General features: G+C 41.1%; 5 protein-coding genes across 22 annotated transcripts; 4 read left to right on the top strand and 1 right to left on the bottom strand.

Annotated features, from left to right (window-relative positions):
• The first annotated feature begins 20,997 nt into the window (after positions 1–20,997).
• Positions 20,998–28,440, top strand: GCM1 (glial cells missing transcription factor 1). The gene is made up of 5 exons (XM_041477388.1): positions 20,998–21,194; positions 22,736–22,988; positions 23,921–24,033; positions 25,018–25,146; positions 27,619–28,440. The coding sequence occupies exons 1-5, from the start codon at positions 21,093–21,095 to the stop codon at positions 28,213–28,215; spliced, it is 1,194 nt and encodes a 397-aa protein (XP_041333322.1). The 5' UTR covers positions 20,998–21,092; the 3' UTR covers positions 28,216–28,440.
• A 13,238-nt stretch (positions 28,441–41,678) lies between these two features.
• Positions 41,679–60,986, bottom strand: FBXO9 (F-box protein 9). 3 transcript variants are annotated; one of them, XM_041477384.1, is made up of 13 exons: positions 60,662–60,986; positions 56,844–56,921; positions 55,706–55,864; positions 55,214–55,271; positions 52,700–52,799; positions 49,482–49,612; positions 48,137–48,251; positions 47,205–47,323; positions 46,839–46,929; positions 45,733–45,828; positions 44,944–45,037; positions 44,090–44,244; positions 41,679–43,065 (listed from the first exon to the last, which is right to left on the bottom strand). In XM_041477384.1, exons 1-13 carry the CDS (start codon positions 60,662–60,664, stop codon positions 42,957–42,959), a joined length of 1,308 nt encoding a protein of 435 aa, XP_041333318.1. In that variant the 5' UTR covers positions 60,665–60,986; the 3' UTR covers positions 41,679–42,956. The 3 variants fall into 3 exon arrangements, with proteins under 3 accessions (XP_041333318.1, XP_041333319.1, XP_041333320.1); XM_041477385.1 differs by lacking the exon at positions 45,733–45,828; XM_041477386.1 differs by lacking the exon at positions 55,706–55,864 and having other exon boundaries at positions 60,662–60,900.
• A 25-nt stretch (positions 60,987–61,011) lies between these two features.
• Positions 61,012–87,200, top strand: CILK1 (ciliogenesis associated kinase 1). 14 transcript variants are annotated; one of them, XM_041477372.1, is made up of 15 exons: positions 61,034–61,201; positions 61,400–61,493; positions 66,353–66,614; positions 68,441–68,495; positions 69,968–70,089; positions 71,371–71,450; positions 73,795–73,927; positions 74,355–74,526; positions 75,090–75,257; positions 77,527–77,823; positions 78,906–79,096; positions 79,637–79,791; positions 81,165–81,296; positions 83,031–83,144; positions 83,611–87,200. In XM_041477372.1, the coding sequence occupies exons 3-15, from the start codon at positions 66,514–66,516 to the stop codon at positions 83,763–83,765; spliced, it is 1,875 nt and encodes a 624-aa protein (XP_041333306.1). In that variant the 5' UTR covers positions 61,034–61,201; positions 61,400–61,493; positions 66,353–66,513; the 3' UTR covers positions 83,766–87,200. The 14 variants fall into 14 exon arrangements, with proteins under 14 accessions (XP_041333317.1, XP_041333306.1, XP_041333307.1 ...); XM_041477373.1 differs by having other exon boundaries at positions 61,034–61,274; XM_041477371.1 differs by having other exon boundaries at positions 61,034–61,274; positions 61,386–61,493.
• Positions 87,201–88,493: 1,293 nt separating this feature from the next.
• Positions 88,494–97,400, top strand: LOC121358857 (glutathione S-transferase 3). 2 transcript variants are annotated; one of them, XM_041477365.1, is made up of 7 exons: positions 88,494–88,578; positions 90,870–90,976; positions 92,799–92,850; positions 93,581–93,713; positions 94,852–94,993; positions 95,984–96,115; positions 96,651–97,400. In XM_041477365.1, exons 2-7 carry the CDS (start codon positions 90,890–90,892, stop codon positions 96,792–96,794), a joined length of 690 nt encoding a protein of 229 aa, XP_041333299.1. In that variant the 5' UTR covers positions 88,494–88,578; positions 90,870–90,889; the 3' UTR covers positions 96,795–97,400. The 2 variants fall into 2 exon arrangements, with proteins under 2 accessions (XP_041333299.1, XP_041333301.1); XM_041477367.1 differs by lacking the exon at positions 88,494–88,578 and adding an exon at positions 88,637–88,654.
• An 8,722-nt stretch (positions 97,401–106,122) lies between these two features.
• On the top strand, positions 106,123–117,329 carry LOC121358874 (glutathione S-transferase-like). Of its 2 annotated transcripts, none has more exons than XM_041477427.1 (7): positions 106,123–106,168; positions 111,185–111,301; positions 111,995–112,046; positions 115,148–115,280; positions 115,602–115,743; positions 116,732–116,863; positions 117,007–117,329. In XM_041477427.1, exons 2-7 carry the CDS (start codon positions 111,215–111,217, stop codon positions 117,127–117,129), a joined length of 669 nt encoding a protein of 222 aa, XP_041333361.1. In that variant the 5' UTR covers positions 106,123–106,168; positions 111,185–111,214; the 3' UTR covers positions 117,130–117,329. The 2 variants fall into 2 exon arrangements, with proteins under 2 accessions (XP_041333361.1, XP_041333359.1); XM_041477425.1 differs by lacking the exon at positions 106,123–106,168 and adding an exon at positions 106,724–106,804.
• The last annotated feature ends 2,222 nt before the right edge of the window (positions 117,330–119,551 follow it).

Raw genomic sequence — 119,551 nt, 5'->3', positions numbered from 1 at the left:
GTCTATAAAATGGGGATAATATCTCTCTCCAGAATGGGAGCATTTTTGCAATTTCTTTTTAGCACCCCTTGCCCCAAGGTGATAGTTTTAGAACTCTCTCTGATTTGAGTGTTGAACATTGCAACAATCCCAGATAGGCTAGTGATGGACTTGGTAAAAGAGAGCTATTTACATGGCTGTCTTTTCCCTTGCAGACTCTTCAAACAAAAAACACAGACCCAGGGAAATGGGTTTACACTTCGTGTGAAAGGCTTAGAGATTTCATGCTGTGTTGGCCTCCTCTGGGAGGGTTCTCTGAGCGCCTGAGGTAGTTGCTAAGACAGTTTCCTCTCCTTCACATGCCAATTCAACTATGGAATTGTGTGTGTTTCTAAGCAAGGCTCAGTAAGATGCAGTTCTTTGGCTGTTAGGCCAGATCTCCGGGAGGTGCCTGTAAAGCAGAAGCCACAGCACCAACCTGGCCTCCCCGTGTGAGCCAGCAGAGATGGGGCTGCTGCACTGCAAACCTCTCCTTCAAGGTTAATGGCATGTGGCGACAAAACCCAGTGACTTTGTCCGAAACTGGCAGGAGATGCAACCTTGGGAACATCAGCAGTGTCTACACCTGTGTGGCAAAAACTGTGGCTCCTGGATACTCTTCTACAGTCTCAGCAGCAACGGAAAAGTATCTGAGAGCTGGATGGGTTAGATCAGACATCATCTTACCATAGCTGATGGACCCAAGCACGAGTCTTGGGTCTGCTCACCTGGCTCAGCTGCCAGTGCATCATCTGACCTGGGGCAAGTAACAGCCTTTGGGTTGCCTCAATTCCCTGATCAGTAGTTTTCCTAATAGCTGGGATTGGTGCCTGGGACTGTGAGAGAGTCCTCAGAAAGAGCTTCTTGTGTTGTGAAGGCAGGAGAGTCGAAAAGAGATGAACTGCTGCCAACAGGATGGAGAGGTTTCATGTAAAGGTGGCTGGGGAGAATGACACAGTTCTGTGCAGAGAGAATGACCAAGCTACAAACCAGTAGGTTAAGATCTTGTGCAGTTCATGAGCTGACCAAATCCCTCCCTGCACTCAGGCTCTACAGCCTTGGTGATGAAAAGAAATGTTAAGCTTTTGTTCAGCTGTGAATGGGATAGGTAAGCTCAAATGCCAGAAAGCAGTTTTTTAGGGTGATCCTGCTGTTGACGTTGAGTGCTGCATCATGGATGTGCAAACCACCTGTGGGACTGGGATCACTCAGGAACTGGGATTCTTAGGTTGGCAGGAAGAGGAAAAGCAGAGAACAATTTTGGAAATCTTTGTGGTTGACCGTGTATTTTACTTGATGCAAGAGAGATACTAAGTGTTGGAGCTTGTGATAGGACTTAGAGCCCCAAAACTGGGACAACAAAAGCCCCCAGACCTCAAAAAGAGCTATTCTGCGGGTTGCCTCTGCCTTTGATGTTTGGTAGTTGTCTTGAGTTTAAGTTGATAAAGTGTGTTTCTTTTAGGAGACTGGAAAGTATGTTGTTAAAACAGTGTTTTAACAACAAGTGTATGCATTATTCAAAAAAAGAGATGTAAAAGATGGATGCCAAAGAGAAGTATAAATGAAATCAGAGTCCAAATTACTTGAGCTGTGTGGGTTCTTCAGGGAATCCCTTTACACAATGCAGGGAATGATGAAATACAGGTAGAGATCTGTTAGAGAAATGCTGCTCCAAGTTGTATTGGTACAGAGGATTCATTTACGTTGTCACTGTCATCCTCTTGCCAAGAATTACTGCACCAGCAAAAGTGATTAGTTGTGATCATCAACATGTTTCACAAACTGATTTATAAAGCAAACTTTGATTCCATTTTTGATTTTTAAATAATTTACTTTAAATAGCTGGATATACAAAACAACATCCATACGTTTCTCAATTTCATTAGAACACATTTGTATGAGCAGGGGAACCTGGAGTCCCCAGTGCCTCCCATGACATGAGAGTAGCAGAGGCATTCGTTTTTAAGTCAAAGGTATTTAAATAATCTCCAGCAGAAAGGAGGGGAAAGAGCAACAAAGGTCCAGTAAAAAAAGAAAAAAAAAAGGTATGTTTAAATGAGTCAAACCAGGATGTGGAGAAGGAGGAAAGAGACTTACATGTCTTGTGTTTCAGTGATATATAATGTAGACACCATATTTTTTATAGAAGGAATGTAAAAGGTCTCTGGTAAATGGTAGACTTAATAATCTGATTTCAGTATGATGAGAGGTTTCAGAATAAATGTGAAAAATAAATAGATGTGAGCAAAGGGAAGTAAAAAGAAAATGGGAGAACATGTAACAGTGCTTTTCTGGAAGTAATCACATCTGATTGACCTATATTGGTTTTTAATAAAAAAAAAATACTGTGTAGACAAAGGAAATGTATCTTCCATGCCTCTGGAATAGATAGTATTTTTAATCTTGGAAATTATTATGTAAACTAGAGGGTGTGGTGATCAGCAACAGGATCCATGGATAAGCAAGGTCAAACTGATGAGCAGATGCTTTGTCTCAATGCTTTCAGCCAGAACGGAGCCCATTAATAATGTTTTATGAGAAACCCTGGTATAAAAACCAGGACTATTTGCAACAATGTTTGGAGATGACAACATCAGAAAGTACTGTCAGTGCCATGAAAGATTACATCTACAGCAACTACCTTGATGGCTGGAGTAAGAAATGGAATTACTGTAAATCCCCCTTAAGCACCAGTAACAGAATTTCAGGAGTTCCAGTTGGACATGACTGTAGAGAAGGAAGATATATTTCAAATCATCTCTTCAACAATTTAAAGCTGCAACTGTGAAGAAAAAAAAAGGGGGTGGAAATCTCTTATTTGCTAACTTGGTCAATTTTTAGTAGGAGGAATGTGCTAGCATGGGAGGATGAGGCTCTAGCAGGACTTCCTTTTGATGAATACATCAGCTCTCAAGAAAACTGATTTTAAAAGATCTGCTGTACTGAAGAGTTACTGGGATGGACAAAGAAATGCAGGGGTTCTGCAAAACAGATGTTTAACGAGAACAGCATTGAGAAGGCATGTAACCTCAGCCAACACAGGCATCACATCAGCAGATTCAAATTTTCATGAAGGAAAATGAGCTATTTTAAGTGTATGACACAAATCAAATGGGTATAAGCTACCCAAGAGTCTTCCTAGGCTAGAAATAGGGAGAGTGCTTTTTTTTAATGGAATATGGCTCTGGAGCATTTTTCCCATAAGAGTAGTGTGGAGGTCTGGGGGATTGCTTGAAGATGGGTCACTGACCACTTCTGCAGCTGGTAAAACCAGGGGTGGGATGCCCTGGTGTGCTGCTCTGCATTCAGGCAAAAAGCAGCTGTTGGTGCCTCTGTGAAAGTATATCTAAGAAAGGGCAAGACAGAGAGAGGAGTGATGACAAAAGTGTGAGAAACAGCCCTGCAGACACCAAGGAGGGAGAGGAAGGCGGGGAGGAGGTGTTGCTGGAGAAGATTCCCCTGCAGCCTGTGGAGAAGCCTGTGGCCAAGCAGATACCTGCACTGCAGCCCTTGGGGGACCATGTGGTGGGGCAGGTGGACATGCCCTGAAGGAGCTGCAGCCTGTGGAGAGCCCGTACTGCAAGATTTTCCTCAGGGACTTCAGCACATGGGAAAGGCCCACACTGGAACATGAGCAGGAAGGAGGAGAGAGGAGCTGCTGTGGACTGATCAGAGCCACCCCCACAGCACTTGGAGAGTGGAAGTGGTAGAGGGGGTGGGAATGAAGGAGTGAAACAGCCTTGGAAGAAGGGAGTAAGGAGTAAGTGTTTTAGTTTTTGTCTTTGTGTGTCACATTCAGTTTCTGTTTTAATTGGAAATAAATTAATTTTTTTTTTCCCAGAATCCATTTGGGCCATGACAATTATTGCTGAGTAACCTTCCTGTCTTTATCTCAAACCTCAATCTTTTCATCTTATTTCCGCCCCCAATCCTGCTGAGGGAGAGAGAGCAGCTGGCTGGGTGTCTGGCAGGTGGCCAAGGTCACCCCACGCCACATGGACATTTTGTTCTCTTACAAATCAGCAGGTCAGGCAGAAGGCAGTTTCCTTGATCAGAAGGAAGATCTGCTAAAGGTCACGAGGTACCAGGCACCAGAAAACCTGAAGGCCATCGTGGTACACCTGGTAGTCTTGTAGTCTGGGAAAATATGCTCCCTCGAGTGAACCAGCTGCTTTGGTTTTGGGTTTGGGGTGTTTTGGTTGTTTGTTTGGTTTGGTTTTTGTTTTGTGGGGTTTTTTTTGTTTGTTTTGTTTTTTAAAATTTTTGTTTGTTTTTTCCAGATCTAACACATGTTAAAGCAACACATTTTCCAGGAATCTGTCCTATAATTCTTAGAAAGTTTTTAAAGGCAGTGTAGGAACCTCCTGTTTGCTAATGGAAGGTACTGCAGTGGCACAAGGTGTGAAGGAAGCCTGTGTTCAGAAGAAAGGTCCTGAATTTCCTCATGAGAGGAGCTGCCTCACACCCTTCAGAGGCAGCTGGAGCTCCAGCTCAAACAGGGATGGTCCAGCCACGTGACAAAAAGAAATGCAAAACCGTACTCATTGTCACATTTCATTTGGGAGCAGGTGAGACTTCGAGTGAACTGAATGCGTTGACAAAACAATGCAATCCCACAGAGTTGTTTACACCTGTGCATTTGCTGCTCCTGTGCTGGTGTAATGGGGAATGCACAACTCCTGGGGCACAATTGCACTTTTACCGCCTGAGACTTGCCTAAGTGGATATTCACAGCATTTCCACCAGGATTAGCCAGCACCAGAGGTAATTTTATGTTGTGATAAACTACTTGGTAAAAATACTTACAGTGAAATGAAGTGAATTTTTTTCCCACACATACTGAAGCAAGGTATTGTGGTATTTGTGTAATTGATTAGACATATGGTGTCTCATCCCATTTAGCAAGCAGGAAGCATGTCTTTATCAACTGTTCTGTCTGCTACTAGAGGCCAAAAGTTTACTAAATGCTACTAATTCAATTTCACCAGCTGTTGTAGGAAATAAGAATCTCAGCTCACCTACCAGAAGAGCTTTATTAAAATAAAATTTAAAAAAGAAATCTGTAGCCTTGTAGTTAAGTGACTTTCTTCCTTTAAAATCAATGGCATCTCAATGCTTCAGTGCCTTTCTAAGTCTAACACCTTTCTGTATATTTAGAAAGGATCGCCTCTCTAAAAGATCTTCTGTTAATTTATCAAGTTGCTTTTTCCCACAGCACTTGGGGTTGGAAGGGAGTGTGAGACCAGCTCTTGGTGTGCTGGCCTATTAGGGACTTGAGACATGTTTGATGCAAATGCACTTTTGCTCAGTAGAATAGTGATGAGTTTGTGAGAAAGACCAGGAAATACATCCCGTGCATATAGATGGCATAACTATTATAATCCAACTATTATCAGCTGTGCTTCCTTTTAAAATTGTTTACACAGATTTTTTCAAATCATCATGAAAAAGACTCTTCTGTTCTCAGAAGTTTTAATAATAAGGTAAGAAGTAGTCTTTACATCTGACTCTGGTTTCCATGCTAAGTAGATGTGAAGAATTGCTGCCCAGTCCTACTGTTACGAAGCTGTACAAGTAGATTTTCAAATGAGTGGGAACTCCTGAAACCAGAGCAGGCAATTTGGTGGTGGATGCTCTGCTTAGTTGCTTGGTATTTTTGCAACATGCAGTATTTGCCCAAAGTTTCCTTGCAACATAAGAAAATAGGAATAATTAGCAACTAACTCTCTCTTGCTCAGAAAGGAGCAACAAAGTTTCAGAAACCTCCAAAACTGTGAGGCCAACTACCTGGCTCCATCCATCCAGAGCACTTTGAAAAAAAAATATAGTCAATGTGAGATTTTACTTTTTGAAGTAAAAGTAAAAAAGTCCCCAAAACAACTAGACAAATACCCACCCCCAGCTGCTCACAACCAAACCCCATTCATCTCACCTTGCCAGAATAATACTAAAACTAAACAAACAAACAAAAAACCCAAACACAACTATGTTCAGTTTTGCCTTCTGGCCTCAAAATTGGAGAGAGTAGATCTAAACAATATCTGCAGAGGTGTTTTCTCTCTTAGGCAGATGATTTTAAAGAGATTGAAGAATGGTGTAAGCAAGCGCCGGGGTTTTAAAGCTAATTCTCCAATAGTCAGGTCTGGTTAAACCCTGGCTGGCTGAGAGGGGGCAGCGGAGGAGGTGGCAGCGGGGCCCGGTAAGTGCGGGAGCATCCAGGGCCAGAAGGGGCGCGGGGGATGCCCGGGGGCTGCGCGCCCCGGGGGCTGCGCTGTGAGCGATGCCCTCTCCTGGCGGCACCTGTCCTGAGAGGGACAGCTGGGGACGCGCTGCTGCTCCTGCACCCGGAACCAGGAGCATTTCATAGCAAGATGCAGCTGACAGCAGTGACAACTATGCCAGCATTTAGTACAGGCAAGGACGGCAGATCAGTATCTATACCGAGAGATAGATATTTCACAGCCAGAGATTTTTTCCTTGTGGTTGCACTGTAGTGTGTTCTTCGAAGATCATGTTTAGCCCCTTCTTAAAAGAGGAGGACTGGGCAGAGAGGTAAGTGTTAGGTAAACAGAGCTCCTGACCTGTATTGGAAACATCTGCACAGTAGTTCCTGGTAGTAGTACAGATGATCAGAGTATACTGGTTTTGAATACCACATCCAAGATAAACCACTGTGTTGTCTTCATTTCACTGCTGCAAAGACTTTGTAATCAAGAGCATTTCCTCATGTGGAAGTAGGGGTCATAAAGGGAGAGGAGATTAACAGCAAGCATATCCTATATAATGGCTTTTATAATGCACCTGACCTTGATTGCACAAATGCCTTTGGGAACTTTGGCTTTCATGGAAAAGCAGGAACTGTTTTGTTTTGAATTATCAGAATACTAATCTGTGCATCCTGATACCCAGGAATATTTCAGAGCATTTTATAGGTAGAGGTGAATTTATGCATTAAAGCAGGGAAGAAAAAAATAACAAATTCATTAAACTCAGGCCAAATCTCAAATCAAATGTACTTTCTCATTAAAGCTTACCCAGTAATGGTTATTAACATAATACATCACCAGCTGTCCTGCACATACAAGTGACTGGTAATTATTTAATAGCACTCAGTATTTATAATGCTTTATAGTAGATAAATTTAGGTGAACAAACCCCAAAATATCTGGCCTTGTAAGAAGACCATGAAGGGTGGTGCTAGGACAGCAGCTCCTCTGCATTACAGAAGACAGGATCCTCCCTGCTCTGACACCTCAGTAACAGAAGGCTAGTTTGGAAAAAATGAGGAAACACTTCAAAGGAAAACATATACATGAAGCAGAAAACACAAAATGCCAGGAAAAAGAGCTAATGAGGAGAGAGGCTCTAGTAGGCAAGAAAGAAGAATGCCCTCATGGCAGTTTTGAGAAGAGGGACAGGAAGAGAAAGTGGAGAATACGAGCTGAACTGCTCTCATTTTCAGCAAGGCAAGGGAGATTGTGCAGAGATGAGAAGGTTACACCAGATCAGTTTTCTGACTGGCTGCAGTTACTGTCTCTCTCAGCAGTAGGTGTTTGAGGAACACCCAAAATCATCCCTGCTCTCTGCAGAACAGCCAGAGCTCAGCTCGACACAAAGGCAGGTTTCCCTTAAGCAGCCTTAAGAAATATGTTCCCTGTCCTTACTCCTTTCTTCCTTTGGCCTTACCTCAGAAGACTACAGTCCCCATCTAGGCATGGATTTGCTTCTCGTCCTCAGTCTGGGTCTAACCATTGCCAGATCTGCTGCCACCCTGCTGAGCCTCCTCCCCTCCTCTGCAAAGAAACCTGGGGCTGCACTTCCATCACACATGGGGATGTTGCTTTTGCTGCAAGCATCTTCTGGACCAGGCTACCTGGTCATGTTTTGTTGAGTGAGAGCTCCTCTGCCTTTCATTACCCTTGTCTCCAGTCTCGATGGCTCTTGCTGAGCAGAATCATTTAAAGTATCTCTAGAGGGAGAAATAGGTTGACATTGGAGAGGCACAAATAGCATCCAACACGGGTGTTGAAACAAGTGCCATAGATCTTTGTGGCCATGTTAACCCTTGATGCCTTTAACAGTGCAGCTTTGTGGGTTGTGTGGGAACACCTCTCTGCTGACACCTGGCCTCTGTCCTGGGCTATGGGAGCTCAGCAAAAGCTGAGACCAGTCCTGCAGGAAAATCAAAATACAGTGCAGTATGGGGAGCAGTGGAAGAGGTAGGGAAATGGTTACTCGGCTTCCCCCTCCCCTCATTCCCTCTGATCTTCCTGAGCCCATCCTCAGACTATGCTGCGCTGGATTATCCCCTGAGGAAGTGAAGGTGGCCAGTGTCTGGGAGTGAGTTTTCAGTCTGTCTCCTCGCTGAAGCTCCTGCAGTAACATACTGTCCCCTCAGATTACAGTCCCTACTGCATTGGTCTGACAACTTCCCTGGCAATCATCCCCCAGGGAATATACATCCATTGCCTGAACACCAGGTGTCACTGAGGCCCTAAGGTAACATTTCCTTGCTTTTTATTTCAGATGATATTTTTCTGTTATTTTGTTGAAAATATCATGGGTTTTTTTCCCTATGGAAAAAATACATGTCTCAATTTCTGTCAAAGTGATTTATAGAAAAACACAACACAAAAATGCTCTCTCACAAGCAGTACTGAAACATAACTTGAAAGAGAACACACAGCCTTCAGTGTCCACAAGTCTGCTTGATATTTGTCATAATAAAGCAGCCATCTATAAAAGCAAGCCTTGTCCCAGCAGCTGCTGAAAGAGCAATTCACTTCTGTGGAGCAAGTTTTTCTCAGAATAATGATCAGAAACATATTTATGATTGGACCAGAAGTGCACTTTTGTTGCAGAATTGTAATAACTTTTCTGTCTATTGAGATGCAGGATCCTCTCAAGGGAAAGCTTATACATTAATCATTTAAGGTATAACATGAAGAAATGAGGTCATAAGGACACTGAACAAGTTCTAAAAATAATCTGGTGGAGAAATGAAGAAGTCTGCAAGATACAAAATTAGAGGACACTGACTTGACTCTTTTGTCCTTTGAAACTTGAAGATCCCAGATCAAATCCTGACTGGGTCTTTAGGAGTATAAGAACTGAATATGTAAAGGTAGCATCCCAGGTTTAACTTTTAATTGAGTGAGACTGTTTACTCTGCCCACCAACGCTCAGTAAGGATGACCTTTTGTACTAACTCCATTGGGCTTTTAGGCAAAATGAGATATTTGGAAGTGCCTTGTCTATACCTAAGATGTCTGAAGTCTTTCAATTGTCCTCGCTTTTTGAGGCTGCCTATTGGCAAAGCACCTGTCTGCCAGAGAGCACTGAGATTCGGGGAGCTGCAGAGTAAAGAGGGGGAACACCTCACAGCTGCCTCAGGGTGTTAAGGAGGAGGATGGACAGAGTTTTCGTGGCAGAGCACAGAAGAAGACTAAGAGATGCAATGGAAGGATAAATGCATAAGTTGCAGCAAAGGAAATTATGATTAAATGTATGGAAAAAAAAAAATCACAATGAGAGCAGTCAAAGACTGGCACAGGGAGGCTGATCTCTATCCTTGGAGATTTCAACGGGTCAGGCCCTGAGCATCCTACTGTAACTTTGAAATTAGCTTTGCTGTGAGGTGGGTGCTCTCCAGAGGGACCCTTTACCCCAAATTATTCTGTGATTGTGTCAGTGCAGAGAGACAGACAGACATCTGAGATGTAGTTTACGGGGGGAAGCAGCTGTGATAAAATCACTACTCTGAAAAAGTGGAAACACAGTGCCTTGGACTCAGCCCAAGCCAAGCATGCCTGAACAGGAGTGGAAGGCTGGTGACAGCTTTTTAGCATATGAACTTTGCATAGATGAACTCTGAGAGTGACTGAGAGAGAGCCTGGTTTGCAACCAGCACTACTGAACTACCCATTAGTAACCCAGTGGTGCGTATTTCTTCCCCTCTCCTACAAGGATTCAGTCAAACAGAAGAACAAGCCTTAAAGAAAGGCAAGTTATGAAGATAGAGCAAAGCTGGAAGAGAAGTGTATTGCAAACTTGGGGATAAGGAGAGAAAATATCGCCAAGGGCTTGCAGGTGATGTTTTTTGGAATTTGTTTCACCAAGGGAACAGCCTGCTATCTCCTGCTGACAGAAATAAAGACATTTATCAAAGATATGTTGGTCCTCTTCATCAGTGCTCTCTTGGATTGCATCTGGGAGACGGTGCTGCTCCCTGTGACAGAGCGGTGGCTGATGGCACCCACAACTGCCTCTGTTACTGATTACACGGTGTGCTAAAGCATGCATGTCAGCTGCCCTTACACTGGCATGCCTCTCAGTGTCCTGACTGTCAATACTCGCTGTCTCCAGACTTTCAGCGGTGCGGAAGACAGCTCTGTTCCTGCCCTGGGACACTTTGTTCTCCTGCTCTGCCAGAGCCCCACAGGAACATTGCCGACTCCTTCCTGTCATTGCCTACGCGTGGCAAAGTCAAAGACTCCCAAGATTAGGGAGCCCAAATCATGTTTGGTGGGGTTTTGCTTTTAAAGACACAGATCTCTATCAGTCCGATACTGTCAGGAAAGTAAAGGCGAATGAAGGAGGACAAGGAGAAGAGAAAGGCCGGGCAGGGCCCGGGTGGGTGCGGTGCGCGCTCAGCCATGAGCGCAGGGCGGGCGCTGACTCACTGATACGGCCGCGCCGAGCACGGCCAGCCCCGCCAACATTTCCTGCTAGCGAGACCATTTATTGTAGTGAAATGATTCAGTGACCTTAAGAAGCAGCCAGAGGCTTTCTCTGGAGACTGCTGGAGAGGCAAAGTAATCTAATAGATGGGAAACTGCGCTGAATACATTTTTTTTTTCTTGGTCTTGTTAATGATCTCAGCATGCACTGCTCATTTCACCACTCTGAAAATAGTTGGCAAGTTGCTCCTGAGATTTTTCCAGTCATTTTAGGGCTGGTATTCAGTTACCACTGAAGATTATAAGAGATATTTTGGCTGTGTAGTGTTAGCTTCCCAAAGTGATGTTTGAGACCTTTTGTAACATAGGTGTCCATCTCTTACTTATTAACATCACTACAGATCACTTTCCTCTAACAAAATAAAAATCCACCCTAAGGCAGAACTAAGGCACAATTTGGGTGCAAACTGCACACAGCTTGAAGCAGAAAGAAACAATTCAGACAAGCAGTGGGTTTAGGTGACTTTTGAAGTTTGTTACTCCCAACTTTACAATTCTGGAACAACTTTTCAATTTCATGCAACTGTGCTAAATATGAAGGCACAGCACATGAAATAGGAGCTAGTAACAACCAGGACAAGCAGACAGTGTCCGTCCAGAGAACAATTTTAGCACCTTATACATGCTCCTTTCAAATCTGTGCTTAGGAATGGTTGCCTCAAGTTCCCACATGATTCAAATGGGAACTTGCCCTTTGAGCAGCTCAGGTGACATAGAGATTCCTGGAGTTGTGCTCGAGCAACCACAGCATAGTGGTGATGGTTCTCTGTTCCATCTCTGTAGAAACTGCTGATTTCTCAATACCCTGAAAGTCAGGCCAAGTCTGCTGTCTGTAGACTACAGCAAAGCTCTGGTTCCTTACCAATGAAGAGGCAGTAGCAGGAAACAAATGCAGGAAAACTGACATGGGCAGCTAACTGCCCCACAATATTTCACCTGGGGATACTTTGGGGCTGTTCAGCCAAGGAAGGGTTTGAAGGTGGCTGGAAGTCTCTTCACCTTGTGAATTATTTCCATGGTTTGTCAAAGACAGGGACAGAAAATGGATGAGAACAATGTGTAAGAGCAATTGTGCATCCTGCACCTGCACAAAGCTATTTCCCATCTTGTTCTCTGTTTTCCCTCTGTGTTTCATTACATGGTGGGTATGATACTAACAATAGATGTTTATCCCAAATCCAGCCAATTTTTTTATTATTTTCCCTAAGAAGTTGTTTGTTCTGAATAAGATGACTGATTCAACCTTTTTTTTCTTTTTTTTTTTTTCCTTTTTTCCCCCAGTTTGTTGAATAGGAGTGAAAGAGGCAGCTTAAACTTTGCATTCCAAGTAGTTTCATGTTTCTACTTTTTTTTTTTCTGCTGTTATGTGACTAATAGATGTTGTAATGATTGCTATAGTCATCTGAAAATCCCTTTACACAAATTCTTTGTATATAGATAAGTGAATTATGGCTTAAAAAAAAAAAAAAAAGCCTTGGTGAGTTCAGCTATTGCTGTCAGCAGCAGTCTCCACTTCTGGGATGGTCCCTCATTAAAGTGATACTCAATCCTCACTTTTTGACATGTGCCTCAGAGAAGCTGCATGACCAAGTCTTAATGCCAGTAGCCAGTATTGCCCCTTTTGTTGATGCTGCTTTTCTCTATTTTCCTGTACAAAATCTTCTAGGGATTCATTTCTGTGTTTTGACTGCCTTAAGGGATCAATAGGTACTAGTAATTTTGTGTGCCCAAATATGCACAATATGAAGCAAAGGTAGAAGATACCATTTTTATGTCCAAGGTAATTTATAAGAGCATCTCTTGCTTGTACTTACTTAAAACTTACATATTCAAATATTTGAACTTACAGTTCAAATATTTTACATTTTAAATGAAGAGGAGGAACCGCAAAATTAAACAGCAGCTATGAATGGAAATCATCATTTGCAAAGCCAGAGTACTAAACCATAGTCAATACATGTGGAAAGGAGAGAAGGCTCACCAGGTGAAGAGGGAATAGTAGGAATTTGTTTCTGAGCAGGATGCAGGCAATCAGCTTTTGAAGAAGGCATGAAAACTGCTGCCAGTAAGAGCAATACAACACTACTTTAGCAGCCCTCTTCAAGTTGTAGTTCTTCATATGAACCTTTCCAGATCAATTTGCTGCCTTTGTCAAGGTGGAGTCATGCACATACTGTGGAAGGAATGGACAAGAATATTCTGACTTTCTTTGTCTTTCTCACTTTGCAAGAACTTCTACTTAGCAGCTTTGAAAGTAATTAGAAAGGGTGTAAAAAGCAATTTTCACTTGTTTGTCAATAACAATTAAAAACACACATTTTTGCCACAAAATTAGATGATCCCCAGAGAAGCAAGGAGCTAAAAGGCAGCTAGAAAAAAAGGTAATTCAGAAAACAGCAGTAAAATCATTCTGGGCTCAGTGCTTTGAAGTGAGTTGTACAGCACCACAGGTCCATTGTTTCCATAAGGTAAAGATGTATAAATAACACCATAAAATAAATAGGAGCTTCTGCCATATGTTGTAGGTGTCCCTGCAGGATTCTGCCCAAACACACAAGTTCCCTGTCTGCTGCCGCCTCTCATTTGTTGCCTTCCTGTTTCTGGTGGCCCCACAAAAACAAGGTCTAGGTTTTCAGGACAGTCAATGACAACTTGCTTCTGGTTAATGGACACCGTGCTGTAACTTCTGTCCTTGGTCTCTGCTTTTCCATGCTGACGCCAGTAGCAAGGTCCCTGGTCTGTGGCACCAGGACCACATTGCACAGTGCCTTCCCTTGCTGCTGTGACAGATACAAGTCCAGAGACTTCAGTGCAGTGCAAAAAAGCTGCTGGACTCCTTCTTCATGAAGGACAAATGGACAAGCAAAATGAAGAGAAAAAAAGCTTGTCCTTCTGTGCTGAGAGGCACACGAGGTGTAAGGAAACTCAGTGGTGCTTACCAGACTCCTGCTGCAGTTTGTGCCACAGCACAAGAGCAGATACGTAGGCAATCACTGGAGCGTGTCATCAGATTACCTGAACATTGCTGCTCCGTGTTATTAGATATGCTGAAAACTGTACTCTATCTAGTTTCAAATGCACAGTCCATCTCCTGAGAGGGCAGTGGTTTCTTTGGAGCAGTCTCAGAACAAGCTGCAATACCGTGCCACTCATGGTTGGACTTTTTCAGCAGGGCTGTAAAAACTAGAGCCAGCAGAGCTAAGTAACCTCGGCAGAGCAGCCTGGTCATGCAGCTGCACAGCTTCCAGTACCTGACCAGCTACCTTGCTTTATGCAGGCATACCCACTTTTGGTGAAGTGGGGGATCAGGCTGCAGGAGTACCTGACAAGTCTGTCAGTCATTCTGCAAACATGAGTCAATCAAGGCAAGAGCAGAGGTCAGCCTCAGAGCTAAAGAACAAACCAGGCATCTTGGGCTACTAGTTTTGCTGCCTACTATTCTATACTAAAAAAAAGCCCAAAACCTACTTGGAAAATTTGTGGGTATTGTAGATGGTAGATCATTGTAGTGCACTGTACTGTGCACTCTCCAGATAGCTGGGGAATAGGTGAGTGGGAAAAGAGAAAGAAAGTGAGGCAAGGAACATGACATGGGGAACAATTGCTGCAGTCATCACTTCTAGGAAATTAATCTGTTTAGCACGTGAGGACCTTAGCTACAGTAGAGAGTCCATTGTATTTTCAGAGGACAAGGTGTTATCTTGTGCCATTCGATTGCATTACTGGAGTTACAGGTATCCTAATATGAATCCATGCCGCCAGTGAAACAAGGTCTGCAACGTGGCTACCACAGATAGAACCAGGAGAAAATACAGGAGGGGTGCACAGGCAAATGTGGGGGTGAAGTCCCACCCACAGGGGTATTGTAGGTGGCAGACCAGCTCACAAGCCTGAGAAACGCAGTTGTGTTCCTTCTCCTGGAGGAGATACAATAGCAGAGACAGGGAAAACTTACAAGAAGAGAGATTTTTCTCAAGCCAGTCTCGAGAAAGAAATAGCTTAGATGTGCACTAGTGTAATAGATAAGCACCAAACGAAAAAGGGCATGCTGGGCATAATATTGACAAAGAAAGATGCAATAATTATCACCTGATCAGTACAAGCAGGGACTGCCCATGTGGGTGGACATATCTGTCTGGATTTGGCATGTTACCAGTTTCCATATGGCAGAAGTGTAGCTGGCCTTTATAAGTTTTGTGAAGGATCTAGAAATAGTTGCTGGGGACTGCTATGAAGGCCAAGGAGAAAGATTTTGAATAGAGGGTATTGGAGCAGCTTTTGTTGGGTTGCAGCAGATGAGACCAATGGCATGGAGGGAGCTGAGAAATTCCAGGGTGTGACAATGTCAGGAAGCTACACCAGACTGGCAAACCTAGGCTTATAGCTGGGATTCTTCTCTCCTAAAATCAACAGAGATAGGACCTGGAATCAAATAGATAATCAAGTGTAATCTGGCACTCCTCAAATTGTAAAAGATCTGATCTTACATCTCTGTTAACATTTCCAGCAGCCTGCTGCATACTGAGCCCAGCCCGATAGGAAGAGTAGCTGTGATTTCTCAGGAGTAAAGAAAGCTGTGCTCTGTTGCAAAGCAAGTGACCAGAACAAAGCTCAGTTTCCTCACACAGTGCTCCTTCCAGTGCTCAGGCTGTGGAAAAGTTCCTCTCATTCTTGAAGGTATGGCAGACCAAATTAGTTAAACTTTTACAGTTATGCCTGAACACTTGAATCTGTGAGATAACATGGTCAGTAGAAAGAGGAACAGACACAGGATCTCCACAGCAGCTGAGTACATCAGAATCTGGCTGTTTGAAGCTAGGGCATGGTGAACTAATAGGAGTTTATTTTGGAATTACCTGCAGCTGAGGATGGATTTGGTAGATATGATACTCCACCTGACCATGGAGAAAAGTAGAGCGTGCTGTCAGAGATATCAGAAATTAGGCAGCTCCAACAACTCAAAAATTAGAATGCATATTGCAGCAACAGAGTGGGAACCAGGAAAACAGCAATCATAGTGACATACCAAATTCCTGTTCTGAAGCAGAGGGACATGAAAGACAACTCATTTACAATTACACATTCTTTAAATCACAAAAGGGAAAATCACAGGATTGTGAGGAAAAGAAAAGCACAGCATTCAATAAGTGAGTGTCAATCCATGAAATGAGATTTTGCATGCACGTGATGTTCATGCCAGGCAGAACTACAAAATTAAGTGTATTTATACCAGCTGCAAAGGCAAGATGAAAAATGGAGTATCAGATCAAGAGACAAAAGGACTGAATGCCTTAGTCTTTAAAACTAGCAAAATAAGAAAGCAGAATGTCCATAAACTAAAGTAAATTTTAAATTGCATCATAATACTGTCACTAAGAGATTGTAATTTTTAAACATGACCTGCAAAAAGCATTCCAACTAAAATTTTAGATAATTCCTAGAAACCAACTATTCCAGCTAAAGCATGTGAATTTATGATCTTAGTGAAAAAAAACCCCAAACACAAAACCAACCAAACAAACAAACAAATTAACAAACCCCACAAAAGCAGATAGTTTATGCTTTCAGAAATATGAACAAATTAATCCAAAATTTTACCCAGACCTACATTGTTTACAGCATCAAAGCATTAATGCTGGTATATTGCCTGGTGGTTTTGCATCTGTGGAATAGTTATCATGAATTTTACCCCAGTAAGTTAATATGATGTCTAGAGCATCACATGTTTTGCAGAGTGTCTGATATGTTAAGACAAAAAAATGAAGAGGTCAATAAAGTAAATAAAAACCTAGACTTCCCTGCCAAAGAATTATAGCTCATAGCTTTAATAAAGAGATACTAAGAAATAAAGTGAAATATATATTTTTATATACTCAAGCATTACAAACAATTACAAACATTACAAGCAATTACAAGCATTACAAACAAAATGAGCTCAGGCCTCAAACCTTTCGCTTGGATCTATGTTTTTCACATGGCAGAAAAAGACACATTCCTAGAATTTGGTACTAAAACACTGTCCTGGAGAAAAAGAAAGAAAAAATTAACAGAGTATTGATACTATTCTGTTCAACAGTAAGTCATTTAACTACCAGGCTCTCAGCTGAGAACACAGCTTGGAAGCTAATTCAGATGTGGATAAATATCAGTTTCCTCAAGAAGAGGGACTGAGAGGCCTGGCAAAAATATTTACCCTGCGCAATCTAAGTGTGTGGACATGAACCTCATGTGGTAGAGCCTCTGAAAAATCATGTCCCCGGCTGCATGTCTGCTGGAAATAGCCAGCAAAGTAAAACAGAAAATGAAAAATGAGAATATTGCAGCCAAATGACTGTTCAATTGACACAGAGGAAAAACGAAGATGAGTGCAGGGAGTTGAGTAAGAGCTGTTCAAGAAATTATCATCCCAAGAGCAGGATTTGAATATCCCCATAGCAGATGGTCCATGTGTCCATCCTTGGTGTGTGCAGGAACACACAGCACCTCCCAAGCACTCTGGCAGAGACACCCTGAGTGTCTGTACTGAGCAGTGGCCTGAGCCCGAGGGCAGGAGTGGTGTAAGAAAAAAGAGGCAAAGACGTTGATCAGAGTTTGAGCTTTGAGATGAACTCTGTGCTTATCTTGTTGGTTTACAATCTGTGGTGTAGATATGTCTCTGTTACGTGATGCGGCAACCAGAGAAACCTGCAGACTATGTCACCTGAGACAGTGCTCTAGAAAGAGGATGTTTGGAAAAGGTAAGAAACCAAAACTTCTTTTAAAAAGCATTTTTAAAAAATTGTTCACTGGATGTGACTGAAGCAGCAAAGCCAGGATAACTGCACCACCTACAACTGACTTCTTATTCAGAGCAGTCCAGAATTCAGAAACATGGTAACTGAAAAAAAATATGAGCTTATTAGCTGTTACAGATCTCAAGGGCCACTAAAATAACAGTTTTGAGAAAAGAATTAAAGAGAAACAAAGTATAAACAAAACCAACCAAGGATTTAAAAGTATTTCCATCTCAAAATATGTAAACTTCCAAGACCCAGATCACAGGGGAGAAGCTTCCACTTTTGGATACTGAACGGTGAAGATAGCGTAAGCATTTCAAATGATGTTGAATATAGAGGCAGCCAGCTTGAGGATATATCAGGACAATCTGAAAACAAAAGTTTGTCTCATTGCTTATTGAAAATACACAGCATCCCCAGTGCATTTTTCCACAGGCAGAAACTGTCTTCTCATTATAAATGACACGTCTATTTGCAGTGAGATTATGCTCTGCGTCTGGGGATAATCATATTGCTTTATCCTGCTGCCACAGTTATCAAACAGAAAGGCTGAACTGGAAGATAAACTTGTTGTTATTTTTAAGTTTACAGAATGTATTTGAAAAAAAGAAAAAAAGTCAGGCCAGTCTGGAGCAATATTCCTCAAGGAGTATCAGTAGCATCTTGGTATAAACGTGCATGTTCCTTGGTTCCTGTGGAGCAGCACCATGAAACTCTGCAGCAATAGAAGTGGGACAAGAAGCATGCAAAGGCAAAGAGTGGCAGTGGAGGAGAGGCAGGAGGGCTCCCACAGCAGGGTGAAACTTTGAGTGTCAGAGAAAATCATGAACTTGAGGCAAGGCACAAAGGCAGCCATGGAAGATAGTGCAACACAGGCTGTTGGTGGGACAGGTAACTCAGCCCAGGTAAAGCTCCACTGACTGCACCTGATGTCACTTAAAGGTTGTCATCACTGAAAGATGACACCAAAGAGCAAAAGGGAGACTGATGGAAGCACTGACTAAAGAACCCTCTTTGAACCCTCTTTGTGTGCCGGTGAAATGATGCAAGTAAGGAGCCTGACCTGGAGACTGCTCTGTGGCAGGTGACATCCAGGTGTTCCTGCTGCCAGCCCCCGCCCTGCGGCAGAGCCTGGCAGCGGGACAGCAGCGGGCAGCCCCTGCAGGGACAGCTGCTTCCCTAGGGCGCTGCTCTGCGGGCTTTGCACAGCCCTCTCCAGAGCAGGAGCCTCAGTGCGAGAAGCCTTTTACAGCTCCAGGCCTTTTTTAGTCCTCAGTTTTTTGTTGTACATGGTTGCTGAAGAACTGCTGAAATCTATCTGTGCTTGTGGTCTGCCAGACTGTCCTTCCAAGTACAATTTTGCAGATGATATTGAATTAATTTAACCTATAGGCTCATGTAAATTGGTAATATACATAATTTATTTTAAAAATTCATAATCCTTTTCCTAAGTGGTCAACATCAAGTACTTGTGAGGAAAACAGAGGAAATTTTCCAAATACTTGCTAGTTAAGTCATAAAATATATGGTTTAAATCTCTTTCTAAATATATTGTAACCTATCTCAGATGTTATATAGAAATACAAATTAAATAGCAGATCTTCAAATATTATTTCTTTCCTATGTTTTTGACTTTGTCTTGCCATGAAATATCACAGCAACACTAGTAGTAATGGTGTAGCACAAGAGTCTAGAGAAATAAGTAGTGGAAGGCTTTGCCTACAAGTAGTTAAACATGTATGATTTTCTTGAACTTCATTTTTTCTGTGCATTATGATGAAATTACCTATTAATATAGCATAAAGAAGAAATGTTCCATTTTCTCTAATGAAGAAAATTAAAAATCAATTTCCAAGCCATCACATTTAGAAAAGTAATTTTGAAAGCAAAAAATAATTTTGAATGGTGTAACAAATCAATTAATGTTTTAGAGCACACAGTAGTCAAAGGTGATTTGTTTAGCAAATGCAACTCAGTTTTTTAATGCAGCTTGTATTTTATTTGTCCTGACCTTACTATCTCCATTTTTATTGTAGCACAGTAGGAAAATACATGGAGACTTAATGTTTCTTTACTGAGGTTTTTATTACTGATTTACTGTGTTCCCTTCTCCTCTATACTAACATCTCATTTAAATCTGTTGGGTTGCCCTCCCAGTACAGTGCCCTCAGTTCAGATTCCTGGATTTGGTGCTGGCTACCAGGCCCCCTCTGGGGGAGTCTGCTTCTGTGGAGGGTGCTTTCCTTCTTTGTCCCGCACAATCTGAGCCACAACATGGGGCAATGGTGCTCTGACTATGATGCCAGAGAACCACACAGGCAAATGTCTCAAGTGCTCTACAAAAATCCACAAAGTCTTCCTTTAGAGGTGATAATATAACATGAGCAAGTAAGATCACAGGTGTTTTATAAACAAGTCAACTAAGGACATGGAGGCTAAATCACTTTCTGAGGGCATACGTATATGCAGAGCCAGAAATAACAGTGAAATACATTATGCTTTTGAAAGTCTATGTACTAGACTATCAGGTAGATTTTATTTCTCTCACTACTCAGTAGTCTTTAATAAATCCTTAACTGGCATAACTATAATGACCTTCCTGAAAACACAGAAACTTCCCAGTTTCCAGAAAGCAAAAACTGATTCACCTTTTCTCTCCTTAACAAAGGAAACAAAGTTTTTCATGCATGGGATCCCTGAGGATCAAACTCAAAAATATCTCTGTATTATCAGCCCTGTGTTCAGAACAAATCCAAAACTGCCCTATATCAGCTACTGTGAAGAAAATTAACTCTACCCCAGACAAAACCAACAAAATATTTTATTAAGCTTGGCTGGTACTGAAATTCAGAGTAGGGCAGCCACGTACTTAAAAAAAAAATCAGGGAAAACCTGTTGGTTTTAACAAAAATACCTTGGTGGCATTTTTTTTCCAGTCTGCCATTGAAATAGGAAAATACAGATAGCCCAACCTCCTTTTCTATACTTCCCTGGTGCAGCTGGTAAGCTCTCAGGGATACCAGCAATATTTGAAATGGTGGAGCAGAGCCCTCTTTTGCCACCTTTGTTATTATATATTTCTCACTCTCACCATGCAGAGTGAGAAATATCTAATAGGTAAGGAGCAACTCAAAGACCCCTCAACAGCTGCTGAGCTGTTCAGTCAGTTTGGCTCTGGGAATCCAGAGCCAGAGTTGGATCAGATGTACAAAGAGCCTGTGAGCAGAGTTACATGGCTATAAAAGTGGTATGAAAGGAGATTGAGCAAACAAATCAGATGCCACACGCACGATTTGCTTGCTGCTGATGATGTCTCTGTAACATCACAGGCTATCTCTAAGCTATATTTTCCACTGCCTTGCTGGCTTGCAAAACTTTTAATGGAACAAGTTTTTCTGGCAGAAGAACACTGATTTTTATCTTTAATGAGCAGCCTCTCTATCATTTAGCTTCAGGAAACAGCTTCCTGGTTGTAAACTGCTTGAGACTGCTGACAGCCAGGCAACTTCAAAAGCAACCAGGAGCGACTTTCTTGCTAACTTTGGGAAGGAATTCAAAAATGCTGAAAGGTGCAGATGATTCTGTTATGGAGCAGGAGGACTCTGCTTCCCAACATGGAGAAATGACGAGTTGGGATATCAATGACATCAAACTTCCTCAGGTATGTGCCTGTGTCGTAGAAATTTATTTAGTTCTGACCAGTCATCTCCACCACTGATCTTAAATGCTTTCTCAGTCATCTGTGACTCATTGCCTTTATTCTCGTTGTCACCTCGAGGTGTGGGGGAATTTTGCCAAAACATATTGAGAAAATATTGACATTTCCACGTATTTCTCCTTAAATGTATTATTGAAAGGGTTGTTGATGCATGAAAAATAGCAATGCTGCAAAGGCATTGTTTTCACTGGTGGATTAGGTGCAGAGAAAGCAGAGGAAAAAAAGGTGCCTCCCGCTATGGGTACTTAATTAGAGCTGTCCAGGTCTTGCTTTTTGCCCTGGGTGGTGTTTTTTGAAAGGGAGCACAGCACCCACCACTGCGTTGCTACTGTGGGTGTTCAGTCTCATTGCAGTTTGGGCTCCAGCTCCAGAGCTGTCTTCTCACATGGAAGCAAGTATTTTCAGGAGCACCTAGGGAAACCTTGCCTTATGTTTGCAGAGGTTTGCTGAGAGGCACAATAGTCATCTTGCCCTCCCTCTGTCCTTTTCTAGTTCTCTTACTGAAAGTTTCAACCCTGCTCTCCAGTGAAAGCCCACACACCCTGCACACCAATGTCACCTCCCTGTCCCTCAGCTCTGCATATTTCTGCCAGATTCCTCCTGCTGCAGTCCTTCAGCATCCAGCTCTGCCTTTCAACTCCCAGCCCTGCCTTCTTACTGGATCCCAGCCTCCTCCCTACTATAACAGTGCTGTTTGCCCAAAGCCTCTGCATTCCAGAATGTCCCCTGCCCTTCAGCCCAAGGTCACCTTCACCTGCATTTCAGTCTGGAGACATCATGGACACCCTTCCCTACACTAGCCAGTGGCTACCAGGCGAGCATGGGAATTTTTCTCTTCTTGGTTGTTGTTCTTACTGCTGTCAGGGCTCTCAGTCCTGGGATTAGCAATTTAAAGAAAATTTCTACTAAGCTTTTTTATCCCTTATTTTAAGAACTTTTCCCTCAAAATCATCATCAGGTATGGTAGATGTTTTACAGCTTACTGCATTTTACTGTATTGACTGTACCAACTGGTGTACACTGATGTGATGTGTACTTGGGTCTTTGGGGTTTTTTTCCAGTTTTATTTTTATTGCTCCTTACTCTGTTGTCCTTGAGGCTTGTTGTTTGTTTATGGGGTTTTTTTGTTGGTTTTTCTTTGTTTTTGTTTTGTTTTATTTTTGTTTGTTTGTTTGTTTGGGGGTTTTGGGTTTTTTTGGGGGGGTTTTTAGTATTTTTTATTATTTTTGATTGGTTGGTTGGGTGAATGAGAACAAGCTCCTGGCCAGGCCTTCCTGATGCTCTGGGGCCTGCAGGGAGCCACAGAGATCTGTGTTTTTCCTGCCTTATCTCCACTGCTCCCTCCTGACAACCAGCATCACCTGCCGGGGTGCTAGAGTCACCAAGGCTAGAGGAAACCCAGCAGAGGTCCAGCTCTGCTCAGCTCCTGGACAAGCTTTTCTCTTTCCCAGCATAAAATATGGCTTGCTTTGCTTTTTCCACAGCATGTGAGGCAGACAGACTGGTTTCAAGAATGGCCAGATTCCTACGTAAAACATATCTATAGCTCAGAGGATAAAAATGCTCAGAGGCACCACAGCAGCTGGGCAATGAGAAACACCAACAACCACAACTCTCGCATCTTAAAAAAGTCCTGCCTTGGGGTGGTGGTTTGTGGTAACAACTGCTCTACCTTGGATGGGAGGAAGATCTACCTAAGACCAGCCATATGTGATAAAGCCAGGCAAAAACAACAGCGTGAGTACAAACATGGCAGTTCATAAGTGAACAGAGCAGAGCAGAAATCCAAGTATAGGATACCCTTTGTATTACCCAGCCTTCATTCTGCCATTCCTTATATTCCAATGCAATTCTTGATTTGCAACATTGCATTTTACACTTCTTATTGTTGGGGCATAGTCAGCTGCTTGTTTATTTTCTTTTTTTTTTTTCCCTAAACTTTTTAAAATCTCTATTTCTGCTGGTTAGGGATTGGTTCCCAGCCTTCTCAGGCCCATTAGTGAGGGTGCTGAGAAAGCTGTGCAGTGCATGCAGTTCCTGCACTGCCCTGCTGTTCCCGCCCACCTGCGTGTCGACTTCATTATTGCACTGGCCCAAGAATAACTCAGGAGGCAAGTCTTGCAGCAAAGAAGTTGCTCATAAACCGTGATGACTGGAAAATAGGCCCCACTGTCACGTCACTGGAGCCAGACAATGCAAACAGAGAACATGAGCTGCACACATATTTTTAACAAGACCATTCCAAACAATTGTGATTGCTCAGCAGAGCTAGCACATACTGATTTCTAGATCTGATGTACATTTTAGCTAAAGAAAGATATAACTCAGGTACTCACTGAAGCCAGAACAGTGTTCTCTAGAAACATTTATGACATTCCAAACTTTGACAAGAGAAAAACTAAAACTGACCATGATAATAAATGACAAAATTGTGATAAAATTGTAATAACATTTTAATAGAAATAATTTTTGAAGGTTATATTTAATAACAGACAGAATAAAGTCAATAATCAGTTTGTTTATATTGATTTTTGCTTATGTTTGGAAGTTTTTCACATAGTTTCTCTCAGTGTAATTTCTGAGCCAAACCAAACCAGAAGTGGCAATCTGCCACCAATGAACCATGGTATCATAAGTATAGAAAATGTTTCCCCCTATTTTTGCTCCAGGGAAATGCTGTCCAAACTGCAGTGGACCACTGCGGCTCCTGTCCTGCCGAGGCCACGGTGGTTACCCAGTTACCAACTTCTGGAGGCATGAAGGCCAATTCATATTTTTCCAGGTTGGTATAAAATTACTTAACATTATGTAAGTTAATTTTAAAGACTGGTATTTAAAGTTTTATTTGGCTTTTTTTCTTTTTTTCTCCCATCAAATAGAGGTTATTGAATATGACAAGGTCAAATGAGTAAGGAGAAAAAAATTTCATAAGGTCCTAAGCAACCTGATCTAACTCTGAAGTTAGTCCTGCCTGAGCAGGAGGTTGAGCTAGAGGGCCCTTCCAGCCTAAATTAGGCTATGCTACAATGATTTTACAGCACAGTGTATTTTTTATTTAGGCTTCTGTGAAAACTTGTTGATTTTGAAGTGTTTTGCCTCAGGTACATAGGAACCAACAAATCCTCAGAAGTCAGAAATACCATATTATCTCTTCTCTTTCTCCAAGGCACTACACATAATCGTGAGGGAATCTTGGAACAGGAAATGGTTGTACCCTAGGGACTGTCTATGGAAAATGCCATCTATGCATTATATGTAACTTATATCTGGAACACAGTGTATGAAAGTGTTTAAATAATGGGCACTATTTCTGGAAGCTGTAGTCCTCGTTTAGTAACATAACCATTTTCCTGTTTTCCACTCTTTCACTTATGTGCAGGCTAAATAAAATTAATTATCTGTGGAAGCTAATGGAAATTAATATTCAGATAAATATGTCTAAACTGTAAGAAGAATTAAAGTGACTGCAGGGACACTGTAGCCAAACTGCAGAAGACCTTTTGGCTTCAGTTGGGGCTCTTTGGGGGGACTGTTTTCTACAAATAAATGTGGTGCACTGATTTTATGATTTCAGAGGGTTTCTACTCCATCCCACTTCATCTGGGATATGTTTATTATTTCACCTCACAGTAACTAAATCCTATTAAATACAAAACATTAAATTAGGCCATAATATGTGATTTTGGCCTGTGGTATAAATTCTGTTCCCTTAAGATTATTAACAAGGTTGCTTCTACCTTTAATATACCATAATTACTTTCTAAAGTCCAAAGGAGCTCACGACCACCCACGTCCAGAAACAAAACTAGAAGCAGAAGCAAGAAGATCAATCCAAAAAGCAAAGACAGCTTTTTCTTCATCTTCTCTAAGACTAAAAAGAGTCCAGGAGATTGAGGTAAGTCTTGCTGTTGGTCAACAAAATTTTGGTCAAGCAATCTGTGGTTCAAGGCATAGTGGAGGCTGTCTGGACTTTGGGTCGGGGTGGGAGCAGGGTGTACATCTCCACATTCTGCATGCCCATGATCAGGCCAAGAAGGACCAGGGATGTCCTGAGCATCCTGCTCTCCTTAGCGCTGTCATCCACTGCCAGCACCTCCTCTCCAGAGCAAATTTGCACCTGGTGGTAGCAGGAGATTGCATCTACACTGGTAAACAAAGCAGGGCTGCAGGGCAGGATAAGTTTCATCACCATTCACGTGGAACTTTCTGTGCATAACTTTCTGCCCATTGCCTCTTGTCCTATTTCTTGGCACTACCAAGAAAGGTGAAGGCACGCTCCACCTCTGGTTGTTCCCCTTGAGTTTCGGCAAGAAAGGGTGAAGGTGCATAACCTGTACCTCATTTGCCTGGTTTGAAGGCAGAAGAGTGCTTTGAAGAACTTTCTGAAGCATTGATGGTAAAACACCAGCTGTGATGGGTGTGGAAACACTTGTGAAAGCATCTCCAGAGATCCTTGGGACTGCTGCATAACTGATGGAGGGAATCCCAGTGACTTTCATTGCAAAGGCTGTGTTAAACTCAATTGTCATCACCAGTACTCACATGCAGTGTCTCTTGATATATTAGGGGTGGTGCATTCCCCCAACCTGGTGTTAGAGGTAGTAATCCATGCTTTCAGCCACAGACAGAAGGGATAATTGCTCTGGGTGGGGACGGATTTCTTAAGTGGATGACATGGAGAAGCAAGGGGATCTGGGAACCCAAGAAGCAGATAAAATGTGCACACAGGAAGTTAAACCCATTTGAATAGAACGTGAATTTAGAAGCTGCAGCTATTTCTACTGGAAATACTCAGGAGGACACTAAAAACCAGAACCTCTTGACACAAATGCCTGGGAACAAAAGTATGAGAAAAACCAGCTGATCTAATTGTCCAACAAATACAGCAACAATGCTTTTCCTATCACTGGTTTACTTCTGTTTCCATGAACACTGAAATAGTTTCCACCTAGGAAATATGACTGAGCCGCACGACTTTCTTTCTTTTATAACTGAGCCTACTGGTCAGCCTACTTGCTTAGGTCAAGCTTCCTGTAGACATGTCTTCATCTTTCCCTTCCTAAAGCATCTTCCTGAGACTTTCACTTTCAATTGTGTGGGATTAGAAACAGACTAAAGATGTCACAAATGTCTAATAGTAGAGCCTGCTCTTTGGCTGTTCTGATTCTGTACAGTCAGACTAAGGCCATTTATCCTCATTGGTTTTCCAGTTCACAGCTCTCCAGCAGGTTTTCCTTGGGCATAACCCATCATATTCCTGTTTTGCCAAACTAGCTGTAATACAGCTAACTCAGGAGTCTGATTTGTCACACAGAACCTGTGTCTATCAATCTGCAAAAATATATTCCAAAAAGATTTTGTTTTAATGTGTTCAACCTGGAAAATGTATTCTGAAAAGAGTCAGTTTTAATGTGTTCACAAGAAATCGGGGAGGAGAACTTCAGAAAAAGGTGAGACCAAAATTGAGCAAGTGATTTATAGGATGGTCTCTCTATGGCATCGGTGGCAGGTCTGTAGCTGAGGGTGGGCTGGGTCCTACACCAAATTGTTGGAATTTTTTCTCATGAGTGGAGAACAACTGAAAGGTGCTTTGTTGCTCCAGCAGTCTGCAAAACCACTATAATTAAATGAATGAAAAAGCAGAATTATAAAGAAGAAAGACCTGCAAGCACTCATTTGAAATGAGTGTTCTGAAAGGAGTTAAAGTTTCTATAATTATAATCCAATAATTGGAGCAATTAAAGAAGTTGTGAAATATCCAGAAGATCCAGAAGAATAATTCTTGTGTGCTGATCCCTACCTGAATGAAATTTCTCTTTGTGGGGTAAAAAAATGTAAAGATAGGAAAATTTATTAGTTAGAAATAGACTCTAAAAAAGCTGAAGGAGAATATTTTTGTAGTGAAAACAGTCAGTATTAAAAAAATCATACTCAGCTTTTCCAATCTCCATAGAAAAAAAAAATCTGTGGTGTGAAATGTATTAGCATAATTTCATTTTTAAGTCCTTCTTCAGTATATGCTGGCAGTGGACCCAAAGGGCTGTGAATGCAAGGTCTAAACAACTCTTCCAGCGCAAAACAGGCTTTGGGCAAAAACTGGTGAAACAAACGCAGAGCCAAGAGCTGGGAGCCTTGTTCAGTTTGCCCCTACAGCCCATGGGCACCCCCGCTATAGTGGCGGAGGCTCTGCTCTGCCATCTGCTTTGTTACCTGTATTCACGGAACCACAGAATGGTCAAGGTTGGAAGAGACATCTAAGATCATCAAACCCAGCCATTGTGTTAGTTGAGTGCCTTTGTAAGCAGCTCACAGAGGAGAGGTTCTATGCCACACCTTGTTTCACTAACCCATGCCTTGCTTTCCCAAGTCTCTGGCAGGTGCAATGCCAACACAGGAGCCTTTGCCTTTGCTTCTTTCCAACCCGGATGCTCACATGCCACCTGCTAATTTCAGGGGACATTTAAGCAAAAGCTCCCAGGAGCCAACGCTGAGCAGCTGCTCTGGGCATCTTCCATACCCAAGGACAGCTGGGGAGGATGAGGCCTCCAGGGAGCCACCAACCTGGAGCCGAAGGCTGTCCCTCAGGGGGACCCCCAGAGCTGAGAGGCTGCGCAGTGTCCCTGCTGTGCCCAGCACAGCCCCCTCTCCCCAGCAGTGCGCCCACCTCAGCACCCAGCACGTGGCAGATGGTGGCCATGACCCCTTCAGGTCTGATGTGGGCTCTTTGGGAGATGGATCCTGTGGGGTGAAATCCCCTCTGGCCTACAGCAGCGTCTGCCTCTGTCTGCCGCCCCACCCCGTGCCTCAGGGAGAGCCCTGCCCCATGGCGAGTGCGGCACAGCCTCACCCACAGCTCTCGCTGCCTCCAAGGGGAAGCGGAGGAGACAGGGGTGGGGGAGGCCACCAAGTCTGTCTCAACTACTGCAACAACGACATGTTTTTTAACCTGTACCCATTACGGTGACTGGGTTCAAATGTCCCTGCTCGCCCCTCCTGTGGCAATGGGTCCAGTTCTCCACCCCTGTGGCAACACAGACCTTAAGAGTGCTACCACAACAGGTCTCACTTTAGCTCCTCTTGCAGGCCCCAGAAGGGGCTTTCGTACCTGAAGGCTTGTCTTTGTTCCTTTTTATTTAACAGTTTTATTTCCCACCACTGTTTCATGGATCTAATAAAAGCTATCAGCTCCTCTTACAGACTGCCTCGCCGCCATTCTGGTTTGGTAGCATTTCAGCCCTCCTAGATACACAGCGTGTTCAAGCCTGTGGGACTGTGGAAGGTGCGGGTGGATGATCTCAAGGACCACAACTATCATGTGCAACCTTCCGCACTCTTCGGTCAGTCCCTCTTCAGACCTAAGTCCCTGCACTGCACCAGCCTTGCGTTTGTGTTGTATAGAGCTGGATGCAGGCCTTCACATGGGATCTCGTGAGAATGGAGTAGATGGGGAGAATCCTCCTCCTCCACCTGTGGCCACATTCCTTTTGATGCAGCCCAGGATACATTTGGGCTTCTGAGCTGCATGTGCACACTGCCAGGTCATGTCCAATACACCAACTGCCCTAAGTCCTTGTCTGCAGGGCTGGACCCAGTTTTGTGTATGTATATATTCAAGGTGCCTTGCTGCTTTTTCCAGGAACTTTTAATTTCTTTCATTGCAGACTGTAAAGAACCCTTCAGTATCTGTTCCATACATCATCCCCTTTGCTGACCACTACCATAAGCTGTATTTCAGCAGGACCCATCAGTTCTCTACATTTGTTTAAAACACTAGGGTGCCAAATAGGAATTTTCTTGCCTGAACTTAGTGGCTCAGACACTTTTGGCAAAGATTCCTTTATGTTTTCCCATAACTGACATCTGCTTGGCTTTGCTGCATGACCGGCCTCTGCTGCTCTCTGGGTTTCAGGGATCACCTCCCCTGCAGAGGCAAGCACTGACACATTGCTGCCTGCTGCCACCTCTGCAAGAAAGAGCTGAGGGATGTCTTCTACAACATATGGAGCCACATTGTCTGGGAGGACAGTATTACAAAACAAGTGTCAAAAAAACTTCATAGTACCTCAGAATGGGATGTATCACGTGTTCATGAAATAGGTTCAGTCTTAGTGCTTTTTGTCCCCCCTAGTTTTTATATTAGTTGCTAGGGACACCACTCTCCTGGTGACGGGTGTAGTTCAGAGACATTTACAAGACAAGAATGAATTGTATTTATAGCGTGTTTCAAAATGTTTATTGGAATTTGTGAAACAGGATGCACAGTGATTTAAGTGGAAAAAAATCTAAATGTAGATCACAAAATAACAGTGTACAATTGTACATGAAGGTCAACTCACCAAACTTTTTTTAGTCATTGAGTTACTCCCACACTAATTCCAAACTGGGCATGTTTTATGATTTTTCAGATCATTAACTCAAAGAAAGAAACTTTGATCAACATTTGTAACAACCTCCAAGACACAAAAGGAGAAATTAATAGGAGCCATGAACACTTCTGCTTCAGGAGGTGACCTGCAGGATTAGGGACAGGCAAGGCTGCCGGGGCTGGTATCCCATAGCTGGGATTCCTCAATCCAGTCACACAGGGACCGCACAGGGCATGGGCCCTGACACGGCCATCTGGCTCTGTCTCATCTTGTCTCTCCTCTGAATTCCTTGCCTCTCCACTGCAATGCTGCCAGCATCACCTCTCAGCAGTAGTGCCATTCAGATGTGTGGCTGGGAGGCTCCTTGGTAATTGTTTCCACACCAAAGTTCTATCAGTTCCCCTTACACTCACCAATCACTTCCTCTGTTTTTAGAAACTTCCAGCAAAGGGGATTTGATACCAATCCTGTTCCATGTTTCTTTGTTCCAATCCCAACTGTTAGCATTTTTTCACTTACCTGATTTTCTTTCCTGCAAATCAACCATTTCTTCAAGTCTTTTAAGATGGGTAGCATCCAGTTACTAAGTTTCACAGGCTTCCTAAAGGTCTACTACAACCAAACCTCCCTAAAAGATAATTACTACCAACCTTTCTCCCTGCCCGAGAAGGAAGAGCCTTTTTGTTGGTTTGCCTTTGAGTCTGAATCAAAAGGTTTCCAATATGAAACCTGTTCCAGTGATCTCAGCTCCCTGAGTAGCTCCCTGCCATAGAAGAGCCATGCCTTCTTGCAGCTTCCATGCTTGTAATCCTGCACAAGCAGGACTGTCCTGCAGTTTGGGGGGACCCAAAATTCATGCAGCATTCATGCAGTGTTCATCGTGCCGAGCCTCTTTCCAACAGAAACACATTTCAGGCTCAAGGAGGAGAGGTTATTAATTTTTAAAAAGGAGGAACTAAACATTTATGATTTTTCTAAGGTTAGACACAGAAAATCTTTTAGATTTATAACCTGCCAGGGTCATTACCAAGCTCTTGAAGCAACTTCTGTGCTGGCAGCAACTCCCTCCACTTCAGGTATGTTCAGCATGGTGGGTCAATATAGCACCAAATTTATTTCTGTTTACAAAGATACCAATCCCATCTCTGACCTTCACAAAAATTAATTTTTCAATGTGTTTGGGATATGTGAAAAGAAATATATATGTATCATTTCTTTAAGCCTCTTTTACCAGTTCTAAGATACTGTGCCCAGCTGGGCAGTGGTAATAGTAGAATCATAGGATGGTTTGTGTTGGAAGAGACCTTAAAGATCATTTAGCTCCAAACCCCACTGCCATGGGCCAGGACACCTTCCACTAGAGCAGATTACTTAGTGCCCCATCCAGGCCCTGTCTAGGTACTGGAAGGTGGTTTAATGTCATCCCAGAGCTTCCTCTCCTCCAGGCTGAACAGCCCCAACTCTCTGAGCCTGTCTTCATAGAAAAGGGGTTCCAGCCCTGTGATCAACTTAGTGGCCTCATATGGACTCATTCCAAGATGGTCAGGTCCATCTTTCTTGTGCTGGGAGCCCCAGACCTGGATGCAGCACTCCAGTCTAGGTGGAGTCTCACGAGAGCATAGTAGAGAGGGAGAATCAGAGGTGAAAGAGCACTGCATGCATGATCCCCGATCCTATATTTAAGAAAATATAATGAATGCTTAGGTTATTCAGATTAACTTCATGAAGAAACACCAATTGATCTGTGAAGGTCCACCCATACATAACCCTGTGACCTTGTTCTCTCCTGCAGAAAATGGTTTTCTGCTAGGTCCAGGTGCAGCAAAGCATTAAGAAGCCAGCAGAGATGCAAGGAGGTCAGGACGTGGATGATTACCCAGGCAGAATGGTTTGTTCTGGCTTATTGCTGTTTCTGATGGCTGTAGCTGCTGCCAAAGCTAACACAAATCCCCATGCATGGCATGGATGATCTACACTACATTCCTGAGGTCTTAGCTCTGAAAGCACTGGCCTAAGTATCTAAGGGCTAATACTTTGGGACCAATCTCTGTGCATTTTTATATATAAGGGCTCTTTTGAGGCCATCAGAGCACTACAATGTTCCTCAGAATCCTACATTAGCCAGGCTGTATCTTACAGAAGCCTTACTTTTACGTTTGGAGGATTTTGACTCATGCAGCATTTAAAGATGAAATATACATATGATAGGGAACTACCTAAATAGTACAAGGCAGCAACTGCACACCTGAATTTATTAGTGTATTTATCCTGAGAACATCAGATTGAGAAAGGATAATGTTTTTATATCGTCACAGCAAAGGGGAAATGAGAAAACAGAACAGGGATTTGACCCACATCTCTCCAACCCTGGGAACATACAGTGTGTTTCTTCTGGCCTTCCTCTTCCCAGGACCTCTGCTTTTGCATGTGAAATGAATTACAGGTCAGACTGAGCAAAGACATATTTTCCTTTCCAACCTCTTGTACAAAGCTCCTGCCCCTGGGAAGATTGGCAAGGCTATGGACTGTTTTCTACAATATGATCCTAAATGCATTTTTAAATTAAACAAGGTTGTCAAATTTCTTGTGGTAGAAAAGACTTCAGCTGAGGAAGCTTTAGGGGACACATCTCCATTCATTGTACAGAGCTTTTCTTTCCTTGTGGTCTTTGGGATATTTAGTAATCTGTGTGTCTGGTATTCCTGGCAATTTTGCTCTGCTTTCCTCAGGGTAGTAATTTGGGGCTTTTTAATAACTATGGTCAGTGTTTTACTTCACTGCAAGCAATATGTAGAAGTGATCCCTGTGGTAGATCTCAGCAGGGATATGGCCAGGAAAAGGCATTGTACTGAATCAGGATCTGTCAGCACTGATTGCACAAGTCAGGTTCAACTTCTTTGGGTGTTTAGATGTACAATTCCAGTTGCTATTCATGCTCTGTTTTGATTACTGATTGCATCTATTTTACTCTGACACCAGCTGACTTCCTTAATTTTTCTTTTTAAATGAACTGTGTAATTTTCCCATCCTCCTCTGCCTCTCCTGGGTCCCCATGCCATGTAAATCTTCCTCCTTCCTGAGCTGCTGCAGTCCCCAGGCACTAAGGGGTTTTAGTCATTCACAAAGTGAACTTCTCCAGCATTGTTCATCTCCTGAACAAGGAGGACTCACCATCAATGCAGAGGAAACAGGTTAGAGAACACACAAACAAAGCCAACATATGTAAGTCCATGGGCCCTGCTGGGATGCACCCATGAGCATAGAGGAATCTGGCAGGTGTTATTGCGAGGTCACTCTCAATAATCATTGAAAAGTCAGGGTGATTGGGAGGGTCTGAAGACTCCAAGCAATGTAACTTTTGTCTTCAAGGAGAACAAGAAGGAGGATCTGGGAAACTACACATGCCTAGCTACACCTTGAAATGCACAAAGGTAATGAAAAAAATCCTCTTCATAACTTTGCAAACACATGTAAGACTAAAAAGTGATTAAGAGCAGTCAGCATGGATTTATGAAAGGGAAATTGTGCTTAACCAATCTCAGAGCAGTCTACAGTGAGAGGACTGGCTTGGTGGATGAGGAGAAAGCAGTGGGTATTTTTTATCTTGTTGTTAGCCTGCCTTTCAGCACAGTCTTCTAAAACATCCTCAGAGATAAGCTGTTGAAGTGTAGAATTGTTAAGCGGACAGTGAGGTGGACTGAAACCTCTGCTATTTTGTGATTCTGGTAACACTTAGGATCAGCCATAGCTCTTCTCATACCAGAGAGCTGCAGTCTCCAGATGTTTCTGTTTGAATTAGCCATGTGCAGTGTGGCATATCCAGAAAATTATCTGAAATGTGGCATATGAAAGACACCCTGGGGCAGCAGGACACAAATGTGGCATATGAAAGACCCTAGGGCAGCCTTTGTGGCCCTGAAGACAGCAGCATCAGCAATGTGATTGCCACAACCATGCTCTGCTCTCCTTGTTGGATTATTTGATTTCTGTGAGCAATGTGAGATGATCTCCTGTACAGCACAGATGATCTCTTAGGGGACAGGACAAGCAAGGAAGGTCTTTGGCCAGCTTTTCACTCTGAGCTCATTTCTGCTGTTTCCAGTTAGTAAGTGAGGAAGCAGAACTGTCTTGGGGGGCACATCTCAGATGAGTGTTTTTCATTTCAGTTGTGTCAAGATTTAAATTTCACATCTTTTGGAAATCGTGTCATCAGTGATGTGGCTTAAGCATTCTGTTTCCAAGGGTTGCCCAATCTATTTGTTCTTCTGAAGACAGTCATAGAGAATACAAACCACAGCACAGGAGTTTCCTCTTTGCTCAGTGCCTTCTGTGCCTGGTGGAAACTGTTAAGCAAAGGTCAAAGCCACATGGCAACTGGGCATCCAGCTCATTTTAGCTTCTAGAGGAGATAGCAATTCCCTATGGCAGGATCAGGTCCTTCACCCCCAGCAGAATGTCCCTGCCAGGACATGGCATGGACCAGCTGGTGGGGCCTTCTGCCCCAAACACCAAGTGAGCAGTGGAGGCACAAGGACATGCTGCTGACCTCATGTCCACAGCCTCTCCCCTGGCCCCTGCAGGTGCTGGCAGCTTTACATTGGACCCTGGTACCTACAGCAATGGGTAATGACTGCCACAAGAACAGCTGTGACCAACTTAATGTCTGTGGATGCTAAAAACATTGGGTGTCATGAAAAGCTGTTTGCCAAGTATCCAGATTTTCTCTGCTCAAGTCACAGCAAGGACGGGAGGTAACAACCATGATCTTCAGTGCAGACCAGCAGTGGCTGTGGGCAGAGCAGGATCCCTGGGGGCAGGGCCCTCCAAGCTGACAGCAAAAGCAGCAGTACATTTCAGGGTGAAGGGCTGGTTCATGTTCACTGCCTATAGACTTCCCTGATTCTCCACAGAGAGGAGTGGGATTCCCTGCCTGAGAGGCTGGAAATTGTAGAACAAGGGGGTACACATGGCATGACTAGAGACTCATTGACTCCTGCACTCAGAGGAAAATCTAGGGGTAGGAGGACAGCAGGAGAAAAAAGAATGACTTGGTCTTGGGATGGGTGAATAGTGAATGAACAAACAGACCTTGGCCCAAATGAGTTAAAATAAAAAGTAAATGGATGGTGTCTTGCCAGTTTACTCCACTGGAGTTGATACATATTGGTCCCTGTATGCACAGGAGAAAACTTTAGGTCAGACTGTAATCCTGCTCTGATCCTCCTGCACTTTAATGCATTTAATCACCTCACCAAGGACAGAACTTTCCAGAAGCACCAAAAACCTGCCAAGAGCTACCCCTGGAGAAATGAAAACCGAAACCTGTTCCTCTTCGCACAGATGGGTTAGTGCTTGGGGCTCCAAGGCAGGGAGCCAGTGGAAAACCTCAGCCAGCAGAGCAGGTATGGCAGCTCCCTGCTGATGGAGGATTCGTGCAGAGTGCTGGATTAGCAGCACAGACCACCATCACACCACCTATGGAGAGTGACAGATCAAAGCAGTGAAACACACAAAGCTCACCTGAGGAGCATCACCCAGCAGGTTACTCTGCTCTCCTCTCTTCCTCTTGCACAACACACAATGCCCCACTGGGAATGGGCAGAGGGAAATTTTTTCCTCCAGTTCAAGCATGGTATGTTCTGGGGTTTTATTGTTTTATAACTCAATAGTTAATAATAGTTGTGTAGCTAATTTAACAGGGCTTCTGGTGTTACTTGACTTGCTCTAACTTAACTGAAGCACTTAGACTGAGTACTTCATTGAAATAATACTAAAACTCTTGTCATGCACCAGGCTCCTCCCGTGAACTTCCAGAAAATGCTCCTTCAAAGATAGTGAGTTATTTACAGCTTAGCCCTGCCTCCTCCCAGTTCCTTGTGGAGCCCTTCCTTGGGGACCAGAGGAGTTTGCCTCACTTGTTAAATTCGCTGTTAACATTCACTGTTAACGCCTTTATGCACAGCAGTACTGACAAAGGTAAGAAAGAAAGGTTGCTGTACAGCCAGAGGGAACTAATCTCCATAACCATGATTTTCACGAGAAGACCACTCACAAGCATGTCTGTGTCCTTCCTGCAGCATGGCAGTGAGTCCCAGAGCCACAGCACCAGCTCCCAGCCCTGGCAGCAGGAGGAGAATGCTGCTCCATGGGACCCAGCAGCTGGGCTGGGGTGGCCTTGGCAGCTTGGTGAGGGCACAGAGTCTCCACACAGCAGATCTTTCCTGACCCCACAAAAAAAGTCTGGCTTGCTCTTTCCTGTAAAATTTTTCTCAGAAGGTCCTTTCTAGGTGCCTACCCAGGGAGTGCTTCAGTGTTTTTAAAAAGTTGGTCTCCTGAGAGCCCTATTCTTATAAGAGAAAAAAAATCTCATTATTCAGAAAGAAGCTTAAAGTTTTTTATCTTCTTAGTGGGTTTTTCTTGGCCACCCACACCCCCTCAAACAACATATAGCTACTCTTCTCCAAGCTGGATCACTCCTTCATACTGGAAACCTGGTGTCCTGAACTCCAGACAGCCTTCTCCCTCTTTCCTGTCATTGCACAGAGTGGATTTATGGTTTTCCACACTTATTCTCGAAGTTTAATTTTGCTTTGAAAAGCTCATGCAAAATTTTACCTACTTGATTAAAATCTTGGTCTACATGGCCTTCACAGAAATTGTGAAGCTGGGCTTGGCTTCCTCTGCCAAGCTCTTCCTTGTGAATTCTTCAGGTTCTAGTAATGGAACTGCATTAAAGTATTATAAAGATAATTTGTGATGATAAAAATAAAACCTGAAAAGAGATGTTGGACAACAGGCTTTCTTCCCATGCAGAGACCAGAAATGTGTGTCTTTCCCCCATTGCCTATTTTCATCATTGAAATGTGGTGCACCTGAATTTTTGGTCCATCTGTCAAATGTATTTCAAAATTGGTCAGCAAGTTCAAAAGATTTTGGTGGAATCTGTCAGGCATGACAGATGACTGGTTAACATTAGTTTTGTTAGAGATCTGTATAAAAAGCTCTACAGAGGCATCTGGACAGGCTGAATTGATGGCCCAAGGCCAACTGTCTGAGGCTCAACAAGGCCAAGTGCTGGGTCCTGCACTGGGGTCACAACCACCCCATGCAGAGCTACAGGCTGGGGGCAGAGTGCCTTGTTCTATTGGGTCTTTTGGAAGACTTTAACTTAGGCTTGCTGTAAACCTGGGGTAACCTCTTCTCCGTTCAGGTGCCGTCAGTTTAAACTTGGTTTAGGTTACAATTTTTCTATAGCAAACCATCTTCAAGCTTGATGAGAAGCTGAACTGCAATTTTAGGACGAGATGATCAGGAATGCTGCTGTGCTGAAGCTTGATGATCACCAGTTGATAACAGTGCACCTCATTGTTTTTTAAAATTCCTGTGGACATTAGTAATGACATGCTGACAATACACTATATGATTATGGTTTCATAAAAGACTCTGAGTCCTTAAAGAAGAAAGAAGAAAAACTTGATTCACGGTGTTGCACACACCCAGACAAATATTCATCTTATCTTATTAGACTACTTTTTGTGGTAGTTTTTCAGGTTCTACAGACTTTGGTGGGCTTTTATGTGAAATGTTTAAAAAGGCACACTTTTTAAACATTTTTAAAGAGGAAGTCGGTTTCAAACAAAATTGCTGGCAACTGTGTTAGTCCCCCACAGTCTTCCCCCTCTATTACCACTGGGAAATGTGGCTGACTTTAGTATCTGTAAGTTTATTTGTCTCAGACTTTACTTGCCAGATCACCATCTGTCTAGACACTGTCAATTACTAATATGTGTACTCAAGGCAAGTGTAAGGGTACTCAGTATTTTCTCTCTCAATATTTTTATGATTAAATTTACAGGGAGAAAAGATCTAACCCACAATATTAATGTTTGTCATTTAAGGCAGATGCCAGATTGTCCAAAAGAAATTGAAGACCTTTGCATTGATTCAAAGTAAAGAAGTTGCAATAATTACTCTGAATCTCAAAGGTCTTCTTGAAGTTTGTATAATAGGAACAATATTTTCCTTGGGAATCCCCTCCACTCCCCAAAAAAATCAGTGAGGTGTGGGAAGGCCAAACCCATTTGGATAAATCAGCTAGTAAAAAACCCCTAAAGCCCCTGATATATATACTCTTAATGATAACTGGTGGTAACTGATTATTACTTTCATATACATTTGTCAGTTTTTCTTTATATGAAGACATTTGTGTACTTTACACTAAGCCACTGAATCCTATTCCCCAACCCTGAGATGCCTGCTCCTCAAGTTGTCTTGAAAGCAAAAGTCAGCTCTTTGTGTGAACACTGTTTGAGTCAGGAGGCAATAGAAAATAGGCTCTAGGGAAAAAGGAGAAAAAAAATACTTTGTACCTTTTTTTCCCTTGAAATATGCAACTGAGAGCTAATAAAACTTAATGCCCCTATAAAATATCTTAACTGGCCATCCCAGGTTAATAAACTCTGAAGTGTGCAGTACTAGAAGCTGCCTGAATGCTCGCTGCAGTAAGAAACCCCTACAGTATCCTCTTAATATGAGAAAGGATTGCTCCTTTTTGCTCCCCAAAGACAGCAGGTGATGCAACATCAAACTGGTGGAGATACACATCTTCAGCTCGTGGGTTCACTTCCCTGCTTTCACTGAGGCACCCCATTCACATCCATGTTTAGCAGTTTTACAGGGGTTCTGGGGAGATATTTGTTATTCCTTATTAAAGCTGTTCTATCACAAATAGGTCACTTGCACATACTGCAGGGCAGGATGTCCAAAACCCCCAAAAGCACGTCTGCTTGGCCCTGGCTGGGGCCACCAACCTTGCCCCAGCAAACTTGGACTGGACAGAAATGTTCAGAGCAGGGCAGGGACTGAATTGATGACCCCTGCTTTGGGAATGTACACTCCCCAAGTGGCACTTCCTTTCAGTGCATCATCTTCCATCATATAACTTTTCATACTGGCTGCCTCAGATCCCATTTGGAAGCCATGATTCTGTAATTCAGATAATTAAAATCCCTTCTAAGAGCTGGCTTTTCTGTTTATTCCCATTCAGTTGTGTTATATAAATGTCTTCCTAGTGCAGAAACATCAGGAGATGAATGCTTGCCTGGCTAAATGTAATGTGTACCGATTGCTTGGTCCATTTCCTCTATTTTTCCTGGAGTGTTCTCAAACTTTAAGTTCTAGGAGAAAATAAATATACTTAGTTTATGAAGTACAAAGGAAAACTTCACACTGTGGCAAGCTACCTCACGGCACAACAGCAACAGTGTGCACCGCCCCGGGAAACACAGGAAGCCGCATCCCAAAGCTGTTGTTTACGACAAAGCTGCAACAGTCTGCAGGGGCAGCACTACCTCGGGAATAAAATAAAATTTAAAAAGAGGAAAAAATCAAGTGGGCAAATTCTTTTGCCAAAAAAAAAAAAAAGTTTGCAAACTAAAACTGGCGGATTTGTTTTAGCAACTTCAGCAATCTCTTGGATTGGAAGTAGAATTAATTAAAAGAAGTTTACTTACTGTGTTAATTTAGTATGGAAACATAGGGGTCACAGGGCTCATATGTAAGGGGAAATTCATTCCAGAAATAAAATGTGTGGAAAAAATGTCTACTCATATTGGCTTTCACATTAAAGAAGTATTTAATTTGGCAGGATTTAATAGTCTTGGTTTCCTTACCGCTGCATCATATCCAGCTGTTCCTCATTCTGAGACTGGATTAATAAATGTCCTACATATATCTTCAAAAGATGTAAAAAAACTTGCAGTTGCCAAGGAAGGATGCCAATTCCCAAAGATGCAGGAATGTTGTCTTCAGAAGCAGTCATGCCCCATTATTTTTTTTTCTATTCATACTCTGAACATGTGTTCCATGGAGTTGCTCTGCACTGTAAAGTTAACATGTGCCCTGAATGATAGGTACACACCTGCATGGTGCACCTTTCAAATGGGCTACACTACCAGAGCTGAAAGCAGCTCTAGCTAAGAGAGAATGCCACTTGCACATATCCTCAGAAGGTCCATTCCATAACAGTTTTGTTTTTCTTCCCAATCCTTTGTTTCAGTCAGTTTTAGACAGGACTTCTGGCTCTAACAGGTATTTTAAGGTCTCAGGAACTAGACTCTGAACAGGCCAGAGGCAAGGCAAAGGTGTCAACGGTTCCTTTTAAGCAAACAATTATGCAAATCATTTTAATAAGCAAGCTGCTAGCCTTAGCATAAAGGACAAAGCTTGAATCTAGACTGAGCAACAATCAAATGGAAATCTTTGATTTCTCTACAGGTGTTAGTAATACTAAGGAGCATAGATAATAGTAATTTCTGAAATCCAAATTTCACAAATGTAGAGCAGCTTTTATGTTTTTCTCATATTGGAACGTAGAAAAAATGGGGACGCACCTCAGTATTTCAGCCATTTTAAAGCCAACAAAAGTTTCCAAATACCCTGGCACACATCCCAAGGGAATTCTTTTGAATTCAAAAAAAAAAACAAAAAACAAAACCAAAACAACCAAACAAAACAGACTCTATTGTTCTCTTCCATTAAAGAAAGTCATGTAAACACCACATGTTTTTTATATCCTGACCAGCTTGGCTCAGGGCTATCGAGTGACTCAGGAGCTGAACTAGCAGCTGGACAATGTCTACTGGCTGGTCCCCTGCTCAGGGTGCTGGATTACAGTCTCTTTACACAGAAGGTTTAACTGATGCTAATCTCCAATCAGACTGAGACAAATCAGTTTAACATTTGATCACCTGAGCATCTTCTCTACACAAAACTGTGCACTCTGCTGTCTTTAATTCAATGCATACAAGAAATCTACAGCTCCAAGAATTATGTTTCTGTCACCTTTTGTAGTCGCCCTTTGATTTTTATAAGTTAGCTTGTCTCAACGCCTTCAGTAAACTCTTGGGAAAATGGACTGTATAGGTGCACACCTTATTCTTTAGTTAAGTTACTAATACAATTAGTAAAGGACAATCTCACAGCAGTAAACTACTTATACCAACTAATGTCATAATATGGTAATTACAAGGACAATAAAACTAAATTATAAAAACATAGTCTCTAGTAATTAGAGCCCTGGACTACTGAATAACACTATAGAGAATGAAGGAAAAGCAACTAGTCACCAATTCTTTGCTGAAGCAGGTGCTATTTTAATAGCTACACATGAACAAACAATATCTGCTTATTATCCATTTCAAAATACAAAACTAGCTTGGTTCTTAAATTGCTTAATGCAAGCATATTCATCACATCTCAGTCTCATAGAGAGAAGGCTCACATAATTTTTTGGGTGAAGGAATATTTCATATAATCTCAAAATAATCACTGCTTGAGACTTCTGTTAAATCAACATCTCTATTTGTAACTAGCTATCTTTTCCTTATGCCCAGACTAATATATGGCCAAAGCAAGGGGAAAAAAAAGGTCAGAAGAAGCAACTACAGTCTTGGTATGGAAAGAGCTCTGTGTTGAAAGGCTCCTCTATTACATCCAACTTGCTTACTGGACAAGACTGTACCTAAACTAATAATCACTATCATCATCTGACTCTTGTGGCAAAACTTTGACACTTCTCAGCAGGCAGAATCAGACCTTTACCTTTCACCCTCAACATAAAGTGTAGGTAATTAACAGATTTTCCTGTTTACAAACTTTGCAATATTTCAGAACATCAAGCAGATATTCTAAGCAGTTGCTTTTCCTTTGAGCAATGAGAACACAACAGACTCCTTATTAAACATTCTGTTTATGAAATGGTAAGTGAAACTGCAGTCTAAGGACACAGACCAAAATCCTGTAGGCAGAGCCTTATTACAGTAACTAGAAACATCATCAACTTTTACATATACATACCCTTATTGAGAACTCATGTACCTGAAAACTTCTCTACTTTTCTTAGGTAATCTGTAAGTAGTGTAATAAAATGTCATTAAGAGGTTAATTCTACCTGTAAATCTTGCCTGGCATGTAGTTTATGCATGGTAGCTCATAACTAATCACCATGAACTGTATGACAATAAGAATTTATTGGGCAAATAAGAAATTGCAAGGGATTGCATGTTCAAAATCATAATTTATTGATGTATTTTTTAATCATGTAGCTCCTTGCAAAGATACAGTTTATAAATTATAGAACAAGTATAGTTCTTTCCACAGCTTTCATATTTTAGTCCTCAAGTCCAGGTCAGTATTTTGATACAAGACAGTCAAAGGTAAATTATGCAAAATGGCTTTAAAAAAACCTACAGTAAAAAGCTTCAGTTCTTCCAGGATCCAAGATACACACATAATAAGCAGCATTACAATGTCTGCACTACACCCCCAAGCGATATATGCAGGAGAAGCAGCGTACAGTACCTGTACCAGACCTCAAGGAACACTTCATGATTAGCAGTACACAGCACCTGAACATCTACAGCAGCCTCAAAATTTATTTAGTAAAACAAATGCTCAAAGGGTTTACAGCATGTGTGGCAAGGTTAGATGATGGGTAGTAACACATTACAATCATGTCCAAGTGAGCCCTGCTTAGCTGTGCATTCACACCAGGCCAGTGCACAAGCAGTACACACCACCATTTCACCCCTGCACTGTGACACTCCCCAGGCAGGACCACATACCTGCAAACTCACCCTACAGTACAAGGGAACAACTCATTGCCTGTATCCCTCTCCCCTCCACGCACATCCCGTGGAGAAGGCAGGCTCCACTGAACTTCTACCAAGTTCAAATTACACTGATAACCAACTGACTGCATTGGTGGGGATGGACCTCTGCAGTTAAATTTTATATTTTGTGCTTGCTTGCCATTGACGGTTTTTCCTTAAGGTTGATGTCAACAAAATGCCAGATCTTAAAGGTAAACAAAATAAGTTTAATTTAAAGAAAACATTTATTTGAAGTTCTTTTAAGTCACAGACTTTAACAGATGACAACTTTCTCCCTTTTCACATTTCAAGTCCTCAGCAGAGGCCATACACACTGTCCCATGGATAGTGAGATTTTCCTATTGATTCCTTTTGAATGAATCTGAGTCTAGGCAGATGAACATTCACATTTTAAGCAAACTGATTTAAAAAATTTTTAAAAAACCCAACACAACAAAACAAAACTTTAGCAAATTCTTTTCACAAATAAAATGTGTTTAACACTCATAAACTTCTCAAAACAAAAATCAAAACAAAATCCCAGCAATTCACAACCAAATAGAACATACTGCCTTCAAGAAATTTCCCAGAATTTTAAAATGCTCCAAATATATACACATTTATAACTTAAGTGCTTATTAGCTACAACCTTTTACTCATGCAAAAGTTGTGAGAGGAGAAGGTGTTTCTTAGAGTGGCTTTTCTGAATATGCAGTAAAACTCTTCACTCGTGCAAAGAACAGAGGGGTGTACATTTTGTCAATGTCGAAAGTAGTAACAGCTGTCTCACCAGTTGATCTGCAAAGAGCATTGTAAAAGTTAAATTAGACACAAGCTGCTGTTTGAGTCCCTCAGGCAATCGTGTTCCATAGTACAGTGTGTGCATCAAACTACAGTAGGAATAAAGTGTCTTTTTTAATGCCTCGTTTTGAAAGCACTTGACTTTTAGCTGAGTAATGCTATACAGAACATCCATAGCTAAGAAACCACTTTCCCTTCCCACTCTTATTATGAGATCCAAGACCTAAGCAGTACAGAAACTTCACGCTGAAAAGAATGTCTGCAATATAAATTAGGTATGACAACATTAGCTTTTACAAAAGCAATTTTTCTGTTTATGGAAGTACCTACACTCCCAAACCCCAAGTAGTTTATTTCCTGCATTTTATATTCTCACAGCTCAAGAGCTGAGCTATGTTCCTATAAAAACACTGAATATTAAGAACACTGGAAGACAAGAACTAAATCCACCCTAACTGGCAACATAAATCTGGAAAGCCAACTTGCCAGTTATTTGAAGTGTCAGATGCAAGAACAGTGGTTATGGCTCCTGCCTGGTAAGTGATCAGAACAGCTGATCACAGGCCCATACACTGCACTGCTGGATTATATAGTTAGTAACATTAGAGTTCTCACATGAAAAGTACAGACATCTTTAGTCTGCACGTCCACAGTGGAACAGATATGTATCTTGATGAATACACACTTTCTACACCCCCTCACTAACACCACATTAAGTCATTCAACCCCGATTCAGTTCTGAAATCAAACACTCTGCATAAACCCTTTAAAAAGCTATAGCTATACTACTTAGGAAACTTCCTGTTATCATTAAAACCGGTTACTAAAATCTTGGGATTTCTTTACGTAAAGTTCATTATGTATTTAAAATCAGGACCAGTTACTGTTTTCATTACATTTTGTTAAAGCCACCTAAGTCTCGCACTCTTTACATTTTCTGTACTTAGTACTGGACAAATCAACGTCACCTTTAATTCTACAGTTTGGTATCTTTCTTTGCTCTTATTCTCCCTTTACTCACCTGCAAGTGATGTGACAAGAATGATGTATCCACACAAGTTTGTTGAACCTCTGGCGCCCACTGGAGCACAACTGTAGTCCTACATGGAAACTGTGATCTGTTTCTTGAGCAGGAACTCTGCGGAAATACCTGTATTTGTGGTAATCAACTGGTTTCTGTACAGAGAAATAAGAAGTTTCATGACCTACAAAGAACACATTGTGCAACTATTTATCCTAAGTAACTGTGAGACCAGATTGGTAAAACTCTCATACTTAAAAACAAGTACTACTGGTCCTTCAAAATACATAAATGTGTACGTTAATGATGGAAGAAGTTTTCACAGAAAGCAAAAGAAGCATACAGGACACCACCCAAATGTGCATAGTCACTGTGACACTTCTTACTCTTCACAAGTTTCTCTTGACTAGCACTTTGGTCATCAGAAGAACTTTTAAGTTGATCAAATCATTCAGAGTTCAATTAACAAATACTGCTTATCTAGTTTTACTAAATGTTGTGGACCATAACTGCACACAGTCAAATCTGTTCTGAGAAAATGAGAATCATCCCTCTTTCCCATTAACAATGTTGACTCCTAACAGCACTGTAAATGGAAACTAAGCCTAAGGGGGAGAACAACTGTTTAAATTTGAACCAGGTATTTATTTGCCTTAATAAATTATTACAGATTTAGGGACAAATGTAAGTGACATCACCATGCTTATTTATTTATGTTTTATTTTTAAACTGTTAAAAAATTAAATTAATTTTTAAATCTTTTGGTGTAAGGCAAATCTTTGGGTCCCTTAAAACACTCAGTCTGAGTAAAATCTTGTTAATCTAGTTCTCCTCTATTCTGTTTTTCTACGTACCTCATCCTTTTTCTTCATTATTACAGCAAATACTTTGGTTTGATTGTCTGTTTCCTGGGAAAGGCGATAATGGCCAAGCAAGATTGCATCCGTTCTGGAAGGTAAAAAAGGAGGATAATGTCAAGAACATAAAAATATTCTGCGTCTCAAAAGTGTGATGTTCTTACAATAGAAGTATCAGCAATGAAACAAAGACTGACTACATAGCATAATGATACAAACTATTTCTTATTTCCATTCAGTAAAGCCTAATCAATGATATTAAATGGTGAAAACATTTTGGAAAATTGCTTTTAATTTTCCCAAACAGAACTGTAAACAAAAGTTAGTTGGTTCTACCTAGCCTACTGCTAAATATTTACAGATTTCTAGTGAACAGCTCAAACCTGTTTTGAAGTTGCAAATGGTTTTCTATGTTTTTATGTCCAAACATCAAAAAGTGCTAATTGCAACATATCCCACTGAAATCTTCACTTTCCTTCCGTTAAGAAAGTGTGAGAAGGCAGACAGTAACAAAATAATATCTTTAAAAGGATTGTTCCATCTACTTGCCTTAAAAATTTCAAATCACATAACCCACAAAGGAAATCTACAATATCAGGACCCTAAAATGAAAGATATCTTTATATAAAGATGAAAATTTTTTGTAGTTCTTATAAACATCTATAACACAATATAAATAACATTGTTTTGCTATGACAGAATATAGAATCTGAGACAAAAGTAAATAGAAATTGCTAGGTAAAAGCAAAATGAAAACTGTAGACCTAAATACTTTATTTCAATAACCTTGTGTTTTTAGTCCGTAAGCGAGGAACTATAGATTGAGGATCTTCAGGAGTTGTTAGCATCATAACTTGACCATCTGGAAAGAATCTCAAATACCTGCAAAAACATAATTACACAATGCAAACCTAGAAAATACATCCTTTTCCTGTTTTTTTTTTTTCCTGTTTGTTTGCTTTTAAAATCACAGGATGTTACCCATAAGGATTTAGAACTTATTGGTAATAGCATTTGAAAACACATTTCTTCACACATAACAGAAAAAAAAAAAAAAGAGATCAGAAATCAAAAGAGAGTTATGAATATTGAAAGAGGAAGTTATGAAGAGTTATGAAGTTTTGTCACCTCTACCAAAGCAAGGTGGCTACTCTGGGATCAAAACTGACCTCAAGTTTCTCCATTCCTATCCACTGAGACCAATGCAACAAAATCTCAATTACAGCATCAGTACAAAATTAGTAATGTCATACAGACTTTTTCAGGTTCTGGCACCTGATTGATTTTTACAGTACTCAAGTACTGTGCTAATGGTTGAGACTACAGCAATAGCCATCAGGTTCAGTGATGACATTTCATCAGGTTTCTGTGAACAGTTTCCAGCCTCAGAAGAGGCAGCAGAATGAAACAATAAATGCTGGGAGCATAAGATCAACAACAGCAAAAAAATCAGGCTGAGGAAACAAATGGCAAGGCATTTACAGCAAGATGAGAAAGCTCAGCCTCTTGATTTTTACAACTGATTACACATATGCTAAATGACTGATCTTCTATAATCACATGTATTCTCTTTGCTGAATTATGTCATGTGTTGTATCAGACATGGAAAGCAATCTGTAGGTAACTATTAATTGTTATAAGCCTTTAAGCTTTTGCCACGTGACATGGTTTAAGTGAGGATGAAACATGTTTCTAAGCTCATTTCTGATTATCACAGAACTCTATTATTAGATTCTACTTCTAAAACCTATTCTCAAAAAATACACATTGCTTTACACACTGTAGCAGTCCCATTCAGTTTTACAGAATGATTATTGTCTGTGATAGCCAGGGGTGGATTTAAAGAACTTAAGAGAGAAACATTTCACTCACTCATTGTACTACAGCTCTACCTGTAATATTCCACTTGGTGCCATGCTCTATAGAAACCATCAAGAGACTGCTCTCCTTGACGTATGTATTTTGTCTTGCTGACATACACACCTACAGAAAAGGAAGATATATGAACAAAAACTAAGAACATAAAATATTTATGATGAAAAAGCCAATAATCTAAAACTTTTGAGTATGGTTTTGTTACTTAAATACATGGAAGTTTTTATTTTAATCTCTTGTACCTTTCCCTTCTCTTTGCATATATTCTACAAATTGAAATACACAAACAAATTCAGATTAGGTCTAACAACATCACAAACATCAAACCCACCTGACTGTTTCTGTCACACATAGTTACAACTATTTCCAAAAGGACAGCTTACCATCAAATCGAACGCGAGGCCTTTCCAAAAACATGTGCCTCCAAGACGTATATGGAACAAGTTTATTGCAGCTCCTGCCCCATATTTTCAAACAGACTTGATGCCAGATTTCAGGATCTCTAGTGAAAACAAGAAAAAAGCAAATCCCATAACTTCTCTACAAACCCTGTTTATCCTTTATACATCAAAGTAACACTCTCCTACTTAGTTTGGATGCAACTAAAAGAAACTTTCTTGAACAAAAATAGCTCATAATTTAAAACCCTTGACTAATTTACTTAATCCTGGAGTGTTTGAAAGCCTTTCCTCTTCCCAGTGAAACTGAAGAAAAGAGTGTCATTTTCATCCAAGAACAGAACCACAACACTGCAGCAGCCTTGTTGCCATCTTATTGCAAAGGTTTCATACCTTCTTGGTTATTTCTCATGGGCAGCTCCTCACAGCACTGACTCCTTCTTCTTCTCAGCATAGCCAAAAATCTCCATCTAACTTCTCAACCAGCCAACCTACTCTTTTACAATACCCATTCTAATTAGATCTAGCTGTGGCCTATTAAAGGCAGGCCTATTCCTAATGCTTGATAATTAGTGCAGCTGTAACTTCTTAGGGGTGAGATTACCTCCATCACTATCTCTATTCTCCTACATTCCATCCACCCACACACCCTGGCACTTCTCTGTGTGGCAATACGAGCATGACAACAGACCATATTTTGGAGACCTGAAACACTGATTTGCAAACAAGGTAGAGCAAGTAATACTTTCTGCTAGATTTTTATTACAGTAAAGTCATCTATCTCACATACCATTTAGTAGTGTATTAAAAAACTGATTAGCTCTGTGAGGAGCTTAACATGAAAATGTCCATGGGAAGGAAAAGGACATACTAGAGCAAAAAAAGAAGTTTCAGTCTAGGTAAGTTATCTACAATACCTGGCACAAATGTAAAATCCTCGACAAACAAGAGATAGTTGCTCCAACGATCTTAGATCCAAGTCACTTGAAACCACCCATCGGAAAATGTACATTAGTACTTCCATAGGCAACGCTAAAAAGAGAAAAGAAATCCTTGTTAGATGCAACCTGTAAGTCAACAGGTTATTTATAATTCCAGGTTTGGCTTTTGACTTTCCATTAAAAAATCCTACTTTTCACATTGTAGCCCAATGCCAGAAAACAAAAAAAAAACCAAACAAAAAAACCCCAAACAAAACAAAAACAAAACAAAAACAAAAACAAATTAACTTAAAAGGTCACTATGGATTAGATGTGACATCCATAAAAGATTCTTTTGATTCTTTTTAGCCTACTAACTTCTGAAGCCAATGTGATTTTTTAAAAAGTTTTCTTTCTGCTATAAAAAAGTCAGTAAAAAAGACACAAGACTGGCTGGAAAGACCAACATTGCTGCTCAAAGGACACATCTCCTGAGATAATTTTAGAGTAAGGTCTGCAACATGTTGTCTTTACTGGTAAAAAAAGAAAATACATTTTCCCAAGTGTAAAATGCACCAGCTATTAAAAAAAAAAATAATGTTTCCAAGCCTGTTTTCTTTATGTTTTGATTTGCTTCACTTACTTTTCTTTCCTTGACCAGAAAAAAGGAGATCAGGCCAAGATTTCAAAGTGCAACTGATAATTTAGGATGCAGAACCAAGCCATCTGTTTTTAAGAGAGATCGTAGCTCATATACACTCTACAATTTAGATCTCATAAGGAAGTCTCAGGGTAACTGTCCTAGAACTGAAGCACTGAAAGTCATTAACCTTCAAAAGACTTTCTAGCTTTGCTATATAGTCTTTCTGACCCTAAAACCATACTTGTTGCAAAAATCTCATGGAGTACCACATTAAACCAAGAAATGTAAAGATGCATAGTCTACAAAACAATTGTTTCTTACTCACACTTAAAAATTGTAGTAATAACTGTATTTGCAAACCAAACCAAAAGAACTGGAAGGAAAACTGGAATACACTTAGTTCAGCAAGTCCATTCCTAGAAGTTGCTACTTTTAAGTATGCCTCTGATCCTGAAAATTCTACTCAGAAATACTACTTGTGTGAAAATCTTGTGTGATAAAGACGTGGTATGAGAACAAGATTTGTTTACCTAGCTGACAATTTTTTCTTCTTTGTATCTAACTACAGAAGTAAATAAAGAGATAATATAGGCACTTCTTCAAAGGTGGCTTTTGAATGAAGGAGACAAATGTTTTAATAAAGTGAAACGTCAATATAAATTCTGCCTCTCAACTCTTACAGCATATCTCAACTCTTACCTGAGATGTGGGTCTGGCTGACATAAACTTCGGGCTGACAAAGTTTGACTGAAGATTCCTGAAGAGTTAACTGCTGCTGGAAATCCGTCAGGAGATCTGCCATTTTGTCATCCTCTTTGCTATCCTCAACACTAGAAAAGGGGCAATGCCAACACTGTAATATTGGACAAAACATACCAACAGACGTTCTCATCTTGGCATCAATCCACTACCATACTCCCATTCAACAGAGTTGTTTCCTGTACATTTTTAAAGCAATCACATTTCATCATACAATAAAACAACTACTGAAATATGATCAAGGTCATTAAGACATTGCTGGAATGCCTCTGAGAGTAACAACTGGGGCTTTTTCATTAAATTCCCATCCCAGTTTTTTATTTTGTATTTCAGTTTTTTCTGGAAGTTACTGAAGAATTTCTTGACCTCATGTGAAGAAAAATCTCATCTTTTACTTTGTCTAAGATATAGCATATGCAGGAAATAAAGTGTTGTTAATGAGAAGTTGTATTTTGTAATCCTTCTCATGATGTAAGATATTGGAAACAATTAAGGATTATTTTTCACTCTTGTGTTATTCACTAAAGAGTGATCTTTGGTGGGGGTATTCAACAGTAATGAAGGAAAACTACTTTTGTACCTATTCTGTAAATAGGCAGAAATAATAAACTTCAGGAGCCAGAACAAAATAGCAGAACAGAAAACAAGTTTGCTACTCATCAGTAAATTTGAAGGATTACTAAGTGATAAAAGAACATTACCACATTAATAAAAGAAATCTAAATTTAAGTTGTATATCATAATATGATCTTCTAATAGCTGCCTGTTTGCTTGCCCCAAATAACCAGAAACAACAAAACAAAACTCCTTGAGCACATCACGAACCAGCTTTTTTTCCCTGACTTGGTATACAGGCTAATTAAGAAATCTGACAGTACTTTTTAATACTGTTCAATTCTACTCTAGTTCTACTCTAAACAAGCTAATAAAATGAGTTGAGAATATAAGCAAGTGACTAGTAGACCTATCAATGGGTTTTGAAGTACCATAGAGAAGACAATTATGCTTGGGTCTGTCCTAAGTAAGACTACAGTAAGATGTTGCACTGAACATACCTTCATTTTGATGATTATGTTGGTCAGTCCCAGTACCTACAGGCCACACTGTAAACTGGTTTTTCAAACCTAATTGTGTAATTTGTTTTTTCTCATCAAGACTGTATGAAACACCTACAACAGTAATTCAGAAAGCACAAACTAAAATCTCTCCCAAGAAATACATCTCTACAAATACTGCTTTTGAACAGTAGAGTAACAGTTGAGTCTACTGGTTATTTTCCCTCACTGCCACAAGGTGCTCAGAACAGTATAGCAACATTTAAAAAACCAAATAAAAATCCACACAAATTAGGTTGGAAAAGACCTCTGAGATCATCAAGCCCAACCATTCACCCAGCACTAAACCATGTCCCTAACTGCCACATGTACACATCTTTTAAATACCTCCCTGCATGGTGACTCAACCTCTTCTCTGGGCAACCTACTCAAGTGCTTGACAACACTCTTTCCTAATATTAACAGCAAAGCACACCCTGAGGCCATTTCTTCTTGTCCTGTCACTTGTTATTTGGGAGAAGAGACCAATACCTACCTCTGCACAAACTCCTTCCAGGTGGCTGTAGAGGACAGTTAAGATCTCCCCTGAGCCTGCTTTTCTCCAGGCTAAACACCCCCAGCTCCCTCAGCTGCTCCTCACAGGACTTGTGCTCCAGACCCTTCACCAGCTCCATTTCCCTTCCCTGGGCTCACTCCAGCCCCTCAATGTCCTTCTCACAGTGAGGGGCCCAGACCTGGACCCAGCACTGGAGGTGTGGCCTCAGCAGTGCTGAGTACAGGGGGACAATCCCTGCCCTGCTCCTGCTGGCCACTCTATTGCTGACACAGGCCAGGATGCCACTGGCCTTCCTGCCCACCTGGGCTCACACTGGTCATGTTCAGCCAACTATCAACCAGGACCCCATGGTCCTTTTCCAACACTCAGCTTTCCAGCCACTCTGTCCCCAGCTTGTAGCTCTGCATGGGGTTGTTGTGGCCCAAGCACAGAACCCAGTACTTGGTCCTGTTGAAACTCACACAACTGGCCTTGGCTCATTCATTCAGCATGTCCAGATCTCTCTGCTGAGCCTTCCTACCCTCCAGAAGGATCACTCCTGCCCAACTTCAGGTCAGAGAGTCTTTAATGGAGTAGAGAAAATTATGCTAAAGAAAGAAAATAATCCTATAAAAACCAAGGTTTTTACATGACTATAGAGCATGATCCAGTAGTTTTCCTACTGCACAAATGCACAGCAAAGATTTCATGCCAGCAACACATTCAGATATGAAACTAATGGATGGAAATAAAGCACTTAGCTCATCTTGCATTCTTTTATATTAAGTCAACAGCTGCATTGGAACTGTACTGTCCTTGGGGCAACAAGACTGAGCTAGTAATACCAGTGACATGGTTGTGCTTTCCTTTTTAATTCTCCATGTTAAAACTCTTGATTTTTTGATGCAGCTATCAGGAGCTCCAATAGCTGCTATGAGTAAGCAAGAATTTGGGAATCTGTTCCATAAGCTTGTCTGTGTTAGGCTGCAGGGGCTGGAACAGAAGTTTTGGCCCTCCTTAAATATGAGTCTTGGGCTCAAGTCAAGGCAGCCCTAAGCCACTGCACGTTCACTGCACTGAGGTGAGGGGTACTCTGATGTGTGTAATGATGAAAGACTAGATCACTCAGATTGTAGTCTCTGAGCTTCTAAATGTATGGCTCTACTGAAAATGCTCTTGTTTGGCTGTGTTGGCACAAGAACAGATTATTAGTTTGCTTAATTAAGATGCTTATTTTATTAGTATGAAGCTTTAACTAATTAATCATTTTGCCATCTACAACTTTGTATATGATCCTAAATCTGAAAATCAAAAATTAAAATAGTGATGCTTTTTTTAAATTAAGCAACAGCATAACTATTTGTAATCCTTCCCCTGACATTAGCTAGCTCCAAACAAGCCTGTTACTGTCTTCAAAAAATACAGCCTACTCAAGTGAGAGTAGGTAAGTTTTCCAGATACTAAGAGACTTACAACTGCATATTACAGCAGAATATTGATATCCTTCAGAAACAAAATGTCATGTTTCAGTACTCCTATGCACTTAATTAGTAAAATTTCGTACTTACCACCTCTTTCCAACTCCATCACCATCTGGGGACCGTGTATAGGTGATCTTAAATTCTATATCAGGTACAAGCTGCATGGCTAGACGATAAAACTTGATGGCTGAAAAGAAAGGTTTGATGTTCAAACATATCCGATGTCCATACTAGCTTACCAAAGCAAAGACTGCTTTCAGAGAGATGATTTCAGCTAAAAGCACTAAAAAGGTAGAAAATGCCTTTGCCTAGGAAACTTGTTTAGTCTAAACTGTTAGGTTTAAATTCAATATAGAAGAGGGGAACATTAAAGACCTGTTTTCAAAACTAAAAACCTCATGTACTTTTTCAGAATAAAGAGTTAGCTCAGATGTGTTTCAGCTTTTACAGATTTACCTTAATTACAACAATCAATTATGGAGTAGAAAATTTTCCACTAAAACATTACAAACTCCTGATGTTGTTTGATGCCTGGCACTTGCGAAGATTTCCCAGAGAAAGAGGTTCAGGAACATCACTGTGGCAACAAACTGTTATTTAAGCTACAGAATGCCTTCCTCCTGAGTCAGCTCTGTGAATCCTTCTTAATTTAAATTAATTCGATGTATGCACATTCAATCTATTTTAATACCAGTAGTAAAATCATGTGTGCATGTATATGTTTCTTTGTTTTCCAACCAAAACTCAAATAAAACATCAGTGAGGAGCTCAGAATTTGTCTGATGAGCCCGAGAAATCTCGAGTTTGGGACTAGTAAATGTTCCCATTTCCTTGAGTTCGTGTCAGGGCCAGTGACTGACAAATAGTATCCTCTGGCTGTTGAGGACTGGAAATACCAGGAGCCAGCTAAATAGAGATCAGTCTCAACTTTAGCATTTAATCTTGCAGACAAGGCCTCTACTGTACTTAAGCAAGAACAAGCTGCAGCACATAACTGTCTCACAAACATCAGGTATCAGCAGATTTCAGAAGCAGGCTTGGATTCTGATGACCTGGGCCAGGTCAGCAAATAAAAGCCTGGTCTGAAAACAGATGTCCCAACATGTGCTCGGTAATATATCTGTCTGTGTCTGGCGTAGAACCGTGCCTCTAAGGTCTCATACAGATCTATGTGTAGAAATAGCTCAGTTTAGTTTCTCTAAGTCTCAAATCAAATTCAGTTGAGAAAGATGAATTCACACTCATGCAATCCAGATGTCTGAAACACTTTTGTGAATGGAACTGTTAGATATTAGTATTTCTTTCCTGCTATGTTTAACAAAACAGGAGTGCACTGAAGCAGATGAAGCCACAGCTTTCATTTTACATACACAATGTTTAAATAGACCGCTTTCCTCACCTTTTTTCCCTAATTTATTCAGAAAGAACTTTCACAATTGACTACATGATTTCCTAAATATGTACCAGATTTTTAGTGCTGACATATTTGTTTTTACTGTGCACTTAATCCTTCACCAAACACTCACTGTATCTTAGCCTAAAGTAATTGTGCCCTGTAAAAACACGTAACAAATTAGAAACTAAGACAACTGATTTTATTAACTGCAGGGGACTCATATTTTTCTCAGTTAATATGAGATATAAAACAAAACCAGAAATCCCTCGAAAATGAAGGAAAATTCCCATGGTGAAGTGAAAATTTTGTATTCAGCAGGTGGCTGAGTTCAGGAGCTTTCAGAATTCTCTCAGATTTCAGTATCTTAACTTATTTTGCACCTGCACTTTAAACACAGTGGCCAAACCCTCTGGTGGATGAGAAGGTGGCACATACATTCTGCTTTGCTTTCTTTCTCACATGAAAGAATCAGAAAATTGGTATCTCCACTACTGAACTATAGGACTTGGAAGTTAGGACAGACCTCTTGCTCTCTAGACTCTGAAAACTAAATATAAGAAAAAACCTTTGAATTTCCATTTTTACTAGTGCTGATAGCAAAAGTGCAGGTAAGCAAGCTAAGCACCTTAAGTATTTTATGACAAATCTCAAAGACTACCAGTTTTGAATGTTCACTGCAGGAATTCTTGAAAAAACTATTTTAGCATGCTGTGTTAATAAAAAACCAACCAACCAAACAAACACCCCCAAACCCAAAGAGCCCTCTCCAAAAAAAAAAAAACCAAAAATCAAAACAACCCAGCACCAAAAAACTCCCACAACCAAACAACAAAGCATTAAAGCAGTAGTTTTGTTCATAGTGGAATGATGAGAACTGTGAGCACAGGAAAGAGTTTATTGCCTTGAGTAATTATTATGCTAATTTCAAGTTGCAGAAGTCACATAAAGAGGCGTTCTAAGATACTGTTATATTGCCTGAAAGCTAGAAATTCCTTTCTTGATGTCATTTTTGCTTTACCTCAACCTTAGAACTGTGATATGATGGTTCCTTCTAGAGCACATTTGTTTGCTTATCTGAATGACAGAGCTCTCAAACCACTGTTAGCCCATAATTTACATTCACTGGCACCATGCAGATTTGCCCATAAATCACAGGTGTTAGATTTCTCCACAATAAGGGTGTTCATTGCAGACTTTTATATTACCTTCATAAAGGGCCCCATTTCGCTCTTCTTCCACTGCCTTCAGGAAAAGTTCTTTTGCCTGCACAATAAATTACACAGAGCACTTCTTCAATTCCTTATAAGTAAAAGTGCAACATCACTTGCCTTAGAATTATTTTTGACCTTACCTACTGTACTTAAGACAGAGATAACAAAAAAATTATATAAATAGAGAAGACATACTCATGTGCTACAAGGCATAAGATGACTGAAATTCCCAGTTAACAAACTATCTATATTCCTGCTGCTTGCCCCTTACATAGAGTCTTTCAGAAAGCAGACTGTGAAGGTGACACCAAGGCAATAAAGACTAGAAAAATCAGTGTAGGATTATGCAGACATTGGTATGGAGATAACAAGATAATAACCTCTGTTATTTCTCCAGATTTAATTCAGCATTAGCTTTTAGAAAAGTTACAGTGGAACAGTAATACAGACAAATAAAATCTCAAAATGATGCATCTTTTTCTGTACCTTTTCCTCTTTTGCTATCTCCTGTTTTCCCCTGGCATCAACAGACTTTAGTCCAGGTTCTCTTGATGATGCTCTGCATGGCAGAGGTTCCAACCCACTAGAACTCACACCTGGGGCAAGCTCAAACATCCACTGAGCTCTGAACATCTGGAGCTCTGCCTAAAAAACATGATTAATTCTACATAGTATCAAATATTCAGACTGTATATCTTCTGAGGAGAAATTATAAACACAAAAAAAGAATTTCAAAACTATGCTTTACATTTCCAAGCCTTAGATGGCTTCAGTGAATTCAGGCACAGAGAGTTAGCAATTGTTTTATGGTAAATTAAAACAAAAAAGTGCACAAGCGCTTGTTCAGGATCCTTCAATAACAAAAGTTCTTTTTTCTGGACTGTTCACCTCAGAAGAAAAACTGATGTGCTTGTTAGTGCTATGGTTATGACCTAAGATTCCACAGAAAAGTGATCTTTCCAGACAAGATCATGTTTGTTCTCGTTCATGTAGAATTACCAAAAGCAATAAATCAATTAGCTCTTAATATTAAAATTTAGAAAATCCACGTTTTTGTACACAGGCATTCTAAGTTATCTAACATTCAAGATGGCAATTTATATAATACACAAATAAGACCTTACTCCTTTCTCTTTTAAAAGTATGGACAATGCTCTGTGAAATAACACAAGTTGCAATTCCTGTCATGCCTTTTTTTTTTAGCATCTTTGAAGTCACACTTTACATGTCTCTTGCAATCATCACAACTTCTGGGGAGCAACTACACAGAAATCTAGTCTTGTAGGAGAACACACTTTTCTATTACACTGCTTTTATCACCTTTCTGGTCCAGTAAAGAGTGACAACTTGAACTGGAATTTGATCACAGAAACTGCAGTCCAAGTTCTACAGTTCTTCAAAGAAATTCCAGATCTGTCATAAGCTTTCTTTTCATCTACACAGGTAGCTGAAGACTGAATTTGACACTTAGAGCACAACGTAAAATTTATCTCACTTTTGGAAGGGCAGGCATATTAAGCATTTGTCAGATCAACAGATGTGTGGTAAATAAATGAGGATAAGTGATGCAGTTTAAATCAGAGCATACTATGTTTGTAAAAATCCACTAGCATGAGAGACATACCTGAAGATTTGCTTCACCAGATCTTTCACTGTCATCGGTTCTTACCAAATCAGGGTGACAATCTTCTTCAGCTTCTGCCTAGTAAAGAGCAGTGAAATGTGATTATAGAGTCTGCCTAAGTTCCTACAGTACATTCACAAAGAACTGTCATGGACACACATTAAAAAAAAATTAAGCATACTTCCCCTTTTGATGATAAAAATTAATTTTAAAACGAATGAGATCAGTTGTACTTCCATATTAATGAAGTTCATATTCAGTGAAGATGGGTTTTGCATTTTAATCCAACACAGATTAGTTGTGTGTCACTTGAAGGCTGGCATACCTGACTAAATACACTGTGTCTATGTCAAAGCACAGAGCAAAAGCTTCAGTATTAAACAATAATGTCCTTTGTTCAACAAATTAAAATTTAATCACTATTTTCTCATTGTAAAGATAACCAGTAGTTTTGATTTGTTTAATATTTGCAAGAGCACAAAAGTGCTTTGAATAACATTAGATACTTTATATATACATGTGAAACTAAACAAGAAATGTACTGGAAAATAAAATAAAAAGCTAGCATGAGAGCTTGACAGTTGGTTTTATTTACAGTACAGCTGTGAGACAGGTTAAACAAATAAAACCTGAAATAAGACCTTTGACTAAACCTGACATGGCTCTACATAGCAAGTTAAGCCAGCTAGTTTAAGACAAAAACTTAAAAAGATGCCAATTAATTATCATAGTGAAATATACTGAGATTTATGGAGTCTACACTAAAACAAAGGAAAAATAATTCTGAGCATTAGTGACAAACCACTACAATGATGACAACAACAGCAAGATGCCAGAAAGGGGGAAAAAACACCCCAAAATCTCAACTAAGGATTTGTTTAAGGTTTTTCCTGCAGCTGAAGCAAACCAGTTTTTCTACCATTCTGCACTGAAATTCACATCTATAGTTCTGCAGGTAGATAATGCAAAGTGAGATTACAAGCAGGCAAACCTGACGTTATCACAACTACTTAAAAAATTTTATTTCCCACTCCTTCCTTTTGTACTCAGTACTCAGAGACTTGAAGTGATATTCTGCCTAAGTGAGATTCTACCAAGCTCTCAAAAAGAAATCTCTACCTCCTGCACAGTCGAAGTGCAGAAATCAAAGCATTCTTGTACTCAGAAAATGTATACCATTTTTAGAGCACCTGAAGTTCTCATCAAACTACAGAATACTAGCAAACGTGACGGGAAGGCAACCTTTAATCTCTCTGGGTGACAAGCACCTCCCTGGAGTTAGCACACGTCTTTGGATTCCCCAACGACCATAATCTTACTAGTTAGTCATCTGTAAAAGTGTTTTCACTGATGTTTCATATAATTTATCATTTACAATTGATAGACATGGTTGGTTGGCTGAAGATAAACAGATATTGCATCTACTTCTACATTCTCATTTTTAATTTCTGTACATTTTTAATTTCCCAGTGGAGGAAACAGGTGAGTAAAACAGTAGTGGCATTAAATCTCAGCAAGGAGTAAATAACTTGGAAATTTCATGGGCTTTGATTCCAGAATTTAATTGCAGGCAGTTAATGCCCTATGAGTTGTGACAATCCTACCACATTATCAGCATGCAGGAATATTCTGTTGGCCAAGCAGAGCCAGCCTAGGAATGAGTTAGCACTGAAATGGGTGTCTGTAAGTGCATTATTATGGCACTGGGCTGGCAGAAATAAGACCTAATTCTGTGCAGAGTGCAAGTCTTCTGGTTTGCAGCTGAATTATGTCCAGTCAGCTCTCCGGTCTGGGCAGAGTAAGCCTGGTTTTATCTGCAAAATGCAGAAATTAGCAATTTTTGATCTTAATCAATACACTATCTTCTCATGCATAAAGCCACGCCCATTAAAACCTTTAACTCCCGAGTCTGTAAACAAACTGATTTAAGTGTTGAAACTACTTAGAAGGTTAGGGAGCTGGATGAAGTTCACCTCATTCAAAAACTTGGTATTTCACTAATCTGTTCAACTCTTGATTTTTAACCCCTCCTCTCTGTTCAGCTGCCCTACTTCTTCATTTCTGAGTCACAGTCAGACATGGTAGTGGACTAACTGCATCCAAAATGTCATTTGATGCTCTTTGAAACCTAAATATGCTCGCAACTCAAACCAAAAATACTTATGAAGACCTGGCCTACAGTCTAAAAGCTGTCAAAAGCCATCATGAAATTGATTACAACCGAAGTGCTGTCATTACCTTCTCCGTACTGTATACATGTGCAATCTGTATACAGTCTCTCATGTCAAAGGTCTGTCTTGTGGCAATAGTGGCAGCCACCCTGAACTTACTGGTAAAGCAATTAATTCATTGCTACCGCATAGGAACGAACTGGAAAACTGATGTCTATTAACAACCTTTCCACTATTTATCTGGCCTGCTGAAATCCTATGATTTTGCTGGGACAAGTGAGTAAACACAGGTACTGTGAAGCAAGGACCTTCACCTTCATGTGAAGACAGCTCACGAGATCACACCTAAAGCACTTCACAACATGCACAAATTTGCTCCTTGCCCACACTCTGAGAATACTTGTGTTGTACTTACAGTTTCTAAAATTCATAGAACACTGTGCCCCAACTGCTACTTAGGGGATAAATCATCGTTGTGCTGCTGGCCTTTCTCCTGATACAAGTCAGCTGTCACATGGAACAGTGACTTCATCCTGACTGAAAGGAAGACATCGTACTGTGTACTGGCTGATTGGCTTCATTAATTTTCCATGAGGAAAGTAGTAGTCTATCAAGCCACCAAAAGGTAACGTGTCAAAAGTAAACATCTGATTTAGGCTGCAACTCAGAAAAATGAAGTCAGCGGAGTAGATTCAATTCTGATTTGTGTGCAAAGCTTTAGAAGCCATTTGCCAAATGCAGAACTAGTTTATTTGCACTGTTCAGTTTTGTTTTGCAATCAATAATTGCATGCTGATTTCCTCAGAGTATATTAACCACTCACTAAACTGTCTGTAACATCACGTCCTTTAATAGTTCTGATCTGTTTCAGCAAAATAAAACCAAGATCAGAAACAGTTCGAAGCTGAGTGTCACCAGTTGAACAGGGCTGCTATGTGTGAGCCATACAGAACTCAGGGAGGAGCAAGCACGGCAAAGTGAAACAGTGACTACCAGCTAACATTCCTCTTGGTTTTATAAAAAAATGAGAAAGTTGCCCTATTTTCCTGTAAATGTGGTAGAAACAACACTGTGATCAAAAATAAGAGTTTTTATAACCGTGGTGAGACATTTTAACAGCTCCTGTGCGATATAAATGGTTTAACTTTGAATGATCGAGTTCTCATCATGGATACTTGAATCCATATTGAGGAGCAATCAATAAAGCAATGCCGAACCAAGGAGTATTTCTGATATGTTAAATTACAAACTCAACTCAAGTCCCTGGCCCACAGAGTCCTTTAAATTACTGAGTGACTTTATGCCACATTTTTGAGGGAAAGAAGGGAAAGGAAGGGCACGCTCCCCTGTAATGACACAGGGATTTTGTTCACGCGTTCCTACGGAGGGCTAGATCGCTCCAGAACCAAGCAGCCCCACTCAGCAAAATCCCCTGCGGGAGGCGGCCGCGTCAAGCGGCGGTGGGGCGGGATCACGGCACGTTTCCCACAAGCATCGCCCGGAGCCCGGGGGCGGGTAGGTGGGCAGGGCAGGGCTGCCTGCCGGCAATTCGGCCAGGGGGCCGCTCCCACGCACGCCCCCCTTGTCCCGGTCCCGCCCGGCCGTCCCTGCACGGCAGCCGAGCCCCCGCCGCCCGGGCCCGCTCACCATGCTGCCGACGCTCGGGCGGCGCTGTCCCGTCCCGGGGGCTCTGCTCCCCCGCTTGGTCCGTGTGTCCTCCCTGCCCGCGAGGGGCACTTAGCAGAGTTCTCGGTCGGAGAAGCGCACCACGCAGCGGGAGTCCCTGCGGGCCCTGCGGACGGCAGCCATCTTCCCGGCGAGCAGGGCCGGCGGCGGGAGCGGCGGGACACGGCCCGGGCGAACCCGCCAGGTCAGAGCGCCGCCTCCCGCGCGGGCCGCTACGACGCGCTACCGCACAGACTCCCCGTCCCAGAGCGCACCGCGGCCCGTGCCGCGTCTGCCGCCCGCGGCGGCGCGGTGCAAGGCCTGCTGGGGAGCGTAGTCCGCGGCGGCACACCAGGGGAAGGGCGGCAGAGCAAAGGCTGCCGGGAACTGTAGTGAGTGGGAATCCCGGCAGGCGCGATCCCAGCAGTTGGAGCTGAGGTAAAGCGGCGATGTCCGGGAGCCGCGATTTCCGCTGCGACTGCGGTCAGGCCGGGACCTTGGCACAGGCAAATTGCCGACGAGGTAACGGGAGAGCGCTCGGTGCCGCGCTGTGGAGATAACAGCGGTGCCGAGACCATTGAATCTCGTGGCCCTGGTAATTTGCCCGTCCAGTTCAGTGAGCACAGTTATCACCTGCTGTCAGCACACGCCTTATCAAGTTTTCTAAAATTGGACGAAACCTATTTTTTTTTTAAGCGTATCACAGTCTTTTTGTTCCAGAAGAAAACCACGTGTATGGATCTGTGAACCTTTGTGCATGTCTACTGCCCTGAGCGTTTTCAGGAGGATGAGGAGGCGTGTGTCCTCTGGAGGGGTAGGTGAGCGCTCAGGCTTGGGCGGCGGGGGCGGGAAATGGGGCTGCAAGGGCTGTGGGAGCCGGCATCGGCAGTGGGCTTCACATCCAGGTGACCGTAGAGCTGCTCTGTGGAGAGGAGAGAGGCAAGGGGGCTGCCCGACAAGGCCGGGCAGGGGGACCAGGGGGACAGGGTGCTGCTGGCGGGCCGTGTGAGAGTTGGGATGACACAGCGTGGCCATCTGAGGCTTTGAGATGGGCTGCTCATGGCTGCAACTGGTTATCATCAGTGCTGCTTCTCGTTTGGAGATGGAGTCACAGCTGATTTTCTCCTACCTGGGTGTGCCTCTGCTTAGATACTAAACGTTACATTTTAGTAAGAAATCCTTTACTGTGAGGGCGGTGAGGCACTGGCACAGGTTGCCCTGAGCAGCTGTGGATGCCCCATCCCCGGCAGTGTTCAAGGCCAGACTGGGTGGGGGTCTGAGCAAGCTGGTGTAGTAAAAGGTGTCCCTGCCCATGGCAGAGGGGTTGAAACTAGATGATATTTAAGGTCACTTCAAATCCAAATAATTATATGATTCTATTGAGAATGAAAAAGCCTTGCCTGTAACAACAGAAAAACGGCATCCTGTGGCTGTCGCAGGGCTGAGTGCTAATACGTGATTGTGCACGTGGGATGCAATATGGGTGGCTTAAAGCAGAAATCTCATGTCTCACTGCTCCTCCTGGCTTCACTGAGAATCACGCCTGTCTGTTGGAGGGAATTTGAGTATTTATGATATATTCGTGTAAATATAAAGATTAGCCTCTGACTAGATGGGGGAGGCACCCAGAGCTTTGTTTTTCCCCACACCTGTTTTAGCAAATGAATGTCATGTCTTACACTGTACTCCTGAATTACAGCACTAGCTCATCATGTCTTTCCAAACCCTGGGAATTAACTGTATGCTTTACTCTTAAAACCTAAGGGATGAAGTGTAAAAAGAAGCTGTCTCTTCCTGTATCACTATTACAATCCTTATAATCAATTGTTTTAGAACAATTTTTTGTTCCTTGTTTTCCTTTTACTGCTCTTTCCGTTATGTCTTAGGCTGACCCTGTCAGAGCCAGGGTGAGCTGCTGGTGCTTGGGTGAGGAAGGCACAGGCCCCCACTTAAAATGTTGATATTCTTCCCATTTGTTCACAGTTTGGTATTTCTGCATTCTGGTTTTGTTGTTTAAACTCCTCTCTGAGATGTGAGAGTGTGGGGTTTGTGTTTGTTTGGCTGCGTTTTGTTTTCACAATAATCACAGAACTGTTAGGGTTGGTAAGGTCCCCTAGAAGTCATTTAGACCAACCCCTCTGCCAAGGCAGGGTCACCTGGTTACACAGGAATACGTCCAGGGTGGATTTTCAATGTCTCTGGAGAGGGACTCTGATTTCCCTGTGCAGCCTGTCCCAGTGCTCTGCTACCCTCAATGTAAAGTTCTTCTTCACGGTTAATGGGACCTCATGTGTTTCAGTTTATGGCTATTGCTCCTCTTCTTGTCACTGGGCACCACTGAAAAGAGTCTGGCACCATCTTTCTTGGCACCCACCTTTGAGATATATCTATGAATTAACGAAATCCCCTCCTAGTCTTCTCCAGACTGAACAGGCTCAACTCCTGCAGTGTCTCATAAAGTGAGATGCTCCAGAGATGGTTTGGTTTGTTTTTTTCTCGTTAACCACCAGCTCAGCGCCCCCTCTGCGAGGGTCCCGGCGCGGCTCCCCCGGCCGCAGTCGTGGGGCGCTGTCCCCCCGCGGGGAGCCCCGCCGGGCCGGGCCGGGCCGGGGGCGCGGAGGGGCAGGCGGGGCGGCGGGGCCGCGGCGCCGCCATTCCGGGCCCGTCCGCAGGCCGGGCCCGAGCGGGGAGACGCGTCCGCGGTGAGTCCTGCCGGGCACGGGCTCGGGCACGGCGGGCCGGGGGACCCGCGGCCTCGTACGGTGAGGAACGGGAGCGGGGACACTCGGGTGTACAGGGCCGAGGCTGGGGGTCGGGCACCGCCGCAGCGCGGAGGCCGGGCAGGAGCCGGGACCTGGCCTGAGCGGCGGACCCGCCATCGCACATCTGTCCCTGCCTTGGTGTGCGGCTCACGGGGCACCCCCAGAGCCCTCTGTGACAAACGCGGCAGCCGCTGGGACCGCACCCATGGACATCGACGGCTTTGAACCGCGCCTTTCTCGCTGCTTCCTGCTAGTAATACCCTCGAGTAATTGCCACAGCGCAGGACAAGTTTAAAAAGGCACATGCTGTTTGTTTACTGTCTGCGTTTCTTAGTTGTGGCAGGGCGAGCCAGTTTCGCTTTCAGTTCTCGGTGCTTCAGCACTTCAAACAGGAGGGGATACGTATTTAAAGGGTTCATAAGCGAAATATAGGTTTCAGTTGTACTTAGTACGCTCGAATTGGGCTTTCTGTTAAAGGCGTTTTGCTGTTCGATTTCTGCGGGGAAAAAAAGTATAGGTGAGGTAGAGTGAACACTGTGTTACAACACGATGGAAATAAGGGATTTACATTTTACTCTTTAGTATCAACACACTTTTTACTTTAAGATATTTTTGCAGTTTGTTTACATCCTCTGGTGCTGTGAATTTGTGTAGATTGTACTTTTAGATTAGATGATACGTGTTGTAGCTCTGCAGACTGCTTGTCGGAGATCCATGCTCTTTTCAGTAATTTGTGTGGGACTCAGGCAAAACAGTCTGAAGGCCAAGTAAAGTAGATTTTGAAAAGAACCTCACTATTAACAACAAGAAATGACACTGATTGAGTTAACCAGAGAAGACTTCTTTCAGGTTTTGTCAGTGGGTTTTCACACAGGTGGATTTGTGCTTCCAGGGGAGCTGGGTTAACTTCTGTGCATCCTGGCATGTTTTTTAGCATTAATTCCTTACTGAAATAAGTATTTTCTGACCGGTTTGGTTTTATTGTTGTTTTTTGTTTTGTTGGGGTTTTTTGTTTGTTTGTTTGGGGTTTTTTTCTGGTTGGTTGGGGGTTTGGGGTTTTTTTGTTTGTTTTTGGGGGTATTGTTTCATTTGGGTGGGGGTTGGTTTTCTTGTGTTTTGGTTTTTTGTTTGGTTTTGGATTTGAGGGGTTTTGTTGTTTTTTGGAGTTTGTTTTTGCTGTGGTTATCAAATATGAGGCAAGGGTGCTCCTCCACTCTTCAGTCACAGTTCCCTGCAAGGGATATGTGAATGGTAAATCAGGGACAGCATAGGAATCTGTGAATTTTAAGACATCACAGCTGTCTGGATCATGGTTTCAGAACTCTGTCATCAGGGCAGTATGTGCAGAAGAGTCCACAAGTCGCAACTGTGTTGATTTGAAATTACCATATAAAATTATTTGGATATTAATAAATTTTAGGTTTTCAGAGTAGGAGAACGTGCAAGACAATGTCATTGTTTGAAATCTTGTTGCCAAGGATCTGAATAAAGGCTTCTGAGCTGCCATGCAGTCACTGACCAGTTGGAGTAAGCAGGATAAAGCTTTTCAACCTGGATGCTGACCACTGAACTTAGCTTTATGCTATTCAGGTGTACAACCTGAAAACCAGCCAAAAAGAACTGGTACTTGAAACTGTACAGGTACTGCTAGAGGCAGTTCTTCCTGCCTGTCTGAGACACTGACCAGTGTCTGATAGATTTAGAGACATGCTGCACAATGGGTAAATTGTCAAAAGGTCTTCTAACTTCAAATTGCCTGGTCTTTATTCCTGTACCGGTATTAGTAGGGCTAGTAGGCTTAGAAGATGGAAAATAAAGGATGTTCACAATATCTTGCAGCTACAGAATAGTGGCTGTGCATTGATGTCAGTTCAGCATTTCAGTAACATAGTCCCATTACTTCTAAAATCATAATACAGCTTTGTGAAATAAGGGAGATATAAGGCAACTACAAAAAAAATGTTGACAATGTAGTTAAAATACACAGTACAGAAGGCAAAAGTCAAAAGCCATGTATATTATTCTTTTTTAAAAGGTGAAAAATAAGAGAATGCAGTGACTAAACCTTCATTGCAGGGGAATTCTGTTTTACTTCAAATGTATGGTTAGTTTGGATAGAATAGATTACATTTTTTCTAAACTATAGTGGAGGAAATACCAGCAACAATTACATTAAACTAGAAACAAGAAGTTTTTTGCTTCATTATCCAGCAGAGATTCTGTGGATGCCCCATCCCTGGAAGGATTCAAGGCCAGATGGGGTCAGGCTTTGAGCAGCCTGGGTACTGGAAGGTGTCTCAGCCCATGGCACAGGGGTTGGAACTAGATGATTTTTAAGGTGCCTTCCAATCCAAACCATTCTATATTTTTTTGGTTTTTTTTTTTTTTTTTTTTTTTTTTTTTTTTTTCGTTCATGCAGTGTCACAACAAAAGATTGGATAGATAATCTGATGTAGCTACTACTTCTATGCTCTGTCACATAGGACCAGATGGAAATTTAGGATATTGGTTTAACTGATGGCAGTGTGACTTGTAATGTGTTGACTTACATGCCTAAAAATTTGGCTAGGACAAATCCCATTCCATTGTATTGTAAAACTTCATTTTTTTTTTTCCTGGTAGCAGATTGTTTTGTCCAGGCTGTGAGACTTTATCCTGTAACTTTAGTAATAGTGTCTCCCATCAGGACTGCCTGCAAGCTTTCTGTAAGGTACCTTTAGCTTTAGCATGGAACTGGCTTTGGGGATTATACCCAGTTACATCCAGATACAGGCTGGCCCTTTCTGGTGAGGCACCAGGACAAGTGTTTGTGTATGGCTGACAGAGACTGTTCTCTTAGAAGAGTGGAATTTGCAAACAAGCAATCTCAGAAGGGTGCAGAAATCAAATGGAGTATGTTCTGTGCTTTCAGACCAAAGGCTAAGTCTTGAAAACATGATTCCTGCAACTGTTCACACTGTCCTGAGTGCTCTGTATTTATGCTGCCACAGAAAGAACTGGTTACACTCAGAGGAGAAAAAACACAGGAAACGCCAAGAACTGAAATGTGCTTGCAGCTGAAGTATCCTCATCATGAATAGGTACAAAACTATCAGACAGCTTGGTGATGGGACCTACGGCTCTGTTCTCCTAGGGAGAAGCATTGAATCTGGAGAGCTAATAGCCATTAAAAAGTAAGTGTTCTCATAGATTACTTAATAATGCATAGTCCAGATTTTTCCTTCCTGGGTCCGCATGCGCTTGGTCATGCTTGTTTGAGTACTTCGCAATCCATGCAGCTTCTTAATATGGAGTTGTATTTGGGCAGCATGAAAAAGTTCCTTGTATCCTCCAAATCCTCAGCAGGAGATAAAAAGGGTGAGATATATGGGCTTATTGTACAACAGCACTCTGCTGCTAGATGCATTAAAATGTGTTTTACGTATTACTTAGAGTATCCTGCAGTGCTGCTTTGGAAATCTATAGCCCTTTTGCTGCTGCATACATGGAACATATATTTTGTAGTCTAATTTTCAATGGAATATTAATACTGCAGTGATAATTAACACAACTGATCTCATTGTCCGTTATCTGTATTTTATACTCTGATATATTGGTCTTTTCAACTTAAGATTTTCTTGAAATACCTTGAGAAATTCACTTGATTTTCTCTTCCACTTCAGCAGTGACTTTAGTTGGTAAATGGCTTATTTGTCCTAGCTATGGTAAGAGACAGCTGTAAAGCATTGCAGGCACCTTCCTGAAATACTGACCATGACAAGGGACAGACTTGTCTAAAGAGCTTTTAGTACAATGCTGTTTTGTATGAGCAGTCAATAGCTGGCTTCAGCAACTTTCTAAATCCCCTCTGCTGAGGGTATTTTGCCTGTATCAGACCTTGCTTAGAAGGTCTTGCTTTAATTTTCAGTTTGCAATATGGGAAAAACTCAGAAAAATCAGAACAAGCCAGAAGTTTTCTCTTAGCTTAGGTGTTAATGCTGGTCCTTTGTTAAAAACAGAAGTGGCCTGGTAACTGAGTGCACAAGACAATAACTGCAAAAACATTGCAAAAAAAAAAAAAAAAAATCCAGACCCCTTCATGACATGAAGGTCTTGTAGTTCTTAAACTACTCTAATTGTGAGAGCCCGTTTCAAACTGGAAACTTGCTACAATAATAAGTAATCCTGAATTATCATTAAAGGCAAAGGCTCAGATATTCAGAGAGTGATTAACTCCCTCTGAAATCCAGACTCTACACAGTTGACTATTTTTGTAAGTTTTAATCTGTCGTCTTCTGTGTGCATCTGTGTGTGAGCCTTCATCCTTTTGGTCTTAAAACATAGAGTTATGTCTCAAAGAACTTAGTGGTAATCAAAATGTGTATGAAGACACAGAACCATCCATTACACACAAATACTGTGTTCAGAGTTGCAATCTGGCTTGGGAGAAAACTGTCACACAGTTTATTTCTGTTAGAGCAGAGTTGCTTATAAGCTTGAAGGGAAAGCAGAATTTGAAAAGCAGTTGGCATGATAGATGCACCTTGCAAGGGAAGGAAAAACATGAGGAGTAGTGGACGAAGGAAAATGTGGAAATACAGCAAAATACTAAAATCACAGAGAAATCGAAAATAGAGAAAAGGGGCAAGGAGAATATGATAAAATTGGAGACCCAGTGAAGTGATTGGATCTTCATTTGATTTGTTTCAAAACTGTCAAAACTACCCTTGTTCTTTTTACAGTTAGACTCTATTCTACCATATTGCTACATCAGAAAGAAAAATAGCATGCCTGGGCTTGTTGAAGGCTCTGAATTATTTTCAGCAAGATATATATACAGAAAAATGCAATCCTGTGTAATAGTAACTGTTATTTGACTGTAATTCTATTTGAGTTTGTATTCTAGTAAATCAGCTTGACTGTATCTTGTCTAGAGATGTAAAGTTTTTTGACAAATGAGCTAGCATCTTCTATTTTCATGGAAGAACTGAATTCATTTTTTTCCTCTCTACTTTTGTAGAATGAAGAGAAAGTTTTATTCCTGGGAGGAGTGCATGAACCTTCGAGAGGTTAAGGTACTTGTTTTGTTCAATGGTTGACTTCAAATTAAGTGATCACTGTCACATTTGGGGGTGACATCAAATTCTTTACGACTCCTGTGTCAAAACACTACTCCAGAAGTGAGATGTAGCATATGACGTTACAGTTCTGTTTCATGACTCTGCATTGGAAGTGGGTGTCGGTAGTCTTATAAAAAACACTTATTGAAATTCTGTAGTCTTACAAAAAATATTTAGTTGTAGAGAGCACTTCCTCCCTGCATTGAGGGGTGTGTGAATGAGAACTTTCCTGTCACAACACCTGGAGTTGATTGGTGCTTGTTTTTCAGAGCTTGAGAACACATGCCCGTTGTGCAGCATTAACTTTTGTACGTGCAGTTGTTTCTCTGTAGTTGGCTTGGGGACTGGCATACAGCATGAAGTTCTGATGCCAACGAAACATTGGGGTAGAGTCTAGGCACCTCCTTAATTTATAGTCAGCACTGAAAACATGCAAAAAACCTAGGCCATTTTTCTTACCGTGGACATCAAATACACTGAAAATCTGAAAAAAGAAGCAAGACCCAAGTTTGCTAGTTTTAGCTAGGGTAGAGTTAGTTTTCTTTGTAGCAGCTTCTGTGGGTCTGTGTTTTGGATTTCTGACCAAAACAGTCTTGACAACACAGGTATGTTTTAGTTATTGTTGAGCAGTGCTTTCACAACTTCAGGCCCTCTGTTTTTCATGCTTCCCTGTCAGTGAGTAGGCTGAAGGTGGGCAAAAGGCTGGGAGGGGACGCAGCCAAGACCACTGACCAAAGAGACATGCCGTGTGACATTGTGCTGGGCAACAAAAGCTGGGGGAAAGAGGAGGAAGCAGGAGACCTTCGGAGTGATGGCATTTGATTCCCAAGTAACCATTATATGTGACAGAGCCCTGCTGTACTGGAGGTGGCTGAGCACCTGCCTGCCCATGGGAAGCAGTCAATGAATTCCATAGTTTGCTTTGCTTGCATTCTTGACTTCTGCTTTACCCATTAAACTCTGTATCTCAGCCTATGAGTTGTCTCACTTTCTGCCCTTCTGATTATTTTCCCCATCCCACTTGGAGGGCTGAACAAGCTCAGCTGCCTGCAAAAGTTAATCCACAATACCAAGGAAGACTTTCCAGGGTTGCTTTTAATCTTGACTCTGACTGTTGCCAATGCAGGTGCGAGAAGAGTGTGAATTAGGAAGTTTATTACAGAGAAAATGCTATTGTTTTGTGCTTACAGTGACAGCAGATAGCTGGCTTTTGAATGAGCAGCGCATTAAATTGCTGCATAGACTGTATATGTATGTGGTAATGCTTGGAGATCTGGTCTTTGTTCTCAGAGCTGTCTTATTTAAGACGCCAAAGAGTTTTTGAAGTTAATCCTTCTGCAACAGTGAAATAAATTGGGGGTTGGTTTTTTTTCTCCTTCACTATATTAAGACCCTTATAAAATCCTATTTGTATTTTCTGTTTCTAGTCTTTGAAGAAATTAAACCATGCCAATGTGGTAAAGCTGAAAGAAGTTATCAGGGAAAATGATCATCTGTATTTTGTGTTTGAATACATGAAGGAAAATCTTTATCAGTTAATGAAAGAGAGGTATGTAACAGCATCACCCATCCTCACGTAAATTAATTACTTGTGTAATGTGCTTTTAACACCCTTGATACTGTTCAAAGGACTTTGGACCATTTGTTTAGGCTTGGATCACTATAGCTTAAAGCTGCAGGCTGCAGTAGGAGCTGTGACTGTCACCTTTGAGCATATCTCAGCCAGTCCAGTGAGAGTTTCCAGTGTCTTGTCCCACGTTGGTGTGGAGGGGAGTAGTGTGTTCTTTTGAGAGGTAGGAGCTGTGGGTTTTTAACAGTCCTCACACTGAGGAGACCTTGGACCTAGAACTTCTGATTTCTATGTAAGTACTCCAGTGGTGCTTTTTTATAAGAGAGTGGTCTCACCACCTCTTATGGCTTCCTTGAATAAATGAATAAATAAAAAGTACTTGGAGCAATAATCAAGAGGTGTCAAATTTTGGATTGCTTCCAGGAATTATTTTTCCTTGCAATTTGAACTGACATGACCAAAGACTGCTTGTTTCATTTGTCAGCATTCTGAATAAAATCTAGCTTTTTGATATTTGCTGGAGTGTTAAGAGTCTTAATTTTAGCCTTTGGGCCATGATAACATATACCAGAGGATAACTGAGGGCAAAATTTCCTGCTTTGAATTGTTTCTCTCTATGGACCATAGTGTCAGCCTGGCAGCTGACAAGAATCTTCCTTGATTTAACAAAGTGAGGTTATTGTTACAGTTCACATATGTGAATGCCACATGAAATACCTTTTTAAGCATAAAAATGCTTACTATGCATGCACAGGTATAGAAAACTTAATTGGGCACATATGTATGGATATACATAATTATATTATATATATATAGAGAGAGAGAGAGAATATGAAATAATGAACTTGGAAGAATGGTTCAAGTCTATGACAGAAACCAATTATCTTTGGGAATTTCACAGAAATGCTTGATGTCCTACCTTCTTATGAAAGCAAAAAGCCCAGATGTCTCTAAAAGTATGCTTTGCATCATACTCTCTACAGTTTAGCTAGGCCATGAACTTCTTTAACATTGTGTAAGTCAAACCTTTAAGAATGTGATTTATTTCCTTAATTCTTAATTAAATGGCCAGTTTTGTGCCAAGTGACTGTAGAGGAACTAAGAAATTCTTCTGTAACTAGAAAAGAAAGTAGGCAAATACAAAAAGCTGACTAGCAGTTTTATTTGTCATTGCTACCTTTTATCTTTGGTTCATTAGATAGCATAAGCTAATGTATTAATTTAGTCATTAATATTTATTTATTCCCTTTTATTCCACAGAAACAAACTGTTCCCTGAGTCTACAGTTAGGAATATTATGTATCAGATCCTCCAAGGGCTTGCATTTATTCATAAGCATGGTAGGTTACATTTTAGCTATAAACCTTCTGAATTAGAGACAGATAGTGTTTGTGTAAGTTTTTTGATTAATACACAAGCAATTACATTACTAACTTTAGTAGAAGGAATGATCAAAAGAATGGCTCTGTATGAGAGATTCAGATGACTGAAAACACCTGTATTTTATAGTTGCCTAACACTTCATTCTGGAGGTCTTCTCAGTTCCTTTTCTGTAGACTTCAACTTTTTCAGTCTGGCAGCTGGCCGTTCTCAGACTCGTTGGATGTTAGTGAACACATTCCTTGATAGATTTAAAGGTCCCCTGAGACTGAGAATAAAGAAAAAATTACTTTTTTCTCAAGGTACATGCAGATACCTAAATAAAACATGTATTTTCTAGAAGATATATTTAAAGTAGTAAAGTCCGAGTGACAAGCAGCTTTCATTGCATGGGCTTCCAACTAATATTTATAAAAATGGTAAAAGCTAAAGCTGATGTACCAGCCAGTAGTAACGAGACCCAGTTAACTAATAAAAAAATCTCAAAACAAACACCTTATTTTAACAAAAGCTTCCTCACTGTTTTTTGCTGACCTCTGCAATATTATCTGCTAGATACACTGAAGGGTCTGTTGCTGGACAGCTCTCTGGGTTATTGGAAGAGAGCTGACATCAGTGGCCAGAGTCCTGGAAGCAAAATGCTTATAAGGACCAGCATTACAGTTCACTTGAAGAACACATTTAACTGTGTTTTACAAAATACTTTCCAGCTAATGACTTTATTCACTCTTCTAGTGGGGCTTGGATACTCATCTGAAACCTAACTATAAATTCGAGTCTGTTTCTGTGACATACATAATATGTAAACACAGAAAAATATTATGATTGATTTGCAAAACTCTAAGCCAGCTTTTTTCAATTAATTGTCAAATGGATCACAGCATTTCAGAACATCTTTTACTGCTATTTAACTTACTATAGCTGTTAAGACTGAGCAGTTCTATGTCAAAACTGTCTTCTTCACTGACCTGCTACCACACTAGACTTGTATTTCTGCCAAGATGTTGCAAATCTATAGTTAAGAACACCTGGAAGTGTTTGGCAAGCCAAACAGGCTCATGGTGTAAGAATCAATGTCCCAAGATGCTCTCCACAACAGTTTTGGAAAAAAACACATTAATGTTTTTTCCCCTCTATTTCTGCATTCTGCTCCTGTGTTGCATGGAAATGCTTGTCAAGTAAATTTCTTACATTCTTTGTGCATTCAAACTCTTAAGCATCTTTTTATATTTGAGTACACAACGGATTACTCTTTCTACAATTTTGTCATTAAATAAATTGCCTCACAAGCATTCTGTTGGTGCATGTCTGTGCAGCAAAATACAGAAGTGATTGTACTAAATGCTAAGAACAGCCTTGATTGCTTTCCCTGATTCCTTTCACAAAGAAGCAGTAATTCAGGCTGGCACCAGAACATCCACTCAGCATCCCTAGGAAGGAGGCAGTCTTCTGGTTAGTAGATACCTACAGACCCACTGTGTCTGCAGTGCTGTTACACATGAATCTGACAAACAAAAGCTAATCTAGTTATACTGGACAATGTAGACACATCCTATGTCAATGTTTAGTCCATTCTCTGTGGGAACACACTCAAAGCCATGGAAAAGGTAAGCATATTGGAGTCTCTGGAAAGGAGCTGGGAGAGCTTCAGTTAGGTACTGCAGAGGGAGCTCTATATTGGAACCGTGGTACAGGTGCTTGCAAGAAAGAAGCATAAGAGCAAGATTGCTGGGCTAATGGTGGAAGCAAATTTCAGAGACAGTAGTCAGTGATACACCAGCCCTCTTCTCTCATTTGTATTAAAAGAGCTCTTGCCAAACATTTATTCATTACCAGTTTGAGATCCTCTTACGTGGTGCTGAGTAGCTCAGTGCTTGCAGATAGGTTCTCAGATTTAAAAAGAACTTTGAAGTGCAAAAAACCCCCTCATTTAAATATATACTCTGTTTAAAATAACATCTTATGTAATTGATTGATTACTTCATTGGACAGTTTCCAGTTAGAATGAAACTAGCATTAAAATGGTGGAAATTTTTTTATGTTAGGGAAGTGCCACTTGAAAGAGAGCTGTCTGAATAAGTGCTCTGAATTGTTACGAGATAGCCAGCTTGTGTGTACTGTTCTTCACAACCTAACTGAACAGCACTGTACTGATCAGCTCTGCTGATCACATGGGACTGTGATATCTGTGTGCTATTCCAGCTTCAATGCTAAAGAGCTAAAGTGAAACAATCCAGTTGGAAAATAAAGGATACAGCTGTGAGTGACATTGCAATCCACATCAATATTTCATTTGAATTTCAGGGTTCTTTCACAGGGACTTGAAACCTGAAAACCTGCTTTGCATGGGACCAGAACTTGTGAAAATTGCAGATTTTGGTTTAGCCCGAGAAATCCGATCTCGACCTCCTTACACTGATTATGTATCCACAAGATGGTAAGTGCTAGTGCTCACTTATATTGTAGGAACTTGCAATCAGTGCTTGAAAGTAGCACAGTACTGAATTCGTGCTGATTGTTATACTACTTTTGATGCCTCCTCATTATGAAACTTTTATTAAGCTTCGTGTAATTTGAAAAACTGCAGTTAGTGCAAGATAGTTTACAGATAGCAACAGCAAAGGAGGAGTGTAGTAAGGCAGGTGGGAACGTGCTAGGATTGTTGTGTCAGGAAGGTGTGAGAGAGTTTACAAAAGATTATGTAGTTTTAATCAAAAAAAGAAAGAAAGTCTGTGTACAGAAGAGGAGAGGAGATTTTTAGAGAACGTTTGCTCTTAATAGCAAAGAATGAAGTGGTGAACAATTTCATGTATGTTTGAATTGTGTTGATTGTTGGGATTTCCTTTTCTTTCTTTCCTCTACAGGTACAGGGCTCCTGAAGTACTTCTGAGATCCACCTGCTATAGCTCTCCAATAGATATTTGGGCTGTTGGTTGCATAATGGCAGAAGTTTACACGCTGAGGCCTCTCTTCCCAGGCGCCAGTGAAATTGATACTATATTCAAAATTTGCCAAGTCTTAGGGACGCCAAAAAAGGTAACTGAAGTGATATTCCAGACTGCAGTAATCCTGGAGCTGTTCTACAATACACAATGGCATGGTAGCAGTAAGCATAAAATAATAAATTTTCCTCCTTATTGTTAATTTGTGGTATTGATCTCAGAAATAATAAACTATATTAAAACCTATTTTCTGTGCAGTAAGCATTTCTGTACAGTAATTATGATATACCTGACACATAGAGGAGGAGAAATAGATCCCTGCACAGAAAACAAAGTCCTTAGACTGTGATTTCATTAGGTGGGAATTTAATTTTCTCTTGTACATTGCATAAAAACCTATGGTTTAAGAGGCTAAAAATTGGGGTAATGGCAAGATTCATATTTCCTGATTCCATTTGTGCATTTTGACTCTGTCAGATGTGCAGCAAGACTCACCTCTCACCAGAGGTTTGGGGTGAAGATTTGTAATGAAATTTTCTATATAAGACTAGAGTAAGCTGGACACAGTCTGTTACTGGTAGAATATGTGCTAGTGTGCTTAGGCACTGATACTTTACAGCTGAACTTCTTCTGTGTTTGAAAATCTCATTCTTCCAGAACGACTGGCCTGAAGGCTACCAACTTTCAGCTTCCATGAATTTTCGGTGGCCTCAGTGTGTACCTAACAACCTAAAAACTCTCATACCTAATGCTAGCAGTGAAGCAGTGCAGCTCATGAGAGACATGCTGCAGTGGGACCCCAAAAAGCGGCCAACAGCTAGTCAGGTTTGATTATATTTTCTTTTTGTCTGCTTGTGATTTTTTTCTTTTAATGCAATGAAAAGTCATTTAGCAGTTGCTCAGGGGTGCAGTTCTTAGAAGGAGGAGAATCCAAGAACAGTTTGAAAGACAAAAGAGGGTAATTAAGAGAGAATAATTAATCTTTTGCATGAAACATCAGCTGCTTGGGGTATGTGCTCATTAATCAAAGGTGTGACTGCAGCATGTAAATACACTTGAATTAAGTATAATCCAGTCACTGTGAATAGCAGCAGAGTCAAGGTAGGATGTATGGCTGAAGGCTGTGATGCAGTGTTCATTGTGGTGTGTCACAGAATGACTGGAATCTGGTTCCATCACCTCGCCCTAGGCAGCCTGTGCCAGTGCTCAGTTACTCTCAGAGTTAAAAAGTGTTTCTTGATGTTCAAAAGGAGCTTCCTGTGTTTCAGTTTGTGTCCATTGTCACTGGGCACACCTGAAAAGAGACTCGCTCAATCTACTTTGCACTTTCCCTTCTGGTTTTTTACATACTTTGATAAGATCCTCAATAACCTTCTGTTCTCCAGGCAGAACAGTCCCAGTTCTGTTTTTGCTCATATGTGAGGTGCTCCAGTCCCTTAATCACCTTTGTGGCCCTTTGCTGGACTCTCTCCACTATGTCTATCTCTTTTCTTCTTCTGGGGAGGCCGAAACTGGATACAGGAGTCCAGGCATGGCCTCACCTGTGCTGAACAGAGAGGAAGGATCACTGCTCTTGACCTGCTGGCAGTGCTTCTGCTCTGGCAGCCCAGGACTTAGTCTTATTTGCAGCAAGGGCATATTTGGTAGCTGTTGCATGTTCAACTTGGGTGTCTAGCAGGTCCTTCCCTGCAAAGCTGCTTTCCAGGTGGCTGACCTCAGCATGGACTGGTGCATGTGGTTACTCCTTCCAAGGACTTGCTATTTAGCCTTGTTAAATTGGTAAGGCTCCTGTCATCCCGTTTCATCAGCCTGCCCAAGTCCTGCAGGGTGGCAGCCCAGCTGACCAGTGTGTCAGCCCTTCCTTCTACTTGTGTCATCAGCAGACTTGCTGAGGGTGCACTCTGCATCACCAGTGACATTAATGGCGGTGTTGGAGCAGTATTTGCCTCTGGGGAACACAGATACTTCCTGGCCTCCAACCAAGACTTTGTTGCACTGTCTGCCACCCTTTGGGCCTGACCTTTCAGCCAGCTGTTAGTCCACCTTGCTCTCTGTTCCTCCAGCCCAGTCTTGCCTGGATAAGGCTTGCTTTTGTTGGGCAGTCTCAGCTTAAGTGCATTGCAGATATGTTCCAACATCCTGTACATAAGCATTGCCCAAGTCATCAGTATTGCACGTACAGGTGGTGGTAGCTGCTGGTTTCAGGTAGTGCTCAACTAATACAATGAGCAGGGCACCTTTTGGAAAACAGATGGGATTCTTGACACTTGACTTCAAGGGCCGTAGCTGAACCTTTGTGATTTAACTGGACCTTCAGTACAAATTGCACTTAAAAGCTTGAAATTTAATGAAAACAGTTAAAAAGTGAAATAGATTAAGAACTCTCAAAGGTAATGAAGAATAAAAAAACACTGACTGTAGCACTATTAAGAGCATTAACAAATGTTTTACAGTGAAGTATAAATAGAGTGAGGAATCTGAGCTTTTAGAAACTTTTTGCAGTAAGAAGTCTTTGGGAAGGGAAGATGAGTGTGCCTGAAACAGCAAGATAGATTAATTGCCTTTACTGACAACTTCCTAATTATTTGTAAGGCAGATAAAAGTACTTCTACTAACTAACTTTACTAACTTGTCAGAAGAGGTAGAGGCTGATTTCCATAAGGGTTGTATTTCTTTCACTTAATTCAGTCTTAGAAATGGAGAATAGAGGAGATGTTTCTGGGGTTATTGAGTTTTGCTGGCTGAATCTGTAATTATGAGAGGGATGTGTTTCACACACACACACATGAAGAGACAGCATGTAATGAAACATGCCTTTAGATGCCATATACCTGGTTAACTACTTTAATTCTGCAGAACCTTTCCTTCTGTAGTAGTCCACAGGGGATTTGATAATTCAATATCTCTTGAAAATTCCCTACTATTGCAGCATTTTTTTGAAGTGGATTTTGCTCGGTAGAATCAGTGTTGAGATATGGATCTTCTGCTGTTTTCTACCCCACAAAAGAAGGAAATTAAATTTGTGCTGACACATAGGACTGGGGTAAATGGAAAACTTTGGTTTTCTAAGCCTAACATCTTTATTACTTTTTAGGCACTTCGATACTCGTACTTCCAGGTTGGGCATGCCCTGGGCATTCAGGAACTGGGAAAACAAAAGGAACTGCATAACAAATTATCTCTGCATGTTAAGCCTGTCCCTCCAGCACAGCCCCCTCTGAAACCTCATGCCCGAATTTCATCAAGATCTTTTCAGCAAAGCCAGTCTTCTCAGCACATGGTGTACGCATGTAAGACAGACAACTCTGAAGCTGCGCCCAATAACTATTTACAGGAGGACAAGTCTAACCAGGTTCTTCTGCCTGCAATACACAATAAGGTTCCTCAGCAGGTAAAGGTCCATCTAGCATAAGATAAGCTTTCTGATATACTGCCTGACTTTTTCTTGTGTTTCTTTTTCTTGTTCTCTTTCAAGGTTCTTGTACTTCACTAAAAGGACAGTGAGTGGAACTAAAAAATGGTTCCAACGTTCCAACTGCTAGAAACTGGAAGTTCCTCTATTGAAATCTAAATCCAGTTGCTGTAAAACAAGCAAGTCAGTTTCTTGTTTTAGAGCCATTTTGTGGTACCCTTTACACCTGCACCACTTACAGGATGACACTGATTTCATATGAATAAAACGGATGTACAGTGTTCAAAATATTAATGGGATTGATGCCAGAGAGAAAAGTATGAAGCTAAATTGTATTGAAATGAGGGAAAGGAGACTACTGCCTTCATCCATTTAAGGCATCCAATTTATTGACTGGGAGTAATAGTCCCTTTGGTCATCCCTACTGGACATGGAAACTAACAGATTCTTCTTTCAGCATGAGAATGTACCCTTTTTGTCTTCTAATGAGGAGACTGGATTCACAAAATAGGTGATGAGAGCAGACAGTGTGAATGCTGCTGCTACAGGGTCAGTCATAAGCAGGGTCTGTACTGACCAGTGTCATACAAAATCAAAATGTACTGCTGAGTCTGAATGACTGAAGAGACACAAACTTGTGCCTGTGCTGTCCTGCAAGAGAAAAAAAAAATTAAATGTCTAGACATAGGCTTGTGGAAACATAAGTGTTCATGCAGTTTTATATTCCCAGCATGGGTCTAGAAGGAAAAATTGAGCATAAGGTAATGGTTTGGGAGCTGCATACTGGAACATGAACAGAATTGGAATTGAGACCCAAGAAATTTCTTCTTCTGTAAGTTCAAGATGCTTTATTACAGGACAAAATCCAGAAGATAGAGAATAATACCAGCAGGCTACAGATTGTGTTCTTAGCATATTTAATGAAAGTTGAAGATTGTGTTGTTACAGCCCTACTACCATTATTACTCTTTGAGGTAGAGGGGAAAAAAGTCCTCTTTGTTCCTGTCACCTAGATTGTGGTCTAAGCCTGTGGGTTTGTTTCTTTTCAATCTTTATAACAGAAAACATCTGCTGGGTCTGAGAATATAAATGGTGAACTTAAACCAAAACCTAGGCGAAGATGGGGACATCTTCCCAGGACAGTTAAGAGTTCTGAAGACTGGGATGATTTGGAAGACCTTGATTTCAGCTCTTCCATCATGAGAATGGACTTGAAAAACAAGAAGAGGCAGAATGATGAAACTCTTTGTAGGTAGGGGGTTTTTTTATGTGTATGTGCTATTTGGTCTATTTCTTTGCTCTTTTCCTCTTTCTTAGTAATGTTGCTCTTCATGCTTTCTTTGTATCTAGAAATGTATATCTATACAATTTTTTGTTCTTTTTTTTTTTCCACTGAAAATTATAACTGGCTTAAGTCTCCCCAAGTTAATTTTTTAATATATACTTTCAATTTTACATGTGGACCATTTTGACATATTGCATGCATATAAACTGTTTTGGACGAGTCTAAGCTACAGTTTCCATGGATAATAGTATACAGAAGAGAGAAACTTACTGAGTGCTTTATAAAAACTTTAAAAGCAGTATATAAGGAAGCTAGAAGCATAAATCTGATTTTCAGGGGCACTTGCATGATTCGGATTGATAATATTCCCTGTTGCCTGTGTGTTTATGGTGTAGCAAACACATTACAAGGAAATGATTCCTGGAGATGGGTGTAGTTGAAAAAGTCAGCTGTGAATATACATGTGCTGTAAGAATTGGACTATACATACCAATTTTTGAATTGCAGATTTGAAAGCATTTTGGACCTGAAGCCTTTGGATGCTGTAGGTTCTGGCAGCAGTGCACGAACTTCCCATGCGACCTTTTTGCGGCAGGACACTCCTACACTGCGAGTCTCTGCAGCAAAGCAACACTACTTAAACCATTCTAGGTATCGACCTGGTTAGTAAAGTACTTTCCTTTTCTTCCTGCACTTCCAACAGGACTGTTAAATAGTCATTGGTTAATTAGGTCTTACCCTTTGAACTTGTGGAGGGGGTGGCTACTGCTCAAAGAACACGAGGACAGAAAGAGCTTGTAGTGTAGACGGCCATGACACAAACTACATTCTAGTAGTCTAGCAGTAGAAACAAGGGGACAGGACTGTTGGTACTTCTTCCTCCTGATGGATACTTTATTCTTGGAAATGAGTTAGAAAATGTCTTAAGTATTATGTGCCAATATATATTGTATATGTGCCAAACTATTGCCTGTCTACCTAAAAAGTATAAGACTGGTCTTCTGAACTGGAAAAGAAAGTGCCATGTGTTTACCTCATGAGCGTACAGTATCATGAACAACAGGCGAACTAGTAGTGGGAATGTGCTTTGCTGTAGTTTGGAGTTAAGTAAAATGCAGATCTGTGTCTCTGTAGAGAATTACGTGCCTGTCTTCATGATAACCTCTGCTATACTGACACCAGTGCAGAGGCAGGATGAAGTACAGGAGGCAGACAGCTTGTCTGCCAGTATATAAAATGAGATGAATATAAGTATATTCTTATAATTTCTATTCATAAAGGTAGTGTTAGCTATTTATTCATTTGTAGTACTGCTTCTTCAAAATTAATTAAGCAAACTAGAAGGTATTGTGACAGCAAACTCAGTCTTTTTTCCTGAAATAATAATTGACTTGAAAATGTCTCACTTAGATAGGGTTTTGGTAGCTAAAACTTGTTTTACTAGAGAAGATTGTCAAACACATTGATTCCAATACTGCTTTAGCCATATCATAAATTGTGAGTGCATCCTTGAATGTTTGGCACCCTGCTTAAATATGGGAGCTATATTAAATACAAATAATAGGTGTCATCTGAACTGTAGTGCAAACTGTTTGCATAATCTTAGGTTTCAGTAGAGACAAAGAAGGGTACAGTACTATGAGAAATGTAATTGCCATTATTGCCTCTCAAGTTACAATAAAATCTGTGCTTTTATTGGAAGCACAGATTTCATGTACATAGCAAGGTTCACTTTCTGTGACATGAGAACATTTGTGGCCTTGAGGTAAGGACCCTGTCCTGTGATATAAGCAGCCATTGATGCTAGTGGAACTACTTACATTGTGATGTCTGCAGGATTAGGGTCTGTGGCTAGTTCCAGCATTCCTGTATTATGAGAGGATGGAGAGTGACTCAGAGAGTTAGGGAGAGGGGAGAGGTTTTGGCTAAGTTGAACCAGACATCTGCTCTAAGATTGTGCATCAGGTGGAATGAATGTGGGCCTGTATGGCAACAAGGATTTTAGTGAAGTAATCTTTGCATTTTTGCAATATAGGAATAAGCACCAGGAATAGCATAGTGTCCACTTCAAACAAAGAATCTGTTCCATCTAATCACTGGCCCAGTTCCAGTTTGTCTGGGAAAATCTCTGGTTTGGAAGGAAGTACTACCAACAGAATGAATTCAGGTAAGAAGGTGTGCTTAAGACTCTGAGAAATGATAATAAGTGATGTCTGTACAATTCCCCACCGGTGTATTTTAGAGTCATCCATTTCCAGAATGTTGTCAGCTCTGAAGACGCCTGCTTACCCTGTCAGTTCTTTGTGTTAAAATCGATTATGAGCTCTCTTCTTTGGGAGACTGCCTTAAACTGAAACATAGTAATTTCTTCTGATGAATCCTCACTAGTCTGAAGTACCCCATGCATAGAACGCTGGACGTCGTAGTTCAACCTGAAATACTTCATCCTGAAATACTCCATCCTGCTTTCACTTTCTTTAAGTCATGTTTTCTCGTTTCCAAGCTGTTTTAGTACACCTGGTACATAAATGGCTGTCATGACACGAGGAAGCTGGTATAAATCGAACTAGCCATACACACCACTCTTGTTACATGAATTAAGCAAAGAAAATCTATCATTGTGTCTTTCAATTGATGTTGTTTAAAATAATGTAGTAATTACAGTTTAAAAATTCCGACAAAAAGCAAAACTCTTCAGTCTTTCTTCTTCAGTTTTTTTTTGGCATTTGGTATTTCAGGTATTTAATCACTGTTGTTTGAGTTGAAGTAATTAATTTGTAGATTTTTACATTAGTTTTTATCAGACATAACATGTTAATAACATGCTGATGTTTTTAGATTGCATCTCTGTATTTCCTCTCTAAACCGTGGCTTCAGATTTTCATGTGATACAGTTCTGCAGTGCCATACTTCTTTTGCATATGTTGTTTTGAAAGTGTTTTATTGCCAAAGTTTGTGTTGAATCTTGGCCCAAAGAAGCATTTTGGGCCTCTAGAAACTCAGGTTAAAAGAAAGCAAAACAACAACTTAAAAAGTTTTGGATGTAATTTAATCAGAAAATCTCTCTTTAAAGATTCAAGATGGGAGAACACTGTAAATAGCTAAACTACATGAGAACCTTTATATACGTATCACGTCTCCTTCCTGGCTCTTCTACAAGCTTTTGCTTCTTTTGTAGCAGCACAGGATGTTTTTTCTTTTTATTTATTACCATCATTTCCCACAATAGGCTTTGCCACTGCTCTAGTACAGCGTAGGCACATGTGTGATGGCCCTGCTCTGTGCATGATATCTTGTTTAGTGCCCTTCTGTGCTATAACTCCGGACTGTTTTGTTCCATTTCTATGGCTTGTCCTACAGATCAGTCAAATCTGTTCCTGCTCATCTCAGGGACAAGTTTTGTAGCTGGCTTTCAAAATTTGAAATGTGAATCTGTACCACATTAAGTTGTGCTCTCACAGGCTTCACTAAGAGCTTTGTGTAGCACCAAAGCCGCAGACTCACTACATAGAAACCATGAGTCAATATATCCTTAGCACATAGTTGCTGAAAGTCAAGCAAGATAATTCCAATTGAAATGCTGAGTTTTGAAAGCTTTGAGAAACCTTGAAAAAGCTGAGATGTCAGAGAGAACTGCCATTCTCTCTGACAGGTACAATTTGTACATGTTTTCCATTCATCTCTAATACAGTCTGATGCTGAGAGTCTCCTGAATACAGGAGGTGTATATATAGGAGCTGTGGATTTCAAGTGCCTTCAATTAAGTTCTTGTTTTGGTCAGTCCATGATCAGGCATGGTCTTGAAAATGGTCCCTCAGGGCACACACAAAGACATCTTGTGTCTCCTGTTGACAGTATGGGAGATCCATTGTATTCAGGTGTTCCTTGCCATTTCTTTCAGGGCCCATAGGATCAAGTGGTCCAACGAATGCTTATGTCCCTTCATTTCTGAAGAAGGAAGTAGGTTCTGCTGGGCAGAGGGTTCAGTTAGCACCAGCTGTGGACCCATCTTCTGGTAAGTCTAGTACTAAAGTTCTCTTGGTCCCTTGGTCAGTACTCCAGTAATGCTGTATGTATGCAGCACTGAACTACTTATCTTTGCTTTATTTTATTTGTCAGTATATGACTGACTGAAAGTATTGTTTGTAACCTTGCAGAACGTCATGTTTGTTCTTCATTTGTTCATTTGTGTTTACTTTTGTTTATTAAATATGTAGGTTTATCTACAGCGTATGTCAATGGGACCTATAGGTTGGTGTGAGAGCTGGCACAGAATTTACACTTGCCAAATCAGTGATGTAAATACTCTGTGTCTGCTAACGTTTTAGGGATTGGGTCTGCTGTTGTTTCATGTCAGCAAACTTTGTTAAAAAAGGAGACTAACCTCCTGAAGAAGTAAGGATCTGGACCTGCACCCAGTTGTTGTTCCGTATGAACGGCTGTCACTGAACCTTTATATCAAAGCATTTTTTGTCTTTTAGATTTTGCATCTGTGACATCAGTCAGACCCCTTCTTGGATGGCCGTCGTTCAGTTCACCTACCAAAAGCTCGCCGCGGTTAATGCCTCTCCCTCCGGCAGCGGAGCCGATCCACGGGCGCGTTGACTGGTCTGCGAAGTACGGCGCTCACCGGTGACCTGGGAAGTACCCTCTGAGCAGTGTGTGCATCCCTGAAATGGTGTCCAGTGTGGGACCATTCATACTGGTTTATATGCCTGTACATTTAAAAGGAGCATATCTTCCATGAATGAGACATTTTGAAGAGTTTTTTAACTTCTTTGCATTAATCTGAATGCAATCTTGTACCTTTTTGTATAAAAATGTTTTGTTATATACTTGGGTCCAGTTATTTTCATAAAAGTGATGCATTTTGTATATAAGGCTTAGGGTATTAGGCATTTTTATACAGTAAATTTTTATAATGAACTTCAAAAAAATTTAAATTTTTTATTAGACTCAACTTTTTTATAGAAGTGGATTAAAAAAAACGTGGTGCAATATTGCAGTGAAGGAGAAGTACTGAGGAAGGGGCATTCATTAGACATTTTCTGAAGTTTTATGTGCTAATTGAGGCTGTGTAAATTCAAGTGATGCCATGTCTCAGTGCCACACTTCTGTTGTCCTATGCTTTTTGCTTCATACTGACATCAGAGGAGTGAGCGACTTAACAGTCTAAACTCCTTCACAGTCACTGAGAGACTGCTAAAAGATATTGGGAGGCACCTTTTTTAAATTTATTTTCGCCTTTGAAAGGTTTGTTGTTGGACTGCTATTCAAATTTTACCAAATCTTACTCTTGTTTGGTGAAGGGTAAATTCTCTTCTGTAGATCCATTTTCTGACACAGTGTTCCTTTTTCCTGCTCAAAAGTTGTTCGTTGGCATTGTTCACTATGAAATAGAATGTGGACCTACTGTTAAATTCCTGTAAATGGTCTAATGATTTCTAAAGAGAAAAAAGAGATTCTGTTTCTTCTTTTTCTTTTGTTGCAAGTGTAAGAGCTGAAGCTATATTAAAGAACGTATTAACAATAAATTAATGGAGCTAAGAAAACTGGTTTCAGAGTAACAAAATATTAATGATATGCCAGCAACATAGTTTAAGGAAACAAGATCTATGCAGCTGACTTATTTTTCACAACTGTTTTAGATCACTGCAGTTCTAAATCACTTAAGGAAAAAAACCCAAAACAACCCAGAGGAAATGAGTCAGTCTAACCTTACTTAGATTTATACTCAGTTCTTTTTCACTCAATGCATCTTCTTTTACAATGGGAAGAATATGTCAACTTCCATAAATTAGGCCCAGAGGCTCTACAGGAAAAAATGGGATCTTATGTGGTCCTGTTAAGAAAATGTTGTAAAACTGTGGTTGATTTCACTGAAATTGATACAGTTCTTTGAAGAGCAGTTTAACTCAGTTTATGAGAGTGTGATTTATATCAAGGTATAGAGAAAAGAATGTATCCCCATAATCTGGTTTAGTTCTACTCTGGAAAGGAGTGCCAGAGTCCAGCCATCAGCAGAAGATTCTTTTAGAGCACAGTCAGCATTTGTCTTTTCTGCACTTCCTTCTACAGAAGAAAGATAGAATTGTTCAGTGCTGTGGGAGAAAACCTTCCATAGCTGTGTTCTGGAGCAGTGCTGCCAAAGCTGAAGTGTGCTGAGAAAATGCATCTCTCTGCAGGAGTGTGCAGAAATGCTTATCTTTCTGAGCTCATTTTGTGATCAGCTCAGGAAAATAGTTTATTTATGAGACTTAAATCCAGCCTAAAGGGATCAGAGCAGGTGTAGTTCTCAGCTTCCAGCCATGTCACAGGAACTGAATAGCTTGTGTGTCAGTGAGATCCTCTCCATGGAATCTGCCAGCACACACAAGGGGCAGCTGCTGTGGTCTTGAGACTGAGAAGAGATTCTGGCCTTTTTGGTGCTTCCCATGGTGAACGTGTGGGATTTTGAGGAAACTGTACCCTAGGGTAGGCTGCTGGCTCAGTGCTACAGGGGGAACCACAGGGAGCACTGGTCACTGTTTGCTTCTATAGGCTCAGCCCACAGTGAGACAGTACAAGACAAGAGAGAGCAAAAGTGTGCATGAAAGACTTACACATGCCAAAGACATCTTGTATGTCCTGCTTCCCTGTTATCTGGGCATAGCAAGTATTAACTCCAAACCATACCTAACTGCTTCCACAACAGTGATGCCAATGCTTGGCAGTAAAGTAAAACAGCCATTTGATTTCTGAAGCGCACACTGATGGGTGTCTGTGGATTAGTGGAAAGGGAAATATGTATATTTGTGATAGAACTGGAAAGGTAGTTGTTTCTCTTGGAAATAAATACCTGTATTTATGTCTACATAAAATTTAATTTATTTCATCAGCAGGTAATTTGTCTCAAGAAGGAACACCCTGAACCTATCCCAGTATCCCTAGGCCTAAGTAGGCTATTTAAGTAGTCTGGTCTTAGTTCCTATGAGTGGAAGGAGACAAGTCATGAGAACAGGCAGCTGAGGCTTGGATTCATCATACCTAAGTGTGAGCTCCTTTGTTGTGAGGTGACTCACCCCTGGTGAGTGAGAATCATGTCAGAAGAAATCTGTCTCATTTGAGAGCATACTAACATTCTGGAGATAGCTGAGTCTCTCCACTGAGGAGGGGGACAACTCTGTGAGGTTCAAGTAACACAGGATGAACCTGAACCTGGCCTGTAATCTCTGAACCTTTATCAGACCGTCAGTGATTCTTTTGACTATAGCATTCAGGCTTTAGTCTGTCCAGTCAAAAGATTAGAAAAGTAAGTTGTACTTATAATTTTCATTTTTTTATATCTCCTCCTTTCCTAAGTTAAAGCCTTTATTTTTGGAGAAAAAGCTAATAATCTTAACATTGAGAATCACAGCTAGTTTTAACTTAGTGAGAGAAAATTATCTAGATGTAATGGCTGTATCCTTTACTCAAGCACATTCGTACTGAAGCTGGAAAAGTTCTTTTTGAGCAGGATGGAGTTTATGTATTTTACCATGCTGTCTCTGTGCAATACAGATATGGAAAAGATGGAGGTCTTTATATACTGAAATCTGGACAAGCAGCATATCTGAGAATTTATGATATGTAACCTACTACTTTGTGATTTAATATTTAGCAGCATCTTTGTGGAAAATGTTTTTAGAATTGTACTGTTTACATTTTCTCAGGCTTAGGCATAACATGTAATAATAAAGGAGTCTTGACAGTGGATTCATTTACCCCTGTAATGCAGATTTTCCAAAAAGTAGTGTGTAAGTGCCATGATGTTAACAAGAAGGGAAAAAAAAAAAGCCAGAAAGTCCATGGTGTTCCTGTATCTGATATGGCTGTTGATACGAGCAGGATGTTCTATAATGTGAGGAGGAAAACATGTACTGAAAGAACATTTTAGAACTTAATATGGAAGGAAGGTGTGAAATTGTCAGATGTGGAGAAATAATGGTTCTTGTTTATTCAGTGTTTTTGTTCAGAAACATTCTAAATGCTTGTTTCATTCTTTCTGTGCAAATGTCCTGCCCAGAATAAAGTTGTCCTTGAGGAAGCACTGGCTGACTGACTTGCTTGCTTTTTTATTCAGTTTTTAATGAAAGCACTTTGGTTTGTTTTTCGTTTGATTGGGGTTTTTTATTAGTTGGGGTTTGGGTTTTTTTAACAAGCTGCCTTGGAGGGACACTGCACATTCACTGGCCACATGGTTTGAGTCTAAGCATGTAATTTCTGCAATATGCTGTGAGCTCCCTGTAAAACTGATCACTTAGTCTTCCTTGGCTGTCAGCTCTTCTGAACCTACCTGCAAGACTGAATTATAATATGCATAACCCTTCAGGAGGACAGGCAGCTGAACTAGATTGTTGTGGGTCCCTTTCCAAGGGAAGTTATTCTGTTCTGTTCCTGTTCTATCGTTCTGTCTTGTGTCACCTCTTTAGCCTTCTCCCCTGGCTTTCAAGGCAGTAGAAGTTGAAGATAGTTTATACCTTACAAGCCCAGTGCTCTTGTTAGCTGTTGGGCTGACAAGCACTTGCACAGGTGAAGAACACATTTACGTGGGGAAAAATACATTTTATGTTTCCAAGGATTCCAGTTTTACCTGGTTTGGGGGGGGGCGGGGTGTGTGGGGGGGTGTGACATGAGTTGCTCACGGATTTGTAGGTGAGTGGGGAATTGAAGAAGCGATAAAGGGAAATATAAAAGAGTTTACACACACACACACCCTCTCTGTGCATTATGCACAAAACAATGGCAAACTGCCCCATGCAGCGCCTCACTTGGATGTGTCTGCAGTCTTGGAAGCTTGACTACCCTACGTTCTCCTACAAATGGACCTTGAGCTTGTTTGGAGGTTCTAGCAGGGGAGCGCAGCTACCGTATACCCTTGACCGATGAACGGTACCGTCTCTATCGGGGAGGTCGTCCTCTTCGACCGAGCGCGCAGCTTCGGGAGGGACGCACATGGAGCGTTGAGGGAGGAAGGGGACACCCGCCTAGCCAGCCAGATCAGCCGAATCAACCCTGGCGATCAATGGGGTGACAGATGTCGCAGCCAGATCGCCCTCACATCCAGACAACATGCGCTCCCAAGAAGGTATTTATAGCTCAATACTGGTGGTTCCCTTTAAGTCATGGTTTGTGAAAACAGCTGAAAACCCAGGGACACAGCGCATGGAATCAACACTTTGCAGCGACAAAACTACCCGAGAGAAACCGGTTCTTAACCCGGTTAAAAATTTTAGCGAAATTCTCTGTGGTGAGCTGCCTTTCCAGAAGGCTTTGCGAAACTTGCAAATTTACGGCTTCCCATTGGCGGCTGCTCCGCTCGTCGCCGTCCCGTGGCTTGGGCGGGGAGGGCCGCAGGCGGGGCCGGCAGGAGTGCTCAGTCTTGGGGCGTCGTGTGCTCGCTCGGCATCCCCGCTTAACCCTCCGTGTGTGTGAGTAATGCGGGCCCTTGGGATTTCTCTCTTTCTGTTTCCCGCGCCGAGCGGTGCCTGTGGTCGCTTGGCTCAGGTGAGGCAGGGAGCCGGGAGTCTGTGGCGGGCTCAGGCCTCAGCCGTGGGTCCGCTCCCGGTCACGGGCTCCCCGTGTCACAGCACGGACCGCTCGTCATCTCGGGCCTGCCAGGGGCTTGTCCCCGGGAGGAGTGGGAGCTGATGGCCCCGGGGCTGCTGCCTGTCACACGCTGAGCACGGGAGCACCCCGGGTTGGTGCTGCGGGTGCAGAGTGGCAGCGCTGTTGGGCTGCGGAATGCAGGCAGGGAAAACCGGGCCCTAGAGCCCTGCGTCTGCGGGGCTGCTCCCCTGCCCTCTTCACCGAGGTTCTTCTGGTCCGTGTTCTCCTTGCGTGCATGAGTCTTCATAAATCACAGTAAGGGAGCAGATTTTTCACAAAGTCCATTTTCCAGCTGAGGTGTCAGGCTGAGGGGAATGGACAACAACCTACCAGTAATTGCGGCTCCTGGCTGCAAATTGCCATTTTACCTCTTTCCGATGAAGGGCAGAGAAGGGCCAAGCTCTTTGCCCATCACCAAGGTGCTCTTTCCATCAGATTTTAGTTCACAGGTTGGACTTTCTCATATGGCATAGCAGGCTCAGTCCTAGGAACCTGAACCTAGAATGCTACAGCTCATTTCAAAGTTTGTATTTAAAAATATATTAAAGTATTATAAAAGAAGCACCCACCATGCCTTTACCTTCCTTTTTCCTGTTCTGCATTGAGGTGTGCTGGGCATCAGTGACTTGCTTATGTCCTGTGACCTGTTCACTGGCCTGCTAAGAGCAGGTCTCCAGAAGTGGCACTGAGGCAGAGTGACTCTTCTGTTTATTTGGTTTTTTTAAACTACAAGTTAAAAATCACCTTTGGCTTTTTTCTTTTTTCTCTGTGAATGTAACTGTATTACAAGTAGCTCCTGTTTAATTTTGTTCTTTTGTGTGGTTCACAGTGATACTTTTCTAATTCACTGCTCTATTTATCAGTGGTAGAGATAGCACTTGGCAATGTTTTAGTTCCCTGTCACTTACCTGAGAGCAATTGGAGGCCCCTGAGCAGGCAGGGGTGGAATAGCCTGGCTTGTTTGAATTCCCATGACCTGATGCAGTCTCATATTTTGTGTTCTCTTTTCATGCCTGTTGGCTAACAAGCAGATCACTTTGTGCATGCCCAAGGTCTTTTTTTCCCTCTGCTTATGAAGGAGCTCTTGGAACATTGGAAACTGGAGGTTATTGTTCACATGCCAAGAGCCTCTTTTCCAGAATTACTTGAACTGTGGATTGAAGTGACAATAAATCACCTTACAGAGGGAAAACAGCTCTCAGTTGCAGCAAGGACTTGCTATAAGGGAGTTCTGCATGTGAAATGCGAGTATGATTAAATGTGATTGCTCTCTTGGCTTATGGCTCTACAGCGGAATCCAGTTCCTGCTGAGGCCTAAACAGTAGTCTATTAAAAAAAAATAACAATTAATAGCCTCATTTATGAAGTCATTAAAGAACCAAAATGCTGCTTGCAAAGCAGCATTGGATCATCTGAAAAGTCCACAAAATTTTGCATAGCAACAGGGTTTATTAATAGAAAGAAATGTGACCTCTAGAAGGACAAGTAGTGCAACACTCTGAAACTCTGTATTTTTATCTGGATTATTACAGAAGAAACAGGCCATTCTTCTGAAGTTTCTACTGATCCTGGATCAAGTATTGTGATATTTTTGAAGTTTCTACTGATTGCTGGATCACCACAGCTAGGAAAAAAAAAAGTGAGAGGCTTAAAAGTACATTCCCATGCTTCATCCAAACGTGTGGAATTAATGTTTAGATACTTAGATTCTCTGATACAAGGTCTGCCAGTTTTGGAAACTCAGTTTACTGCCTCTTCTCTCTGATCAAGACTTGGCTTTTAGTGGTGTCTGTGTAACTTCAGTGCTAAAACTTCTACTTTGTGAAAGTTTTCAGGTTTTTCTTTGTGGTGATTTTTAATTTTTTTTCTGTTACTTCCTACTTAGCAACTTGATGCGTATTTTTCCTGAATTTCAGGGGGATGAAAAGTCTATGAAATAGTTTGACTTGACTGTGCAGCAAGAAAATCAAATCAGTTTAGACTGAAACTTTGCTAAAATATTTCACCAAACATTAACTTAAATTTTTGTTGTGTGATTGACCTGTGAACCATTATTCCAGCTGCCATCAGGTTTTTGTATAATTATTAACTTACTATCTCTTATAACTCTTAGGTAACAGAAAGTTTGAAGTCATGTCCACAAAACCAAAACTTTACTACTTTGATGGAAGAGGCAAGATGGAATCGATTCGTTGGTTGTTGGCTGCAGCTGGGGTCGAGGTTTGTTTTAGAGTTTTTAACTTCTAGCTGCACATTGGTAGGCTTGTCTTTGAGGCAGATCACATGTTATTAGTCAAAAAAGAAAAGGCATCCCAAGATGCAATAGTAAATGAATGTGGGCTATTCAGTGTAATTAAATACTTTTACTTCAGGCACACAAAAGCATGGCTTCATGTTGCATGTTTTCTGAGCAGTGACACTGTAAGCAGTAACACTTGCTTAACACAAGAATGTGTAATCTTTAATTAAGCACTTGATTACTGAGCCAGACCTGCTGAGCTGAAAGATGTGTTCCTCCCATAACAAGTGTTATCTCTGCCCAGTAGAACAGCAATTCGTTTTCTCTAGTCTTCCTGTTTTCAGTTCAATGCTCACACAGAGATTTTTGTTTTATATTTTGTTTTATATTTTTATTTTGTTTTATATTTCACTCCACTGGCTGCATCCTTCATAATAAGCTGTAAGCTTTCATCATTTAGATGAAACTTAGCAGGGTGAAGTGAACCAATTGAACCACATGTGTAGGGAAATTAGAAATCTCTAAGTACTTGGGTAAAATGGAGAAGGAAGATACCACTTTAATTTTTTCTAATGGTATATAATTTACTTATTCATTTGCTGGCCATCTTGGTGGTAAACTGGTAATACAGTTTCAGGACACAAAGGACTAGTATTTGCTCTGAGTGCCCTCTTTTACACAATAAGCTGTTACAGTACATACAGTTACTTGTGTACTGAGCCACAGAATACAAGTTTTTTAAAGAGACCACCAGTCTTTTTTTGAAGGCCTTGCAGAAGACAGAACTGTCTGCTTCCCTCCATCATTTGTTCCTATGTTTTAAGTCCCTCTATCTTCTTTTTTCAAGTTTAAAAAAAAGCTGTTGATAAGTACCAATTACTACATTTTTTCCATGGAATATTATTTTCTCAGCTTCTCATAAGCAGAAACCTGGGTCCTAAATTTTAGACTGTGATCATACTTGCTATGGTTGAACATTGGCAGTGTGTTAATGTGCCTGATCTTCTGGGGTTTCTCTAGTATAGCAAATCTTAATTACTGAGTGGCACAGATCTTATGAGAGAGGCTGACTGAGCAAGGCATTTAGGGATTGGTAACATCAACCATTTTCTAGTCTCCATGTTGTGCACTGATCACAGACATGTATGGCACATGCAAACACACACACGTAGATGTCAAACTTTGGTGTCTTAATCTTGAACTCAGTTTCTCCATAAGCAACACTGATTGGACCAGCATCCTCAACCATATTGAGTGTAACTACATCCATCTGATCACCAGCAATTCTGTATCTTTTTGTTTCTCATCTTGTGAATGTTTAATCTTCAGGTGTCTGAAACATGCATCTGTATCAAACTTCCTGCAGGGCTTGCTACTTGCACACTATTTTGTAAAAGCTTTGTTTTAACTTCTGAAGAATTTGTTCCTGTCTAGCTCCCAAATCAAAATACCACACAGTAGATTTTCTTCCACATTCCAGAAAGCATCTTAAGGACGGCCTAGACTGTATTGTTGTTTGTTACACATTGCATTGCCTGTTTAATACCAAACAAACCATCCTCACTCCAGTTCTTATTGCCTGTTCTTCTGCTAGGGTTGCTCTTAGCAGCATTTATCAAGTGTGACAGCCCAGGAGATACTGCCAGCACTTCTGTCCTTGGTGTGTTCTCCCTTAGAGCCATATCTGAAATGAAAAGAACCATGATGTATATTCTTTTCCTTTTATGGTGCTTTAAAAGTTTGTCTTTTCTAGAAATGTGGAAAGATTCTTATTTCCTCTTCTTCCTCATTCTCTTTTGTCAGTTTGAAGAAGAGTTTTTGGAAACCCGAGACCAGTATGAGAAACTCCTGCAAGGTGAGTCCACGTGAAACCTCAAGAAAAGTGTAACCAGACTTAGAGAAGATGCGGGAAGTCTTTGAAGACTTTGTGTCTTCCTTTCCACACAGAAGAGTAAAGCTGAGAGCTGTGAGCAGCTGCAGAGGCTGATTTTTTCCACATGTGGACAGACGAAAAACGGAGTGTCTTTCCAGCCTGGAGGGTTTGCCAGGCCTCTGCATTCTTCTGTTCTCCATTTGTCTATGCATCCCACCTGGTCCCACAAGCTTAATCAAGGGCTTCAGTAACCAGAAAATATGTATCCCAAAATTTCATGTTATGTCCTGATATATCCTAAAGATTGGTCATAAGAGAGAAATCTGTGAATCTGACGTTGCTTCAAATACTGTTTGAATAACGGAACAGAATTTTTTTTACATTGTTTGGAAGTAGACACTTTTTACTCAGTTGAGATGTTTAGTGTGATTGTCTCCACTGCATTTCAATTTCATTTCAAAACCTGCTGTACACAGTCCTGACTAAAACTTCAGTGAATATTTTTTAAAGAAAGGATGGTAACCCACAATAACTGTATTTTTCAATTTAATTTGTCTGCACCGCTGTAATTTGTTTTTTGCATGGAAGAACTCCATTTTAATACAATGGCTATCCACAGAAAGCTCATCATAAAAGCAGTGTTCCTCTGAAGACAGCGAGAAACATGACACAGAGTTATTAGATCAGCCGAATAATGTGTCTGTCCTTTTAGGTGGATCCCTGCTGTTTCAGCAGGTGCCCATGGTGGAGATTGATGGGATGAGGATGGTGCAGACCAGAGCCATCCTCAGCTACATTGCAGCAAAGTACAACCTCTATGGGAAGGACCTGAAGGAGAGAGCCTTGTATGTAACAGTATTACTCTTCTTGAATTTACTGTAGTAGTTCGGATGCATCTACAATTAACTGCATAGTTGCACGCACACCTGTGCACAGTCATCTGTGGGCCTCAGTGATTCACAACTTGCACAGAGCTTAAGAAGCCACAGTTAGATGCAAGCCAACTGATTTTTTTCTAACTCAGTTACTTTTCACATAAAAATATTTGAGTCATGGTTTTATCGTGCCTTACTGAAAGATTAATACAGCCTGACACAGGTATTCGAGAGGTGACTGGCATGTAGATGCTGAACTACTGTTGTAACCAGAAAACTCTGGAAAGAAATGGTTCGTTTCTAACTTTTGGCTGCAAAATGAGAGCTGTCATTGACATTATCTGTGGTTGCATGATGTCCCACTGCACTGTAAAAAGTGCGTGGTTTAGATCTTTGAGAGCTGGGGAAAGAACAGCTAAAAGCTGTTGAAAAACTATTGGTTTCATGTGAAATAACATACATATGAAATTACATCTTGGTGTTGTGTCTGTGAAGAAAAAAAAAAGAAAGATGGGGCTGTCTCAGTATGTAGCATTTTAAATATCCATCTACAGTACAAAACCTGCTCTGATAGCTTTGGGAAAGGGACAATCCGAAGAACTGCTGTATTGATAATTTAGCTGGATGAAGAACTTGGTACAGACTTCCAACCTCATTATTTATCTATTTGGCACTACTTGGACTTTGGATGAAATTCTGATGGTGGGATACATCCAATTAAGTCAGTTGGGAATGACTCCGTGTGGTGCTGTGTGTTTCTTTGGTGATTGTGAAGTGATCTGGTAACACCAAAGTTATACACTTAATCTCTGTGCAATCCTGTTTAAGCCAGCACAGTGAAGCAAGTAAAGAGCCAAAATCACTACAAGACTCCCACTGTGACCTATTTTTTTAATTGCAGAAATCATTTCCATGAGAGGGTGTGTTTGAGATTGCTTAAAAAAGCATTTGTCAGATCACACTGCAGCCTGGAAAGGAGTAGGCAGGGGGGAAGGTACCATGACAGGGGGACGGGATATTCAATGTTTACTATCCTAAAACAAATACAAGGTAATTCTGCTTTGGAAGGTGCCTTCTATTTAAGGTTTTTGTTTGCTTTGGTTTTAAGGATTGATATGTATGTTGGAGGAACTGATGACCTTATGGGCTTCATTTTGATGTTCCCTTTCTTATCAGCAGAAGATAAAGAGAAACAACGTGCCTTAATAGTTCAAAAGGCGACAAGCAGGTATTTCCCAGTGTATGAAAAGGTATGGAGGAGGATAATTTTCTTCCCTGATTCTGGAGGGATAACAATGGGAACACTGGGTATTTCACCACAACCAGAAACAGAAATGTCAGTGCAGTACTTTACACCAGAACATCCATTTTGTCTGTTGGCTGGAGGGGATTCAGAGCAGTATCAGGTCTGTTGGGGTGGGTCAACCCAAGAGACTTCAATGTATTTTCTTCCCCATGTCCAGGTGAGGAAGGAAGTGATAGAGCAGCTTTGATGGACTTCTGGTACCCAGCCAGGGCCAACCCCACCACAGTAATTTGCATTGCAGAAGCAGTGCTAATTGTCTTCTTTCTTTAACATTTCAAATACATCCCAGTTGGGTTTTTGTAAACACAGTAATATACAGCTGTCACTGCTGACTTCTAGCCTTACTGGAATCTTGCTGTTTCTGTAACTGATAATTTGAGAGATAGGACCCAAGAGGTACTCTCAATGGAAATTAATATGCATGGACAGGATGATCTAGCAGGAATAGCTCCTCTCCATTTTAAATACTAAAGAGAAAACAGTTTTTTGCTTTGCAAGGTCTCCTGTAGGTGGTTGCCAGGGTGCATTCTGCCCTATATTCCACTTGTTGCATCTTAGCCCTAATGCTTTAGGCTGATCACCTCTCTTTTATACTCTGTTTTCTCATTGAAGCTGTAAAAATGTATAGAAAAATTCCAGATAAATTAGACTTGAAAGATGTGAATACCAAGAAGGTATCTAACCCTACAGTCTAGTACACAAGGTTACCTAGAGCAGTAGGAAGAAAGGATTGGTAAGAAAAACTCTGGGATTCTAGATTTCAGCTGTAAAATGATCTGGGACTGCTGGTATATCCCCTGTTCCTCCTGTTAGCTGCATGGGAGAGAAGGATGAAAAGGAGACAATAGTGTTGTCAAAGAAGGTGTGCCTATGAATTTTGAAAACATGAACCTCAGCTGGCTATCCAACCTGTTTTCGTCTATGACATTTCTAGATTTTGAAAGACCATGGGCAGGACTTCCTTGTTGGCAACAATTTTAGCTGGGCAGATGTTCATCTTCTTGAAGCCATTTTAATGGTAGAAGAGAAGAAGTCAGATGTGCTCTCAGGCTTTCCTCAGTTACAGGTACCTTGCACTAACAAGATGCTCATATGGCTACAAATGTGATAAATTACATTTCAAAGTCTGTTCTATGTAAATAATTCCACAAACATTTGTTACTTTTTCATTGTAGTCTTGCTTTTCCTGCTTTAGGAAGAGCCTTTTAAGATGTTTCATCTAGAGAAACTTATTTTCTGGAGTAACCCCTGTACACATCTGAAGAAATGCACCCTCCCTTTTTTTGACTCTCACCAGTTCTGTGATACTGCTAAGTGGAAGATATTTCCTGGATCACAAGAACAACCTGAGTGATGTACATATTAGAAACCACAGATAACTGAACACTTCATCCCATATCAATACAAGACAGTGGCTCATTTGTTACTGTGGAAAATAAAAGGATTTAAGTTAGTGGGAGTAAAATTCATCCACACTTGAAACCATATTTCTCTCCACATACAGCTTGTTAAAGGATGTTACACAAATCAGTAAAATAGGGTTTTTTTCTTGTGTTGTTTTCTGTTCTTTAAATACCATGTATTTACTGTTTTCCTTTTAGGCATTTAAAGCAAGGATAAGCAACATCCCCGCCATCAAGAAATTTCTTGAGCCGGGAAGCCAGAGGAAACCTGTTCCTGATGATAAATATGTAGAGACTGTCAGGAGAGTTCTCCGCATGTATTATGATATAAAAGCAAATTAGTTTGCCTGGCTGCAGGCTGTAAGGGAACTGCCAGATTGCACACGTCCAATTACGCTGCAAAGGAAGGCGAAGGGGTGTTCCAGAGGTGTTTCAATGGGCAATCACACAAAATACAGCAGGCAGGTATCTTTTATAACACTTCAATACTAGCCTATTTTCTCCTTAATTCATCTCAAGATTTTTTCTGGTAATTTTAAGCAACTGACTTGGCAACAACCACACCATCTTCCTAGAGACTGTGGAAGAGCCAGAAAAGAGAAATGTGAGTTGCTGACTGATAGCTTCAGTATGTCGTGCTGTTTCTGAGGACATTTTTCTAGATCCAGATCAGATTTTTATATGATGATTGCTTCCAATGTAGGCCCTTATTCTTCTTTAATATCACTGTTGGCAAATGAAACAAGTGGTTTTTAAAGAAAGTAGGAGTGAGGTCTTTCTCCTGCCAGTTCTGCTGGACATCAGTGACTTGTCTAAATGTCAACACTGTGCCTTTATAACTAAACTGCACTTTTATTACTGAATTAGGAAATAAACAGACTGCCAAATGATGTTTTTGTTTAACTGCTCTATCTAGAGGACAAATCAAATAAACTTTTTATATAGTCACATTGTCCTGTTGTCTTGTGAATGAAAGCTGGGGCTTGCAAACATAATTTTTACTTTTCCTGGAGGATAAATTCTTTTTATTTGATATGAGGAGGGTCATTGTTAAACCACATGCCTCATGGAAAGATATATTTTGTTTGTGTTTATAAACAAGAGAATGGAGATGTGAAGGAGGGGTAGTAAACCATTACACAAACCTGATATAGCTCCTATCTAGTACCAACCAAACTCAAAATGTTTCTTTTCCTCTTTTTTTAAATTATATGGTTTCCACAGACAGCTAGACAAAGGAATTTAAAATTGTTTTAATCACTTCAAAAAATGGCACTTAGGTTATGAAAAGCTGATCTGCAGGATGTTACCTTGGTGTTTCATGTTTGTTATTTATAGTTCTACATTAATGACATGGCTTACAAGAAAAGACTTGTGCTTAATCTCTAATGGCCCTGGTTTATTCCTGTGTTAGCTGGGTTGAGAAATAACATGCTGCTTGACCCTGGGATCTAGTAAGTACACTCGTCTGATATCTGAACAAGTTCCCCACTTGAGAGCTCGTCAGACTCCCCAGCTTCAGCACAATTGAAGTTTTCAGTGCTACAAACACTTTCCCCTCATTGCCAGGCATACAAAATTTGTATTGACCTACAGTAATTTATCAGCTAATGTAATGTCAATTGCAATTACAGTTCAGTCTTTGGTTTAATGTCACATTAGTTCATTAGAAAAGTTTGGAAAACACTGTAGTTGTTGATCATAATTCCTTTGCTAAGTGAACTTTTTCTCCACAAACTGAGGAAAGTTGTTGTGTAATGCTGTTCAGGAGTTCCACAAGCAAAGATGCAGCAGATACCTCTGCCAGTACTTTTTGGTGATAAGCCTAACAGCTGATGGCTATTCCTATTAGTAAATAGAGTGGTACAACAGCAATGAATGTGAGCAGAAGAACAACTGGCACTGAAGCCTGTATGTTTGGGACAGGGTTAACTTGAGCATAGCTCAAGAGTGGTTATGTGGACTGACTGAATGTCACTTAAACAGCATTTGGTGCACTCTTGAAGCACATTTTCCAGTTTAATTTCATCCAGAAAGAATCCAGTTTGTACACTCCAAGATCACACTATGATGGGAGCCAAAGCACAGTTAAGAAATTAATTTTTAAAACACCCTCCTGTTCCAGACCACTAATGTAGACATACCCTGTAAGGCCCAGGTGATGGTGTATTTCCTGATATTTCAGTAAATTGTTGATAAGAACTTAAAATTTTGTTTATTTTTACTTCTCTTCTTGGTTTGTTGTGAAGTTAAAAATACCTATAAGTGTTTATGCATCGTGAGGACTTCTCCATACAAAATTACAGCCATGTTTGCTTATGCAAGGCTACACAGTGCTGTGGGTTAACTCTGTCTGATAACCTCCTTATATATTCCCATGCAGGTTTGTCAATTTACTTTCTAATCTTATGTCAACAGCAGCAGGTTTGCAAACTGTTAGTGTGATCTTCCATATTCTGGGCAAACTAGGGATGAAATCAGCTTAAATTTAAGTCTTTTACAGAATACCTTTTTTTTACTGAGCAACCTTGAGTCCTGGTAAGCATTCTAGCAGTAATTATTTAGGGTGTAAGCTGACTTCAGTAATGCTTTTATAACACATTAGAGCTCTTCAGTTCTATTACCAGCCTTCAAGACTGTGGTAAACAAGTAAAATGTAGATGTTTGTTGCTGTTTCTCCTATGTCTCTCAGTGTTGCCAGCCCAATCATTCCTGGCTAAATATTACTTAACTCACAGTAACCTCAATATTTGTTTCACTCTTACCTGTCACAAATCACTTAGGTGTTAGATAGGCAGTTTTGATTTGTTCTCCAAGAAGGACCAGGGGTTTTCTTCAGCTCTTGCTCTGGTAAGACCTATTTATGTACAAATCAGCCTGAGCATCATTCTGATAGCCAAGTAAATTATGCTTGGTGGAGGTAAGGGTTGTGATCCTATACAACTATTTTTGGTTTAAAACACTCCACCAATGGAATGACAAGTTCATTTCCATTGAAAACACTGGGATAATTCTCACTGATTTACTTGCAAGTACAGGACATTTGATTTAGTACAAGTTATGGTTTCTGATGACTGTATGGGACCTTTACTTCTGCTTACATTGTGCTTCCCGATGTTTTGATAGATTGCAGTTAATTCCAGTGGAACTCTACTCTTTGTTTAAGCCCATCTGAAAGTGCAAAAGAAGCATTAGCTTTTCATAGGAATTTTTCAAGTCTCCTGCATGCTTCTTGCAGCACTTCTCACCTGAGTATAGCAACACGAACCAAAAAAAAAAAAAAAAAAAAAAAGCCAGGTCGACTGACTGGAGGATTCCTAACGCTGCTTCTAGCAGGCACTTAGCAGATATTCCTGTTTAGTGTCACTTGCCAATTGCCACCACATGCAAAATAGACTTGATTTGGGGAAAATTTCTTTATTACCAATTAATATAGTTGGTGAGAAACAAAAAGTTGAACACCTTCCTCCCACACCTTTTCTTCCCCGACTCAACCTCCTTCCTTTGTTCCAGATTCCTCTGCCTTCTCCCTTCCTTCCCTTCGTGCATTCGCACGCACTTTCTCCACTCTTTCCCTGGCACTCTGCCGTGCAGTGTCGGGCCGCCTGTTCAACTCATTCCCACTCCCGCCCCGGCCGTGGCCCAGCCGCGCCCTGCGGGGGCCGGTTGGATCCGGCTGGAACCGGCCGTGTCCGGCTGGAGCAGCCCCGGCCTCCCCTCACGGAGCCGCCGCTGGAACCAATGCCCCGTACAGCCGTGCCTGGTTTAAAAAGCTGGTCCCTCAGCGGGTTTCCAAGCGGATCGCGGGGATCACTGGGACCTGCTGGTGCTGGCCACGCCTTTGAGTTCCAAGAGGGCAGAGTTCGCGTTCCAGAGGCGTGTAGGACATGGACACCAGGGCGCCTGGACACTGCGGGTGCAGAGAGGTTCCCAGGCAGCTGCACTCGGAACCCAGCCTTGCTCTTAGGAAAGGCTATTTGATTTGCTGCTGGGGAAAAATTTGAGTAGTAGGCGTGTCCTCGGATTCCCTTTCGGGGACTCGGGAGCTCTGGGCATGGAATTAGCCTGACATTACTTTTCCTGCCCCCAGGTGGGGCCCTGCGCTTTCCGCAGGGGCCCTCGGTGGGCTCTGGCTGGAGCGAGGCGATGCATCCCGGAGCCATCCTCAGCCACAGAGCCCCAAAAGTACACCCGCCGTGGGAAGAACCTGAGGGACAGAGCCTCTGCAGCAACTTCAAACCTTTAAGCATCAGATGCTCGGTTTTAACAAGTGACTACTTTTGGAGTCAGTGGCATGAGAATGCAATTTATCTGTAAGGCGTGGTTAACCTCCGAGCGCCTAAGTGGAAGCGTGTCTTGCAAGCCGTCTGCCCTCTGTGGAGGGCAGAGAAAATTATATATAAGCACATTTCCAGCAGCTCCTTCCAGGCTTTGTTTCAGTGCAGATACCTGTTGGAATCTCTCATGCTGCAGCCTGTGCCTGTTGTCTGCTCCACTTTCACTATGGCCCTCTGAGGAGAGGTCCTGGCCCTCTGCAACTACATATTAGGTAGGTGAAGAGAGAAACCAGATCCTTGGCACTTCACTATTTCATGTTTTTATCAAAGGGCTAAAAGAAAAATTAGCACATTTCATAGTATATAAAGTGATAATAGGTAGGAAAGTTGAAACTCAGTGATCTGAATCAGTATTCCATACATGCATACATAGGAATTAATAAACCAGGGGCATTTAGTCTAGTTAAATGCATTTTGCCTAAGTTCCCACTGATGTGAGAAGCAGGAACTCAGAAGAGGAGGAGCTGAAGAATACGGTGGATAATCAGCCATATGCCAGCTCCCAGTGTGCCACTGACATCTGAAAATGCTAATGTGACCTTGGTGTATAGTGGAATTTTCAAATAGCATCATTGTGTGTCTGACTCTGACATCTCTGACCCAAGAGCTACCTAGCTGCAGGCATCACTTAATCCTAATGCAGAACAAGGGACAATTTTCTAGTTATGCTGCAGATTTGTGTTGCTTACCCTACAAGCACTATTCATTTCAGACCAATTTCAACACTGCAGCTCTACCATTTAATCTCACACCTGGAAATGGCATCCAAAAGAAGATGGAATGGAATGTTAGGCTTTCTGGCAAGAGAGAGGGAGCTTTACCTCATCATTCAGCCTCAGATGCCAGAGCTCAGTACATACCACCCCAGCCCTGTCAGCCTACTTGGATACACATTAGTTCAAGCAGAGAATATCCTTCCAGTTGCTTTCTCAAGGACGTAGTTATATTATTTAACTCTTGCTATTATTCAGCAGATAGTTTTGCTGCAGAACGTTAGTCAAGGCGTGATCTGGGAGACAACTCTTCTGGATTTCTTTGAAAACCTGATTTGAACAATTATTTCTGAGAAGTTTCAGAATGGGTTGCACAGAGACAGCTTTGAAATAAGCAGTGTAACTCTAATACTTTTCAGAGCATCTTGTTGTTCTGTGTTCTCCCAAAGTATGCCCACACAATAAAACAGAGCTGTGACAGGAGTGTTTGTGTCTTAATTAAACAGGCACACTATTTTTCTAGTGCCATGGTGCTGTTTTGCTAATAGTAACAGTTGCTAAAATGAAGGCAGTGTAGGGCTGAGGCTGGAGAACATGTATCTGCAGGATCTGGGGGTCATTTTTACCCTATAATATAGACACCAGGTAAGACTTCACTAGTTGGATAATGTCCTGGCTCTCCTTGAAGCAAGAGGGATGCCTCTTCAAAACTGACAAGTGAACTGTATAGGTTAGGACCTCAAAGATTTTTGTGCCTTTTCTGCTCATTCCAATATAGAAGATTAGCAATCTCCACTTTCAGTAGTGAAACATATTCCCATCAACACTTTTCTAACATGAGTGTACGTCCTGTATTTTATTATTACAACTTCATTACCTTGGTATAGAGACCACAGGCAGTTTCAGCATGGTTCTTAAGCACACCCAAGCCATCTTTCAGTATTGGTGCTATGGTAAGGACAGTTCAGGTCTCTGTGTACATCCATTCAGTTTAACCTCTCACCATGCAGGCTGATGAAAAGAGGCCTATGTATGAGTAAGGGAGCGGTTGTCTTTGTGAACGGGGTGCTGAGGTCTATAGTGCTGCTAACTAGCTGGGCAAGATGAACCAGATTCCTATTCCATTATCAAACTTTCATTGAGAACTTCCCCTTGAGAACAAGAGAACAAAAGCACATGAAGGTTTGTATCTGACCCAATGCACTTATCTTTTCCTTCACTTTTTATGTATCTCGTACCATCTCACCAATTTCTTCTGATATTTTTTCATTTCTAATTTTTATGGAAATATAACAACTGTTGTACATGTGCAACCTACAGAACTGACTGAGGATGCAGAAGTAAAACTGAAATGAAGGTTTAGATTGTTAATAACTTCATTGCCTCTTTTCTGGAGCAGAACTCAGAAAACTCATTAGGTTTTAAATTCCTGTAAACATTTTTCTGCTTGAATCAAGCTGGTTACAATCTTTCATATCTGTCAAACTTCTGTGGACAGAAGTCCAGCAACTGATGGAAGCTGTCCTGATGGTAGAAGAGAAGGTACCCTCCATTCTCTCAAAGTTTCCTTTTCTGCGGGAAATTAAATCAAATAGTTATGCACATATTCATTTCCAGTTTTGAGGAAGACAGAATGCTTGCCAGTTTCTTGCACTCTTACAGAATGCAGATCTAATCAAGAAAGTACCAGGAAATACAGCCAACAGAGTAAAATACAAAGACTACAAAAGGAAAAAAGCAGAGCTGAGAAATGCATGTGAGAAGTGAATTACAAATCAATTAGTTACAAAAATTGTTATATAAATTACTTTTTATGCATGTGATTTCAGTATGAGAGACAGAGAAGGGCTTTCATCTCCTCTATCTTATGATAGAAGTAGAATAACACAATTAAATATAAGCAGCAAAATACAAGCAAATAAAAGCAACATTTTCACACTAAGACAGCGGATCTCATTGTTAGAGGATATCATTGAGGCCAGGAATTTAAATGGATGTAAGTAATGTGAAGGATATAATGAACGCAGTGAACTCTTGAAAGATATTGAACATTTAGGGGCTAAACAGCTCTCCAAAAATGCAAAAAGATTAAACTCTGAAAGGCAGGTTATCCCAGTATTGATCTCTGTATGGTTTTAAATCTTGTGTTTTAGGCTTGTACCATCTGACTTGCATCTGCTTTTCTCTGAAGTTGGACCATCTGCTCTTAGGAAATTGCCTCCTCCCTCATCATCAGCCCTGAGTCACCATCTGATGAAGCTGATTTCACAGGCTTTTGTTGGCTTGATTAAAGGTTTCCCAACCCCTATTCTTAGTAGTAGAAAATAAAAAGATTCTTTAAACCTCAGTTTAGGTTATTAGTAGTTTTAGTTGTAATAATGCACATAAAGTGAGAGTCTTAGAAAGACCCCCAGAACACAACAGATACCAAATAGAGAAAACATACACTAATACAAGTTTCTATGAAAAATATGAAGTAATTACAATATATGAGCTTTTTAAGTTAAATATTTTACAATTAAACTTGTAAAATATACTAAAGGTATGTTTCAGTTGTCTTTGAACCTTGATCTTGCCTATCTCATGCCTCCATAAAGCAGCCCTTTGACCATGTTGAGTTAGATCAATTAAGACCAAACAATCCAAATAACAATGTACTGAAACCAGCTCTCCATTTAAACTCTCCTCACAGCACTACAGTGGGTGTAAATCAGAAGTAGTGTTTTTGTTTTCAGATTTTCCTATGCCAGTGATCCAGCTGAGTCAAAGAGCACAGGGAAATATGTGTGAAGATTACTACAGGCTTGGTTAACCTTGCTTTGGGCAGTCAGTAAAGCTTCCGTCACAGAACCTGAAGGTTTGCAGCAAGGCTTAAGTGATGCATGACTTGTTCAAACTGTTCACCTGGACTCAGATTATGTTTATCACAGTGGTGTTATGTGTCAGTTTAGGAGCATGCATGTTTAGGAGTGCAGTAAGCAGCATGGGGAGAATCCTCCTACCCTTCTGTGTTTAATTCTTTGGTGGCATTTAGTGATGTACCCTGTGCTCACCTCTGAGAAGATGCTGCAATCAGGCATCATTCCCCACTAAGGGAGCTGCTTAGTGTTTTGTGAGGATTGCAGGTAGGTACATTTTGAGAAGACTTTGAACTTACCTCATCTACAGCACAAGGAAGTGCGTCTGCAGAGCACAGCGGGAGGGTGGCATGCCAGGGCATGGTATACTCACTAGTTAAAATCTGCCTTTGCCCAAGCCCAGATCACTTCAGCGGCACCTGGGCCCTACGCCCATTTCTTGAATAGTCATGGGTGTGGCTCAACAAATCATGTGTAAAAGAAAGGTATTTTCTTTTCTGCTGTAGAGGTTTACAGAAGGTTACTATTCAAGTTATAGTTAACAGCAACCTCCTTGATATGATTATCTTCAGATTCCAAAGGAGCTTTGTAATTACATTATGAAAGGCTGGAAGCAAAATAAAAAGAGAACAAGGGAGAAAGTCTTTCTGCCAAACAGGAATGGGTAGAAGGGGAACAGCAAACAAATCTGGATGTGGCCATACTCAGCAAATCCAAAAAGTATCAGAATGCTTTGCTTGACCACTCAGTCATCCCTGACCCTTAAATTAGGGACCTCTCCCTCCCATTCTTTGCCACCAAGCCTACTGCTGTCCTTGGCTGCTTTTGAGACTGCAGAGAACAAAGAGACTACAGTTACATGCGTGCTCTTCTGCAGTCTCTGCTCCTGAACCAACTCTTGCACTCAGGTGCATGTTGATATTAAAGACTTCAAAAACAGGAATAGATTAATATAATAGATTAATTCAATACTGCCATCATGGCATGTATGAACAAATGCTTCTTTCCTACTCAGCTATCTCTGTATGTGCTGCATTCCTACTGGAACCACATCTGCATTACACAGGGATCACTGTGTGCCGTGCCCATGCTTGGTACAGCATGCATTTACATCATGTTCAGATATTCCAAAATAGGGTACTTATTCTGCCAGCTGGGCATTGTTCTGGGCCTCTGCTGGACTTCTGACCCATATTTAGGAATTTTCTCTAGGGTAGTACCTGGGTTTGACATAGAAGAAATACAGACACATGCATTTAATGTTCTGCTTTATTCAGTATATTATTGAACTTATGTGAGAGTAGAATTAGGCAAAGTGTAAAGAAGCACCATACAGTTGGGTTTTGCTGACAGCTCAACCTCTGAAGCACATAAATTACAAATTTGCTGGAAGCCTCTAAGGGAAGTGCATCCTCCGGAAGAAACTGCCAACAATTGCCAGGCAAAGAAACCATTACAAAACTCCAGCTGTGAGGAAAATGTTACCTGGAGACTTTTGTCCTGAGATTCCCTATAGTGAGGTGCTGTGTTAGTAGAATCATGGCTTTAGACAGACAAATACAATTTTGATAACAGTGTGGGTTCTGTGAATAGATCTTCATGTTAATTGCATCGATGTCTGCTGCAGGGGTGTAAAGCAATGCCCAACATCACATGTGGGTGTGTGCTAGAGGAAAGAACCTTATCTTGGCACCCAAATCCCATTTTCCATTTGCTATGCTATCCTTGTGTCTGTTCACATCCACTTTCAGTTTTGGGATTTTTAGCTGAAATACAGACAGAAAAGCTGAAACAGTTCCTTCTCGTGGGTAAGAAAATCATCATTTATTTAATCTCTAAGTGTTAGCCATGTACATTCCATTTCAAAAATTAGTGCTATTTCCTTGAGACTAGGGTGGGTTTTGACATAAACTGCTCGTCCATTTTTTATATCAAGTAAGCTTGATACTGTATTTCAAAGTAATTGATCCCTGTTATTCCATACTTTGAGTAACTTCTCTATGCCATACAGCAGCAAAAATAAAAACCTGCCAAATAATTAAATAAGCTTTGAAACTTTAGTGTTTTTTCTTTAAATGATTACTATTACCTTAAATATGACCCAGAAAAAAAAATCTATTATTTTCTCAGTGTTTTCAAATGTCTTGCTCTTGTATTTGGGTAAAATGCCCCCAGAATTCCAAGAGAACATTTCAAATAGATGGCTACCTTAGAAACTGTGAGGTTAGTGTCATGGTGTAGTCAAATCAGCAAACAAAGACTGTCTCCGTTTGAGTGTCAGTTTTCAGAGCCATACGTCTTTAAACTGGATAGTGTCAGTTTAAGAGCATCGGGAGGCTTTTTTTCTCTTATTGGGTATGGCTGGAAACTCCCCCAAGCTGCAAAGTTTAAACAGCCCTGGGGAACCTGCCTGTGCTGGGTGGAGTCTGAGTTAAGGTCAGAAGGTAAGAACTTAACAATTCCTTTCTTAAAGCATTTGCATGACTATTTTTAAGTGAAACAACGAAGTCTTTTAGGGCATCTGCTGGTGTATTATATATTCTCTGCTCTCCTTAGTGTGTCTGTGTGCCAGGTAGACTGAAAATGGCTTAACAGTTATTCACCAGTGGAAGCTGCAGGAGAGAAAATGCTAGGGAAAGAGGTGTTTTAATCAGGAAATTAATTCTGTGGTGCAATCTAGAGCTGACCAAGGCAGGCACAAAACAACTGAGAGGACAAAGTGCAAACCTTGAGCACTGTGTTATTTCTTCTGAGTTTGAGGAGGACAGCTGGCCTGTGGGGTATGCTGGACTCTAATCTCAACTCCAGGGCTAAACAGCACTTCATGCTGAGTGCTCCTGTTTTTGCAAGATGATGATCTCTTAAATTTTTCTTGCATCCCTAAGATGTATGCTCAGAGAAATTGTGGACAGGCATGTTGGTAAGGCTCAAAAGGCAATAGGAAACAGGATAGGAATATAGGTTTTAGACAAAAACAATTTAAAAGAATTGTATATAGTCAAATTTTGTGTTGAGGCTTTTGCTAGATATCAGGGCAGTGTATGTGAGATGCACTTATTTATTTTGCTGCAGCATAAATTCATGACCTGAACCAGTTCTTCAGCAGTGTCTGGGTTAGTGCAGTAGTCTCCAAATGTCCTGAGTAGTGATGTATGTTTGCTATAGGACTCATATATCACTTAATTAAAATTAGAAGGTTTTCCATGCCTGTTCTCAACAGTCCCTGGACATTTGGCCATTTGTACCCTTTGCAAGAGTTAATTTTCTTCAGCAGGATCAGTGAGACACAGCTTTTCAGGAGTAAGAAACACCAGTTCATGCCGTGGACTACTTGTAAGCCTGGTGGTTTGTACTGTTGTTATGCAATGTATGTTAGACCATTTTCTATCTATTTTTTTGTCCTTCTGCCATATGGTCTGGCTGATGAATGATAACATATTTCTCTGGCAATTGTATAACTTTAACAGTTCAGTAATTCATGGAGCATTTGATATTTTACTTCCTCTAGAAGTCATAAATCCGCACGGCTTCCATAGCTGCCCAGTGGCATGGCATGCTCCAAATGCATATTGAGAATCAGCATAAATGTTTACAGACTCAGAACAGCTGATCTTTGTTAATGCAATTAATTCAGCTGCTTGTGTGCTCAGCTTTGGACTGAGTGGTGGACTGCTTCATTTGCACTAGTTAGTTAATAACCTGTATTCCAGTTGCTGCTCAGATAATATGACCACCCACAAATAACAATTCCGGATTGGTATTTAGAAACAGCACATCTGTTACATCTGCTTGAGCCTTTTAGGCTTCATGGGTGGTTACTTCACAGCTGTTGAGTCATTCCTTCCCCAGGAGGAAGTAGTGTAGTGGGATTTGGCATGTCAGTTACTATCCCAGAGGCTGTTCCTTGCCCTTCTTGTGCAAACAAGGTGAATGATTTACCACAGTCCGGCAGTCCCAGGACAAATGCAGCCAGCTTCAAAATCCTGAATGTCTACCTTGTGTGTTGCCCGGTGAATAGGTTCTTCATCACCTTAGGTTATCAGTATCAGGGGTTTTTCTATTTCCTTGAAAGAGCTGTCTGGCGATGGCAGAATCCAACTTCTGAAGAGTGTTAGTTTTTAGTACGTGGTCTTGGAAGATTTTGAGTTATTTCAATATGATTTTCAGATAATCATATCTTGCTGAAGATACGTAACACAGAGATTCTATACTCCTCTTGCACAAATTGTAAGTTATATAGAAAGGCCCAATGACCATTTTTAATTAAGGCAAACAGTAAGGAATGAGTGACAGCTATACAAGATTACTTGGCTACTAATAAAACATCAACATATTCTATCAAAAATGGATCAACTTTTTTAAACAGCACATCCTGAAAGTCTCTTTGTAAAACTAGAAAAATGGGTCTTAGTAAAACTAGACCTCAGTGGAGGTCTGAGTGAAATCCTGAGGCCTTGGCTCTGTAGGCTGCATCTTTCCCCAAATAAATGAAAAAAGGTGTTGAGAGTCTGGATGCTTTTTTAACGTAGAAGTTGTCAAGTTTCTAGTTGAGGGCTGTATCTTCTGATCTTTAGGGAATCTCAGGTGTCAGTACTCACAGGGGAATGAGCAACTAAACTGAGCCCACCAGACAAGGCTCGGGTCCAGACCCACTAACTGGAAGTATCTGCCTGTGAGCTACAGGTGTCAGGTCCTATATAGTCAATGGAGATGCATTCAGCAGCTCTAAAGATTAAGGCGACTTTTAACCAAAGCTCAAGAGGGTTTTTTTGTGTTTTTTTTTTTTTTTTTTTTTTGTTGGTTGGTTGTGGGTTTTTATTTGTTTATGGGTTTGGGTTTTTATTTGTTGTTGGTGGTGGTGTTTTTGGGGATGTTGGGGTTTTTTTGTTTGTTTTTTGTTTATTTTCTTTTCTTTATTTTATTTTGTTGTTGTTGTTCTTTTGTTTGTGGGTTTTTTCCATGTGTGGAAAGATTAAGATAACTAAAATCCGCTCAGAGCTGACAGAGTTTTTTAATTAAAAAAAAAAATCTTATTGCAGATTTTAATTCTATGTTTGTCATTGTTCTTCTCACATAATTTAATGCCACATAAAATCTCTTGTTCATATGAAATGATAAAATGATGCCTGAGGCTTCTTACTCCTACTCTTCTTCTGCAAACAAAAGATAATGTTTCCAGAAGGATTGAGGTTCACATACTTGATATTTCAGTCGTTGGCCTTTTTAGTTAAAGGAAAAGTCTTATTTACTGTAAGTTTCTGTGTGTTACAAGTTGGGGCAATGTGTGTTGAAATGATACAGATGCAACGAAGCTGAAAAGTACGATAATGAAAGAAGCACTAGGTAGTTGTGAACTATGTTGATAAACTGCCCTGCAATGAAAAGTAGTCACACAAGATGCAGAAACTAATAAAACACTGTCCCTACAGCCAAACATTGTAATTAGGAACAGCTATTCACAGTTTAAAACTGAACATACTTTTTCTATAATGTGTATTTGGATTATATTTACTAAATTACCCCAAATATCCCTATTTATTGTAGTAATATGGCTCAGTTCTTACTGGAATTGCTCAAGAGAGAACTCTCAATCTTGTTTTTTATTTAAGTCCAGTTTGGGCAAAATATGTTCCAAATGTACTCCTACAAAGCGCTCTGGCTTGACGAAAACATACCACTGAAGTGTACTGAGCCTGATTCACGTAAGAAATGTCAAGTGGATGCAAGGTGTGACACATGTAATGTTTCAGTTTTGACTTTAACTCTGGGAAAACTGGAGTCATCTAGAATTTTTTTAAGTGAGGCACTCTGAGCCATTAGGATGTGATTAGGAGATCTATTTTAAAGGGTTTTTTTCCTTCTGATCATTGGTGTATGGTACAAACATCTTTGTGAAGGGGAATGCTGTTCATGTTGTTTTAGTAATTAGGCACGAAGCACAGGAATTAAGGCCTGGATGTAGAAATGCTTGTGCTCACATGTGAGCAGTGCCAGTCCAGCTGGTTGCCCCGTGTGTGAAACAGCTCGGTGTGAACACGCGGTCTCTGCTGTGCGCTCTGGGAGAGGCACGGTTACAGCAAAGCATCGACAGCCTCGATGTGCCAGTCCCCCTGTGTGGAAACACAGGACCCCCATGCCCAGGGGGTACTTCTCAGGGCACATGAAGCAAATGCAGCTAGGTTCCACATCTGGCTTTGAGGGACACCTCAAGGCTGCCATAAACAGCAAGGAAACAGGCTGTAGCCATGCAGGATGGCCAAGGATGCTGTTTCATGTTTCATCCTGTTTCATGGAATAAAGAGAATATCAACAATTCGTTCACCCCTATTTGAGCAAAGAAACGTATTGCATATGAAGCTGCCAAATGCACATATGGCAAAAAAAGCTAGATAAATTTCAGCCTACTGGTAAAACATGTTTTCCTTTCCTTCTTTTCTTCTTTTCAATGATGATGATGGCAATGAGGGTAAGTGAGTAATTCCCCTGAGGATGTGGCAGGATTTTCAGTAGCTTTGTATAATTTTCTTCATAGGCAGCAGTGTTCCCCCTGTAGCTAGGGACTCATACCACGTGTTTAAACAGGTCTGTGTTTGCTTGCAATCATAAGAAACCTCCCCAGCAGCACTGGGAAAGGCTTTACAGATTCACACATCTTTCCTTTCCTAGCACTGGCTGTGTGGGGTCACTGGTCTGTCTCTCATTTTATGTTTTGTACCAAATGGAGTTTAAACTTCAACAGGCATAGCGAGAATAAAAGGTGCTATCTCCCCTCAAAATAACCGTGCTTAAAACATCAGTTTTATGAGATACTGTTTCCTGCTTAGTATCTTTCAGGGAACCAGGAGCTCAGGATCATGTCAGGGAAGCCCAGGCTTACCTACTTGAATGGAAGGGGCCGGATGGAGTCCATACGATGGCTGTTGGCAGCAGCTGGTGTGGAGGTTGGTTGATGTTTTCAGTAGAGTGTAACAGGCTGGTGTTCTCTACTTTCCTTGATGAGGGACAATTTAACATGCATGTGGTGAATAAAAGCTGCCTGAGAGTGGCTAAATTCTTTTGTCCAGTGGCACTGCATGTTTGCAACTACCTTGTTCCATGGTTGATGCTTGGGATGCAAACTCAGTGGCATTTAGAGTTTATTAGAAGTAGTAGCAATTTCCTGAAGTGATTAATCTTAAGGGGACAAAATGGGGATTTATTTTAAAGGGTGTTTATTAATTGTAAGTTATCTAGCTGGGCTAAACCACCTTAACTCAGTCTTATTAAATTTGCAGTTGCAATGTGTGTAAGCTGGGGTGGGGTTAGAAATATTTTATGTACTTTGTGCTTCCCTTGGCACTGGCTCCAACCTGTCTTGTTTCTGTAGATGCCTGCTCTCTGTTTGTGCTTGGTCTTCAGTTATTTCTGAATCAGTGCACTGATGCAGAAGTGTCCAGGCCCTGCTTCTGCTCCCCATCAACTGCCAGGGTGTGTGAGGGATCCTTGGGACATCCACACCTAAACAGTGCAGCTGAAGATCTGGCCCATTACCTTTTGCTTGACTCAGTAATTCTGGGCATGGTTGTGTGCTATGACTTAACAGAAGAAAAATGTTCAAATACAGCAGTGTGACACAGTTCTCACTCCTTTTTCAGTTTGAAGAAGTTTATTTGGAAACAAAAGAGCAGTATGACAAGTTAATCAAAGGTAAGAATCCTGACACCTGAGACTTCAAAGGAGCTTCAAAATAATTGTCCAACCTAGCTAAACTTATGGTTTGAAGTAGTTTCTTTAAACCAGTGGAAACTTCTGGGTGCACACCTTGAATAGTGCAGTACTAGTTTTGAGTAACCTGCTATTTCCAGTGCCAAATAACTGGTATAAGCTAAAAGCCGGAGCTTCTGTGTTTATTGTAGTACATTAAACAGGCAAACACTTCTACTTAATACAACTTACTTACCTATGCTGTTGAATTGTTAGCATGGTACCTGGCACATTTTGGTCCAAGACAATAGAACTCCCTGAGCCTGAGATGTGAAGCTTCCCCTAGTTAAAAAACATGGAGCTAGCAGGGAGACCTGTGGAAAGCCTGGAAACTGGAAAGGCAGTTCTTCCCACACACCAGTGCAGACCTCTACCCGCTGCCCTTGATATCTGGTCAGAACAAATCCAGCAGTGAACCCCTCTACAGACACCCTGGAAAGAGAAGATCTTCCTGCCAGAATGGGGAAGGAGTTGGGACAGTGAGGAACAGTAGAGAGTGCATATGCCCCTCACTTTACCTGCTGCCCAAGACACTTGAGAGAAACCTCAGAGCAGGCTGGGCTTGCCAAGCCATACAAGGAGACTTGGAAGAGGTCTTGCCTGCATTGTGGCTGAACTTAGAAGGAAAAAGCTGTGTCTAAAGATATTCTGTCAGGTAAAACTAAAGTGAACAAAAATAAGATAGAAGTGGTATTAAGTAGATCAGAATTAAATTTGCAGATCCAGTTTGCTGGGACTTTTACAATATGGGAGGACAGTGCAGTGTACACAAACCAATTATAGCTCCAAATGTAAGAGCACAGGTACTGAAAGCCCAAATCTCTATATCCTTCACAAGAGTAGGTTATCTAGAAAGAGCGATGCTGTAACCAGGATTGTATCTGAGCTTATTGATATCCAGTGAGAAGAATTAAATGGTGGTGAAAAGGACAGGGAATTTTTATAAAGAAGATCAAGCGTTTTATGTCAATGTAGTGAGCTTAAGATGATGAGAACACAAAGAAAAAAGGTGTGGTTTAATAGAATGGGTTGAAGAAAGATAAATTAGTCATCCTGATAAAGGGGCCTCTGGAATGTTGCCAGTTGTGCAGGGCGGGACTCAACAGGAGTAACTCCACATTACTTCTCCCTTAAACTTTTCTTCTCTCCCTACCAACATGATTTTTGACAGTTTCCTTTGTTTAGACACTACCACGTCGTTAGGCTGGCCCAGGCATGACTTTGGCCTGTGCCAGCTGATGATCCTCCAGGCAATGCCCCAGCAGTGTCAGGATGATGCCTGGGCCGGGGGCTGTTCCCAACGGGCAGCTTGCAGAGACAGCTGTTTTGGAGGCAAGGAGAGTTAAATAGCTTTGGCCTGTGCAGACCTGTACCTTTTGTTCTGCAGCATGACTAACCTGGCACAATCTGTGGAGCCAAAGGTTGCCCAAGTGGTACCTGGGTATCAGTGAGCTCTGCTGGTTGGTTACAAATAGCAGGTGATTGTTTTTTAATATGTGCTGCATAGACCACCTTTGGACAGCACAAGCTAATTACTGGAATTACTGGTAAACTCCTTTTAATCCTGCATATGTATTCTGTGCTGTGGTTATGTGAAGTGGTTCTCCCTAGGAAATGAGGGAGGAGAGGCAGTGCACTACTGATTTTAAGAGGGACTTCTCTTTTCTGTAGATAAGAAACAAATGGTGTATTCAGTTATATTTGCTGTGTTGCTTTTTGTCAAGGGTCAGAAAGACAAATGGTATTTTTCACTTCACATCCTTCTGCTGAAAAATATCCTTCCAGATCTATTAGTTTTCCTATTCTATTGTTTCTGCTAGATAGGTACCAAGTAATGTTTCTTCCTTAAGATGCAGAGGTGTGTTCTGGAAAGACAAGAACACACATGAAATTTCTGTGAATGTTTACAAGAAGCAATTATGAGCTATTTGTTGCTGCAGAGATAACTACTCTTTGAATTTCAACTGTAAATTAATAATGTAGAATGCATGAAGAATATTAATTCTAGCCTAGCAAGGTACTTTAACAGCTCTGGAGAAAAAGACAAGCAGATGTGCCTGTTGAAATGAACCTTCATATCTGAAAGAAGGATTCACCAAACACATATAAATTGAGCAATTAAATCATTAACTTTGAGCAATGCAAGTGGCAGCTGCCTATTTGGATTTGAGTTCTGCTGTGATTATAAACAGGGCAGGATTGTTCTCTGGATGCCATTATTGTGTAGATGGAGGACGGAGTGTCTCCAAAACCAGTGAATTAGTCCAGCAGAACACTGGTCTAGAATAGACTGACTTTCCAATGCTAAATCTCTGTGTGTATACTTAGCTTTCAGAGCTGCCTCGCTGAAAGCTCAGATCATTGCTCCTACCAGCACCAGTAGAAAATGGGACTATAAAGATGTTTCTATATAGGCCTAAATTGTTGTAGAATGGCACTGAGACTAGGCCTGTAAAATCTATGGGGACACTCAAACTCTGGTCCTGAAGTGACTGTGTGAAACTTATTCAGACACCAACAGCTATCAAGGCTCTGCCTTCAGCTCTGTAGCTTCGGGATGTTTAAAGTGGCCTGACCCCTTCCTCTATTCCTGCAGCTTGGTCTTGCTGCAGTACTACTCGTGTATGTCCCTGACAGGGAATTGATTTACATTCAAAACAATTGGATTTTTTTAAAGTTCAGATTTACTAGGTATCTTTATTCTCCTCCTATTCCTTGGGTTGGAAGTGCTGGTTCAGGCTTTTCCTGCCAGCATGAGGCAGGCTCCAGAAATGCAGAGGTACAGGAGGGCCAACTCCCACTAGCCAGTGAAGCTCTGTCAATGCTGCCAAGCCCAGGGCCCAGCTGTGCTGTGGTGACTTTGCTACAGGAGTGTGATGCAGGCTGTTTGATCTTCCCCACAATGTTAGTTGAGTGCTGTGAGCTTTACAGTTAGAGCAAGACATCAGCGGTCTCCTACACTGAAAGAGAAGTGTGCTCAGTGTCTCACTCTCCTGTACATCCTGCAGGAGGAACTAACACTTTCCTTCACTTTTCCACCCTAGATGGATTCCTGCTCTTCCAGCAAGTGCCCGTGGTTGAGATTGATGGGATGAAGATGGTGCAGACCAGAGCCATCATGAGCTACATAGCAGGGAAATACAATCTGTATGGGAAAGACTTGAAGGAGAGAGCCCTGTATGTAACACCTCCTATCACTAACAGAGCAGTCTGTTATTTGATAGCTACATTATATAAACCAAATTCAATCCTATAAATCCCATATAAAGACATCAAAAAGGCTAACAATAAGATTTAACCACTGCTTCTGAAATGCTCCTGACAGAAGCAGGCTTCTATTCTTTTAGAAAAATATTCAGGTTTCATTCATGCTTAGTTTTGGCTGTGAAAGTTGGCACTATGTTGGTGATATAAAATTCCTGTAAATTGCCTTAGTTAATTGGAAAACAGATGAAATAACTTCTGTGCTTTTTTCTACCATCTTCCCCTGACCAATAGGATTGACATGTATGTGGAGGGAATATCAGATCTGATGCAAATGATTTTGATGTTTCCTTTCTCTCCACCTGATGCAAAGGAGAAAAATATTGAGTCAATTAAGGAGAGAGCAACTAACAGGTATTTTCCAGTCTTTGAAAAGGTAAGTGACAGCAAGTATGTGTCTATCAAACTTGCAATTATCCAAAAAGCTTCTGCAAAATAAGAATTCATTTGTAGTGTAGGTCAGTCCTCAGCTGCTTTGGCTATCAAAAAAGGGGAAATACATTTTCCTCTCTTTGTTTGCTTGTGTTGTCAGGGCTGTCGTATTTGACCATTTATGAAGCAATATGTTCTCAGCTGTACAGAAAAACTTTTCACTAAAAGTTTTGTGATTATTTTTCTTGAAGGAACTGTTCTATACTTATATTTGTTTAAAGCCCATCTCTCTGCCGTACTTAATTTCATTTAGAAAAGTTTTGCTGGAGGAGTGCAAAAATCCTTTGTACACAAATCCTGTAGAGGGGAGTACTTTGGTAAAACTTCAGTCACAGAGTTATAAAACGATAAACCAAACCCATATGATTCATGCATCTGGCAATATTTCCCACTTTTGTAATATTGATCTAGTTTTCTTGCAAAACAATAATAAAGGCTGAACAGCACACAAGTTCTTAGCACTAAAATAGCCTGTTCCCAAAGGCAGGGATTTTCTTTAGTTAGTTGTTGCAATTCTGCATTTCTGTATTTGCTTCCTCATATCAGCACTGGACATCACTTCACATGAAACATCTAAATGGGAGTTGTATGAATTCCTTAAATTGCTTGTTGCTTCCTCCATTACCCCTTTTTCTAATTCTAGGTCTCTTACTAGTCTACTTAAGCATGTGGTTTTGTTCCTGGTGCCCATCATCATTCATTATTACTGAGTGACCAAAGTCTGTAGTCTGTGTCCTAGAACACGAAATGAACAAAATTTCATTTTTTCTCAGCAATAGTGAAATTTAGGCTCAGCTTCAGCTGAAAAGTTCACCCTGAAATTTCAGATAGAATTGCTGCTCAGCTCTGCAGCTGTGCTGTAAGGCTTAGCTGCCAAGAATGCTCATATGCCCCACTCTCATCTGCAGCCCAATTTTTCTTGTCTCCTCCAGGTTTTGAAACAACATGGCCAAGACTTCCTTGTGGGCAACAAATTCAGCTGGGCAGATGTTCAGCTAATGGAAGCCATTTTAGCAGTGGAGGAGAAAGTTCCTGACGTGCTCTCAGGATTTCCTCAGTTGAAGGTAATTTAATTACTGAGTATGCTGTATTCAGGAGCTAGAGGTCAGTCCTGAAGTAATCATTTCCCCATGCTGGGTAAATCACATTTTTGTGGCCAGAATTCCTCTCTTGCTCTGTTTTTTAATTTTTTAATTTTTATTTCTAGGTGTTTAAAACCAAAATGAGCAATATGCCTACAATTAAGAAGTTTCTGCAGCCTGGAAGCCCAAGGAAACCCCCACCAGATGCCCATTATGTAGAAACTGTGTTGAAGATTTTTAAGAAATGAAAGGCTTGCCACCTTTGGAGAGACCCAAAATGCTGGGAGAGCTGGGGAAAGCAGAGCAGCAACTCCAAACCCTAAACCAAAAGAGAAGGAAGCTCAGCAAATTAGTATTGTTTTAGTTAAAACCAGTGCTAGAGGAAGAAAGCAACCCACACCAGAAATAAAGCATTCTATTACACTGGCAATGTGACAGCAGCTTTGTCTTTATTGATATCAAATGCCTGGCAAAACATGAAAACAAAGGAGTATGAAGGCAAAGAACTATTTGTAGGGTAGGGAATTTATTAATTTGGAAAAAGAACAATGCAGTGTTAGTATTGTCAGAATGTAACTTGTTGCAGAAGATAGCTTCTACATTAAAAGAAGCTTGGGATAAGAGCTGTGGAAGAGAAGAAATAGAAGACTCGCAGCACCACTTACCGTTTAAAGAAGTAGACTTGTTTCAAATTTCCTTTTTTAAATTTAAAGCTTGTGGGTGAATTGGATTTTTAAGGTCTCTCAGTAAAGTTTTTGCAAAACTCATTACTTTTCTCTATAAATCAGGTATTTTAAACCTTGTGTATTATCATACCAGCTACTCACAAGCTGCTTACAAATACATTACCTCTTGAGAGCAAAGTGTTGTGAAAGCAAGGTGCAGTCTGTTTTGCCGACTCTGGCAAGGCAGAGGGGGTTTATTTCTACACATTTAGGACAGAACACAGAGCAACAGATACTCAGGTTCCTTTGAATTTCAAATAAAAATATTTACAGCAGACAGTAACAGCCTGTGAAGTGGCCTGATACAACAGAGAAGCAGCTGCTTAGAAGGAAACTGCGTTCCAACTACTGTCAGTAACCAGATCTGATGCTTAATAGTCTATGACATGAGTGAAGAAAAAAAGAGATTAGAAAAAATATGGGAAAATGAATCTGAGGGAGAAAACAGAAGAATACCATTTCCCAAAATAGCTCAGTGAAGAGACATTTCCGAAAGTCAAGTTACGAGACAGACTATATTGGACTTAGTTGCCTGAAAACTCGATGGATACTTGTGACAGAACAGGACATGTCAATGTTGGGATTAAATCACCCTCTGAAAAGGGTGCTCCTCTCCCCTACCTCTAAGGGAAGGCCCAAGGGACTGGCTTCATCTAAACTTTTAACTATCTCAGCTGAGACAGAATAATTTTGAGTAGTTCAGCTGTAACTGGAGCATGCTGAGGGATTCCTCCTGAATTTGGACCTGTTGGAAGGAGACTAGACAGCTAGACCAGATGTAGGTGTCTACAAAGTTAGGTGAAATGGGTTTTCCTGGGTTGTCTACACCATCATTAACTTTCAGGCTTTAACTCATGTTTCCATACCACATGGTCACTGGACTCAGGATGTCTCCTGGAGTTTATCAGGGGCAGGCCTACGAATGGTGAATCCAGACATGTTACCTCAGAGGGACTTTGGGTTTGTGAAAGGGCCAGGTGCACCTTGGTGCATGTCACTACATGGAGAGCTTGCATCTCCTACATTATCCTAAATTCTGTGTCATAAGTCATATGTGTCCAGAAATGTGGGAAATGCTGTTTCCAGCAGTGTCAGAGGCTGGATAGAAGACCTTCCCAAGATGTAAGGAGGGGACAGAGGGACATAGAGCCCTAACCAGAACAGGGAGCTACAAGAGGTGCTCTTGGTCAGGGGTCCCCTTTTGTGAAGCCTGGCTTCCCTTAGGTGCCATGTGGGATACAGTGTTCCACCTGGGGACTAGGCACCTCCTAAAAGACAATACATTGTAGTGGTGACTCTTTTGATGCCCTGTCCTGTGATTCTAGCTCTAAATAAATTATTAAGCTTATTTCATTGTCAAGCATGGAACACATCAACACAACAGGTACCAACAGTGAGGACTGATAGGATGAGGCTTGTTTTCAGCTACCAAGCAATGAAGTGGGCATAGAGGAAGGACATGAAGGAGACAGCCTGCTATATTGTAACTGGAGGTGATTGCTACAACAATTAACCAGGTAGATTAGATAGGCAGGAAGGTACATGGGAATGTATGCTGTATTGACTTCTTGAAATCCACTCAGTTGTCCAAAGAAAGCAGTCAGGAGTGCAGAGTGCAATTTGCCTTCTGATGCCACACTTCATTCACTGTTTCTTACAGCTGTCTCTGGTGTGTGTTTTTACTGAGTCACATTCAGATAAACCTTTTTCAATGAAAAAACCAAGCCAGATGTCCAGAGAGGATTCAGCAGGAGTGACCTGAAGGAATATACACTAAACAAGGCATAGAAGCTTGTGAAAGATTTGTACTGAAGTAGTTGACGTGGTTTATGTAAAGTGGCAATGTGTAAAAAGTAAAAAACCAGAAAACATTAGAATAAAAGTGTGATTGACATAGCAGCATTCTTTTAATCTGAGTGAGCTTTTCAGCTGTTACAATTGTTTT

The sequence above is a fragment of the Pyrgilauda ruficollis genome, unplaced genomic scaffold, assembly GCF_017590135.1.
Source record: "Pyrgilauda ruficollis isolate IOZ18807 unplaced genomic scaffold, ASM1759013v1 scaffold40, whole genome shotgun sequence".
NCBI lineage: Eukaryota > Metazoa > Chordata > Aves > Passeriformes > Passeridae > Pyrgilauda > Pyrgilauda ruficollis.
Note: the sequence above shows the minus strand (reverse complement) of the source record. Positions and strands in the feature narration are given on the sequence as shown.

Excerpts from the sequence above, each read along its gene's own strand:
- GCM1 (XM_041477388.1), top strand. The coding sequence starts at position 21,093 with ATGCTGAAAGGTGCAGATGATTCTGTTATGGAGCAGGAGGACTCTGCT. Across the intron at positions 22,989-23,920 it reads AGCCAGGCAAAAACAACAGC|GGAAATGCTGTCCAAACTGC; the intron begins GTGAGTACAAAC and ends TTTTTGCTCCAG. Across the intron at positions 24,034-25,017 it reads GCCAATTCATATTTTTCCAG|TCCAAAGGAGCTCACGACCA; the intron begins GTTGGTATAAAA and ends TACTTTCTAAAG.
- FBXO9 (XM_041477384.1), bottom strand. Across the intron at positions 52,800-55,213 it reads AAATGGGGCCCTTTATGAAG|CCATCAAGTTTTATCGTCTA; the intron begins GTAATATAAAAG and ends CTTTCTTTTCAG. Across the intron at positions 48,252-49,481 it reads CAGCCAGACCCACATCTCAG|CGTTGCCTATGGAAGTACTA; the intron begins GTAAGAGTTGAG and ends TTCTCTTTTTAG.
- CILK1 (XM_041477372.1), top strand. The coding sequence starts at position 66,514 with ATGAATAGGTACAAAACTATCAGACAGCTTGGTGATGGGACCTACGGC. Across the intron at positions 71,451-73,794 it reads TGCATTTATTCATAAGCATG|GGTTCTTTCACAGGGACTTG; the intron begins GTAGGTTACATT and ends TTTGAATTTCAG. Across the intron at positions 81,297-83,030 it reads TACCAACAGAATGAATTCAG|GGCCCATAGGATCAAGTGGT; the intron begins GTAAGAAGGTGT and ends CATTTCTTTCAG.
- LOC121358857 (XM_041477365.1), top strand. The coding sequence starts at position 90,890 with ATGTCCACAAAACCAAAACTTTACTACTTTGATGGAAGAGGCAAGATG. Across the intron at positions 92,851-93,580 it reads GTATGAGAAACTCCTGCAAG|GTGGATCCCTGCTGTTTCAG; the intron begins GTGAGTCCACGT and ends CTGTCCTTTTAG. Across the intron at positions 96,116-96,650 it reads CAGGCTTTCCTCAGTTACAG|GCATTTAAAGCAAGGATAAG; the intron begins GTACCTTGCACT and ends TTTTCCTTTTAG.
- LOC121358874 (XM_041477427.1), top strand. The coding sequence starts at position 111,215 with ATGTCAGGGAAGCCCAGGCTTACCTACTTGAATGGAAGGGGCCGGATG. Across the intron at positions 111,302-111,994 it reads TGGCAGCAGCTGGTGTGGAG|TTTGAAGAAGTTTATTTGGA; the intron begins GTTGGTTGATGT and ends CTCCTTTTTCAG. Across the intron at positions 115,281-115,601 it reads GACTTGAAGGAGAGAGCCCT|GATTGACATGTATGTGGAGG; the intron begins GTATGTAACACC and ends CCTGACCAATAG.